This window comes from Muntiacus reevesi, chromosome 1, assembly GCF_963930625.1.
Source record: "Muntiacus reevesi chromosome 1, mMunRee1.1, whole genome shotgun sequence".
Classification (NCBI taxonomy): Eukaryota; Metazoa; Chordata; class Mammalia; order Artiodactyla; family Cervidae; genus Muntiacus; species Muntiacus reevesi.
In genome coordinates, this window is record NC_089249.1 from 159,813,196 (window position 1) to 159,928,092 (window position 114,897).

The 114,897-nt window shown below is 39.8% G+C and overlaps 2 protein-coding genes and 1 pseudogene across 2 annotated transcripts; 2 read left to right on the forward strand and 1 right to left on the reverse strand.

Annotated features, from left to right (window-relative positions):
- The first annotated feature begins 1,418 nt into the window (after nt 1-1,418).
- On the forward strand, nt 1,419-110,333 carry EIF2B3 (eukaryotic translation initiation factor 2B subunit gamma). The gene is made up of 12 exons (XM_065914239.1): nt 1,419-1,482; nt 4,289-4,445; nt 11,935-12,083; nt 38,305-38,464; nt 52,377-52,488; nt 67,102-67,191; nt 85,479-85,606; nt 86,746-86,936; nt 88,734-88,811; nt 89,344-89,492; nt 101,562-101,665; nt 109,150-110,333. Exons 2-12 carry the CDS (start codon nt 4,298-4,300, stop codon nt 109,200-109,202), a joined length of 1,362 nt encoding a protein of 453 aa, XP_065770311.1. The 5' UTR covers nt 1,419-1,482; nt 4,289-4,297; the 3' UTR covers nt 109,203-110,333.
- Nucleotides 46,812-47,490, reverse strand: LOC136164448 (glycine cleavage system H protein, mitochondrial). The gene has a single exon (XM_065929400.1). The coding sequence runs from the start codon at nt 47,365-47,367 to the stop codon at nt 46,846-46,848; it is 522 nt and encodes a 173-aa protein (XP_065785472.1). The 5' UTR covers nt 47,368-47,490; the 3' UTR covers nt 46,812-46,845.
- On the forward strand, nt 67,209-69,454 carry LOC136152813 (large ribosomal subunit protein uL23 pseudogene; annotated as a pseudogene).
- Nucleotides 110,334-114,897: the final 4,564 nt, after the last annotated feature.

The window sequence follows — 114,897 nt, forward strand, 5'->3', positions numbered from 1 at the left end:
CAATGCAGCCAAAAATAAAACAAATACACTTTTTAAAATTAAAGAAATATTAAAAAGAGATGGATAGAAAAAGAGGAAGCTTCCAAAAGAGAGAACGACCATTGTTCTGTTATTCAATGTAGTTTATGGAATCCCCTGGTGGTCCAGTGGTTAGGACTCCATGCTTTCACTGCCAAGGCTTCGGTTCAATTCCTGGTTGAGGAACTAAGATCGCTTGAGCCCTGCAGCGTGGGGCTCAAACCAGAAACCACACAACCCCTGCCCAAAACCAGATAATGCAGCTTAACAATCTGCCTTAAAAATGTACTGCTTAAAACAAACAAAAAAGAATTATTTTACTGTTATCTCGCAATTGTTGGAGTCTAGACTCAGCTGTTTGGGTTCTCTCATCCAGTTGCAGCTTCTTTTTTTTTTTTTTTTTTTTTAATTGCATCTTCTTAACTGGTCTCTGGAAGCAGAGATTCTATTATCAAAACAGCAGCCACAGTGATCCTTTAAAAGTCTGTTATATCGCTTCTCCTCTGCATAAGTCAAGGTCCTCACAATGCCTACAAGACCAACAGGATCTGAATTCTCCACCTTCTCCCCCATTGCCACTCTGGCCTCCTCTGCCGTCATCCACTCTCCCCCAGCTCACTTTTCTTCAGCTCTATTGGCTTTGTTGTTTTTCTCTGAAGTTGCCTTCTCTCTCCAAAGCCTTTGCACATGCTGGCTAGTCTTCTTGGAAGGCTCTTACCCAAAATATTCATTTGACTTACTCTCTCCAAGCCACTGTTCAGTATCACCATCACAGGACGTGCTAAGTCGCTTCAGTCGTGTCTTACTCTGGGCAACCGTATGCACTGTAGACTGCCAGGCTCTTCTGTCCATGGGAATTTCCAGACAAGGATGCTGGAGTGGGTTACTATGCCCTCCTCCAGGGGATTTTCCCCACAATTACAATGAGATCTTCCCGAATCCCACACTCCCGACCAACTTTTGATGGCTAAAGGTGGATGTTTTCCATACCATAATAATCTGGTTCAGAAAGCCAACGTTGAGTGGCCACATTAGACCTCACTGGACACAGAAAACCTTGGCAATCCTTGGTGAAATCACTGGTCAGCCCTCAACCGCAGCTCCCAATGAGCTGTCCTTCCGCAGAGTGGCAGTTGGGACCAGGCCCTAGAGGAGAATTGCCTGAAGGAAGAGACTGTGACTAGTTCCCCTGCAGCGTGAGGGACGCTCAGTGGGCGTTTGTAATTTGTGAATGAATGAAAAGGCTCCGGCGACCCCGCCTCCCCTACTCCTCCCTTCCTCCCCGCCTTGCCCTTCTCCGCCGTCATCTATTATTCGGTGCTCGTTTTCTTCTCTGCGGGCCTGCCAAGCGCGTCCCATCGATCTGCCCGGCCATCGTGCGCCTGCGCCTTTTGGCTGTCAGTCGGCGGCGGCGTGAGGAGCGCGGGGAGCGCTGGGAACCGTGGCGGCGCGCGGGGACTTGAGGTAAAGCTGCGGCTTCTGCGCTGCCAGGCCGCGCACGAGCGGGCTGGCGGGGGGAGCCGCGCGGTGGAGGCCGCCGAGCCTCACTTCACCGGAGGGAGGCGGGCTCCTCAAACCTGGCAGAGGAGGGGCCCGAGGGGGTTGCAGGGGTGCAGAGCCGGAGTCGCCAGCTCGAGTGCCTGCCGGACCTGGCCGCGGAGCCAAGTGGCCCGAGCCAGCCACCTTGTGCAAAAGTTGAGGAAATTGAGTTTCAGGGAGGGGAGGATCTGCTGGAAGTCATAGCGAGTGAGCACCAGACGCCCTGAGCACAGTGCCTGATCCTTTCCATTTAAAAGTCCCTCGTTCTTTTATTCTGTTTTTGGTTGTTTTAGGTGCAAGATACAAATACAAAGAGCAGTACAATCAAGTCTGGCTGAGAGATCAGTTGTGATTCGGGGTTTTTATCGGTTTACAAAGGGAAAAGGCAGGGAGGACTGTATCGGAGGCAGGTTGAAGATGCCATGAACACCCTCTCTAAAGCCTGAGTGGCTAGCGAGTTCTTGCCTTGATTCCCATCACTCAGAGTCGCGGCAGTGACATTGAGACATTTGTCAGGCTGCCTGGTATCAGTTATGTTCATGATTATCACCCAGAGCCTCACTGAGAGCAGGAACGTCAGATCCTAGTGACTTGGGTTCTGAAGTCCCTTCTGCACATGTTTGAGCTTGACGCTTACTCTGGGTTGTGAGGTTCTCAGATACTCATGTCACAACTGCTGACTGAGTGCCTGGCGTCTGACAGGAATTATGTCAGGTACTGGGGATACAACGATGACAGTCAAGGAACTCCCAGGAAACAGGCATTTAAATAAACAGGCAGATGGACTTCTCTGGCAGTACAGTAGTTGAGACTCCACATTTCCAACGCAGGGGCAGCGGGTTCCATCCCGTGGGGGGCGGGGGGTTGGGGAGTAAGAGCCCACATGCCACACTTGCGGCAGCCAAGAAATAATAAAAATTAAAATAAATGGGCAGTGAAGCCTGAAAGGTAGAGATGATCTGTACATAGTAGAATGGAAGCCTTTAAGGAGAAAAGAGTTACTTCTCTGGGAGGGTGGGAAGGGATACGAATGTCTTTATACACAAGGTGATTCTTCAACTGAGTCTTTAATGTTTAATTGGTGATTACATACTGGACACAGGAGAAAGGCAACTAAGGAAGCAAGAATAGAGATACAGGGACTAGAATTATGCAACAGCATGGTTCAGCTGGCACAGAAAGTTTCCATGGCCTATTATCAAAAACTTATATAATACTTTTGTTTTGTGTGTCATTGTTTTGTGTGCTTTACATGGGTTAACTTATTTAGTATTTATAACAACTCTGTGAAGTAGAAACTAATTATCTTCACCTTAGAAAATTAAGAAAATGGAGGCTTGGGAAAGGTATGTAGCTTGCCCTGGATCATACAGCTAATTCATGGTAGAGCTAGAATTAAAATCCAGGCAGTCTGGTTAAAGGGCCTGTGAACTTAACCACCAGGCTCTTTTCTAGAAACTGAGGACTCTGAGTTTTAAATGTCAGGCCCCTGGTTACCTCACCTGTAAGTGACAGAACCAGAACTCAAGCTCAGGTCTTTTAACTCTTAAGGATCCAGTGTTAATACTTTTCATAATAACATTAGATGTTATGAGGTTTATATAATGCCAGATTGAAGTTAAATTCCAATCTGAGGCAGTGCCTGGTGGAATTGAAAGTACCATATCTTTACGTTGTGGCCGTTGTGTAAGAGCCTTTACTTTGTGCTTGGGTGTGTGGGGTGTGTGTGTGTTGCAGTTTAGATACTGATGTGAGGAGCCCAGGACTGATCAAAATTATGATAAAGGAGCAACATGATTTACCCATTTGGTGTTAAATACATTTTTGTTTCCAGAGCATTGAATTTCACTTTATTTTTAAAACGTTATATCATTTGTTGTAAGTAAAAGAGTACTTTTATTTTAAATCAATAAGGATTTGTGAGCTTTTAATGTGCCTGTCTTCTGTGGTAGCAGCTGTAAAGAGATTTTTTTGAATGTCAAACAGTTTCATTTATCACCTTGAATCTGAAAAAAAGAAATTAACTTGGTTTTTTCTGTAATTGGGCTCTGTAAACCTAGGTTAAGATACAAGCCTACATTTGGGTTTATAGTGTTATATTTCAAGTTGGGGGTATTGAAAAAATGGGAGCCCGTGGTTGAATTAATAGAAGCATCTTAAGTCATTTCATACTTTTCAGAGATCTAGTGTGCTTGTATTTGTGCTGTTAATTCTAGTCAGAAGTTTAAATTTTTTTTCAGGGAATACAAACTCATATATCAGAAGCCAACTTGGTAAATTCTTACTCCCTTAAGAGTCAGCTCAAGCATTACTTTCCTATAAAACCTTCCCTGTCTTTTCTAGGAAGACTTAGGTGTTACTGTCACTATATATGCTTACTGCACCTTAGCTATATCCCTGTCATGGCATTAATGATGTTGTATTGTAATTTACTGCATTTGTCTTCACTTAATTGTCAACAACTCAAGAGCAAGAGCCAGATTTTTGTTTTATTCATTTCCCCCCTCTAGACCATAACCCCAGGCTGGAAATGAGAGTATGTATCAGTAAGAGAATAGGATAAATGTGATGTTTATACTGTGGCTAAGGAGTCTTTCTTATTCTGGCTATTGGAGTTGGAAGTGACATGTTTGTCATAAGTGAATATCAATAACCTAAATAAAAATAAGATTAATACTGTGTGTGCAATGATTTTATTACATTTTTCTCTTGGTTTTCTCTGTGATTACAGTTTTTAAAAATGGAATTTCAAGCAGTTGTGATGGCAGTTGGAGGGGGATCGCGAATGACAGACCTGACTTCCAGTATTCCCAAACCTCTGCTTCCAGTGGGCAACAGACCTTTAGTGTGGTACCCACTGAACCTGCTTGAGCGTGTTGGATTTGAAGGTGAGTTATGGCAATGAGATATACTCACAAAACTTTTAGGGTTCTTTATCCCAGTAATTTGTCAGCTTTATGAGGATGAGAGGAGTGAATGAAAGAAGACTAGGACTCAGCGTTGGCTGGAGACTGGCCTCGTTAAATTAGAAACTTTGAAGTGCTCTGTTGCTGTGTGAAAAAGGTTGAGAAGATAGTGCTAAGTGTTTCTGTTTTAGAGCTGGTCTCCACAGTGATCCAAGATAACCCTGGAAGGAAGGATATCAGAACGTAATATGAGAATGACCACATGCCTCATAATATTTCCTGAGAACCTGTATGTGCTAGGTAGTATATTAAACACTGGAGTATGGAATTGAGAAGGTTAACTCAGGCCCTGATTTCTAGAACCTTAAAGTCTAGTGAAGAGACACACATGTAAACAAATTATCATTGTGCAGTGTGATAAATTTTATAACAGAGGCACATTATAAGTGCTTGTTATTAATATAAGGAAGTTACTGTTTGAACCTGAGATATTCAGAGAAGACTTTACAGAGTAGCTGACCCTCGAATTGACTCTTGAAAAATAGAGTGACATTCTGGCCAGTGTGGAGGAAGTATTCCATACAGAAGTAGTAAATTTTGCAGAGATAGAGTCATGATCAGCACATATTCTCGCAACTACTTTTTTTTTTTAATAACTACTTTTCATTTTATGTGGCTGTAATATCAGTGTGTATTCCCTGGTGGCTCAGTGGTAAAGAATCCGCTTGGCAATGCAGGAGATGCAGGTTTGATCCCTTAGTCGGGAAGATCCCTTGGAGAAGGAAATGGCAACCTACTCCAGTATTCTTGCCTGGGAAATCCCATGGACAGAGGAGCCTGGTGGGCTCTAGTCCATGGGGTTGACAAAGAGTCGGACATGACTTAGTGACTAAACAACAACAGCAACATCAAGCGTAAGAGGGAATAAATGTAATGAGAGAAATAACAGGCATTATTCTATGAAGGGCCTTGTATTCCATGTTGAGGAATTTAGATTTTTTTTTTCCTTGAAAGCAGTGGGAAATCAGTGAAGAGCCTATTTTTTTGGCTGTGCCACAAGGCATGTAGGATCCTAGTTCCCTAATCAGGGATCAAACCCATGCCCTCTGCAGTGGAAGCACAAGGAAGTCCTGAAAGGCTTACTAAACTGAAGTTTAAGATGGTTAAATTCATGTTTTCGCTACTGTAAGTCCTTTGTATCTTTATATAAATTTCAGAATCAGCTTATCAATTTCTACAAAAATAGTTGCTAGAATTTTGATTAAGACTGAATTGAATCCGTAGATCAGTAGGAAGAGAATTCACATCTTAACAGTATTGAGTCTTCTGATTGAGGAGCATGGTATATCTCTCCTTTTATTTAAGCCTTTTGTAATTTCTCTCAACTTACACAACTACTTTATAGTTTTCAGTATATAGGACTTACACATATTATATTTATTTGTAGGTAGTTGATATTTTTGTGTTATCATAAATTGTAGCTATTCCAATTTCCAGAAAATTTGTTGCTGGTACATGAAAACATAGCTTTTTTATGCTGCCCTGTATCCTACAACTTTGCTAAATACACTTATTATTAATTCTGGCAGCCTTTTGTGGATTCCTTAGGATTTTTTACAATTTTACCTAATTGACATTTATAGAACATGTCACCTAGTAAAGCAGAATGCACAATTCTTTTCAAATGCTAAGAACTTTTACCAAGATAGACCATATTTTTTTAAATAAAACAGGTCTCAATAAATCTTTGAAGATTAAAATAATACAAAATATATTCTCTAACCACTGTAGAGTTACTTTAGAAGTCAATAACATAGAGGTATCAAGAGAATCCCTAAGTATTTGAAAATCAAGCCACATATTTGTACATAACCCAAAGAAACCACAAAGGAAATTTAAAAAACAATTTTATTAGAGTATAGTTGATTTACAGTATTGTATTAGTTTCAGGTGTACAGGAAAGTGAATCAGTTATACATACACATATATCCACTCTTTCTTTAGACTCTTTTCCCATATAGGCCATTACAGAGTATTGAGTAGAGTTCCCTGTGCTATACAGTAGGTGCTTATTAGTTACCTATTTTATATAGTAGTGTTTCTACGTCAGTCCCAAACTCCCAATTTATCCCTTCTCCCCCTTGTTCCCTGGTAGCCATAAGTTTGTTTTCTACATTTGTGGCTTTGCTTCTATACAAACTTCATTTGGACCCTTTTTTTTTAGATTCCACATATAAGCAATATCATATGATGTTTATCTTTCTGTGTCTGACTTACATGACTCAGTATGACAGTCTCTAGGTCCATCCATGTTGCTACAGATGGCATTATTTTGTTCTTTTTTATGAGTGAGTAATATTCCACCAAGTATGTATACGACCTCTTCTTTATCCATTCTTCTGTTGATGGACATTTAGGTTGCTTCCATGTCCTGGCTATTGTAAATAGTGCTGCAGTGAACATCAGGGTGCGTGTATTTTTTTTTTTTTTTGGTATCTTTTTAAATTATGGTTTTCTCTGGGTATATGCCTAGGAGTGGGATTGCTGGGTCATGTGGTAGTTTCAATTTTGAGTTTTTTAAGGAACCTCCATACTGTTCTCCATGGTGGCTGTACCAGTTTACATTCCCACCAACAGTGTAGGAGGGTTTTCTTTCCTCCACACGCTCTCTAGCATTTATTGTTTTTAGATTTTTTTGGGTGATGACCATTCTGACCAGTGCAAGGTGATAGCTTATTGTAGTTTTCATTTGCATTTCTCTAATAATTAGTGATGTCGAGCATCTTTTCTTGTGCTTTTTGGCCACCTGACCACAAGGGGAATTAGAAAATGTTTTTAACTTACTGAAAATGAAAATTCGATGTTTTCAAATTTGAGGGATGTAGCTAAAATACAATGTTTAGAGAAAATTTTATAACATTAAGTTCTCTATTAGAAAAGAAATGTCTCAAATTATCATTCAAGGTTCTACTTTGACAAACTGGAAAAAGAGAAGCAAATGAAACTCAAATAAGTAGAAAGGAGATAAAAATGATAAGAGTAGAAGTAAGTGAAATAGAACCCAAAAACATTAGAGAAAATTAGTAAAACCAAGAGATGATTCTTTAAAAAAAAAATCAATAAAATTGTTAAATCTTTAGTTAGACTGATCAAAAAAAGGGGAGAAGATACAAATTACTAATAATAGGAATGAAAGAGGGAACATCACCACAAATCCTACAGACATTAAAAGTTAATAAGCAAGAGAGTTCCTTGGTGGCCTAGTGGTTATGATTCTGCGCTTTCACTGCCGTGGCCCAGGTTCAGTCCCTGGTGGGGAATTGAGATCCTGTAGCCATGCACCGCAGCCAAAACAGGCAAACAAACAAAAAAAGATAATAAGCAAATGTGAACAACTTTATGGTAATAAATTTGAAATACAGATTTTTTAAAAAATTGCTTTGAGCGCTGTATGAAGAATTAGTGTGAGAGGGTCAAGACTGTAAGCAAGGAGATGAGTTAAGAGATTGATATAAAAGTTCATGCTAACAACAAAGAGGGCCTGAACTAAGGCATTAGTGCTAAGGATGGAGAAGAAGGATGATTTGGGAAAGTTGTTGATTCATGGGGAGGGATAGTAGAAAGAAAGGGACGAGTTCCCTCTACTTTCTACTTAGGTAAGTAACTAAGTGGATGGTGATGTCAGTGATAGGAGAGGAAATGTAAGACAATAAACAGATTTGAGCGAAGACAGTGAGTTTGGCTTTGGCCACGATGAGTTTGAGGTGTCCTTTAGTTAGATATAGCAGATTAGAATACCAAATGAAGGTGGTGCAGATCCTGGGCCTTAGGCTTATGATCCAGTGTTTATTCCAGTCATACTTTCTTGAGACAGATCCATGAACAGTTCTTTACAGTGGTCTGTATGATACTGACATTGAGATGTGTTTTAGAAAAGATTTTATTTTTAGAACTCAATATCACAGGTGAATGACACATCTTAATACACTTTTAAATATACTACTTTCCTTTAATAAGTTCTTATGGCTTTGTTATCTATCACTTTTTTCCCCCTCTTGCTATGTATCTTTAGTTATATTTGGGGATAGTCTTTTGAGGTATATTAAATGCCTATTATATAGAAAATTCCTTCTGAATGAGGCTAACTCAGAATTTGGAGAATGACTCCTAAACATGATATTCTGGAGTTGATCTATAAACTGTTTGTTCATTCTGTTCACATTGTTCATTATTTTAGGAAGTTCATAGCCCTGCTTAGCATTAGTCTCTCCATAATGAATAGCAAGGAGATAAGAAAGCCTTTCTAAGTGATCAATGCAAATAAATAGAGGAAAGAATAGAATGGGAAAGACTAGAGATCTCTTCAAGAAAATGAAGAGATACCAAGGGAAAATTTTGTGCAAAGATGGGCACAATTAAGGACAGAAATGGTATGGACCTAAAAGAAGCAGAAGATACTAAGGAGAAGTAGCAAAAATACACAGAACTATACAAAAAAAGATCTTAATGACCCAGATAACCATATGATGTAATCAGTCACCTAGAGACAAATATCCTAGAGTGTGAAGTCAAGTGGGCCGTAGGAAACATCACGACAAACAAAGCTAGTGGAGATGATGGAATTCCAGGTGAGCTATTTCAAATCCTAAAAGATGATGCTGTGAAAGTGCTGCACTCAATATGCCAGCAAATTTGAAAAACTCAGCAGTAGCCACAGGACTGGAAAAGGTCAGTTTTCATTCCAATCCCAAAGAAAGGCAATGCCAAAGAATGCTTAAACTACCGCACAGTTGCGCTCATTTCACATGGTAGCAAGGTAATACTCAAAATTCTCCAAGCTAGGCTTCAACAGTACATGAACCATGAACTTCCAGATGTTCAAACTGGATTCAGAAAAGGCAGAAGCACCAGAGATCAAATTGCCGACATCCGCTGGATCATCGAAAAAGCAAGAGAGTTCCAGAAAGACATCTACTTCTGCTTCATTGACTATGCTAAACCCTTTGACAGTATGGATCACAACAAACTGGAAAATTCTTAAAGAGATGGGAATATCAGACCACCTTACCTGCCTCCAAGAAATCTGTATTCAGGTCAAGAAGCAACAGTTAGAACTGGACGTGGAACAATGGACTGGTTCAAAATTGGGGAAGGAGTATGTCAAGGCTGTATATTGTCGTCCTGCTTATTTAACTTCTATACAGAGTACATCATGCGAAATGCAGGGCTGGATGAAGCACAAGCTGGAATCAAGATTGCTGGGAAAAGTAGCAATAACCTCAGATATGCGGGTGACACCACCCTTATGGCAGAAAGTGAAGAGAAACTAAAGAGCCTCTTAATGAAAGTGAAAGAGGAGAGTGAAAAAGCTGGCTTAAAACTCAGCATTCAAAAACGAAGATCTTGGCATCTGGTCACTTCATGGCAAGTAGATGGGGAAACAATGGAAACAGTGACAGACTTTATTTTCTTGGGCTCCAAAACCACTGTAGATAGTGACTGCAGCCATGAAATCCAAAGACTCTTGCTCCTTGGAAGAAAAGCTGTGACAAACCTAGACAGCATATTAAAAAGCAGAGACATTACTTTACTGACAAAGGCTGTCTGGTCAAAGGTATGGTTTTCCCAGTAGTCATGTATGGATGTGAGAGTTGGACTGTAAAGAAGGCTGAGTGCAGAAGAATTGATGCTTTTGAACTGTGGTGTTGGTGAAGACTCTTGAGAGTCCCTTGGACTGCAAAGAGATCAAACCAGTCAATCCTAAAGGAAATCAGTCCTGAATATTCATTGGAAGGACTGATGCTGAAGCTGAAGCTCCAACACTTTGGCCTCCTGATGTGAAGAACTGACTCATTGGAAAAGACCCTGATGCTGGGGAAGATTGACGGCAGGAAGAAAAGGGGACGACAGAGGATGAGATGGCTGAATGGCATCACCGACTCGATGGACATGAGTTTGAGCAAGCTCCATGAGATGGTGATGGACAGGGAAGCCTGGTGTGCTGCAGTCCATGGAGTAAAAAGAGTCAGACATGACTGAGTGCCTGAACTGAACTGACTGGTCCAATTATGAGACTGACTGACCTATGTTTATAGTTCACTCCCTTCACTCGACCTAAAATCTCTCCACCCTATGGAAATGTCACCTTCTTGAAATCCCAAACAGTGTCAGTCACCCTGTCCTCTGTGTTTTTATCAAACTTCGTTTTTCTATCCCAGTACCTTTTAAGGTCTGCTTTATGCTGTAGTTAGTGGCATGTTAGACTAATCCTCCTGAGAGCAGGTACTGTGTCTAATTCACCTCTGTAACATCAGCATTTTATATATGGTATATACCACACTGGACTTGAGTTCATCATGGCCTGCCTCAAAAGCCATCCTTTCCATGAAGCCTTCCTTAACCATTTTCATGTCTAAAAGTTCATGTTATGTTTCTTAAAAATAGGAGCCATGTTTAGTTCATTTCTGAATTCTCAGTGCCTGTTTGGCCTTTAGGTATTAAATACAATTGTATTTGTTGGTTGACTGAGTGAGTTAATGACTAAAAGAAAGCTAAGTGGGAAAAGGAAGAAGGAAGGAGGGAAAGTTAAATGATATGAAAAAGAAAGGAAGAAAGAAAAGAAAGTGAAAAAGAATGATTATAGTGAAAGGGAGAGGTAATTGAGCACTATCAAGAAACACATATAGAAATTGTTACTCTTTAGAGATGCTAAAATCTAATCTTCAGATATCTGCAACACATGTTATATTGCAGTGGATTACATTACCCTGCCAAAGATCCATGACAGAACCCCAAGTTTTTGTTAATTGATGACTGTATGGATAAGGTGAAGGCATCGATTACGTGGAAATTGTCTGTTACTGGATTCATTATGATCATCAGTGAAACACTAATAGCCGTCTGATGGGAAGTGGTGATAGCTCTTTCTTTGTAGTGAATGAAGTTTTAAAATGTGATCCCAGGATTTCCCTGGTGGTCCAGTAGTTAAGACTCCATGCCTCCGATGCAGGGGGCACAGGTTCAATCCCTGGTCAGGGGAACTAAGATCCCACATGCAGCTTGGTGCGACCAAAAGTTAAAACTAGAATAGAATAGAATAGAATCTCATTGGTATATGGTTTAATAAGTGCTCTTTTGCATTCTTTATGTCAGGAAGAAGTGGTGTGTAATATATTAACATGTTTTATCTTAGATCTCTTGCTTACTGGTTTTATGTACCCTGAACAAAGTCACTTCATATCTGTTAGTCCAAGTTTCCTCATTTGTAAAATTGAGGAGTTTTTACAAATTTTTAATAATTTGTTGTAAGAATTAATTGAGAAGATGCATGTAAAGTGTGTTGCAAAATCTCAATAATATTAGCTGTCATTGCTAAATCTAGAAACAAACCAAATCTAACTGAAGTAGTGTAACTATTGTCTAAATGAATGAGAGTTTTTGCACTTTTCCTTCCTTTTTTTTTATGCTATAGAAGTCATTGTAATTACAACCAAGGATGTCCAAAAGGCTTTGTGTGCAGACTTCAACAAGATGAAAATGAAGCTAGATATTGTGTGTATTCCCGATGAAGCTGACATGGGAACTGCAGATTCTCTTCGCCACATATATCAGAAACTTAAGGTGAAAAGCTGTTTATTGATTTTTTTTATTTGTTGAAAATGAATATCATCTTATATTTTCCCAATGCATTGCAGTTTATAATGTGTTTTAAAAAATATATTCTAGTACCCCATACTTTGCTGCCCATGTTTCATCTGCTGCTTAGTTTGGTTACTAGTAAAGATTTAGACACTCAGTTGTCACAGTCACTAATTGCCAGTATTTTTCAGTCATAATACATCTTTATAAAAAAGGTACATTTCTAATGTACTTCAAAAGATTCCATTTATATAAAGTTCATGAATAAACAAAACTTATGTATAGTAGGGGCTTCCCTGGTGTCTCAGCTGGTAAAGAATCCGCCTGCAGTGTGGGAGACCTGGGTTTGATCCTTGGTTTGGGAAGATCCCCTGGAGAAGGGAAAGGCTACCCACTCCAGTATTCTGGTCTGGAAATTTCACGGACTGTATAGTCCATGGGGTGGCAAAGAGCTGGACATGACTGAGCGACTTTCACTTTCATTTTCATGTATAGTAATAGAAGTCAGACCACCAGCTGTCTCTGCAGATGAGAGATTGAGTGGAAAGAAATAAGAAGAAACTTTCAAAAATTTCAGCTCCCTCACGTGATAGTATTTGAAAGTTTAGTCTCCTTTGATTAAGCAACTAACATGAGTGGGCTTCCCTGGTGGCTCAGTGGTAAAGAATCCGCCTTCCAATGCAGGAAACACAGGTTTGATCTCTGATCTGGGAAGATCCCACATGCCTCAGGGTAACTAAGCCCAGGTGCCACACCTGTTGAGCCTGTGCTTTAGAGTCTGGGAACCAGAGCTCCCGAGCCCACATGTCGCAGCTACTGAAGCCCCCACGCACTAGAGCCCGTGCTCCACAGCAAGAGAAGTCACCACAGTGAGAAGCCTGTGTACCTCAACTAGAGAGTAGCCCCAGCTTGCTGCAACTAGAGAAAACACCGTGTAGCAATGAAGACCCAGCACAGCCAAAAATAAATAAGTAATAAAATTATTTTAAAAATTATATAGCAAGTAAATAAAAACTAAAAAAAAAAATTATATAGCAAGCCTATGGATGTGAGGATGCAATCTCCCGCATGGTCTGTGGCACATAAACTGAGAAAGATCCACTGTTGACTATTCTAAAATTGATGTCCTTTGGAAAAAATTCATTCTGATAATGTTGCCATCTTATTTGAGTTGGGGAGCAAAATTTCTACTATTTCTGGTTATTGCAAACAGATATATTAATATTTTCTGCCTATCTATGCACCAAATAGCAAGAAATTAATGCAGATATTTACATGGCCTTTCCCTTCCTTTGCGTGCATGCTCAGTTGAGTCCAACTCTTTGCAACCCTGTGGATTATAGCGTTTTTTATTCTTGTCCAGACAAGAATGCAGGAGAGGGTTGCCATTTCCTACTCCAGGGGATCTTCCCGACCCAGGAATCAAACCCTCATCTCTTGAATCTCCTGCATTGGCAGGCAGATTCTTTTACCACTGAGCCACCAGGATAGCTGTATACACAGTGCCCATTTACTGTGTATAAATGTATTTTACATTTATACACAGTAAAATACACAGATACTAAGTATATGGTTTGATGAGTTTTGACAATTATATACACTCAGATTGTGCTGTGCTCAGTCGCTCAATGTGTACAAATCTTTGTGATCCCGTGGGACTGTAGTCCGCCAGGCTCCTCTGTCCATGGGGATTCGCCAGGCAGGAATACTGGAGTGGGTTGCCATGCCCTCCTCCAGGGGATCTTCCCAACCTAGGGATCAAACCCAGGTCTCCCACATTGCAGGTGGATTCTTTATCATCTGAGCCACTAGGTTATCATTATCCAAATCTAGAACATTTCCATCACCTCTCACAGTTCCTTTGTGCTTCATTTTAGTTAATCCCCCACCTTTAAAGTCAGCTGCTATTCTGATTTCTGTCACCATATGTTAATTTTGCTTGTTCATGAACTACATAGAAATGAAATCATATAATTTTATTTTGGTTTCTTTTGTTCAACATACTATTTTTCAAATTCATATTATTGCTGGTATAACTAGCTTGTTCTTATTTATTGCTGAGTAGTATTCCATTGAATAAGAATACCACTATTTACCCATTTTTCTGTTGATGGTCATTTGCATTGTTTCAAAATTTTAGATATTATGAATGAAGCTGTTATGAACATTGTTCTGCAGATCTTTTTGTAAAAATATTATAGTTTGAAAAAAATACATTATAGTTTGTAGGATTTACTGTATTGAGAAATGCCAGATAGTTATCTAAATGGTTGTACATTTTATACTTCTGTCAGCAATGTATAAGAATTGCATTTGCTTCACATCTTCATCAACACTTGGTACTGTCAATCTTTTTAACTTTAACCATTCTAGTGGGTGTTATGTAACACTATCTCATTGTGGTTTTAATTTGCATGTCCCTGATAATAGTGATGCTGATCACATTTTCATGTGATTATTGACCATTAGTGTATCTTCATGGAATGTCTATTCAAGACATTTGCCTTTTTTTCAGTTGTTTGCCTTTTTATTATAGATTATATAAATTCTTTGTATATTATAGATAGAAGTCTTTTGTCAGATATGTGTTGTGAATATTTTCTGCCAGTCTCTGGCTTGCCTTTTTATATTCTTAATGGTGACTTGGATGGCCAAAAGTCTTAAATGTTGATGAAATCCAAATTACCAATTTTTTCTTTCATGGTTAGTACTTTTTTTTTTTTTTTTTTTTGCCATACCACGAGGCATGCTGGATCTTAGTTCCCCAAACAGGAATTGAATCTGTGCCCCCTGCAGTGGAAGCATGGAGTCTTAGCCACTGAACTGCCAGCCAAGTCCCCTGTGGTTGGTGTTTTTTGTGTCCTAAGAAATCTTAGCTTACCCTAAGCTTAAAAAGATATTCTTTTATGTTTACATCTAAAAATGTTATAGGAATAAAGGTTTACTTTTTTCTGTATGAATATTCAGTTGTTCCTGCATCATTTGTTAAAAAGACTTTCCTTTCCCCATTGAATTGCACTGGTGCCTTATTTGAAAATCAGCTGACTAATTTTCAGCTGTGTGCTATTTCTGTTCTCTCTTCTTTGTTCCATTGGTCTGTTTGTCTTGTGTCTGCTTCTGTACTACATTTAATAAAGTCTTGATTATCTTAACTTTATAAAGTTGGTCTTGAAATCAGATACTATAAATCTGCCTGCTTTGTTCCTTTTCCTTAAGATTGCCTTGATTATTCTAAGTCCTTTGCATTTCCACATAAATTTTAGAAATAGTTTGCCAGTTTTTAGCCAGAAAAATGCTTTCTGGTATTTTGATTGGCATTGCAGTGAATCTTTTGGTCATTTTGGAGAGAATTGACATCTTAATATTTAATCTTCCAATCCTTGGACATCTACTTATTAGATTGCCTATAATTTCTCTCTGTAGTGTTTTTTTAAATAATTTTCAGTATAGAGGTTTTGAGCATCTTTCAGTAATTTTATTCCTGTTTCATCAGTTTGATAATATTGTAACTAGTACTTTTCATTCTGTTTTCTAATTGTTTATTACTTGTATATAGCCATACAGCTGGTTTTTATGTATTAGCTTTGTACCCCATGACTTTCTTAAATTGTAGATTCTTTAGGATTGTCTATATACAGCATGTTGCTTGCAGATAAAAACAGTATTACATCTTCCTTTTTAATCTTAATGCCTTTCATTTCTTTTTATTGTCTTATTTCCCTGGCCAGAGCTTCCAGAAGTTCAATGTATATAGACATTTCTTTTTACTTTTTGGCCTTCCTTTGTCTTTCCGTGCTTTCATACAAGTAGATTTTGGTGCTTCTGATCAGAGAGGAGATCTCTAATACTATTGCGTTGGGTGTGTGGCTTTCTTGAGTACAGTTTCTTATTTAGGGAAGAAATGGAGGATTTCACTAGGGTAATGAGAAGAGAACTGTGTTCTTTCACAGGATTATATGCCAGGTTTACCAAGAAGCTTAGGGTGTTTGGTGGTCTTCCCAGGAGCTCTTTTAGTTACTGTCTATAAGTTTAGTATGGAGGTATAAACTAGACTCTCTACTCCCTAATCTATAAATCTTAGAAATGTTATTTTTGCCCTAGCCTGGAACTGGAGATCCTGGGAGTTCCATGCAAATGAGTTTCTATAACCCTTAGAGGCTTGAGAAATAATAGGGGCAACTATTAATAAATAGGAGAGGGCATGAGGTAAAGAGTAAAGTAACTGCCAAAAGGACATTTTATTCCCAAGCCACTACCTCTTCTTATGGTTTTGAGCACTTCTTATTTTAGGGCTCCTCCTTATCCCTGAGAGCAGAATCCTCTTTAACTCATTCCACACGGTCTCATTTCTTTTCCTTCCTTACTCCTGTTTCCACATCATTTACACAGCTTCCTTTACCTATAATCCTACCTCTGAGCTTTCTTAAGCTGTGACTTTGACTAGCAGGTCTTTGCTCTCTTTGCTGTCTCTGCTTAGTTTCTCTTGTACCAGTGACTCCTGAAATCCTGGCTTCGTCACGTCAGCTTGCATTCTGACCTGGAGTAGAAGGCAACAAAACTGACCTGTGGAGGAACATAAGTAGCCTCCCGAATAACCATTAAGAACAGAGTCAAACCTGAGCCAAAATTCAGAACTGTCTGATTGGGATCAATGTGAACTTGTAGGAAGCGCAATGGAAATACATATAAACAGTTGAAGAGTTGAGACAGCCTGAGGAGGCAGTTGTTTGCTAAGGGAGGACAAGTAACCCCTTAAGGGAGAAAGTAACACCTCCAGCTGTGCTGTGGTTTAAAAACAGTGCTTCTTTGAGCTGATTTATTTCTCTTCCCTTTTGCCCACAAGAAAGAAGTGAGAAAGTGAAGTCGCTCAGTCGTTTCTGACTCTTTGCAAACAACCCCATGGCCTGTAGCCTACCAGGCTCCTACGTCCATGGAGTTTTCCAGGCAAGAGTACTGGAGTTGGTTGTCATTTCCTTCTCCAGGGGATCTTTCTGACCCAGGGATCTAACCTGGGTCTCCCGCATTCCAGGCAGACGCTTTACCATCTGAGCCACCAGGGAAGCCTAAAAGGCGACTTCTTAAACATTGATTCTTTTTCAATAAGATTTTAGGTAAGATAAGAACATTACCTTTGAGTTTTGAGTTTATTAGCTTTTGGTTCTTTTATTTTTACCCACTTCCTACAGATTGAGTTCCTCAAATTTTACTGTGAGGTTATCCCAGTGGTTTCTGCTTTTCTCAAAGAAAGACCACAATAGTATATTAGCTTATTTGGCTTCTTTGGTTAAAATGTATTTTACCATTTTAATTTACCATCTTTTTCATTTGCATTGCATTTGCTAAATGTATATGCTTTGTCTTCCCTGGTGGCTCAGAGGTTAAAGCGTCTGCCTGCAATGCGGGAGACCTGGGTTCGATCCCTGGGTGGGGAAGATCCTCTGGAGGAGGAAATGGCAATCCACTCCAGTATTCTTGCCTGGAGAATCCCATGGATAGAGGAGCTTGGTGGGCTACAGTCCACGGGGTCGCAAAGAGTCAGACACAACTGAGAAACTCCACTTTCACTTTCACTATTGGAGGTGGACATCATATCTGCTCTGTTATATTTTTTGAAGATATTTCATTTGGTTTTATCCTTCTGGCATTCTTTTCTATTTCATTTTGCCTTATTTCATCATACAATTTCACTGATTTATTGGCTTATCACTTTTTATTTCAGCTGCTCAAACCTCTTTCTCTGACTTAGCAAAAGAGATTATTGGCTCATTCATTCTCCCAGGCCCTGGGTGAGTGAGCTCCATTTTTATAACTGGTGCAGATAATATAAAAGTACTTGGATTTTATATTTTCTTCATAGTACTGTTTCATATTTATCAGACTGACGAAGGATTCAGTCTTACCTATGTCTGAACAAACTTTGTCCTACTATTTCTGATGACTGCAAACAGATGTATTAATATTTTCAACCTCCCTATACACTAAAGAAGAAAAAATTCAGATACGTACATGTCCTTTCCCTTCCTTTGTGGGTGTGCTCAGTTGTATCTGACTTTTTGCACTCCTATGGACCATAGCCCTCCAGGCTCCTCTGTCCACGGAATTCTCCAGGCAAGAATACTGGAGTGGGTTGCCATGCCCTCTTCCAAGGGCTCTTCCTGACCCAGGGATTGAAACCGCATCTCTTATGTCTCGTGCTTTGTCAGGCAGGTTCTTTACCACTAGCGCCACCTGGGACAGTACAGTATCATTAATTATAGTCACCAAGTTGTACATTGCATCTCCGTGACTAACTTATTTTATAACTAGAAGTTTGTACCTTTTGGCTCCCTTTGCCTATTTTGCTTACCTCTCACTGCTGACCTCTGGCAACTACTAGTCTCTCATTTGTAACTATGAACTTGGCTTTGTTGTTTATTTGTTTTTAGATTCCATGTATAGGTGAGATTATATGGTGTTTGTCTTTCTCTGTTTGACTTATTTCAGTTAGCATATGCCTTTAAGTTCCATCCATGTTGTTGCAAATGCCAAGATTTCACCATTTTTAATGGCTGAATAATATTCCATTGTATGCATATACCACATTTTCTTTATCCATTCATTTGTCTGTGGACACAGGTTGTTTACATATCTTGGCAGTTGTATATATGCTGCAGTGAACATTGACTAACTTCCTTTTCTTTTTCAGTATTTTCTTGTAAACTGGAGTTTGGGTCTAAATTTTAATTAGATTCAGTGTCAACTTTTTTTGACAATAATACTTCATGTGTTTACTTCATATTGTTTTATATTCAGAAATGAAATCAGATATTTCTTTTAAAACCCTTGATTTTGATTATGATGTCAGTCTTAATAAAGGGGTTAAAAAAACAGCCCAGATGGTTTCTTTTTGTGGAACATGCTACGGACTACAATCTGGGCTCTAGGAGAAATAGAAGCTTTTAAATTTTATTGAAATTGATTTTACAGTTTTACTTTTATGGTTTGTGATTTCTAGTTTTTGCTTTAGAAATTATTCCCTATTTTAACATCTTAAAAGAGATTTTTAAAAATTTTCATATAAAAGTTTAATCTTGCTTCTTACATTTCAGGCTCTAATTCACTTAGAATTTCTCCATTTATTTTAATCTTTTAAAATATATCCCAATATCTTTATTGGGATAATTTTCTTCATAAAAATCTTATTTATCTTTTTTTAGGTTTGTTCCTAGATTGTGTTTTCATGCTCTCTTTTTATTAGTATGTATATTGTATAAGCAAATAATATACATATATATATAATGTAAAGAGTCAGATAGTTACAAGACTTAAGGTAAAGAAGAAGGGTCTCCTGCACTGTCCTTCCTTATTTGTTATTCTTACTCTTCAGAAGCAACTGTTTTCAGCTCTTCTTTTTTTCCTTCTGATAATGCCCTCAATATTTCTAAGTACCATATTTATACTACTGTTTTCTTTAAGTTTTAGATGTTATCTATTGTAATTCCACTATGGAAAGTAAGGATTTGACTCATTTAGTACCTTGTCTGCCCTTCTCCATGTACATAAGCTCCCCCTTTCCTAATCTCCCTCTATAGTAGCATCAAATTTACAGTTGTGGAGAAGAAAGTGGCAACCTGCTCCAGTGTTCTTGCCTGGAGAATCCCAGGGACGGGGGAGCCTGGTGGTCTGCCGTCTATGGGGTCGCACAGGGTCGGACACGACTGAAGCGACTTAGTTATTTACAGCTGAGTCATATAGTGGGCTAGTGTTGCATTTCCCTTTTTTTTTTTTTTTTTTTTTAAATATTTATTTATATGGCTGCTTTGGGTCTTAGTTGCAGCATACAGGACATTTAGTTGTAGCATGTGGGATCTAGTTCCCTGACCAGGGATCAAACTCAGGTCCCCTACACTGGGATCACCAACTCTTAGCCACTAAACCGCCAGGGAAGTCCCTATATTTCCCTTTTTAAAAAATCAACTTTATTGAGTTATAATTTGTATACAATAAAATACACCCATTTTAAAAGTACAGTTTTATTTTTTTTTTTAAATCAGGTTTATGGAAGTATAAATTACATACATAAAATTACCTTTTTTGATATACCAAGTTTTTTTTTTTTAATTTTGTTAGAGTATAGTTGATCCACAATGTTGTGTTAGCTTCAGGCATACAAATAAGTGACCCAATTACACACATACATATATCCATTCCCCTTCAGACTCCCCCCTGCCCCATATAGGTTATCATAGAATATTGAGTAGAGTTCCCCGTGCTACACCATAGGTCCATGTTGGTTATCTATCTTATATATAGTAGTGTGTGTGTTGTATACTGAGATTTGATAAAGATATAGATATGGAAGATATAGATATATATTGAAATATATATCAAGATAAAGAAGAAAAGTTCTATCAACTCTTCCAAAAGTTCTGTCAACTGTTCCAAGTTCCTTTTTTTAATACAATGATTTGTTTTTCTTAGAGTTATTAATTGCCTTCCTTTTAAAAGTTGCTTAGTTTTTTGTTTCTATCACTAATTCCCTCAGATCCTTTAAAAGGAATGAAAAGATGTCAATATGTTTAAACACTTTAGGTATTCTGCCCATCGTTTTCTTTTTTCTTTTGAGACTGTCCTCCTGAAGCCATCTATTCTCTCTTCTCTCTTGAAATTTCTACTCATTGCTCTAGCCCGCTGCAGATCTGTCATCCTGGGACTTCTTTTCACTCTCATTCTGTGAATTCCCTTTTCTCTCCTGTGTTGGATACTCTGGTTCCTAGATCTCACATTTTATTCTTTCTTGGTTTACTCTCCCATTTCAGAGGAACCTAGTCCTTAATTGGCTTTTTATAGAGAGCATGGAAGGTAAATATTTTGAGAAGTGCATGTTTAAAAATGTTTATTCCATCCTTACTCTTGAATGGTAACTTATCTTTACATAGAATTCTAGGTTAGAAATAATATTCTCTCAGAATTTTTGGTCCCAGGACCAAACAGACAAATGTCCTTGATGTCTCCCTGTGCTATAGGTAGATTTTCTCTCTCCCAAATTTACCCTTTCACTGAGGTCCCATTTATGCAGAATCTCAGTTCAGACTTCCAGCTTTCATGCTTTCATACCAACTTCAAGCTACATCTTTTGGCCCAGTATAACTGGTGGCTCAGTGGTAAAGAACCTGCCTGCCATTGCAGGAGACGCGGGTTTGATCCCTGGATCAGGAACATCCCTGGTGAAGGGAATGGCAGCCCACTTCAGTATTCTTGCCTAGGAAATCCCATGGACAGTGGAGCCTGGCAGGCCACAGTCCCTGGGGTCTCAAAAGAGTTGGACACAACTTAGCAACTCGGCAATAGCAGCAGAATTTTCAGCGTAGTTTCATTTCCTTCTTCAGTTGTGGCACTTGGTATTTTCCTATTCTTAAAAGTTTGAATACATTTGGAGCAATTTTTTGTTAGTGCCTTATCCATAATTTTTAGGTATTTGTAACAGTTTTTGGGTTCCTAGTCCATGAGATTTCCAACACCAGAAGCCTCCATGCTATACACTTAATATGCATTATTTAATTTAATCCTCCAGCTGCACTCTGAAGTATATTGTCTTTATCTCCATTTTTTCTTTTGTTATTTTTTTGCAAAGATATCCCATATTTATGAATTAGAAAAATTAATATTGTTAAAGTGTCCACACTAACCAAAGCAGCCTACAGATTCAATGCCATCACTGTCAAAGATCCAGTAACATTGTTTACAGAAATTGAAAAAAAATCCTAAAATTCATATGGAATCACAAAAGACCCCTTATAGCTAAATGTACTTTTCCTGAATCATATTTTTTGTTTTTACATTTTTTTCAAGATCTTGTAATAACCTGTAATGGAAAAGAATCTTAAGAATATGTGTGTGTGTGTGTGTGTGTGTGTGTGTGTATGAACTGAATTTATATATAAATACATCTTAAGAATATCATTTATATATAAATCTTAAGAATATTTTATATATATGTGTGTATATATACATGTATATATAAGCTGAATCTTTGTTCCCATTTTAAAGGTGAGGAAAGTAGGGCTCATAGAGGTTTAATAACTTTCCTCACTTCAGGTGGAAAGAAAGACTGTATATTAGGTGCCAAAGTCTAGGTAAGTAAGTACATTGAGTAATTGAGGGATTAATAGGATCATGTCTGCTGGGTACAGTCAAATGGCACTTATCTCCTTGGACGTTGAATTTTTATTTGAGAGTGCAGTAGTGGAGTGGGTTAGGAACATGGTGGGATTCCCAGGTGGCTCAGTGGTAAAGAATTCTGCCTGCCAGTGCAGGAGATGCAGGAGACAAGTTTGATCCCTTGGCCTGGAAGACCCCCTGGAGGAGGACAGCAACTCAGTCCAGTGTTCCTTCCAAGGAGATCCTGTGGACAGAGAAGCCTGACAGGCTACAGTCCCTGGGTTCCCAAACAATCAGACACAACTGGGCAACTGAGCACAGAGTTAGAGTACTATGCGCCCTCTAGAGGAAACTACTTAGCTCTGCTTATTGACGCTTTCTAATTGATTCTTGTAGGAAGAATAGGAATATGTGATGTTGTGGAGATGAGGAAAGGTAGATGTTACTAGTATGAAGGAGCTAGAATAGCTCCAGAAAAAAACATGAAAATGTTGGTAGATTTTCTTGAAGAATTTCTACAAAGCCGAGATATGAGGGGATATTTTTACCTTCAGGTTGTGTGATCCGAAGGCCTTACCCAGTGTTGAGCATACATACCTTTAAAACTTATACTCAAGTGTATGTTTTTTGGGGATGTACTAAAAAAATAAAATATATCAACTAAATAACTTAATTGATATTCTTTTTTCTTTCTGGGTTGTTGTTCAGTCACTAAGTCATGTCTGATTCTTGTGACCCATCAACTACAGCACCAGACTTCCCTGTCCTTCACTATATCTCAGAGTTTGCTCATACTCATGTCCATTGAGTCAGTCATGCTATACAATCATCTCATCCTCTGTCTCCCCCTTCTCCTCCTGCCTTCAATCTTTCCCAGCATCATGGTCTTTTCCATCTGACGCTCTTTGCATCAGATGGCCAAAGTATTGGAGCTTCAGCTTCAGTATCAGTCTTTACAATGAATATTCAGGGTTGATTTCCTTTGGGATTGACTGGTTTGATCTTGCAGTTCAAGGGACTGCACCACAATTCAGAAGCATCAATTCTTTGGTGTTCTTGTCCCTTGTTGATGGTCCAACTGTCACATCTGTACATGACTACTGGAAAAACCATAGCTTTGACAATACAGACCTTTGTTGACAAGGTGATGTCTCTGCTTTTTAAATATGCTGTCTAGATTTGTCATAGCTTTTCTTCCAAGGATCAAAATTTCATGGCTGCAGTTACTGTCCATATTAATTTTGGAGCCCAAAAAGATAAAATGTCACTGTTTCCAGTTTTCCCCCTTCTGTTTGCCATGAAGTGATGGGATTGAATGTCATGATCTTATTTTTTTGAATGTTGAGTTTTAAGCCAGTTTTTTCACTCTTTCTGTATGGCAGCCTGAATTATATCCATTTAAGGTTAATTTGATCATTTTTTTTAAGTTGAACAATTTGGAAGAGAACAGAAAAGCAGATGAAAGTGAGAAGCAACAGCAACCTGCTTTGTATTAATAGCTGATTATTCATACAAGATCTCTCTGCAGCCAGTTGAGCACTTTTAGGGATAATTAAATTGGCTAAAGCTTTATAAATGAGTACAGTTTGAGAAATTAATTAATTTACTTCTGTTCTTAAAGACTACTCTAAAGTAGGGAGTTACTTTATTGGCTAAATATCAGGCCAATATTTAAGTTTCATTTTCTGTGGAGTTACCTAGAACATTTTCTCTGAAGATTGCAAGGGAAATCTTTCATATTTACTGTGTGTCTCTGGCCTGTGTTTCTGATCCCTACAGCCACCTTGATAGGTAGATGGTATTACTCTGTTCTGCAGTTGAGAAACCTCATACTCAGAGAGCTTAAATAACCTGCTCCAAATCCCATACCTGCTTAGGTGCTGAGCCAGAGCTAGAATCCAGTCCTGGATTTTGAGATGCATTTGTGCATTTCAGATGCCCATGCTTTTTTTACTTTATCATGTAGTCCAAAAGTCTGCTTTAGAACAAGTTCAGTGGTCTGGTATTTTTCAGAATTCTGTTTTCCTCTTCTTTTTGTGTGGTTGGTAGTTATTTTTATATGTAGAACTCTTTTAAAGTATGCAATTTACTGTAGAGCTCTTAAATATTTTTATGTAAAACATTAAAAATTAGCAGATCTCCTACCAGGACTCAAGGAACTATGTTGTCTTCCAAGAGTGCTGCTTTTGCTCCTTGATATCTTTCTAAAGTGGAGGGAGACCCAGTGTTGTAGGGAAGTTTTCTATCCTGTGTAGAGCCATATGAGCAAGAAGCCTGGCTGTTCTTCGCAGGAGGAGCACTGTCTCTTGTGCGGGAAGTCAGGATGCAGTCTCATCAGCACATAAAGCGCAGCTGGCTGAGTCCTTGGACCTGAGCCCAGCTTACATTAGCTGCTCCTCTGACTGTCTGAAGCAGTTAGGCCTTGGTGCCATTTTTGTGCTTTAGATACAGTGCTACCATCCCTTAGGTACGTGTTTTGAGAATAGGTTAGTGAAGTATATTTGAGAGGCCTTAGCAGACTAAATCCACAGTGGAGTTCTGTAACCTGTGGTTAAAGCACTTACACTGCAGGTCTCATGGCTTCCTTTAATTTAGAAATTGTGGAGCTGATAATTTTCTATTTAATCTAGACAGGAATCTTTCTGTGGCCTCAGGCAAGCCTCATTTACCCTCTGCCTCAGTTTCACAACCAAGAAAATAGGGATAATAATACCAACACTCTAGTTAGAGGTTTAGTTATTTAAGTCCTTTGATGTCGAAAAAGAACTATTGTTATATGTCTTATGAAACACCTAGCATGCTACAACAAAGAACAAACTGTGCTGATGAAATCCCCATTGGAGAGACAGCTTATTAGAAAGATTGAGCGTATGTACTATTTTTAGATGTTCAAAAAGCTAAGTGCAAGTTGTTTTCAGTTGAGTGTTTGATGTCTTTATCAAATTATAAATCTCTGTCATTCTTTCCTGGAACCATTCATTTTGCCCAGGGATTTGTTTTTGGCAGATTTTTATCTTCTTGAAAAGAATGAGTACAATTTGGTCAGGGTAACATCTGAGAACTTGGCCCCAACTTGCCTGAAGACTTTTAAGTGGCAACTTGCCTTCTTATGACTGCTTTGGTGGGCTGAGGTTGCCTGGGAGGGCCTCAGTATATTCCCGAATATGCCTTTGCTGAACCTGCTGGTAGCATAGTGAAAAGCCCAGGAGTTATGACAGAAATAAGTTAAAAAGTTAATTGAGAGAATTTTTGAACATTTTTTCCCATTCCCCACCCCTCCTCTGGGAAATCTCAATGGAGTTTTTCTTTTGACTGTAGTGATCTAGTATATGTATTCACAAGCTTGAAATGTTTTCATCTTATCCTTGTTGGAACTCTGGTCTATAAGATAGCATTTTGCAGCTTTGTACCACATTCAGAAGCTAGAAAAAACTTGCAAGTTCTGTGTGAGCTTGATTCCTTTGAGTTGCTTTCCTTCTACTGGAAAACTTTCATGGGATGAGGGCTATAGGGTAGGTGGGAACTGTGATAATTAGGATTATGGTAGAAAGCCCAGGCTGTCATCATAAGCTCTCATTACCTTGGGTGACAAGTAGCCCACATGGCTTAGGTTTTTGGAAACTCTTGGTAGAACCACCTATCCTGCTCTGAATCATAAGGTAACCATAGCCTGACGAGTGAAATGGACCCATGTGTACAATCTGTGGGAAGTCAGTAAGCATTCTGTCATCATGACCAGAGTTCATTTGAAGTAGCCTGTAGCTACCCAACCTTTTTTCATCTCTTACCTTAGGTATCATCCTCTCCAACAAGCTTTCCCTAGCTTTCTGTTTCTAAGACTGGATTAGCTGCCATTTTTCTGTAATCATAGAGAGAATTTAAACTATCTGTTATAGCATCATCTCCCTTCACTAGATTGTGGAATAAGAATGATATCTGGACCTCTCAGAGAGGCCCAGAGAAGATCTTCAATATTTGTTAATGAATAACAGACAAAGGTAAGCTCTTCATAAACATTTGTAACAAGCTTCTTACTCCTTTAATATAGACACACATGTTTATATGAGCCTAGGTGTGAGTGGATGAGATTCAGTGATTGTAGACCAGAGGGATCATAACATTGGCTGCTTGGCGTTCACTTTATTTACATCTGTAAGTTCCCACCAAGCCTTAAGTTTACTGACATTGCTAGGCCTCTATCCCAAGCAAGTTATCCCAGAGGAAGGGTTATTTTATTTTATTGGAGGGTTACGGTGGCATAGTGAAAAGAATACAGACTTTCAAAGGAAATCCAAAAAAGAGGATATATGTATATATATAGCTGATTCACTTTGCTATATAGCAGAAATTATATAACATTGTAAAACTACTGCACTCCAATAAAAATTAATTTGAAAAAAGAATGAGGACTATTAACTTCAAAAGAAATTTTATGAAAACTTTGCTGTAAAAAAAAATACTTAAGAGCATATTAAATTTTCACATTGCATAATACATGTGGGCACCATGTGGAATCCAGAACCTTTGCTACCTCTCATTACCTGACTTTAGTAGTTTTCATGTTTGACTTCTTTCTGTAGTAAAACAAGGTCTAACCCAGAACACTGTAGGTACCCACATTACAGTACTTACCATACAGTACTTCAATTTTGGTTACATGACTCCCTTCCCCACTGGATTGTGAGCTCCTGGTGGGTAGGGTTGGCATCTTGCTCACCTCTCTTCTTTCAGAGAAAGGTATCTAATGAAAGTAGGAAAGCAATACACCTGGTCACATTAGGAATTCAATATGTGTATGTTTTTTGAATTAATAGTATATTTTAAAATGAGACGTTAGAGATAGTGCAATTATTGGTATTGCCAAGGAATAGAGTATGACAAAATGGTTGAGTGAAGTGGAGAAAAAAATAATCAGAACTGAGGTCAAGGAACCCTAACAATGAGGATGTTGACATTTTACTGAGGTGATAAAAGAAGGAATGAAAGGAAGATAGTTTTAAAGTCTTTCAAAAAAATACTTTGTATTTCTAGCTCAGAGTTTGTTCCTAAAAATATTAGTGCCCTGCCCCCCTCTTCTCATGGGCTTTTCCATAAAGGTAATCACATCCTCTTCATTTCGCTACTTATTTTGGTATTCACCCTTGTATCTCTAAATAACATGCTTAAATTGTTGCTTTCGATTATAGACACTACTTATTGATTCCCTATTATGAAACATGAGGATTTTGCTCCTTCTAATATAATTATAGGCTTCCCTAGTGGCTCAGCAATAAAGAAACCGCCTGCCAACACAGGAGGCGTGGGTTCAATCCCTGGGTCAGAAAGATCCTTGCAGAAGGAAATGGCAACCCACTCCAGTATTCTTGCCTGGGAAATCCCATGGACAGAGGAACCCAGCAGGCTACAGTCCATGGGGTCACAAAAGATTCAGACGTGACTTAGAGACTAAACAACAGCAGCAATGTAGTTATATTGTAATTTTAGAAGATAAATATTTAGTGTTTATTTGACTGTGTAGTTTGACCATGTATACTGTTGAGCCTTGTAGTCCTCTACAGTTTTTTCCCTTTACCACACCATTTTTTTTGCCTGCAGGGTAATTATCATAGCTTGTCCTTTGCCAAGCTTCATTTTCTATGACCTTTCTTTTGCCACACCATGGGGCATGCCAGATGTTCCCTGACCAGGGATCAGACTCATTCCCCCTGCTTTGGGAGTGCAGTCTTTAACTGCTGGACCACCAAGGAAGTCCTTCTGTGCACTTACTGATTAACCCCAACTTTTTTACTAATTGTCTAAGCACCTAAGATATTTAGGCTCCTTCGCTCTTCTATCAATTTCATCTTCCTAAAGAAGTCTCTCCCAGAGTAGTAGTGATTGCCTTCCATGCCTGGTGCTCAGCTGTCATTCTGTCATCTCCCTTCATCATCATGTGGATTTACTTTTCCTCTTTTCTTCAGTTTCCTGGAATCCTTATTTTCCTTTTTTTTGGTGTACTCCCCTTGTTTTCTGAAAAACTTACTAGCGCTTCCTGACAAAATTTGTTTTGGAGCTAATTTTTTTGAGACTTTGCCTGCCTGAAAAATCTCTTTTATTCTACCTTCATACTTGATTGATAATTTGACAAGGTATAGAATTCTCAGTTGAAGAGCTGATCCTTAAGAATTTTGAAGACTTTGATCCATTGTCTTTACCTTCCAGTGTTGTTAAGTCCTAAAGTTTTATAATTACTGACCTTTTAAATCTGATCACCTTTTTCTCTGGAAATTTGTATCATCTTCTCTTTATCCTGAATGTTCTGAAATTTCATGATGATATACTTTCATGTGAATCTTTTTTATCCAGGTGAGCCCTCTTCTCAGTGAAACTATTCAACTTGGATTTTCATGTCCTTCAGTTTAGGGGACGTTTAAAAAATCATTTTATTGATGATTCTTATCTGTTTTTTTTTCCTATTCTTTTTTTCTGGAAACCTCCTATTCTGATAATGGATCCCTTATACTGATACTCTAATTTTCTTACCTATTCTCTTATATCTTCCATTTCTTTATCTTTTTGTTCAAGTTTTATGTGTGGATGGGGCATATTGACTGTGAGCTTCATCTTATATTTGTATCTTTAGGTTTTTTCCTCTTAGACTAGTCAAATTTCCCAGAGAGAACTGTTAAATTCTGCTGCCTGAAAGGTGAAGACGTGAGGGTCAGGACTGGGATTGGGGCAGGGAGGGGAGCTGGGTGTCTGAGAATCCTGTATGCATTCTTTTTTAAATCCTTCCTTTTCTCTAAGGTACATCCCCTCTCCCTACTGCCAGTTGTGATTATGCTACCCCAGTCCAGATATCCTCTATTTTATTCTCTCCAGCTATCTGCCACAGTGAGACCCATGCAGTAGTTGGGTTGCAGAACAGAAAAGAGGGATCTTTCAAAGGACCTGTTTAATTTTAACATCTCCCTTCCTAGCTATATGCTCATATCAGTTTCTGAGCCCTTTGGGGAGTCTGATATAAACGGAGTTGCTTCTCAGTTTTCCTACAACTGACTTGAGTCATTTTTTTCAGTGTTGTCTCCTCTCCCATTTTCCTGTTTTTGTGTTTGTGCCCGTTTAAAAAATCTTATTACTACTATTTCACTGATATTTTGAGAAAGGGAGTTATAGTTGTGCCTTTCAATCTATCATCTTTACTTTAAAACTTTCACAATATCTAAAGAAGAAGCGGTGACAGGGGAGTCGCATAGCCGCAGCATGGAGGAACACATGATTCTGTCTGTTGTCGTTTGCTTCATGTCATGACTGGGGTGATGAAGTGAGAGAAACAGCCTGGAAATGGTAATGTGTAAGTTTACCTCCTCCGCTCTGGGCCCTTTGGTTGGAGGACCATATGAAGAACAGAGAAAACATCCTAAAAATTCCTTTGGTGCTTTTATAATTATGAGTGATAGACTCTTAGGACCTTAGAATTAGAAAAGGTTTATAAAGACATCTAATCTAATCTTTCATCCTTCACAAGAATCGTTTCATGACTCTTTCCCATGGAGATTATGCTAGGCTTTGTTTGAAAACCTCCAATGGGTATTTCTCATGAGGTTCTAGATATTAGAACGTTTTTGGTAATGTTGAACTCATCAGTGCTTCTCTTGTTGTGTTTTGTTTTATTTGACCCCAACATGCGGCATGTGGGATCCCTAAGTTCTCTTCTCCTGTTTAAGGATTGCTAAGTCTCATGATTTTCAGACCCATCAGCATCCCTATAACTTCCTTTGGTGCCTCTGATTTATAAGTCTCTTTCAAAATGTTATGTTCAGAAATGTGGCCTGAACAGTGACAGTGGTATTATTTACATCCTATGATTTGGAGGTCATTATTATGAGAAGTTTATTAATTTTTAATTTAAGTATCATTAATTGACTTACAGTATTATATTAGTTTCGTGTTGTATGACATAATGATTTGATATTTTTATACATTACAAAATGATCACAGATTCTTAACTTCAATAAAAGCAAAGTCTTACAATCATACAGTACTTTACAGTTTTCAAGTATCTTGTAATTTAACCTATCTTCTAGTTTTTTTTATAAACTGTGATTTAGTGTTAAGTAGTAAGATGCCTGACCAAATTTAAATGTAACATAGGTATTTATAAAGAAGTAGATTCATTTAGCACCACATCTATTTTTGGTGTGTTTATTTTGGAAGGCAATATGATGGCAAAGGGGCAGATCAATTTTTGGTGTGTTTATTTTGGAAGGCAATATGATGGCAAAGGGGCAGATCACATAGTATTTCTGAGCCTACTTTTTGTCTATAAAATGAATTTAACTATGTTGATATTTTAGAATTATGAATTTATAATTAAATAAAATATATGTAAAAGCTTTGTAAATGGTAAAATGCTGTCCAATTTTAAGTTACTTGTTTTTGCCATCAACTTAGAGATAACATAGCCTTAGAGAACCAACTGAACTGATGATGGTAGCAGGTAGACTGTAATTAGTTTCCAAACTGGAATCTTTATGGATCAGAATTCTATAAGAATGTGATTCATTAGGCTGTTGCTAAAGAGGGAATGACTTATTCAAAGTCACATGTGTAAAAAAAAAAAAGTCACATGTGTAATTAATAGGAAAAGTAAACATGTCTAATCTTAGAAGTTACTTTTGGGGGATGATAAAATTCTGATTTTAGTTTCTTTTTTTTCGTTTGTTTAAACTTGATAGTTGTTTGTTTCTCATATTGTTATAAATGCCCCTCTTTCACAACCTTCTGCAGATCTTCTTCCAAACTTTTAGGTTTCTAAGTAAACTGGACACTGTTTCTATGTCATATACTTCAGGGTAAAATTAATCAAGTTACGAGCAGAAAACATGTAATGTAATTGTAAGAGCATACTCTGTGGTCTTGAAATGGGGCAGTGATACATTTATCCTGTGGCATATGTGTGTCTGACACAAAGAAAAAGAATGAAGTTATTTATTATAAATTAAGAATAATAAATTATTTCAAAGTGAAAGTTTGATTTGAGAGAATAAAAAGCCTTTGTTATTTCTCTATTAATATCAGTACATTTGGAGATTAAAATTAAATTATAGATATCTAAATCCTGGAAGAGAAGTAATCAACATTTTTATGTAGAACTCATTTAACAGAAATTAACACATTCTCAGTTTTTATTTTCACATAGGAAAGATGAGTAGAATTCTTCTATTTGTTCTTAACTTGAAGAGGAAAACTTATTGTAGAAAGGTGAATGAGCTAAAAATATTATAACTGTAAATGTTGAACCTGCATTTTAAAGTTATAAATCTGGCATATCACCCTCTAGCCATGCTGTCCAGGACAACGGCATCTGATTTCTTTCCTTTCAGACATCTCTGCCTTTTCTTTGGAGGCAGCAGATTCGTCCCCTACCTCATTGCTTCAGGAAGCTGCCAAGTTACCTCTGTGATCCCTGCCCTAACTCCAAATAGTCACAAGTTCTACAGAGGACACTCAGCTCTGTCAGAAAGTATGCTGTTTCTAAATATCTAAAATCGGATGTTCTAATCTTTGAGTCAGTTTAAACAAGGAGAAGGAGGTAACAAGAAGATTGCCAGTATTTACTGATGCTTTTGTTTGCTAGTAGCAGGTTGAATTCTGAGGATACAAAGATATAAGAGCTCCTTGTGAAGTTCAAAGTCTAGACGGGAAAAAAACAGCTTAGTGATTTAAGGTCAGTAATGGATCAGAAAAGACTTCATTTCTAGATGAGACAATATATTGACTCTGTTTTCCAGTAGCTATGATAAGACCTGAATCTTGATGGGGTGGAAAGAGAGAACTGGGAATGCATTCTTGGCAGTTTACTCTAGCAAATTTACATTAACTATGTGGGGAGGGGATTGTGGGAGAGAGGCTGGCTAATTACATAGGTGGAGTCACATTTTGAAGACCCTTAATGTCATGCTAAGGAATTTGAACTTAATCCTGTAGAGCGATGATCTCCAAAATGGAGTGTTCTCAGAGCCAGAGGGTGTGCAGGATGGAGTCCCAGAGGAAAATATTAGAATCTCTAATTCTTATTTTCTTGGGCTCTAAAGTCACTGCAGGTGGTGACTGTAGCCATGAAATTAGAAGATGCTTGCTCTTTGGAAGAAAAGCGATAACAAACCTAAACAGCATATTGAAAAGCAGAGACATCACTTTGCTGACAAAGGCCTATATAGTCAAAGCCATGGTTTTTCTAATTAGTCATGTACAGATGTGAGAGTTGCACCATAAAGAGACTGAGTGCCGAAGAATGGATGCTTTTGAACAGTGGTGCTGGAGGAAACTGGAGAGTCCTTTGGACAGCAAGGATATCAAACCAGACAATCCTAAAGGAAATCAACCCTGAATATTCATTAAAGGACTGATGCTGAACTTGAAGCTCTAATACTCTGGCCACCTGATGTGAAGGGCCAGCTCATTGGAAAAGACCCTGATGCTGGGAAAGATTGAAGGCAGGAGGAGAAGGGGACGGTAGAGGATGAGATGGTTGGATGGCATCACTGACACAATGGACATGAGTTTGAGCAAACTCCTGGAGATTGTGAAGAACAAGGAAGACTGGTGTGCTGCAGTCCATAGGGTTGCAAAGAGTTGGACATGACTTAAAGACTGAACAACGACAACTAATTCTTTCAATTTTATTTCTTCTTTTAAAAGTATCTGTATTTTTATATGTTATAGAAAGAGTATATTCTATCATTTGTAGTGATTTGTGTGTTTTAAAATAAATTTAAGTGACAATAAATGGATAAGTATTTATCTTTTTGTTTGGAGAACACTATTGTAGGGCAACAATACAGAGAAGAACTGTACAAAAAAGATCTTCATGACCCAGATAATCACAATGATGTGATCACTCACCTAGAGCCAGACATCCTGGAATGTGAAGTCAAGTGGGCCTTAGGAAGCATCACTACAAACAAAACTCATGGAGGTGGTGGAATTCCAGTTGAGCTATTTCAAATCCTAAAAGATGATGTTGTGAAAGTGCTGCACTCAATATGCCAGCAAATTTGGAAAACTCAGCAGTGGCCACGGGACTGGAAAAGGTCAATTTTCATTCCAATCCCAAAGAAAGGCAATGCCAAAGAATGCTCAAACTACCATACAATTGCACTCATCTCACATGCTAGCAAAGTAACGCTCAAAATTCTCCAAGCCAGGCTTCAACAGTACGTGAACTGTGAACTTCCAGATGTTCCAGCTGGTTTTAGAAAACGCAGAGGAACTAGAGATCAAATTGCCAACATCCGCTGGATCATCAGAAAAGCAAGAGAGTTCCAGAAAAACATCTATTTCTGCTTTATTGACTATGCCAAGGCCTCTGACTGTGTGGATCACAATAAACTGTGGAAAATTGTGAAAGAGATGGGAATGCCAGACCACTTGACCTGCCTCTTGAGAAATCTGTATGCAGGTCAGGAAGCAACAATTAGAACTGTACATGGAATAACAGGCTGGTTCCAAGTAGGGAAAGGAGTACGTCAAGACTGTATATTGTCACCCTGCTTATTTAACTTATATGCAGAGTACATCATGAGAAACGTTGGGCTGGAAGAAGCACAAGCTGGAATCAAGATTGCTGGGAGAAATATTAATAACCTCAGATATGCAGATGACACCACCCTTATGGCAGAAAGTGAAGAAGAACTAAAGAGCCTCTTGATGAAAGTGAAAGAAGAGAGTGAAAAAGTTGACTTAAAGCTCAACATTCAGAAAGCTAAGATCATGACATGCAATCCCATCACTTCATGGGAAATAGATGGAAACACTGGCTGACTTTATTTTTGGGGGTTCCAAAAGCACTGCCGATGGTGACTAGAGCCATTAATTTAAGCCTTACTCTTTGGAAGGAAAGTTGTGACCAACCTAGACAGCATATTAAAAAGCAGAGACATTACTCTGCCAACAAAGGTCTGTCTAGTCAAGGCTATGGTTTTTCCAGTAGTCATGTGTGGATGTGAGAGTTGGACTGTAAAGAAAGCTGAGCACAGAAGAATTGATGCTTTTGAGCTGTGGTGTTGGAGAACACTCTTGAGAGTCCCTTAGACTGCAAGGAGATCCAGCCAGTTCATCCTAAAGGAGATCAGTCCTGGGTGTTCATTGGAAGGACTGATGTAGAAGCTGAAACTCCAATACTTTGGCCACCAGATGCAAAGAGCTGACTCATTTGAAAAGAACCTGATACTGGGAAGGACTAAGGGCATGAGGAGAAGGGGACAACAGAGAATGAGATGGTTACATGGCATCACCAACTCAATGGACACGAGTATGGGTAGACTCCAGGAGTTGGTGATGGACAGGGAGGCCTGGCGTGCTGCAGTCCTTGGGGTCGCAAAGAGTTGGACACGACTGAGCGACTAAACTGAAAACTGAAACTGAAGCAGTGGAAGTTGAAGTATGGATTAGAATATGGGAAAATTGCAGTGAGAGAGACCAATTAAGATACTGGAAAAATATTTTGAGGCCTGAACTAAGACAATGGAAATAAAAGACGAGGACTTGGGACCAGTGAAATATGGGGATGGGGAAGGGGATCTTGGCCAGAGAGAGAGGACTTCAGTCCTAGGCTATGGCCAGCTTTCTGAGTTTAGATCCTGGATGGTGGTGACACTGTGATTAAGTTAAGGAACAGAGGAAGGATATTTAGTTCAAAGCCTAAGGATTGTCACATTTCTTATTTACATACTAACTTGGTCATTCCTTCTTGCACCTGCTCATCCAACCATAGTAAAAAATAAAATGGCAGCTGGCCCTTTGGTGAGCACTTTGGGGACTGAAGATTGTGAATCTTTTCCAGGCATTTTCAACCAAAATTGAGCATAGTGAGGTCTCCATTGCAGTTAGCCATGGGTAATTATTAAAGACTGAAGGCAGGAGGAGAAGGGGACGACAGAAGATGAGATGGTTGGATCGTACCACTGGACTCAATGGACATGAGTTTGAGTAAGCTCCAGAAGTAGGTAATGGACAGGGAAGTCTGGCGTGCTGCAGTCCATGGGGTTGCAAAGAGTCGGACATAACTGAGTGACTGAACTGAACTGAACTGAATTATTAAAGCACCAAACTACTCTTGGAGATTGGATTGAGATTGGACCACATAGAAAAATGTAAATTGTGACAATTCACAGTCTCATTAAATAGCTGAATTTATTAGTTCCTTATTGGCACTGGTGGGTATTGGGTGGTGATTTGGATCATAGCCATTGTTTGTGGAAGTGCTGAGTGGGTAAAAGCATGGTAGTTACCTTACCCTGACAGTTTTTTTCCAGGGGAGTAACTGTGTTTTTCTTTCTCCTTGCTGTAGGAAATTGTTTGCCAGATTATGTTACTTATAACAATCTGTCATGGAACAGCTGCCAGGAAAAGAAAAGAGGCTATTCCCAGTAGCTCTTCCCACCTCCTGCCCTACCATTACCACCACACACGCATACATCCGGTTTTGTTTTTTTCTTCTAGTTTTACTCAGTGGTTTTGGCTTGATTGAAAATGTTCTCATAATGACAGATTTCTGGACTTTGCTTTGGCTTGGTAATTGGGTTTTCTAAGCTCTATTTGTTTGCTTTAGCCAAGACTAATTGGCAGCAGTTCAAGTTTTGAATTCTGGGGTATCTTGAATACTAAAGTGCTATCTTCTAACTTCCCTTGAAGACCTTGTATGTTTCCTCTTGGTCAAAAATGCACGCATTTACTGTCCTTTAGAGCTATGCTTTTCACTCTTGACGTTGCTCTCATTCCTTTACAGGAGCAGCCTTGGGTAAAGTTTACTGAGGACTGTTAAGATAGTGAATAGGGAGGTCTGTGGAGATGCCAGTTGGTCTCTGCAGAAGATGAGGCATAGTCTGATGTTAGAAAAGAACTGGTCAACCAGAACACAAGGCAGCTGAGGGTTGATGTCTCCCAGGAACTTTCAAGTTAATTGCATTTCAGATATACAGTTGCTTCACAGTCCAAACAGTCTATGTTTATTCATGGTTTGTGGTCACACGTGATCAGAAATACTTCTGGCTCTTTTAAGAGTTTTTCCACTTTCTCTCTGTGGGCTCCAGTTAGTAGAAGAACATTTGCATTTCTAGACTGGCCTTTACATTTTTAGGATAAAAATTAAACAAAACAATAGTCATTTATTTTCTTACAATTATAACTTTTATTAAACAAAAATAAATAGTATTAAAAAGATACAAGGATGATTTCATTTTACTTTTAAATTTTAGTTTCTTCTTCCAGGATTTCTAGCATTGGAAACAAAGTACGTTGGTCAGTCAGCAAAGACTTTCTTTGGAAATGCGGTTGCAAAGAGGGCAGGAATGTGTTTGGTCTCAGTGAGAATGGTGCATTCTTTGGGAACAGAGGCAGGAAGAGGGCCTGACGGAATAGCACCTCCATCTGTATCCCAGGCTCTGCCCTTTCAGACTGATTCCTTTCTTTTCACACTGAGAACAGATGGCAACCAGACACTAGGAGGAGGGCTCTGTTTCTTGTGCTCCTTGGGGATTTCGCATTCAGCTCAGCAAAAAGTCATCTAAAACCAGAGAGAAAAACGAGGCTGCAGACTGTTCACAATTATGCAGGACTTGTTTGGCATTCATTATGCTGACAGATTTATTTTCTGCAGATATTGAATGACAACAGCATTTATTTTTCCAAGGCAGCATTGTCACCACTTCAGAAGCATCTGCATTGGGGTCGTTTTCTTCACTTTGGAGTACAGTTAATAATTTATTGTGGAACAGTCAGCTTGCAGAAATCAGTCATCTTATTAGAGAAACTTAGAAAAATAGAAAGGTTTTTTTTCTTCAACAAACTGTCATTTTCATTATAATGAAATGGGGTAACTTCTGTGCGGCTCTAGTGACATGTCTTTAGTAATGGCCCATGCTTCCTGCCTTTCTAAGCACTGTTAACAAGAAGTGGGATTCTGCAGTCTATTTCTTCCTTAGCTTGCATGTATGTGGGCTGATTTGTTAACGTTTCATGATTCCTGGATGGTGAGTTGCAGGCTTAGGAATTTTTTTTCCTAAAAAGAAGATGTTTATAGGAACTTTTTTTTTAAAGCTCAGTTAAGATCCAGAAAGAACTAAGAGAGCCTTAATAAGTAGAAGAGTAGAAAAAAAAAAAATCCAAATTTGAACTTCTTAAACCTGAGACCTTCAAAAGGAATTGTTTAGGTTATAAATAATGAGTTTTATGTAGGAAAAGAAATGATGGTCCTAGTACAGATTCTGTATTTGGAATAAGAAATTTCAGGCAGTAAGATAAGGCATTCTGATGGTTGAGTCTAACTTTCTGAGCAAGTGTGATTCTTTTTCCTAGAATGTAAGTTGAAATTGTCTATTTTCCCCCAAAGCAAGAATCTTGATTTTAAATAAAAATCTTAGAAAAGTTGGAGCCACTTAAAAAATTTCTCTAGATATTCACTTTATTCTTCAACCTAAATAATGTAGTCCAGTGTTTTTCAGACTTTTTAAAATAGCAGAACTTGTATTGTTATGAGGATTAAATGAGTGCTTTTATACATACCCAACGTTGTAGTATAATGGTTTATTAGCTTGACTGTTTTCCCAAAGAGGGGCACATTATAATATATTCATCCTGTTATTTATTTCCTAGTTTTATAGCAAAGTGACTGCTTTAAAATAAAGCATTTCACAACCTTATTGGATCATCAGACTGTGTGAAAGCACCTTTTAAACTGTAAAGAGACATATAAATTTTAAGATCATTAACTCCATAGTCACAGAAATAGACAATGTGATGGTTTTCATACTCTCTTCCTTAGAGCCCAGGATTCCAGAGGTGCCTCAGGGACAGCAGCAGTAAGGCACACACAAAGGGGAGGTAGGATTTCCAGACCCTCCCCCAACACAGTTCAACTAGAACAACCCTATTTATTTTATCTATTCCACCACTGTGAAAAAGTTTTGAGGACAAGTGTCCGGTTTGTGTGTGCTTCTGAGACATTGTGAGTTTATCCTGTGATGATTTGTGTGATCCTTTGTCCCTTGTGATACTGACTTTTCCTCTTCTCCTTTGACAGACAGATGTACTGGTCCTGAGCTGTGATCTGATAACAGATGTTGCCTTACATGAGGTTGTGGACCTGTTCAGAGCTCATGATGCATCGCTTGCCATGTTAATGAGAAAAGGTCAAGAAAGCTTAGAACCAGTTCCAGGTCAAAAGGGGAAAAAAAAAGCAGGTAAGGAGGGTGGAGTTTGATTTATTTGTTTGTCAAATTCTTATAATTATCATTCATGCATTCACTTAAAAAGAAATATTTATTGAGAACTGACTATCCTGCAGGCACTGTCCTAGGGGTGGATGACATAAAGTCAAATAAGACACAGTTCCTGATTTAAAGAAGCTTATAACTATTGATTGGATTCTGTATTATCCAAGAGGCTTTTGTCTACAGAGAGGAGCACTCAGAACTGTTTGCATTGTGTAACTGAATATATATACCTAAGAAACAAAAAAATCTAATTTAAAATCACTTTAAAAAAAATAATTAAAATCTGATGACAAGTTAGATATCTTTAAGCAATTAAGATTACTATTGCAAATTTAGAGTGGTTGATTCTTTTGACTACTTCAATGACCCTGAAAGTTGCTCAGTCATGTCTGACTCGTTGCAACCCCATGGACTATACAGTTCATGGAATTCTCCAGGCCAGAATACTGGAGTGGGTAGCCTTTCCCTTCTCAAGGGGATCTTTCAACTCAGGGATTGAACCATCTCCCACATTGCAGACAGGTTCTTTACCCAGCTGAGCCACCACGAACCCTAAGTAGCCAGTAAACAAAATAGTCATTAACCATGTTTTATCTTTGGATTACAACATATCTTGATATTTCCCCAGATTCCAGTAGTGGGTTATTTTTTTAATTTTCAGAGAGTTATAGTAATCTTACCAGATCCAAAAGAAAAGGGATAATACTCTACTTCTGCCAGGGTTATAGAATTTGGGTTTTTGGCTTATTGTTGATTTTTAGTTAGGCATAGTTCATGACTGCTTTTCCCAGAGTATTTCAGCTGAGTCATTGATTCTATGACTGGGCTACTTTTAATAACTGAACTTATGACCAGAAAACTTTGTTAGATCATACTTTTTATACAGGTTTTAGTTTTTCCTATAATGTGTTTTTTCCCCTGGAATGGTGTGTCCTTTAGATTTTTCTTAGCCAGCATTCCTGTCATTACATATTGACTTGGTCTGTTACAATTATTAGAAGCTATGTATGGTTTATTAGTATCTGATTATTATTGATAGATCCATCTAGAATGTTCATTCCTAGGATTTTAGTAATGTAGTTTATACTTTTAGCTCTATTTTTCAGAACATTTGGTTAATTTATAATTCTGAACTATAGCATTGAAACTTCTTTCTAGGTGCTTTTTGTATTAAAGCAATCACTGATACAGATTAATCATTGAATCCTCTTTCTACCTTGTTATTATGTATACTTCCACATGGATCAGTCCTTTGATTCTTGATATAATTTCTACTTTTGTGAGCTCTGGTTTGCTTACTCACAATTCCTTGTATTCATCCTTTTCTACCTACTAGATAGAAGCAAGTGTATTGTCACTTTATAAACATATGTATATTTTACAAATAGTTTTTTTTATATATATAATCCTCTACTTATAACAATGTAAAAAAATCAAATACCTTCCTATAGTTACTCTTCTTGGTATTATAACTTTTTTGTACATTGTATGTTAGCTTTTATATCTTAATTATCATTATAGATGAGTAGCTTTTCATAATTTTATTTTAAATTAACTGTTATCTGTCCATTTTAAAATTGATGGTTTAAATGGTAACAACATGGTTATTGGAAGTTTCTTTAAGGTGGTTGTTCTGTTTTTGAAAAAGTGTGATGTTCACTGGTAAATTGCTGTATGGTTAGATTCTGAGTATGGAGGGCAGGGAATCTGGAAATGGTACTGGAGAGAATACAGGGATTAGACTAACGAGTTTGAACTTTATCATGGAATCAGTTGGGATATATTTGAGGAATTTTAAATAAGATGATGTCATAATCAGATTTGTATTTTAGATTTTTTCATTCTTTACATAAAATTTTGAACTCCTCAATATCTATATTTTGTTGTATTTGAGGACCAAGTTTTAAATTCTTACCATGGAATGCTATGATTTCAATGATAAGCATTTTTTTTTAAGAATCATAAATTTCTCAGATTATATGTTTGGTCTGTCTCTTGACTGCTCTTATGTGGCAGAACAGCCAGTGGTCCTCTCTTTCTCAGATATTGTTTAATAGTCTGGATCCGTTAGGTCCAAGTGTCCCCAAGAACGTTCTTACTGACTTATTGGAGAATGGCTAATGGCTAGATGTTTCAGGAGCCATCTTTTTTCCTGTTGCCACTTCCTTCTCAGATTTTTAGGAACTAAAGATACTGAGGAGGGCAGGATCAAATTAATTTATGTTTGGATTTTTGGAGCTTTTTTCCCCCCTGCTGCAAGCCTTTACATGTGATGTTCTCTGCCAGAAATGCTCTTCCCTTACTCGAAACACATGCACTCTAAATCCAACGTAACTTTCAAATTATCTGCTGAGAGAGGCCTTCCTTGACCCTCTAATTCAACCCCTATTTGCCTATATGTGGCAGCCCTACTGTTGTACTTACTGTCTCCTCTATTGAACTATACGCTCCATGAGAATAGGAGTCATGTCTGTTTTGTTTAGTTTATCCCCATATCTGGCTCAGTTATGGCCCATGGTGACCAATCAGTAGATATTACTGAATGGTTGAGGGGCCTGCCTATAAAGGTATCTCTTATTGCCCTCAAGGTAAGAGAAAGTATATTCAAGCCCTAGATGTTTAAGTCCTAAAAATTTGAGTCTAAGGTGTAATTGGATTCATGAATAGGTATTATAAGAGTCTGAGTTTCAGCAGTATACAATATTACTGACACTACATTGCCTTTTTCTTTTTTTTTTTTTTTTAAATTTAATCTTAGTTCCCTGACCAGGGATCAAACTTCAGCCCCTGCAGTGAAAGCATATAGTCCTAAATACTTGATCACCAGGGAATTCCCATTGCCTATTAATTTGTGTTTAGAAATGTTTCCAAGATTTTTAAATTAAACAGCTACTGCTATAGCATGGTTGTTAAAGGCACAGATTCTGGAATTCAGACTGAGTGGGCTTCAATGCTCAAAAAATGTGCAGTCTTGGACAAATTATCTAACTAACCTGAACTTCATTTTCTTTAGCTGTAAAATGAGACTGAATCCTTTGAGGATTTTTGTGTGAGAATTAAATGAGATGTCTGTATATCAGGCAGTCTACTTCTTGAAACAGCATAGTTGGCCCTCTATATCCAGGTTTCACAATATGAATTCAACCAACCAGTTGTTAAAGATTTCCACTTACCATCCCTTGCTTGTTAGAAAATCCAAGGTTTCCTTCTCTCTCAGTTTCAGTGAGAACATACTGTATTTATTTTGCTTCATCACAGATAACATGTTTACTAAGAGGCTTTTTTTCCTGGGCATTCCTCTGTACAACTTGGATTGTACAGATGGTTTTATGGTTTTATGATACAAATTATTGACTATTATCTCTACAGTTCCCATGTCTCTTGGAATGTTTGAAATGGAAAATGTTCTAGGAAATTGCTGTTTAACTTACTCAGTTCACTGTAGTATTTCTCAAACTCTTCCCTAGTTCTCAGAGTAATGGATAGCTTTGGTCCAGACTGTTAAGTCGTTTCAGTTGTGTTCAGCTGTTTGCAACCCCATGGACTGTAGCCTGCCAGGATCCTCTGTCCAAGGGATTTTCCAGGCAAAAATACTGGAATGGGTTGCCATGCCTTTCTCCAGGGGATCTTTCTGACCCAGGGATTGAATCCATGTCTCTTATGTCTCCTGCATTGGCAGGCAGGTTCTTTACCTGAGTCCAAACTAGATCAATACATATCAGAGTGCTTCAGAATCTCACAAACAAAAGCTGTCACTTGGTTGTCATCTCTCAGTCAGCATAGCTCCCTCTATATTAACACATGTTGGCAGGCAGTTCTGAGCCTGTATTTCTTTTGCTTCAGCTTCCTTTATTTCTCTCAAAGCTCTTCTTCAACAAGCAAATTTCTGCTCCTGTTTAGGCTTCTGATTTATCTTTTTTTCTCTTCTCAATCTCATTCTTTCTGCCCCAACCCATTTTTCCCCCTAATTATGTCCAATAGAAGTGATTGAAACCCCTTCATACTCAAAACTGAAATTCTTGTGATTGAGGAATCAGTATACAGAAATAGGTTCAAATATAGTAGAAATTGTATGTCATGGTGTGACAGGTACAATAACAGGAACATGTACAAAATACAGGGAGCAATTTAATGTTTCAGTTACAGGGAAATGTGTTTCAAGGCATAATATTTGAAAAGAAGGAGGCAAATGATTTACTTAGGTACAGACAGAGGTAGCTGGTATGAAATCAGATCCCTGACTAACAAACACATTAAATTTTGATGTAGTCATTGAATTTAGGACATGTTGTATATAAAATCTATGCTAAGCCCTGTGTGAGAAACATAAATAATCAAGATTTGCTCACAAGATAAAATTAATGGGGCTAGGTAGTTTTGTTACTTTCCAACTTGTATAATCCATCTATGACCTAGTAACAATTTGGATAGTTGTCCAAAAATCACATCAGTGGTAAGTGACAGAATCAGAACTTGAATTCATGGCTTCTAACTCCACGGCCTGGACTTTCTAGTTCATTTCTTTTTTTTATTCCCCCTTAATTTAATTTTAATTTTTTATCAGTGTTCTATATGCCCATAATTTTAAAAGTACTATAATCATTCATGGTACATTGTAATAAGTAGCAACGCCCATCCTGTCTATCCTCACCCTACTCAGAGGCAGCCACTTAACATTTTTAACCAATTTTTTTTTCACATTTAATCCCACATCTCAAATGACATGCTTTTGTTTGCTGTGTCTTGATATTTTTAGTTTTAGGAATTATCTTCTTACTTTCTACTGTGAAACTTAAAGATTTAATTCTATTTTACCACATCCTCTCCCCCCCCCCCCCCCCGGCACAATGCATGCAAATTTCCAGTCTCCCCAGCTTCCTAACATAGTGACTTATATTGTAGTGTTGATTAACTGAGTATATGTTTACATTATTATGAACTTATAAGTGATATTCACAGCAGAACCTTGTAGTATGTTGTTATTTTTCTCTTTATTTTCCTAGAAATTGTCTTGTTTTTTCACTTGCCTAATTTTCTATGTATTTATTACCAATTCAACCTTAATCCCAGTTGTGTGAATTTCCTCTAATTACTTTCCAAGAGTCTAAGTATTCCCAGAATTTCAAATTCTTGAAGATCTCTCTCCTAGATTCTGGATTAGTTGCTCTGTTATAGAACTATCTTTTTAGGTTCACTCTTCATTCTCATATCTTGAGCCTCATATTTTCCTCTTTCTTAGCTTATGTACCTTTGTGTGTGTGTGTATAAAAATATAACCTCTAGTAGACTCCTAAGATGGGGTTTGTGAAAAATAAATTTTGTGAGCTTTTGCATGTCTTTATTCTGCTCTCATACTTATTGGATATTTTGGCTGGATATAAAATTCTCTTGGAAATCCTGACCCCTCAAAATTTTGAAGGTATTATTTCACTATATTCTAGCTTTTCTGTGAAGTCCAATGGCATAGTGATTCTTGAGTCTTTGTATGAAACTTTTTTTTCCCTTTCTAGAAACTTATAGAATCTTATTATTTCCAAACTTCTAAAATTTCACATTGATATGCCTTAGTGTTTTATTGTCATCTCTTGTGTTGGATGACATTTCTTGTGTTGGATTATCTCTTGGGCCTTTCAATCTGAAAATTCAAGTCCTCAGTTCTGAAATTTTTTTCTCAAATTAATCTCCTTTTTTTTAAAAAAAAATTAAGTGCAGTTTTATTCATACATGTTTAATGTTCTCTTAGACTCCAATTCTCTGTTTTGCTTGCCTGTTTTTTTTTTCATTAAAGTATATTATAGTTGGTTTACAATATTATCTAAGTTTCAGTGATTCAGTTTCTAAAGATTATATTCCATTTATAGTTATTATAAAATACTGACTACATTCCCTGTGCTGTACAATCTATTTTTTTTAGCTTATTTATTTTATACATGGTTGTTTGTACCTGTTAATACCCTACCTCTGTTATGCCTCCATCTTCCTTCTCCCCACTGGTAACCACTAGTGTTGTCTATATCTGTGAGTCTGTTTCTTTTTTTTTTTTTTAATTTCACATATAAGTGATAATAACAGTGTGTGTCTTTCTCATATGACTTATTTCATTACGTAAGTGTAATACCCTCCAAGTCCCTACATATTGTTACAAATGGCAAATTTTCATTCTTTTTTATGTCTTGCTGAAGAACTCCATACTGCAAGTTCTGAACAATGTTAACTTAGATTTTCTATTAAGGATTTCTAAGTTTTATGCTTGACACATAATTCCTTGATCCAGACAGATTTGTCTTTTGTATATGGTGTGAGGTTGGCTTTTTTTTTTCCCATGTAGATGTCCCTTCTTCCTTGCTCCATTTGTTAAATGGACCTTTTCTCCGAGGAGAAAAGGTGAGACTCTTTTAGCAAAGCCTAAGTTATTAATTTATGTAACCTAATCACAAATATAATATCTCATTACTTTTGCACCTTGCTGGATAGAAGCAAGTAGCTAGGCCAGCCCATACTCAATGGGAGAGGATACAGAATGGTGTGAATGCTAGGAACCTGTTATAATTCTTTGAGTCTGCCTACCAAAGCTGAACCCACTAATATGTCTAGGGCTTTAACTGGGACAGCCAAGTTTCTTTCTTTTAAGGAAAAAAAAAAAATTATTTATTTATCTAGTTGTGTCAAGTCTTAGTTGTGGCATGTGAATTCATAGTTGCAGCATATGGGATTTAACTTCCTGACCAGGGATTGAACCCAGGCCCCCTGCATTGGGAGTGTGAAGTCTTAGCCACTGGACCACCAGGGCAGTCCCTTTCTTTTTTCATTTAGTCTCTTACATAGGAGCCTAGCCCAGGCTTGCTCACATGGCAGCAGCAGCAGGTTCTAAGAAAATAACAGAAGCTACACAATCTCTTGAGGCCAAAGATCAGAACTTACATTGTGTCACTTCCTCCAAACTCTTGTTAGTCAAAGTTAGTCACTAGACCAACCTAGATATAAAGGATGGGGAACTAACCTTACTTTTTTTTGTTTTCCTTCTGGTCAGCACTCTTTTTTTCTCACACTTTTTTGTTGTGGTAAAAAACATGTAACATAAAATTTAGTTTAGTGGCATTAAATTTGTTTATAATGTGGAGCACCATCGCCTCTACCCTTCTCCATAATTCTTTTCATCTTATAAAACTGAAACTTCATAGCCATTAAATATGGCTATGAGAGAAGTAGCCCCATTTTCTCCCTCCTCCTAGCCCCTGGCAAATGCCATCTGCTTTCTCTCTGTATGATTTTGGCTACCTTAATTTAAGTACCATATATAAGTAGACTTATATAGTATTTGTCTTTTTGTCACTGTCTTTTTTTCACTTAGTACAATGTCCTTAAAGTGTATTTATGTGGTAGCATATTTTAGGATATCCTTCCTTTTTAAGTTGAATAATATTCTCTTATGTGTATATACCACATTTTGCTTATCTGTTTAGTTCATAGTTGGACATTTGGGTTGCTTCTACAGTTTTACTGTATTTTACTATTTTGAGTAATGCTGCTATGAACATGGGTATACAAATATCTCTTCAAGACCTTGCTTTCCTTCCTTCGGGTATATACCCAGAAGTGGAATTGCTGGATCATTTTGTAATTCTATTTTTAATTTTTTAAGGAGCAACCATGCTGTTTTCCACAGTGGCTACCATTTTACATTCTAGGCTCTATTTCTTGATGGGAAGAGCTACAACAAATCTGTAACCCTTTTAAATCTATAATGTACACTATTAGTTCTTATTTGCTAATATTTTATTCAGGATTCTTTTTTTTTTTTTTTTTTTTTTTTTTAAGAAGTTGAATATTTTATTATTAAATTGTTTATTCTCCTGCAAGGCTGTTGCTTCACTGTATAAAAATAGCACCAGCAAACACAGTATATTGCAAAATTAAGACAGTAATATTCTTCACTGGACATTATACAACTAACAAACTTTTCTCCACTGGGAGTTATTTCTAGTGGGAAGATCATTTTGACCCAAATCCAAGGATAGCTGTAAGCAAGTTACAATGTCATATAAGGTATAAGATAACCATGTTATCCTTGAATTACATAATTTTTATAATTAGTTTTATCAGAGATAATTTCAGGAATTCTGAATATTATAACTGGAGCCTAGCCTAAAAATCACAGGATGCTGTGGAAAAGATACACAGTGTTTATCTGAAGGCATTAGAAAGTTAAGGGGTATTTTCTTCAGGAAACATTGTTACAAGTAGTTTCTTTTGCTAAAAGTTGCTTTTTAAATATCTATCCACCACTAATTTAAGACAACTATGCTAGATTAAGTTGTTTCAAAGTAGTTTATTTAGGGGTTCCATTTTCATTCCTCAATAGATTTTATGTATTTTTCATATGCTTCTTCACTCATTAGTTCATCTAGTTCTGAAGGGTTACTGAATGTCATCTTGATCAGCCAACCATCTTCATAACAAGACTTGTTGACAAGTCCTGGATTTTCTGCTAGAGCTGTATTAATTTCAGTTACTTCTCCTGATAGAGGGGAATAGAGTTCACTAGCAGCTTTCACACTTTCCAAAGCACCAAACTCCTCTTGTTTGTTCAACTTTGTCCCAACTTCAGGCAGACTACAGTAAACAACATCTCCCAAAGCTTCCTGTGCAAAATTGCTGATTCCCACTGTTCCAACACCGTTTTCTGTTGTTACCCATTCGTGTTTTTCTGTGAATTTCCGCACCGACAGCAGAGCAGGGCCGGTGCGCAGTGCCCGGACGGCACCCGCCCGCAGTCCCCATGGCCGCGGCGAGCAGGGCGCGCTGGGTGCCGAGATGGCGCGCAGACTGCCGACCGCGGCCCGCACGCTCCGCACCGCTTGCAGCGCCATGTTCGCACGGGTGCAGAGGGTCTCGGCGCGGCACCTAGAGCACCCCGGCCGGCGGGGGCGGGGTGGGGCGGAGCGGCCCCGGGCCGGAGCGAGCCGGAGCGAGCTGGCTGGACCGGGGGCGCGGGGGCGGGGCCTATTCAGGATTCTTATATAATGAGTGAATTTGCCTGTAATCTTCCTTTCTCATATCTTTGGTTTTGGCATCAGAATCATACTGACATTATAAAATGAGATGAAATTCCCCACGCCAAACATAAGGCCTGTCACAGGGCTGGTACACAAATATATTGCTTAGTTGAATGAATGAATGGATAAGTAAATGACTAAATAGGAAACAGAGAAGAAAAAAACAACTGGAAAAGTATATGGACAGTTGGTTATGACAGAATTTTTTAAGATGGGAATTCATAGTTTTAACTGCCTTTTTAACCGCCTTTTTAACCTTATTTGTGTAAACTTTCTTTTAGGATGGACAATCTAATGTTTTTGCTCTGCTTCCCAAGTGGAATTCACTTTGTTAATGCAGAATAGAAAGAAACCTGTCCAAGTTTCTATAATTTGTATCATATTCTGAGGTCCTAGTTACTATGGTAGCTACAAAGAAGCCAATACAAGGAAGGGGGCTTGAGAGTGAGGGAAATGTGACTGAAGTGCAACATAGCTGAAAAATTGATTTGTTGGAAATTATTGCTCCCAGGACATTGAGTAATTCAAGGTTTCTGTGGGCCAGAGGAGTTGGATAGGATAAGCACTCCAAATATATCCAAAAATAACATCTCTGTGTTATTTCTTTTTAAAATGTTGGCTTGTAATCAGGCCTTTGCAGACTTTGTTATATTCTCAAGTTTCCATGTAATGGATGAATTGATATATGTCACAGTTGCTTTGTGGCATTTGAAATTCTTTGTAAAATATAGCTTCAGTTGAAATTCTGTATATTTTATATTGGCATTCTTTTTTTTTTTTTTTTTAAAGTTTATTTATTTATTTTACTTGGAGGCTAATTACTTTACCCTATTGTGGTGATTTTTGCCATACATTGACATGAATCAGCCACAGGTGTACGTGTCCACCCATCCCCAAGCCCACCCCTCCACCTCCCTCCCCATCCCATCTCTCTGGGCTGTCCCAGTGCACCAGCTTCGAGTATCCTGTTTCATGCATTGAACCTGGACTGGTCATCTATTTCACATATGGTAATATACATGTTTCAATGCTATTCTCTCAAATCATCCCAACCTCGCCTTCTCCCACAGAGTCCAAAAGTCTGTTCTTTATATTTGTGTCTCTTTTGCTGTCTTGCATATAGGGCCATCATTACCATCTTTCTAAATTCCATATATATATGTGTTAATATACTGTATTGGTGTTTTTCTTTCTACTTACTTCACTCTGTATAATAGGCTCCAGTTTCATCTACCTCATTAGAACTGACTCAAATATGTCCTTTTTAATAGCTGAGTAATATTCCATTGTGTATATGTACCACAGCTTTCTTATCCATTCATCTGCCAGTGGACATCTAGGTTGCATGTAGGATGTCCTAGCTATCATAAACAGTGCTGTGATGAATATGGGGTACACATGTCTCTTTCAGCTCTGGTTTTGTCGGTGTGTATTCCCAGCAGTGGGATTGCTGGGTCTTATGGCAGTTCTATTTCCAGTTTTTTAAGGAACCTCCATACTGTTCTCCACAGTGGTTGTACTAGTTTGCTTTCCCACCAACAGTGTAAGAGGGTTTCCTTTTCTCCACACCCTTTCCAGCATTTACTATTTGTAGACTTTTGATAGCAACATACTGGCATTATTTATCCTACCTTCTTTGGAGTTCACTTATCTTGGTAACAAAAAAAAAGTGTAATTTTTTATGACAGTTTCTCCCTGTTCAGATTAAAACACTGCATGTGAGCTAACCAAAAAACATTTGAAAGAATGAATGCTTTCAAGAACCTAAACTGAACACATTATACACTTGAGTGAAATATTTGGTTTTAGGTATAGGCAGCTGCAGCCAACAGGGAAGCATATTAGGTTATATAGTGGCCATTGTCTGTCAATAGGAGGTAGACAAGTTCATCTTTAGAGTTGCCGTTTTTCCTAGAACTCAACTTTTAGTTTTTCTCTTTCAGAGAGGTATTAAATCATTGCTTTATTTGATTGTTGTGCAGATCAAATGAGAGTGTGTCTTTGTTTAATTTCTAAAACTTAAACATTTTATTTGATGCTTTAGTTAAAAGCACTAAATACAGCTCTACAGATATTATTAATTCATTTAGTTCTCCTAACAATCCTGTGAGGTAGGTGTTGGGACTATTATTTCCCTCTTACAGATGAAATTGAGGAATAGAAGTTTGGTATTTTGCTCAAAGATATACAGCTAGTATGTGGAATTCATACCCAAGTAGTCTAACTTCAGAGGCTCTCTTCTTTTTTTTTTTTTTTTAATTTTTAATTTTTAATTTTTTCAGTGGGTTTTGTCATACATTGACATGAATCAGCCATAGAGTTACACGTATTTCCCATCCCGATCCCCCCTCCCACCTCCCTCTCCACCCGATTCCTCTGGTTTTTCCCAGTGCACCAGGCCCGAGCACTTGCCTCATGCATCCCACCTGGGCTGGTGATCTGTTTCACCATAGATAATATACATGCTGTTCTTTCGAAACATCCCACCCTCACCTTCTCCCACAGAGTTCAAAAGTCTGTTCTGTACTTCTGTGTCTCTTTTTCTGTTTTGCATATAGGGTTATTGTTACCATCTTTTTAAATTCCATATATATGTGTTAGTATACTGTAATGTTCTTTATCTTTCTGGCTTACTTCACTCTGTATAATGGGCTCCAGTTTCATCCATCTCATTAGAACTGATTCAAATGAATTCTTTTTAACGGCTGAGTAATATTCCATGGTGTATATGTACCACAGCTTCCTTATTCATTCGTCTGCTGATGGGCATCTAGGTTGCTTCCATGTCCTGGCTATTATAAACAGTGCTGTGATGAACATTGGGGTGCACGTGTCTCTTTCAGATCTGGTTTTCTCGGTGTGTATGCCCAGAAGTGGTATTGCTGGGTCATATGGCAGTTCTATTTCCAGTTTTTTAAGAAATCTCCACACTGTTTTCCATAGTGGCTGTACTAGTTTGCATTCCCACCAACAGTGTAAAAGGGTTCCCTTTTCTCCACACCCTCTCCAGCATTTATTGCTTGTAGACTGTTGGATAGCCGTCATCCTGACTGGCGTGTAATGGTACCTCATTGTGGTTTTGATTTGCATTTCTCTGATAATAAGTGATGTTGAGCATCTTTTCATGTGTTTGTTAGCCATCTGTATGTCTTCTTTGGAGAAATGTCTGTTTAGTTCTTTGGCCCACTTTTTGATTGGGTCATTTATTTTTCTGGAATTGAGCTTCAGAAGTTGCTTGTGTATTTTTGAGATTAATCCTTTGTCTGTTTTCTCATTTGCTATTATTTTCTCCCAATCTGAGGGCTGTCTTTTCACCTTACTTACAGTTTCCTTTGTTGTGCAAAAGCTTTTAAGTTTCATTAGGTCCCATTTGTTTATTTTTGCTCTTATTTCCAATATTCTGGGAGGTAGGTCATAGAAGATCTTGCTGTGATTTATGTCGGAGAGTGTTTTGCCTATGTTCTCCTCTAGGAGTTTTATAGTTTCTGGTCTTACATTTAGATCTCTAATCCATTTTGAGTTTATTTTTGTGTATGGTGTTAGAAAGTGTTCTAGTTTCATTCTTTTACAAGTGGTTGACCAGTTTTCCCAGCACCACTTGTTAAAGAGGTTGTCTTTTTTCCATTGTATATCCTTGAGAGGCTCTCTTCTTAATCATTACACTATGCTGTCTCTATGTGGAAATGCTTTTGTAAGCTATAAACAGATACTGTAGGGATGTTGCTGGCAGATTTTATTAAGTGTTCAACATTGTACTAGATGTTGTGGAAGATCTAAAGGAATCATAAATCTGCCTTTTTAGAATTTGTAATCTTGTTGGGGGAAAGAAATATGACACAGAAGACAGCAATAATATGGCAGCCTATAAGATCACTGTCTGCCAGAGAACTCTTCTCATCTAGTAAATATGTGCCTTATTTTCTTTCATTGCTCCCATCCACAGCATAGAATCTAGTGCGTAATACACATATAGTTACTGTTGGCTAAATGTGGATGTCCTTAAACACTATTCCCATTTACACAGTGAGCAGACCTAGGTTATTATTTGCAGAGAAGCAGTTGTACTTTCCTTCTGTTCCATGCAGTGAACTTGAGATTCATCCACTTAATTTGGCTAAGCAATATCTTGATTGCCCCCTTTTTCTTTAACTTTTCATTTTTGATATTTACTTATTATTTTTAACAAATAAAAATTTATATATAAGATAAGCAGCATAATGTTTTGATATATGTAAACATTATAAAATGATTGCCACAAACTAATTAAAATATCCATCATCTTGTTAACTTTTCATTTTTTTATATAATTTCACATTTACAGGTTATAGGGGTAGTACAGAGATTGCATATATCCTTTACCCAGATTCCCCAAATGTTGCCATTTGCTCTAGTATTCTCCCTCTTTCCCTCTTATGTATTCAATATATTTGATGTATATACAGTATATTATATAATCATTATTTTTCTGAATTATTTATGAGAATAAATTGCAGATATGATTCCCTTTGCCTTTAACACATCAATGTGTGTCTTTCCCCGATACTCCTCACCCAAAAAGGACAAATCTCCTAATATAGGAAATTACATTGGCACAATACTTTAGTCTGCAGACTTTATTCAAGTTCACCAACTAACCTCATTATATCCGTTAAAGCAATACAAAAAAATTCTGACTGCCCGTGTTTTAAACACTGTGATGAGTACGTGTTAAATAATCTGTATTTGGTTCCAAAAGCATTGTGAGCAGGTGCCCTGTCCCCTGACTTAGTCACACAGGCATGGCCAATGGCTTTGTTTGATTTTCCTTTTTGTGTGTGATTCAGTGGAGCAACGTGACTTCGTTGGAGTGGACAGCACAGGCAAGAGGCTACTCTTCATGGCTAATGAAGCAGACTTGGATGAAGAGCTGATCATTAAGGGATCCATCCTGCAGAAGTAAGCCCTGGGGTTTTTCTTTTTGGCAGTTCGCCTTGTCTTAAAACAAAATAAAACCACCCAGTGGATGGGAAAGGCGAAATGAAAACTAGATTAATCTGTGTGAAACTGACAAAAAGTATGTGAATGTTTTCCCATGAGGTAGGATAGAGGCTTTTCTTCACCACACAAGCTTAGCTTTTCCCTATGTCTTTTCTTGCCAAGGTAGAATCAAATCCTGCTTCAGAGCAGGGCAAGTGGCTGTGGAGCGAACAGGAAACAGAACTATCTTTCCAACAGTGTTATAGAACTTCCTGTTTTTTTTTCAACTGTGATAAACACACAGCATAAAATTCATCACTTTAACCATATTTAAGGGTACAGTTTAGTAGCATTAAGTGTATTGACATTGTTGTGAAGCAGATTTCTGAAACTTTTTCATCTTGCAAACCTGAAACTCACAACTCTTCTTTATCTCCTCTCCCCAGCCCCCGGTAACCACCATTTGACTTTCTGTTTTTCTGTATTCGACTACTTTAAGTACCATTTATAAGTGGAATCATATACTATTTGTATTTGTCACTGCTTCTTTCACTTCATTAGTATAATGTCGTCTAGGTTTATTCACATTGTAGCATGTGTCAGAATTTTTTTTCCTTTTCAAGACTTCATAAATTCCATTGTATATATACACCACATTTTCTCTGTCTGTTAATCAGTGGACATTTGGGTTGCTTACACCTCTTGGCTTTTGTGAATAATGCTGCAGTGAACATGGATGTATAAATATCCCTTTGAGATCCTGCTTTGAATTCTTCTGGATATATACCAGAGGTGAGATTGCTGGATTGATAGTTCCTATTTTTTATTTATTGAGGCGTATCCATACTGTTTTCCATTTTACAATCCCACCAGCCATGCACAAGGGTTCTAATTGTTCTCTATTCTCATTAACATGCGTTATTTTCTGTTTTGTTTTGTTTTGTTTTTGATAGTAGTCATCCGGATGGCTCCAAAGAGGGAGCCACGTAGTCCCATTTTCTTTAATCAGCATTTTATTGACTACTTCCTCAGCTTGGACTTCAGAAGTCACTATTCTCAGTGGGTATCACTACCTGAAGCCACTACATAGGAATGCTTAATAAATGTTTGGAGCCTGGATGAAATGAATGTGAGAGGGAAAATTGGGAAAGAAAAATGTCTTACTGGTTGGTATGTTTTTTCCACTGGTTGGTGCTTTTTTTCCTGTTTTGTTTGTTTTGCTCTCCAGCACAGTAGAGGTAGAAGACATATTTTAGAGTATGTATTCTAATGAAAATGAAGTTAAGCTCTTGTTTCAATTGGCCCAGTTACTCCTATGGATAAGAGTTCTATATTGGAGCTTTGGTTGTCTCATCTGTAAAAATGAGTTTAATAATAATAGGGCTGCTATGGGAAATTTGTTGTTGTTCAGTCGTTCAGTCATGTCCAACTCTTTGCGACCCCATGAACTGCAACACACCAGGTTTCCCTGTCCTTCACCATCTCTCGGAGTTTGCTCAAACTCACGTCCATTGAATCAGTGGTGCCATCCAACCATCTCGTCCTCTGTTGTCCCTTTCTCCTGCCTTCAGTCTTTCCCAGCATCAGGGTCTTTTCCAACGAGTCAGCTCTTTGCATTAGATGGCCAAAGTATTGGAGCTTCAGCTTCAGCATCAGTCCTTCCAATAAATGTATGTAAAACAGTTAGCATAATGCCTGTTCCATAGTAGGTGACCAAAACATAGTAGACATCACCTATAAATAAACAGCTCTTGAGAAAAACACTTGTGGATTAAAGTGGCTACTTCAGATTATATTTCAGTGTGAGAAATAATTTAAAAAGTGGCAGAGGGGCTTCCCTGGTGGCTCAGTAGCAAAGAATCTGCCTACCAGTGCAGAGAACATGGGCTCCATCCCCGATCCAGGAAGATCCCACATGCTGCCGAGCAACTAAGTCACGCACCCCACAACTGAGCCTGTGCTCTAGAGCCTGAGAGCTGCAACTGCTGAGCCCACTAGCCACAACTACTGAAGCCTGTGCACTCTGGAGCCCATGCTCTGCAACAAGAGAAGTGACCATAACGAGAAACTCATGCACTGCAACTAGAGAAAAGCCTGTGCAGCAAGGAAGACCCAGCACAGCTAAAAATAAATAAAACTATTTTTAAAGAAAAGCATGAATAAGACCAAGAGAATCAATGTATCCAACTATGCAAAGGTATAGCAAAAATTAAAGCAAGAAGAATATACTGCAAAAACCTGTCCTGAGAAAAACAACTCAGTGAATACAAAGAATTTCCTTACAAATATATAATTCTGCAACTGCAGAACAACTCAATGGACTGTGAATTTAATAAATAAGAGTTCAATGATGAGATGGTATTATGAAAACAAAATGAGATAAAAGAAAATGTTACAGAAACAAGAAAATAAATTGAGGACCAAATAACTACAGAATTAATTAATTTTAAAATTGCAAAGAACAGAACTGACATAACTGAAATCAAATTTTATATATAGAGGAAAAATTTAAGATATCCAGTACTTTAGATGAAAATGAAAATAATTGAAATTAGAATTTAATGGAAATAAGCGAGAAAGATAATTCAATATAATTAATGTCTCATGTGGTCAAAAGATGCATTCAGGGATACAAAGCATTCTTGGTAAAGTAATTTAAGGATTTTGGGAGGGGCACACCATGCAGGATCTTAGTTCCCTGACTGGGAATTGAATCCCTGCCCCCTGCATTGGAAACACAGAGTCTTAACCACTTAGACCAGCAGGGAAATCCAGCACTTGGTTTTAAATCTTCTTTTACTCCCCCACTGAATCATTTAGGATTCTATTATCCAGAATTTTGAAGGATCCCAAAAAGAACATCAGTTCAGTTTAGTTCAGTTGCTCAGTCTTGTCTGACTGTTTGCGACCCCATGGACTACAGCACGCCAGGCCTCCCTGTCCATCACCAGCTCCCAGAGTTTACTCAAGCTCATGTCCATTGAGTCAGCGATGCCATCCGATCATCTCATCCTCTGTTGTCCCCTTCTCCTCCCGCCTTCAAACTTTCCCAGCATCAGGGTCTTTTCAAATGAGTCAGTTCTTCGCATCAGGTGGCCAAAGTATTATTGGAGTTTCAGCTTCAACATCAGTCCTTCCAGTGAATATTCAGGACTGATTTCCTTTAGGATGGACTGGATCAATCTCCTTGCAGTCCAAGGGACTCTCAAGAGTCTTCTCCAACACCACAGTTCAAAAGCATCAATACTTTGGTGCTCAGCTTTCTTATAGTCCAGCTCTCACATCCATACATGACTACTGGAAAAACCATAGCCTTGACTAGATGGACCTTTGTTGGCAAAGTAATGTCTCTGCTTTTTAATATGCTGTCTAGGTTGGTCATAACTTTACTTCCGAGGAGTAAGTGTCTTTTAATTTCATGACTGCAGTCACCATTTGCAGTGATTTTGGAGCCCAAGAAAATAAAGTCTGCCACTGTTTCCCCATCTATTTGCCATGAAATGATGGGACCAGATGCTGTGATCTTAGTTTTCTGAATATTGAGCTTTAAGCCAACTTTTTCACTCTCCTCTTTCACTTTCATCAAGAGGCTCTTTAGTTTTTCACTTTCTGCCGTAAGGGTGGTGTCATCTGCATATCTGAGCATAAAGCATACTTATCTCCTCAGACACCTTCTGTACATGTTAGAGAGCCATGACGAACACTGTAGTAGAGAAAAGTAGACACCCATTTCAATCCAACACTTACTTGTTGGATTGAATTAGAAAAAACTACATACATATATCAGGCTGTTGGGCTTTTAAAAAATCATAGTTCTCACAAAAACTGAGAAAATTTGTTTGTAACCAAATCTGGGTAGATGGTTGATTTGGAAGGTAGTCAGTGGACTCATTTAATCTTTCACATTATGAATCCGTCCATGGGCTCATTTAATGTCACGTTGCCTTTTAATGTTGTTGCTGGAGTTTGGGGCTGCCAGCAATCTCTTAAGTTCTCAAGAGAGGTATTCATAAATTCAAATCATTTTTGTCTTCCTCATTAATTCTGGAAAAGATACTGAGTTTTTGTTATTTCTGGTATCAGAAGTCTAAATGATCAACTGCCATTTCATATCAGAGGAACATTTCTTTTATTCTTGTGGTTGCAGTCTGAGTGCTATCAACATATAGCTCTTTCCTAAGTACCAAGTAAAGCCTCAGAAATGCTAGAGTTCTCTCCTTTCTTAGGAGATCATGGCCATCAGAGAGAGCCTGCTTTTCCTACAACATCAGGAAAGGATAATGGTGGTGGTGGTGGTACTGGTGATGATGACAATGAAGACGATAATGACAGCAGCTCTAGTTTTTCAAATTTTGTGCCTGACATTGAGTTAAAGGCCTTTTTTTTTTTAACAATAGCTCTATGAAGTAGATTCTATTATATGCCATTTTACAAATGAGAAAATGAACAAGGATTAGTTAGAAATAAGAAATCCCAGTAAATATTTGTTGAATGAATAAGTGGGAAATCACTTAGTGACCAGCTATGGTTCAAAGTCTATAATCTAGGGCTTGGCACTCTGTGATGAATGTTGAGGTATAGAACAAGGATTTGCAAACTTTTTCTATAAGAGGCAAATAGTAAATATCTTAGATTTTGCAGACCATCTAGTGTCTGTTGCATTTATTCAGCTCTGCTGTTATAGCATAGAAGCATCCATAGATATGTACCAGATGAGCATGGCTGTGTTCCAGTAAAACTTTATCTACGGAAATAGGAACCAGGGTCTTCCATCTGACAGGCTGTAGTTTACCAGCCCCATTATATTTTTTTTCCTCTCCCTCTCTATAAAGAGTATCTATGATGGGGCCATTTTAACATAGCTTGTTTATGACAGCAGTCAGGATATGTCTGACTGGATGTGGAATTCTTTCTGTTGAAGAAAGAAGTAAGAGGGTTCTTACAGATTATTTTTTCCTAAACAATTTATCAAAGGAAAATTTTAAGAAACAGAGGAGGATTTCTTTATATTTTAGAAGAGCCAAGAACATAAAATGCAATTAAAGGATATCTCTTAATGTATTGAAAATATGATCTTATTTATAGATATTTTAGAATCATGCTATAACAGCTAGAAGGTCATCTGGCCCATTTATTTCAGATAATGATAGTGGAAGCCAAGGGAAGAAGGATTTGTTCCATATCATTTATCTAGTTAGAGACAGAGTTAGAGACAGGCCTTTTCCATTTAGTTCATGCTTTATATTTTTCAGGAATACTATATTCATGTGGCAAATGTTTATTGAGTTTCCTCCTCTTGTTAAACCACTGTTTTGGTATTTAAGGAGGCAGGAGACTATCTCAAAGAGTTCACACTAGCCTTGGTAGAAGAGAAGATTATGCATATAAAAACCTAACAAACAGTAGCAAACAACATCAGATTCTGAACAATTATGGCCAACAGCGTTCTAAGAATTCAAGGGAGGTATCAAACTCTAGGGGCTGAGGTGATCAAGAAAGCATAATAGATTAATTTCAGCTTGAAGAATGGATTTGGGTCTGATACAGAAAAGGGCATGGGAAGCTGAATCCTATGTGGGGAGAATATTCTGAGCAAAGGTGTGGTAAGCAGGGTGGGCAAGACTTGTTTAGAAATGGTTTGGCCCAAATGGAAGCTCTCTGTTGGGGAGCACTAGGAGTTGAGACTGAGAAATTAAGTTGGCACCAAAATAGAGGGCCTTGAATATTGGGGAATTATTAAAAACATTTTGAGCAGAGAGAGAATGCTTTCAGTTCTGGACTCTGGAAAGGTAATCTGACAGCAGTGTGCAGGATAGGTTTAAGGTATAAGACCTGAAAAGAAATCCAGTGTTGCATTCCTAAATTCACAAGACTCCAAAGAGCAAAGGGATTGTGTCCTCTGGAATGCAGAAGGGAATACTTGTGGTCATCTATCATTGTGTGAAACAAGGGACCTGACTCACTTATGCATCCATCAAGCACTGTTGTTTATGCTACATTAGATTGGCAGGTTTATTCATAAAATTCTTAGAAGCCAGAGTCCTATGTTTCTGTAGTCACAGCTAAAAGCTGGAGATTGTCTCCTGCTTTCTCTTTAACCTCCTTGGGAACTAGTTTGTTGTTCTATATGGTGAATTTTTAGTAAGTATCTTAGTCTCAGAGGTCCCTGCCAAAGAGAGCAAGGTTTAAGCATGATAGGAACAAAGAAGAAGGACATAGTCAAGAGGTAAGGTGAAAATGAAGAGCAGATGGAGGTATATTTTTCCTTCATATCTTGATCTCAGGGCCTTGAGTAAATGCTGGGGCAGATTTTCAAGCACTTTTTGAATACCAGAATACAGTATTTCCTATCTTTCTTTTCAAACTGAATTTCTAAAGGTGGGAGTTAGTTCCTATGGGGAAAACACTAAAGTTGTATTGGAAAATTGTTTGTGTATATAGAGAGCCAGAAGCCTCTTGTTTTCAAGTTTTCTTACTTTTATATGTACTGGTTGTAGGAGAAAAGGACAGTGAGGATGGAATATACATTCCATCTGTTTTCTCACTGTCCAGTAGAGGATGAAGTATTTGCTTGACTGCAAATAATGTTCTCTTCTGTTGGGCCTTGGGCATATTTGGTCCTGGAAAATTAGATAGTGTAAGACACTTGAAGTAGGAGTTCTGCTCAGCCTGTGGTCAGGTACAGAGACATTCTCCCTCTGTCATCAAGTAGTACTGATAACTTTATCCCAGTGGGCCCAAATTCTTCCTGCCTCAGTGGATTTGGAGAAGGCACAGCATCCATCAAGCACCTTTCCCATCTATCAAGTTGATGTATTACTGGCTTGGAGAGGCAGTATAGGTAGTGGAAAAGAATGTTGAATGTTACTGATAGAAAGAGCGTGGTACTAGAAATTCAAGTCCAGAGAATCTGGAATTTAACCTTGAGAGAGAAAAGCTGTATGACCTTGCTTCTCTAAGCCTCAGTTTCCCCAACTGAACTTGGCTTAGTTGTGCTTTAATGGCCCGTCCCCAGCTCTTAAATTCCTGTTTTATTTCTGAAAGACATGTGTTTTTAATAATTTGTAAGTAAATGTGTTTGTGCCAAATATTTAACAAGAAAATCATGTGGCTTTTCTCCAATGTTAGTTGTTTTCTTTTGAATACTAGTCGAGGTTTTTTACTGGAAGGGTAATGAAAATATTAAAACAAGCTTCTAGATGATGTCTTTTAAAAATGGAATAGCATATTCACATGTTCATCTTGGAAAAAGACAGGTACTTAAGTCAAAACCTCAAGGATCATGACCATGTCTCTATTTCTGGGACTACAGATGATGAGAAATGGGTTCACATTCTTGATTATTTTGCTGATGGTGTGGAAAGTCTTGAAATGCGTGCTGTTTGTCTACATTAGGATCCCCACTGCTACTAACCAGCTGAAACTGCTAAAGTACTCCTCTAAACTTTCTAGTGGGTAAAAGCTATGCTGCCAATTTCTGATCTTTTCAGGGCTTCTGCAGTACAAATCAGATAGCTACTCAGCTTTCCTTATGGCTGGTTTAGGATTCAGCTTTCTTAGGTATGCTAAGTCTGTTACCACTATTCTTTACAGCTTCCAAAATTTTGTTACTTTCCTCTCCTGGTCTTTGTCCTTGGGGGTGTAGGGAAAGAGCAAATTAGCTAAGATAGCAGTGGTCAGGCGCTCACACCCCACGTTCTCTTGCTCTCACCCCATGTTTTGTAAATAATGACTTCGCATGGTTACTAACATCTGAGATCTTTTATAGCACTGCGTGCACCTATCAAGCCCTTGTGGCTGTGTCTACTGGGTCAGCTACAAGAGAATATAGCATGTCTGCTGCTGCGCCAGCCCGGAGAGAATAAACATGTCTGCTGTTCCTACATCTCCTTGAAGTTTCCTCTAGCTTCCTCGCTGGTGCCTTGCCTACCTTGGGTTCAGTGAACAGTGAGACAATTGGCATAGTTGGCAGGATACCCAGCAGGTAGAGGAGCCTGAGGCTCCAATGGATGGAGGAAGCCAGTGGCCATGGTCCTGTCAGCATGGGCCCTGGTGGAAGATTGGGAGGCAGTGGACAGATCACCGTATAGCATTGAGAAGGTGTTGGCAGGTGATAAGTTCCCCTTTGCTGGACAAGGTGGCACGGACTACCACTGGCACCATGGGGTGGATTTCCTGACTGCCCTGAAGGATGTGCAGAGATGCTTGGAAGAACTAGAGCTATGTATATTGGAATTAGAGCAAGAACTTCGTGGCCTTAAAGAACCCAGTGTCTCTGACAGTGAGACAGAATTGTATCTTTTTCAGACTACAGGTCCAGGTCCCCACTTGTTAGTGAGGCCGGTCGTGCAGCAGAAGGATGGGGCCAAGAAGATGAAGCCCCAGGAGGCCTTGGGCACTAAGGAGGCCAAAGAGAAGAGGAATGGCACCAACTCTGCAGCCAGGGTGAAGCCCAGGAAGGTGAGCAAGGAGCAACCCCATTGGAGAGAAAGAAGAAAGGAAAAAGGGAAAGTGAAACCACAGTGACAAGTTTAGAGCTGGATCAGGTCCTGCTGAACCCACCTCCGTGGAGCCCTGAGGAAACCCCTGAATCTGCAAACAGCTTCACAGGATGGCAAGTGAAGCTCAGAAAATACAGTGAGGACCTGGACTTCAAGGTGGTGGGTGATGATTGGGAAAACATCACCATGCTTGGAATCAGCTGGACATCCACCCTATCAGCCTCTATACTGGTCTGGCAGGCGGAGGAGCCTCCAAAAGTTTACAAGCATTTTATAGGCGGCATGCAAGTTGCCATTTTGAACAATATCCTGTCCACCCTTTTGGTTCCTTAATTGCCACCTCAATGGTGGCAAGCTTGGGAGAAGTAGTGGAATGGTGGCAGGCAAAGGGAATTAGAAGTGTTAACACCCTGAAGTGGGTGGCCAGCTGGTAAAGGCCCCATCTGGGTTATGCAGATGCAAACGTGGGCTGATTTGCTGGCAGAGGGAGTTGACAGAAATAAAATTGATAAACAGCCCAGTGCTTTGCTCCTAGAGCTATGGAGGCAACTGAGACCAGAACAGCAGTTTACCAAGTTTTGGAAACACCGACAGCAAGAGATACAGGTGGTTCAGCTAGAAGATTACATGGCATCCAAGGATGTTCCTTCGGATGCCCTTTTCCACTTTGAAATACTGTAAAGGCTGTGTGATTGCCTTTGGAAATTGGATGACTCCCTGTGTGGAGGTATACTGTAAAGGCTGTGTCCTATGATTGCTGCTAACCTCTGATGCTCTTGGAGATTTAGAACAGTGTGCACCAGAGGTTATAAAGCATACAGAATCATGTGGATGGGCTGTGAACACCGCAAAAATCTGCTCTTTGAAGGGTGGGCCTGGTGCCTGTGTGGTGCTTTGTGGGTCCTTAATAAAAACCCCGCAATTTGAGGACCCTGCAATTTCACAAGGACAGACAGTGGACTAGACTTGGCCATGGAAGATAAAGGCACTCCACACGTGGTGGGTGGCTCTTCTAGCCACATGAGGGCAAGGACTGCAACATGAGTTCCAGGTGATACCTGGGGTTGGATTTTGCTGTGTATTGGGGATGTAACTATTTGCTGTTGTAGCATCTACTGCTATTGCAGAATGTAGGTTCAAGGGTCAATGTTACTAAGCCAAGGGAATATCGCAGGAGATGGACTGCGCCTGGATTGTGAGGTGAGAGACCCTGAGGGGTAGAATATAGAGAAAGAGCAAATTAGTCAATATGGCGGTGGTCAGGCCCTCTTACCCCCATGTCCTCTTGCTCTCACCCCACATTTTGTGAATAATGACTTTGCATGGTTATGCAACAACTGAGATCATTTGTAGCACTGCACATGTGCATCATGACCTATATAAGCACCACCTGCAAAGCCCTTGTGGCTGTGCCTGCTGGGTGCACCATGAGAGAATACAGCATGTCTTGCTACTGTGCCATCCTGGAGAGAATAAACATGTCTGCAGTTCCTATGCCTCCTCGAGTTCTCTTCCAGCTTCCCCACTCATGCTTTGCTTACCCTGAGTTCAGTGAACATCAAGACAGGGTTTATGCCTTCAAAAACAAAAATTACCAAAAAACTGTTTACTGTGACTTCCTCGGCAGTCCAGTGGTTGAGACTTCATGCTTCAGTAGCAGGGGGCACAGGTTTGATTCCAGGTCAGGAACTGAGATCTCGAAAGCCTTAAGACATGACCCCCCCCCCCAAAAAAAAATAGCTTACACAAAGTGATGGCTAATTTAATAGAGAATTGACCATAGGAGAGTCCTGGGATAATCAGTGTGTTATAGTCTGAGCCCCAAGGATCATGTTATACATCTTTTAAAAAAATATATTTATTTGGCTGCTTGAGACTCTCTAGTTAAGATGTGCAGGCTTAGTTTCTCAGTGGCATGTATCAATAAATCTATTTTTTTTTAAAAGATATTTCAAAGCAGTCAGTGTTCTACAAAACAGATGATTCACTCTCTAATCATATGGCTTGTCCGGGAAATCAAAAGGGGGAACGTTTTTTAACTGAAATTGCCAAATGCATTGTGAGGCTCTGATTTAGACAGACTAACTATAAAAAGAGAAATCTGGATTTGGATTGGATATTAGATGTTATGAAGTTGATAATTTTATTATGTGTAGTAATATAGTGATTGTATTTCATAGGCTGTTATCAGTTGGAAATACGTACTACACATACTGGAATATTTACAGTAAGATGATTTTGTGTCTGGAATATGCTTTTAAAAACTATATTAGTTTGCTGTTAACAAATCACTGTAAACTGGGTGGCCTAGAACAACAGAAGTTTATTGTCTTCACAATTCTTGAGGATAGAAATCCAAAATTAGGATATTTTCAGCATTGGTTCCTCCTGAGGTTTATGAAGGAGAATCTGTTCCACCCTTCTATCTTCTGGAAACAGGCATTCTTGGCTTGTAGATGGCATTCTCCTTGTCTCTTCATATTGTCTTCCCTATGCATATCTGTCTCTATGTTCAAGTTTCCCCTTTATTAAGGTACTAGTCCTATTGGATTAGGGCTCCTCTAATGACCTAACCTTAACATGATCATCTACAGACATCATACTTCTAATTAAGATCATATTCACAGGTATTGTGGGTTATCTTTGGGGGGGGACACAATTTAACTCATAGTAAATACTGCAGCAAAAAGTTTTTAAAGATTAGAAAATGTTGATAATTGAAACTCTTTGGGCACATGGGAATTTATTATGCTTTTCTCTTATTTTGTGTGTGTTTGAAAATTTCCATAATTAAAATTTAAGAAATGTGTGTATGAAACAGATTAAATTGATATTTGTACACTCATGTTCATAGCAGCATCATTCACAATAACCAAAAGGTGTAAGCAATTCAAGTATCCATAGACAGGTGAATAGGTAAAGAAAATGTGGTACACACATACAATGAAATATTATTCAGAGTTCAAAAGGAAGGAAATTTTGACACATGCTTCAACATTAACATTATGCTAATGAAATAAACCAGTCACAAGAAGAACAAATGTATGATTCTTCTTATATGAGGTTCCTAGCCAGAATCATAAAGACAAAATAGAATGGTGGTTACAGGGGACTAGGAGGAAGAAGAGAATGGGGAGTTAGTGTTTAATGGATTCAGAGTTTCAGTTGCAGAAGATGTAAAACTATTGGAGATGGATGTTGGTGACAGTTGTACTACAAAGTGAATATAATTAATCCCACAGGACTATATACTTGAAAATGGTTAAAATAGTAAATTGTACAAACCAGCTAAAGACTTTCTTGAAGGTACTTTAAAAGCCATTGATCTTTGCAGTTAAACAGTAAATACTTATCAAAATAGGTCTATAAAAATAATCCTGATGGCTTATATTGTCCTAGGTAAGTTATAACTATTTCTACATGTCTTATCATTTCTATTACTGATTTCTTTATTTTGTACAAATCAAAAACATCCTCCTGGCCCAGAGCAATCAACCAGTTACCCAGATTTACTGGTGCCTCTTTGAGGTTTTTTGGTTTTGTTTATTTGTTTTATTTTAAAGTATCAGTTCTTATTTCTAATGCCATTTAAAAACAATTAAATGGGGAAAAATAAAATAAGAAAACAACCTTTTGGGCAACTTAAATGGCATTAAATCCTGGTCCCAGAATTTGCATTCAATACAAATTTCATGTGAAAGAAAAAAATCTCTGAATTGCCCATCTCTGTTCCTTTATTGTATTTCAAGTTTGTAGCTAAATCTCTCGCATTGAGTGTCCCAACTAAATTTTTGGAAATATTTTTTAATGGAAGAATTTTTTGTTTTACCTACTTTATATACTGAGAGTAAAAAGCTGAAAAAAATTTATAAACTGTAAAATGCTTTATGAATGTTATTGCCATTTGAGCTAGGGATTGGTAACAATTCAGAAGATGATTACTCAAACTTTAAGTTATTCTTTCCCTAGGTGTATGATACAAGTTGACTTCAGCTATAAATATGAGATATATATCTATTTCATAAGGTAGTTGCAAGGAGGGAATAATTTAAGTAGAATATGTTGAATGAGTCAAGGAATTCACAAACCAAGGAACTGAACAAGAGAGTTCAGCTTTCTAAATTGCTTAGATCAAGGGGAGAATTATCATAATGTGAACTTCAGATCAAACCTGGGCACCACAAGGTGAGTAACCGTATTTGCAAAATTCTGTTTCCTGAAGAATTTCTTGGAACTCAAGAATTTCAGGAAGTGAGAATTGGGATGTAACTTTCTTCTTCATCCTCATTGTATACAGTAATTGACTTTTGGGGTGTGTGTGTGTTATAGATGTGAGATCTGAAATCCGACTTTTCTCTTGCTCTTTTGGAAACATTTTTCCCCCCTTCTTCCCAAAAGAGTGGAAGCCCAGGGTGGTGTGTATGTGTTGTTGCTCAGTTGTGTATGACTCTTTGTGACCTCATGGACCCTGTGGACTGTAGCCCACCAGATTCCTGTCCATGGGATTTTCTTGGCCAGAATACTGGAGTGAGTTGCCATGTCCTCTTTCAGGGGATCTTCCCCACCCAGGGATCAAATCTGTGTGCCCTATGTCTCCTGCGTTGCAGGCAGATTCTTTACCACTGTGCCACCTGGGAAATTACTTCTAAGGTATCTGGATCCTATGAGAATAATTTTCACTCAGACTATAAGCAGTCAAAGGAGAGTAACAGAGTAGAAGATAATAACCAGGCAGCTACAATTGGAACTGCCATTCTTCCACCCTACTCTTCCTCTCCTCTCCTTCAGCTATCTTTTATTTTATTAAATAAAATGACTTTGAACCTGAAACATGGCATTTCTTCAGGCTGAAACCAAAGTTAGTAGACTAAGTAGGAACTAGTGCATGTTAAGTCTCTGAATTGTGTCCAACTCTGTGCGACTCCATGGATTCTAGCCTGCCAGTCTCTGTCCATGGGACTTTCCAGGCAAGACTGCTGGAGTGGGTTGCCATTCCTTCTCCAGGGGATCTTCCTGACCCAGGGATCAAACCCACGTCTCTTGCATTGGCAGACAGATTCTTTACCACTGAACCACCAGGGAAGCCAATAAATAGCAACTAGGCAAATGCCTTAATTTGACCTAATTTATTTGTATGTTTGTCTGTTCAGCCACTATGAAACATTCATTCTGTGTGAGATCCAATGCTCAGTACTAAGACTATAAAAATAAATCTTGGAACTTTCCTGGTAGTTCAGTGGTTAAGAATCCACCTTGCAATGCAGGGGACGCAAGTTCAACCCCTAGTCAGAAAACTAAGACCCCACATACCAGGGAGCAGTCAAGCCCGTGCACCACAGCTGCTGAGCCTGCATAGTGCAGCCAGCGTGGACACAATTCAGGAGTTTGTGCGTCACAACAAAAGCTCTGTGTGCTACAGCTAAGACCCAAGGCAGCCAAATAAATATTTAAAAAATAAATAAATCTCTGCCCTCAGATAACTTTTAGTCTAGTGGGAAAGAGCACAAGTAAGTAGGCTGTTACATTGCTCTGTGCTAAGTTATCTGGTAGAAGTGGGCACCAACTGTTATAGGAACACAAACTTGGGTCCTCAGGGAAGATTTCCTGAAGAAAGTCAACCTGAGGAAACTCCTGGTGAATAATTAAGAGTAGGGAGCTAAGGAGTATTCATAAAATTTTACTTCATCTTCTATGAACATGGAGTAATATATGTCAAATACTAAAGGAAAGCATGGCTTAAGTATGGCCTGCAGGAAGTGAGGCAGTTGGAGTAGAAGCAAGAAAATGTTAGTTACAAGAATTGTGGGTAGGAGTTTGTAGTAAAATAGAAGATGACTTGTCAATGACTTGGTGGCTTACCAGTTTTGGATTCATGTCTTTGGAAGCCTAAAGACCTCGTAAAGTGTGAAATAGGGCTTCCATAAGGAGACAGCCTTTTCTGTGGTAGCATCAGAGCCGATAATCACCTTCTTGGTCTCTCCAGAGTGAGGTGTAGGCAGCATGACTCTGACCCTCAGAAACTTCCTAATGCATACTACCTAATAATAGAGTGGAACTCATGTGACCCTCTTCTCTCTCATTCTTTTTGCAGGCACCCAAGAATACGTTTCCACACAGGCCTTGTAGATGCCCACCTCTACTGCTTGAAAAAATACGTTGTGGACTTCCTAATGGAAAATAAGTAAGAAGGAGGGAGAGTGAGTCAAATTTACAGCACTTAAGCTACCCTGTGACTTAGTTAACAGTTTTAAACCTTGATAATAAACCAGTTATATAAATAGTTTGTATAGATAATGTAGTTTATTATAGAAATGAAATTATGTTATCAGCATACTGTTATTTCATCTGTACCAGCTTATATTTAGGGGGCCCGTGCTATGATAACTGGCAAATTACTTTTATAAAACTAATATTCACTTATGAAGCATCTTTCTGCACAGCTTCAGGCTCTTCCTTCTTTCTGCAAGTGTGAGCTCCCCAGCTGTAGTGCTATTTGTCTCCAAGAGGTTGTCCTTTCCCTGGGCAATTGTCCCATAGATGGGCCCTCTTAGCAAAGGGCCAGACACTTACCCAAGAGAAGGAAATAAAGAAGAGCAAGTTTTCCTCCAGTTTTGGAAAAGAAGTTCACCTCACTGAGTGAAGTTTCATGAATTTCATGAATTCATGAAAATCATGAGTTAAGAAATTTGGTACTTTTGTAGTTTTGCTTTGATAATAGAACTGTGGGCCTTAAATACTCACCAGAGCTTTTCATGAAGATGGCGAAGAAGGAAGCCCCTGCCCCTCCTAAAGCTGAAGCCAAAGCAAAGGCTTTGAAGGCCAAGAAAGCAGTGTTGAAAGGTGTCTACAGCCACAAGAAAAAGAAGATCCGGAAGTCACCCACCTTCCAGCGACCCAAAACACTGCGGCTCAGGAGGCAGCCCAAATATCCTCGGAAGAGCGCCCCCAGGAGAAACAAACTTGACCACTATGCCATCATCAAATTCCCCCTCACCACCGAGTCAGCCATGAAGAAAATAGAAGACAACAACACACTGGTATTCATTGTGGATGTCAAGGGCAACAAGCACCAAATTAAACAGGCTGTGAAGAAGCTCTATGACATTGACGTGGCTAGGGTCAACACTCTGATCAGGCCTGATGGAGAGAAGAAGGCATATGTTCGACTGGCTCCTGACTATGATGCTTTGGATGTTGCCAACAAAATTGGGATCATCTAAACTGAGTCCAGCTGGCTAATTCCAAATATAAAAGTTTTCACTATGTGAAAAAAATAAATAAATACTTGCCAGAGACTGTCTGGCAGATCACAGGATGTGGGTGGGTTTCCAGAGAGAAAACTTCCATTTATGGTTGATCTCAAGGATTTTTTTCATACATAATTTAATTAATTAATTAATTTTTTTTTTTTTTTACTGTGATGGATCTTCTTTGCGGCACGGGCTTTCTGCAGTTGCAGAGAGTGGGGTCTACTCTCTAGTTGTGATGTGCAGGCTTCTCATTGCAGTGGCTTCTCTTGTTGTGGAGCACAGGCTCCAGTGTGAACAAGCTTCAGTGGTTGTGGAGTACTGGCTTCTCATTGCAGCGGCTTCTCTTGTTGTGGAGCACAGGCTCCAGCGTGAACAAGCTTCAGTGGTTGCGGGGTACTGGCTTCTCATTGCAGCGGCTTCTCTTGTGGAGCACAGGCTCCAGCGTGAGCAAGCTTCAGTGGCTGTGGGGTACTGGCTGTAGAGCACAGGCTCAGTAGTTGTGGTGCACGGGCTTAGTTGGTCCGCTGCCTGTGGGGTCTTCCCAGATCAGGAATGGAACCCGTTTCTCCTGCATTGACAGGTAGATTTTTTACCCACTGAGCCACCATGGAAGCCAAATCTCAAGGATTTTGATAGGCAGTGCAACTAGAGTCCTCAGAAGAACAGGTAGGAAAAGATTTAATAACTGTCTGGTTAAGAAGAGGAACAGCTAGTCTTCCTTGATGGCTTCTGGATAAGTTTCTACCTTGCATAGTACTGATAACTGGAAAGCAGTCAGGTTGGTATGACAGCAATAAGTTCCCTCAGACGAGCTGGGGAAGGGAGTCTGAGAACCTGAGTTTAAGTGCTAAGCATGCTGTTGACTGGTGGACTTGGATATATACAAGAATATTGAGGGGAACGGAAATTGTCCCTCCATGCCCAATATTTTTTTGCCGCATCCTAACCCTTACCACCTATAACTCCTGCTAACCCACTACAGAAATCCCATGTAGAGCCAATGGTAAAATAAATTATTTGGGCTCCTGGAAAGCTTTCCCAGGTATTGTTGTTTCTCTGTTTTCTCTCATCAGGACAGTATTGCCCTGCTCCCTTTTGACTTATTATTCTGTTTTTTCATTCAATCAGCACATATTTAGTAAGCTCCTGTTACGAGGCAGGCATTGTGCTAAATCAGCTGTGAGATCCATGGTGAATTACCAGATAGAGGCTCTGCCCTCATAGATTAAAGTTATCAGGACCCATTTTCCAATTACCAGTGTCTGGGCTATCCATGTTTTAAAAGTGAAGTTAATTCTTTGCCATGAAAGGGTTTATTTTTTTAATCCCAAGTGAAAACGAATCACTGTCAACTAGGTCCTAGCCTTGACATGCTGAGAGAGGATACAGTAATGGTAGAGACCTTTTTCATTTTTTTTTTTAATTTCCTATGGAAAATTTCACATAGATACAAAAGTAGAGAAAGTGATACAGTTAACTCCCATGTACCCCTCATACAGCTTCAGTTCCGTTCAGTCATTTAGTCATGTCCACTTCTTTGCAACCCCATGGACTGCAGCACTCTAGGCTTTCCTGTCCATCACCAACTCCCGGAGCTTGTTCAAACTCATTGTCCAAAAAAAAAAAAACTCATGTCCATCGAGTCGGTGATGTCATTCAGCCATCTCGACCTCTGTCATCCCCTTCTCCTGCCTTTAATCTTCCCCAGCATCAGGGTCTTTTCTAATGAGTCAGCTCTTTGCATCAGGTCGCCAAAGTATTGGAGCTTCAGCTTCGGCATCAGTCTTTCCAATGAATATTCAGGACTGATTTCCTTTAGGATTGACTGGTTTGATCACCTTGCAATCCAAGGGACTCTCAAGAGTCTTCTCCAAAACCACAGTTCAAAAGCATCAGTTCTTCGCCACTCAGCTTTCTGTACAATCGAGCTCTCACATCCATACATGACTACTGGAAAAAATAGCTTTGACTAGAGAGATCTTTGTCAGCAAAGTAATGTCTCTGCTTTTTAATATGCTATCTAGGTTGGTTACAGCTTTTCTTCCAAGGAGCAAGCATCTTTTAATTTCATGGCTGTAGTCACCATCTGCAGTGATTTTAGAGCCCCCCAGAATAAAGTCTGTTCCATTGTTTCCCCATCTGTTTGCCATGAAGCTGGGTTTTGAAAAGGCATAGGAACCAGCCATCAAATTGCCAACATCCATTGAATTATAGAAAAAGCAAGAGAGTTCCAGAAAAGCATCTACCTCTGCTTTATTGACTACACCAAAGCCTTTGTGTACCATGAAATGATGGGACCAGATGCCATGATCTTAGTTTTTTGAATGTTGGGTTTTGAGACAACTTTTTCACTCTCCTCTTTCACTTTCATCAAGAGGCTCTTTAGTTCTTCTTTGCTTTCTGCCATAAGGGTAGTGTCATCTGTGTATCTGAGGTTACTGATATTTCTCCCGGCAAGCTTGATTCCAGCTTGTGCTTCATCCAACTTGGCATTTTGCATGATGTACTCTGCTCAAATGATGTACTCTGCATATAAGTTAAATAAGCAGGGTGACAATATATAACGTTGACTTACTCCTTTCCCAATTTGAAACCAGTCTGTTGTTCCATGTCTGGTTCTAACTGTTGCTTCTTGATCTGCATACAGATTTCTCAGGAAGCAGGTAAGGTGGTCTGGCATTCCCATCTCTTTAAGAATTTTCCACAATTTGTTGTGATCCACAGAGTCAAAGACTTTGGCGTAGTCAATAAAGCAGAGGTAGATGTTTTTCTGGAACTCTCTTGCTTCTTCTATGATCCAACGGATGTTGGCAATTTGACCTCTGGTTCCTCTGCCTTTTCAAAACCCAACTTGAACATCTGGAAGTTCACAGTTCACATTCTGTTGAAGCCGGGCTTGAAGAATTTTGAGCAAGCCCTCATACAACTTCAATAGTCACCAGTTCATGGCTAATCTTAGTTTATATTTGCTACCACCAATCTTGCCACTGTCACACCAGGTTATTTTAAAGCAAGTCATTATGATATAATTTCATCTGTAATGATTTCAGTTGTAATTATGCATAAGTATTTCAGTATGTATCCCTAAACAATACCTCAATACTACTCTTGCACTTAAAAAAAAAAAAAATCTAACAGCATTACATTAATACTACCAAATGGGATTTTAGCTTTTCGTGTCTGGATATTCAATAATTTTGCAACAAAGCCAGCCTCATCCTGGCTGCTGCAGCTCCTTTGTAGCTCATTTGACCCCCACCAATTAGCAGGTCCCTCACCTGGCAAGTGTAGTGTGGTGGTATGTACCTGGAGGACAAGCCTCAATTTGGTGATTCTATGGCTCCTGGCCAGAAGCTGCACCAAATGGGACTTTCCCAGAGCTTGCTGTAACAGAGGAGGATACAGAGCCTAGCTCAAACCACCTCCCCATCTCAAGGTCTTCAAGACCTTTATATCTTTCTTCTCCCCATCTACCCATTACCTCTCAGACTTGGTGAGATTAAAGGAGACATTTATAGTAATCTGGTTATGAAAATGACTCCTTTAGAGATAGATAGGGAAAAGGAAACCTAGGAGAGAGAGATAGCTTCAAAAAAGGACTGTTTTAGCAATCCTTTCTCTCACCTATGAAAATTAACATTCAGCCCTGTAAATTTTAATTGTCTATTAATACATATTAATGTCTTCCATGCAGATTCCTCGAGATTAGATTCCTACCTGGATTGATAAGGCATTCAGTATATGCTTGATGAATGGAAGGAAAGGAGATGCTGTGACAGTTTGGACAGCAGAAGTAATTAGGTGCATCAGCAGTTCAAGAAGACATGAGTGTCTCTGCAGCTGAGTAGAAAAGCCACAGGGAAGGCTGTGGGGAGAAGAAAACCTGTACAGTCTTTGACAAGAGAAGCTTAAACTGAGCTGTGTGACCCTGGACAGGTGTCTACCTCTCTGTACCTCACTCTCCTCAGCTGGAAATTGGAACAGATGGTACCTGACACATAATGGTGATTGTGAAAAATAGTTGTGAAGGGCTTAGAGTAGTACTTGGTGCATAGTGAAGATTTTTCATTGATCACCTGTGTTGCTGGATGCTAAAGATGAAACAATGTAGTTTCTACCTTCGGGTTGCTCACAGTTTAGAGAGAAGCAGACAGGTTAGATTATTATAGTAAATGTGCTAAGTAGTACGAGAGTATAGTAGAGTAGTATAATAGTGTGCTAGAAGCACAAGGGAATTTGGGAGGGATGATGGAAGTACTTTATATCTTGATTTGGAGTAGTGATTGCAGTAGTATATATTTGACAAAACTTATTGAACTGTGTGTTTTAAATAAAGGTAAAGTCTTAGTTGCTCAGTCATTTCCAACTCTGCAACTTCATGGACTGTAGCCCATCAGGCTTCTCTGTCCTTGGAATTCTCCAGGCAAGAATACTGGAGTGGGTAACCATTCCCTTCTCCAGGGGATCTTCCTGACCCAGGGATTGAACCTGGATCTCCTGCATTGCTGGCAGATTCTTTACCATCTGAGCCACCAGGGAACTCTTAAATAGGTACATTTTATTATATGTATTTAAAAAAAAAAATTTTTTTTTATTTTAAAAGTTTAAAAAATGAATTGGACTTATATATATTTTTTAATTCAAAGCAATAGACATTTAATAAATACCTAAATATATTCCAATTGCTGTGTTGGGGGGTGAGGATACCAAGATGAATACAGTTTTACAGACCATTATCTCTGTAACTTTGAGAAAATTATATTATGAAACAAGAGAGAAAAAATGAGTCAGAGATCCCCAGTCTTAATAAATTCGAAAAGGGCACTTCAGGCAGCAGGAGTGTCATGACAGCTATGCTTTAGAAAGATGCTCCAGCAGCAATGGGAGGGAGAGACTGAACAGTTATTGAACTGAGCTTAATAAGGTAATGTAGTTCAATATTGATTTTTAGCTAACAGTCTATCATTTCTCAGCTGGCTTAATATAACATTCTCCTTGCTAATCTTCTGCCTCCAGGCTATCCTCTTAATTCATCCGTCACAAAACTACCAGGGGACTTTTCTAAATTGCAAATCTGACTGCATCATATCTAGTTGATGAGCATCACCACATCCAACATTTACCAGTTGAAGTAATGCATGGGCCCAAGAAGTAGTGCCTGGGGTAATACAGATGTGGCAGGAGTTGCCTTAGGATGCCACTGTTTTACTTGGATGCCGATGTCATGCTGAATGTCTGCTAGTCTACATGTGCCTTAAGGCACTTAGCTTCATCAATATGTGTTCTTGAGTTATTTCTAACTCAAGCTTTCTAAGTATCAAATAAATCTTAGAAGCCATTAAAAAAAAAAGAGGATTGATAAATTTGACTAATACCAGTTTTTAAAGTTCTGTGTTGTGGGGGGAAAAAATCCAGTAAACATAGTATAAAAATAAACAGAGGCTTCCCAAGGAGCTCAATGGTAAAGAATCTGCCTGCAGTGCAGGTGATGTGAGTTTGATCCCTGGATTGGAAAGATCCCCTGGAGAAGGAAAGGGCAACCCAGTCCAATATTCTTGCCTGGAAAATCCCATGGACAGAGGATCTTGGTGTTCTACAGTCCATGGGGTTGCAAAAGAGTTGGATACACACGACTTAACAACTAAACAACAACAACACAAAAATAAACAACAAAGGTCTTGCAATACCAAGCTACCCCAAACACTAGTTTCCATACATTACAAAGAGCACTTAAAATCTACTGAGTCAAAAAAAAAAAATTAAAAAAATAAATAAATAAAATCTACTGAGTGATTAGTAGATGACTCAGTAGAAAAATGGATAAAAGCTGTAAGTAGTGGGTTCGTAGAAAAAGCTAGTATACATCAAAAGATGCCTACTCTCTTAAATAAAAATACATGTTAAGCAGTTTTAATTATAATATTGTATAATTATATGTATGACAGAGATTTTGTATTCTTATTGTATGACAGAGACTTTTAAATTTTGTGATGAAGCTAGCAAGGTTATGGGGAAAGGGAAATTCTCTTATACTTTTCTACATAAACTTTTTGTAGGGTAGTTGATGATACCTATCTGAACTTACAACTATATACTCCCTGCCTAAGCAGTTCCTCTTCAAAGACTCTATCCCACAGAAATATTTACTTAAAAGTATGGAAATATTCATTGCAAAATGTTCTTTGCAGCATTGTTCATAACAGGGAAAAGTTGTAAAAGTTTAAACAGGGTGATTAATTATATTATTGCACAACTGTTAAAAGAATGAAGTATGATTGTGGTGATGTGGAAAGATTTCCAAGATACGTTTACTTTAAAAAAAAAAAGAAAAAGAAAATTGTAGTATTAGTGTATATTTTCAGTGTAATGTAATTAAATTTTTTTGCTCTAAAGAAATAAAAAGATATACATAAATATATTTTAGAAGGTCTTTTTATCCATTTCTGAATGTATGACAGATGGATATTCCAAAGATTGTCTGAAATTTTTAATTCAAAAATGTGTTGGATTTTATGGCCAGAGCAGAGCTCAGACTGAGTATTATCACTGTGATGTCTCTTTAGGCTGAGTGGTAAGCTAAAAGTTTCTCCTCTTTTACAAAGTTATCTGATCTAAGCTTAAGGAAGCTGGCCATTTTGGAACTTTTTGTGTGGCTTAGCAAGAGTTGCTCCAAAAGGAGACTGGCCCTGTAAAGCACTCAAGCAGTATGTTGGCTATCTGAGCTGAAGCCTTGGAAGACAGGAAATTTATACCAGAATTAGTCCTGGTTTCCTGTAGCACAGAAACCCGGGGAAAGAATTGTCTTTCTTTTCCTTTTCCTGACCTGCTAGACCTGCTAGCCGTTTTAAGAGACGTAGAGGAGATTAATCTTTGAAAAAGGAAGAATTAAAACTGAATACTTCGTTCCTGTTCAGAAGAACCCAAAATTATAATCGCCCTCTTCTAGTGTTAAAACCCAATCTATCGGTGCAGGACATACAACCTTAGGGTTTGGCCTTCAGAGCACCATCCATGTACCAGGCACTGTTTTGGGTACTTTTCACACTTCAGTTCATTCACTCCTTAAAACAGTTCTCTCATTTGTTATTAACTTCATATTATAGAAGAGGAAGAGGAAGCTTCAAGTAATTTGCTCAATGTCATACAGTCAGGGCCCTGATAAAATCAGCCACTGTTGATGAATTGATTGCTAGCAACGTCCACCACATGTCTCAGATGTCTCTCTGTTACAGACACACACACATGTGCATGTATACCTGGGAGGATAAGAGAGCAGTCACAGCTTCCTGGTCTTAGCTAAATAGAGATGCAGGGGAGTAAAGATGGGCTCCACAAACTGAAGTCGGGAATTGGAAATAGGCAACTATACTACATGGTCAGAATCAGGGTGATAGTTAAAGCCACATGGAAGATAATGTGCTAGACTGCCTAGAAAAGCCATGAGTCACAGGAAAGCAGAGAAGAGATAAACAGATGAGGAACCATGCAGTGCCATGGGAGATAGTCAGGAACCTTGATTTCCTACTGTTCAGTTCATGTATCCATATGACTTATCTGTACTTGTTTTCCTGTCCTTAGATGTGCTAGAGATTGTATGAGGTATCTTTTAATTAAACAACCAAATAAAACTAAGGTAAGAATTTATGGTTTACATAATCTTCTAACCAGAGCTGTTATATGGTAGCTGTGTACTGATATCTGAATATGTAGATGCTACCAAAATTAAATTAGGGTAGTCTTCTCTGGACTTCTTAGTTACATTCATCTTGATCTCTGGGACTTCTTTGCTGCTGAGAAAGGGACAAAGTCCTAGCAGCACATTGACTTTTGTTGTTTTGTTTTGTTTTTTCATGGTGATGTTCATTTGTTTATTTATTTAGGCTTCACTGGGTCTTCATTGTGGTGCACGGGCTCTAGAGCCTCTGGGCTTCAGTAGTAATGCTTAACTGATATTCTTGCCATCTTTCTTCCTTCTCTGACATTCTTAAATATCCATTAAAACTCATCTAGATATTACTCCTCTAGGAAGTTTTTTCTCAATTTTTTTTCTCTTCACTTCCACTTAGAATAGGTACCCTTGCTTTGTGCTACCATAGTAGTCTGTGTTTATCTCCATTAGGCATGAAATCATTCTCTCTTCTGACCTTGTATAATCTTCAGTTATCACATGTATCCTATTTAATTGGATTTGCATGTCTTTTTTTTTTCTACTTTTTTTTAACTCCTTGAAGACAGAAACCAACTCTGACTCATCTTGTGACACATAGTAGTTGCTCCATAAATAAAAAGGCAGCCAGATCATCAACTTCATACTGAAACTGCTAGGTGCTGTTTCAGGGGCCTCTGAGGAGCTCCAGTCCTTAATGTCTCAGTGCAGAAAGAATTCAACAAGAGGCAAAGTGATATATAACAAGTGATTTGTTAGAATAGGAGGATGCTTGTGAGGCCTACAGGCTGGTGGGCAAGAGGGCCGAGATCTTAGTGGGCTACAGTTTTATAATCAAAGAAAAATTAGGGAAGGGCAAAACCCACTTTCTTCCTCATTCTTTTTATAATCTCTTTTTTTTTTTTAATTGGAAGATAATCACTTTATAATATTGTATTGGTTTTTGCCATACATCAACCTGAATCAGCCATAGGTATACACACATCCCCTGTCTCTTTATTTTTTAATTTATTTATTTTTACTTAAAGGATAATTGCTTTATAATATTGAGTTGGTTTCTGCCGTACATCAGCATGAATCAGCCATAGATATACACATGTCCCCTCTCTCTTAAACCTCCCTTCCGCCTCCTATCCCATCTCACCCGTCTAGGTTGTCACAGAGCACAAAGTTTGAACTCCCTGTATCATACAACAAATTCCCACTGGCTATCCATTTTACATATGGTAAAGTATGTTTCCACCAGGACTTCCTTGGTGGCTCAGACGGTAAAGCATCTGCCTACAATGCAGGAGACCTGGGTTCAGTCCCTAGGTCGGGAAGATCTCCTGGAGAAGGAAATGGCAGCCCACTGCAGTATTCTTGCATGGAAAATCCCACAGACAGAGGAGCCTGGGGGGCTACAGTCCATGGGGTTGCAAAGAGTTGGACACGATTCAGCAACTTCACTTTCACTTCACTAAAGTATGTTTCAATGCTACTCTCCCAACTCGTCTTATCCTCTCCTTCCCCAACTGTGTCAAGAGAACAAGTTTGTTCTCTGTGTCTGCATCTCCATTGCTGCTCTGCAAATAGGTTTATCAGTACCATCCTTTTAGATTCCATATATATGCATTAATATACAATATTTGTTTTTCTCTTTCTGACTTACTTCACTCTGTTTAATAGTCTCTGGGTTCATCCACCTCATTATTCCTCATTCTTGAGTAGATGTCACACTTCCATCATCAGCTCCTCCTCCAGGTTGGGTAGGGGAGTTTTCTTGTCCCTACTTGGTCAAGCCAGGACTGTTAAGGCACTCTGGAAAAATTATTTCAGGTCTTAGTACAATGAGGATCTTTCACTTTGAAATGTCCCCTTTCTATAAAGTATTGTTCTTTATGTGTGCAGAGAGCATGTCCTAAATTTTACTGAGCTCACTGGGCAGGATGTGGTTCTCAAGCCTTGATTGTTCAGTGGTGTGTCTCATGCTTCTGTTCCATGGTTTTGTTGCAAAGTGGGCTTGCTTGGTTTTATGGTTAGGCAGACCTGCTTTCTTGAGTGATCATTAATTTACAGGGGTCTCCCATACTTTTTTCTTCACTTACACTCCCCTATTGGGATTAACTATTTAATTACCAACTTTGTCCCTTTACTCTGTCCCTGTCAATATGAGGGCATGGATTTACTTGTTTTGTTTGACTGTTATATCCCTACAGTCTAAAATATGCCTGACACGTTTGGGGTACTCAGTGAATAAATTCAAATGAATAAAATATTCGTTGACTTGCCCTAAGCCTAGGCAGTCTTGCAGCCTGTAGGATCTGAATATGTTTGTCTTTCTCAAGACATATGTACCAGCATCAAAAATTTATTCTTATAGAAGCTTTCAATATTTTGTTAAAAAGAGGAAAAGAATATCAGAATATTGTATACCAAATACTTTGTTCTAAAGTCAGTACCTTTTAATCTAAAACAATTTCCTGTTTACTATTCCAGATTATATCTATTTTCTTTGATCAGCAAGAACAAAAAAAAAGCCTGAAAACAAAGCATAGGGTTAACTCAGCAATCATGTTTTCTTTCCAGTTACAGCTCTGCTGAGAGAAGAGGCAAGAAACCCAAATCTTTAGTGTTCTTCTCTGCAGTCTTGAGTTGCAGGCCTTATAAAAGTAGGTTTTCTGTTCTGCCTCTTTGCTAACTACTATTTTTAAGGACTGACTTGAAGTGGAAGACAGAGGATTTTAAGTCTCTTTAATTTTGCTTACAAAAACAGAACAGGCAGAATGTAAAAGTAGTCAATTTTTTCCCTTTGCCATGGACATAATTTTTAGACTTTCCCTAAAAAAAAAATTTATAGCTACAACAAAGACCTGATCACAGATCGAGGCAAAATGCTAAAAATAATAAATTTAAGCAGAACTAGTATCATGTGTTTTTTTCAGATGTTGGATTTTTAATGCTAGTAATATTAATAATACAGAAACATATGTAGAGTTCATTACATTTCCAAATCAGGAAAGTTCTTCTTTCTATCTCCAAAAATCAGAAGAAGAAATTATTGCCAGCTGTCTGGCTTAGAGGCATTACACTCAGTCATTCACATATCCACTCATTCATCTATTCAAATGAATATTTATTTAGCACTGACTATGTGTTTATCGGTATAGAGACAATAAGCAGAAAATTTTCAACCCTGTAGAAAGCACTGTGGTTGCAGAAAACACAGAATACTGATTAGAATGGTGTAGTGGAAAGAGTCCTGGGCTTTGAGGTAGATATAGACTAAGTTTCCACTCTTCCGTTATAAAAGCTGTGTTGACCTAATTAAAATAACTAACCTTTCTAAGCCTTGATTTCCTCACTTATGAAATGAGGATGATAATACCTACCATAAGGATTGCTACAAGAATATGAGATAATATATATTAATTTCCTAGCATGAAACTCACACTTGATATTGATTCAAAAACAATACAAATACCTGTCTTTGCTATGACAATACAGAAACCTACAAGTGTTACAAAAGGCTTCCAAGTAGAGATAATATTTGAGAGCAGTTTTATAGCTCAGTAAATTTTCACAAAATGAACACTCCCTTGTAACTACTATTTAGATCAAAAAGCAGAATATTACCCAATTTCCAGAAGCTACCTTTAAGCAACTATCCCCTGATCACAAAAGTAACTGTTACCTTGAGTGTTAAATAAATTTAAGAAGATCAGATCAGATTTGTACTTCAGAAAAATCACTGTGCCTGCAACACAGAGGGTGGATTGAAGGAAGAAGAGACAGATTGTGCTTTAGAAAGGATATTCTGTCTACAATACAAAGGATATATTTCATGCAGTAAGACTGAAGGAAGAGAAACCAATTAAAAGCAGCTGAAGGAGTCCAGGCAAATAATGATAGTGGCTTAGACTAGACAGTAGCAGTAGAGATGCAGTGAGTTCATAGTTTTGAAAGAGATTTAGGGGATAAAGTCAGCAGTGTTTGGTGACTGGTTGTATGTGAGGAGTGGAGGAAGGAGGAGTCAAGATGATTACCATGTTGTTAGCTTGGGTGACTAAATGAATCTCCATATCACTAAGCAAAGTAATCAGTGTTTGTGGGGGGTAGGAGAAGGGTTGGGAGAAAGATGATGGATTCAGTTTTAGACTTTGTGTTTAAAGTATTGTGGGTCACCTAAATGACAGGGTCCATCAGGCTGTTGAAAATGTGAGACTAAAAAGAAGAGAGGACTTGGCTATGGGTTTACATTTAGGAATGAGTAGCAAAGAAGTCACCAAGTGATCTATCTCAGGGAGATGAATAGCAGGGGAAAAATACAGGCAAAAAGGAAAATCCTGTGAAACACCAAATATTTTAGAGGAAATAAAGAAAGTGGTATCAGAAATAGAAACAGATCAAGAAAGTGATACCACAGGAAGTAAGGAACGAATGGCCTATGACTGTGAAATTTGGAAAATTGAGAAAATATTTTAAAAATTCTGCCTGTAAAGGGACCTGCCAGGCAGTCCAGTGGCTAAGATTCTGTGCTTCCACTACAAGCATCTGGGCTCAACCCTGGTCCAGGAACTGAGATCCTGCCTGCCCTGCAGCAAGGGAAAAAAAAATGCTACCCATAGCTCTACTCATGCTCCCCTGGTGGCTCAGGTGGTAAAGAACCCACCTGGAGTGCAGGAGACCCAGGTTCAATCCCTGGGTTGGGAAGATCCCTTGGAGAAGGGAGTAACTACCCACTCCAGTATTCTTGCCTGGGAAATCCCATGGACAGAGGAGACTGGTGGGCTACAGTTCATGGGGTCACAAAGAGTCGGACACAACTGAGGACTTAACACTTTCATAATTCTACTACTGTGAGATAGTTGCTAACTTTTTTTGGCCAAGTCCTGTGTCATGAGAGATCTTAGTTCCCTGACTAGGGATTGAAGTCCCTTGAACATTTTAATGTATTTCTTTCCATCATTTTATTTATTTTTATATACACACTTGAGATTGTGCTGTATAAATAGCTGCCTTCTGCTTTCTTTGTTCAGTATTTTTTCATGAGCATTTTCCTGTGTCATTAAAAAATTGTTTACTGAGTTTTGCCTATATGCTATTCTATTACATATGTGTTTTATTGCTTTTCCATTGTTGAGTATTTGGTGGTTCTCTATTTTTATTAATAACATTAAGAGTTGTTTTTAATAACTCTTTAATAACTTATTATTTTATACATAACATTAAATAATATCTTTTTGTTCAAAGATCCTGTATTATTATCTGATTATTTTATTTTTTCAGCATATATTTATTGAGCACAGATGTACAGAAATAGAATTATAAAATAAAATAATATGAATATCTTCAAAACCTTTGTTATGTATTGCCAATTTTTAGAAAAGATTTTTACCAGTTTATGAATTTACAAGTATGAGAAGTACCCTTATCACTAATGTATGAGTTATTTTAAATCTACTAATTTGTGAGAGAAATTACATCTTACTTTAATACTTATTTTTTAATATTTTTCTATATTTTGAAACATTTTAATCTACTTATCTGTGAAGAATATTAATCTTTTGTTCTATTTGTAGCAATTATCTTGCCTTATTTTGTGGAGTTGTTTGCAGCTAGTAGTCAAATCTTTTGTTCTCCTTTGTGATTTTTTTATTTCTTAGAAGCTTATGACATGAGGCAGGTGTTTCTGGGAAAACTATCTAAGAGGGAAGGGAGAGGGGATTCCCCTGGTAGTCCAGTGGCTAAAGACTCTGTGCTCTCAATGCAGGGGCCCTGGGTTCGATCCCTGGTCAGGAAACTAGATCCCACATGCCTCAACTAAGGCCCAGCGCAGCCAAATAAATAAATGTGAACTTTTTTTTAAAAAAAAAAGAAGAAGAAAAGGAGAACGTGAGATTGCCAAGGCCCAGGGCAGTGGATCCAGCTGCTGGTCTTCAGCCTCCAGCCCCAAGGGATGTTCACAATGGTTCACAGTGGCATTTCCCACTTCTTGGCATAGCTTTGAGCTACTTTTAGTTTGACTAGGAAGCAAGAAGGATAATTTTGTCCTCCATCCTGATGCTAAGCCAACTGCATTATGAGAATTGACCTGATTGCTGAGCACCTACAGAGGCAGGTGGGACCTGGCAGGAATGCTTCAGGTCCTCTCCTCAAATCCTTGTCTGATCTGCTTAAAGGGTTCTGCCTGAAGAGGCTGTGTGCCAAGGCTTGTTTGCTTGCCTCTTGCAGTGACAGTTCTGTTTGGCCTATAATGTAAACATCATGGCTCTGAAATCCCCCAGCTGTCCAGGCTTTGTCATTTCTTCAAAGGAAACTGACTTGTTTTCCACCAGAGTAGGGCCAAGGAACGTTTGCTACCCACACTGGCTTGGAGTATTAAAAGGGGAGAAAAAAGCAAAGAATAAGTGTTGTTTCATTCTTCGTATTCATATGGAAATTTTTAATCTTCATCAAAGGATCAGAAGAAAAATCACATTGAAATTCAATACAAGAACTTCCAGCTTACACAGAATTTTTCAAAGGTGTTTGACTTGATCCTTTAAAAATGACAAAAACCATGAACTGTTTAGCTTCAGGGTTTGTAATTTTGCTTACCCTCCTCAGCCTCCGCCTCTATCTTGCCTTCCTACCTACGCTCCATCTGTGTGGTCCTCTGTTAGCCTGCAGAACTTCTTTGAGTGGGGCCTGGGAGAGGGGATGGGAAGTATGAAGCAGCAGTCAGATTTACTGGGCTCTCATACGCTAACCCCTCTCTCAGGCCATGTTATCTCATCTTTCAGAGTCTTGAAACTGGTCTCTTTTCATTCTCCTATTCCAAGCCTATTTTCACTGCTACCAGAATCACCTCATTAAGAAATAGAACTCATCATGTCCCTTTCCTGCTTACAAACTCCCTCTGGCTGTCTCAGTCCACAATTCTCCCCTGCACAGAAGGCTCTCATGGTCTGGCTCCATTGCCTCCTTCAGCAGTTTCGTTTCCTTCTACTCTTTTCCCTAAATCCACACTCAGCTTACTGTCCACTTGATTATGAGTTTTTTGAAGTCAGAAACTGTATTTCCAAGATCTAGCAAAGTCACTGGCATATTATTAGTCTTGTTAAATTCTAAGGTAATTAATTAGTGATTTAAAATTCTAAAAGGTCTACAGTGTGAGAGAGAAAATTAAAAATCATATGGTAGTTTTGCAGTTCCTTTGCTAAGTAAATTAGAAGCATACTCACTGTACTAAGGATCAGTTCCTTCTTCTCCATTACAGATTCCTGGTCATTTAAACCAAACATCCTGGTTCAGTACCCATGGGGAAGCACTATGCTTCCTGGGACCCAGAGGGGCCAAATGGAAGAGTTCCAAACCTCTTAGCCAGAGTTGCTTACTGCTTGTATCTGAGTGATACAAAATAGTATAGGAAATTTCTGGCCTTCTGAAAGTTTTTCTACGTATTGATCTTTGATCTGATTTTCTTTCTGTAAGTGCTGTCCTAGACTGATCTGATTTCATGAAAGTAAATTGAAGTTAATTTTGTTGTTGAAATTCTTTGATAGCCTTGGTAAATGAGTACAACTGTTATTAATATGAGGGAGCCCACTCTTCAGTAGAAGGGAGGCTGAAATCTATGTGGGAAATACTGAATGGATTAGGATGGATTAGTCATTAAAATGGAACTTAAATTTGTAGAGTCTGGAATCAAACCAAGAGAGTAGTAGGATCTGTAAGAGTAGAATCTAGGAGAAAATAAAAAACAAGAAGCATAAAGAATGCCTTAAATTATAAAATTTTATAATTTGCATAAAGAATAGAAGAATCACCCATAATTCCACTACTGTAAGAGAGGGTAGAGTAGAAATTGAATAAATGATTTTTTAATAGTGTTATTCAACCTGTTAGTATCAGAAAAAAAATTTAATTTTTATTATTCACTGCACTGGGTCTTTGTTGCTACACACAGGTTTCTCTAGTTGTGGCAAGTAGGGGCTACTGTCTAGTTGCAGTGCATGGGCTTCTCATTGCTGGCTTCTCTTGTTGTGGAGCACAGGCCCTAGAGCATGCGGGCTTCAGCAGTTGTGGCACGTAGTCTCAGTGGTTGCATCATGTGGGCTCAGTAGTTGTGGCACACAGGCTCAGTTGCTCTGTGGCATGTGGAATCCTCCTGGACCAGGGATTGAACTTGTGTCCCTGAATTGGCAGACGGATTCTTAACCACTGGACCACCAGGGAAGTCCTAGTATCAGATAAATTTTTAATCCATTACTATAACAGAGCAAAAGAGGAGAAAATATGATCAACTCCATGGGTGCAAAAAGAGAAAATTCAATATCCATTCATTGATGAAAGCTTTTAGCAAAGTTAGGAATAAGAGAGATCTTCCTTAACTGGATAAAGGGTATCTACAAAACCAATAACATGTGCCAAGTATTAGCTATAAAGTACAAAGCCCAATGTCTACACATAGAGGACAATCAATAAATGGTGGCTTTGGTGATAAAACCTATAACAATCATCGGTCTAAATGATAAAAAAGAAAAATTCCCTTTAAAATCAAGAATAAGTAAGGATGAACTGCTGTTAGTGCTTCTGTTCAGCATTAGTGTATTGAAAGTCTTAGCCAATATGGTAAGATAGTGAAAAATACAAATTAGGAAGAAGGAAAATTATTGTTTACATAGTTGGTATGATTTTCAGAATCTACAGATAAATTATTAATATTAAGATTATTTATCAAGGCAATTGGCCCCAAGATTGAAATATAGTAAAATGAGATTCTGTTAACCAATAAGAAGAAAATAATTGTTGAAAAGACACCATCTATAATACTGCTGCTGCTGCTGCTAAGTCGCTTCAGTCATGTCCGACTCTGTGCGACCCCATAGAAAGCAGCCCACCAGGCTCCCCCGTCCCTGGGATTCTCCAGGCAAGAACACTGGAGTGGGTTGCCATTTCCTTCTTCAGTGCATGAAAGTAAAAAGTGAAAGTGAAGTTGCTCAGTCGTGTCCAACTCTTGGTGACCCCATTGACCACAGCCTACCAAGCTCCTCTGTCCATGGGATTTTCCAGGCAAGAGTACTGGAGTGGGGTGCCATTGCCTTCTCCATCTATAATACTAACCCCCCAAAATTAAGATACTCTGATTAATCTAATGGAAAATACAAGGCCTTTGTAGAAAAAATTTTAATATTTTGAAACAACTTTTTTTTCCAAAAGGCCAGAGCTTTCTGCCTTCTCATGAGTTATTGTCAGTTAATAGTCACGACACCATGTTAAGACATGCACACACATACAAACATTCAGGCACACACTTTGTAAACAGGAATTGTAAGAGACTGTTTTCTTCATAGATCAGGGGAAGGGCATCTCAGATTCAACACACTGCTTGCCCAGCTCCAGCCTGAACTGAGAGAACTTAGATCCTCTGCTTCCCCAAAACTGCCAAGCCCTTGCCATTTCTGATCTCTGTCGGTCCCAAGGTGGCATGACAGGAAGGGATTTGGCTTTTGCTTGGATGCACAGTTTTTTATTCTAATTGAATCCAAACTATCAGATTTCTGATATTTGGCTACTCTTTCTTCCTAGGTCAATCACTTCCATCCGGAGTGAACTGATCCCATACCTAGTAAGAAAACAGTTCTCCTCAGCTTCATCACAACAAGGACAAGAAGAAAAAGAGGAGGATCTAAAGAAAAAGGAGCTGAAATCCTTAGGTCAGTGCTTAAGTTGGTGCAGTAAGGTACGGGTAGTGACACTTGTAGAAGGAGTGGCTGGACAACTTAGCCCAGCCCAAGATGCCTATCTCAAGGCATCAAGTTCTCATCCAGCCAGCAGGCAGGCCAGGTTAGCTTACGCCACTCCCTGAGCTCTGGGCAGGCTTACTCAAGCAGATTCTCATCCCTGTGCTCTTCAGGGACAGGCTAACTATGCCTCTGGTCATGTTCTCTGGTTAACAGGCCTGATTTGGCCATGTTCATCTCTTTTTGACTTTGCACTCTACCCACCATTTCTCAGTTCTTCTGTTCTCTAGGCTCTGGAAAGCCACACACTCCTGACTAAACTCAGCCTCTCCTATGAAGGGAAGAAAGGTGAAGGGCTGTATAATGACAGTCCAACCAGAGCCAACAGACTTTCTCCTTTCAAGGATGTAGGGATGAGGTCAGTCTTTGCTCTCATACCCTTGCCTAGTCCCTGGCCCAGTCCTGGACTCATAGCAGATGTTCCCAAAAATGTATTTATCAAAGGAATAAATCGAGACAGTATAGCATGATGGTTAAGATATCAGGGCTTAGCATCTCAGACCTGGGTTTGAAATCTGACTCTACCTTTTATTAGCTCTGTGACCTAAGGCAGATTTTTCAGTCTTTTGAGCCCCAGTTTTCTTTATCATAAAATAAAAGATTCCAAATGACTGTTGTAGGAGTTGAAAAATTGGGGCCCAGGTCCTGTGCTGTTTCTCTGACAATACAACTACCAGATGTGCTAATAGAGGCTAGCAGCACAAAGCCAGTAGGGCTAAGCGCTAAAGCCTGGACAGTCACTTGTGTTTCTTCATGGTGTACAAGAGTCTATTAATCTTCCCTAATAGTGCTTGATCGTCAGTCAGACTTTCTCATAGGACCTCTTTTTAAAACATTCTTTTATCATAATATTTCAAATATACATGAAAGCACATTGCCTCTTTTAATCTCTGACTTAGTCTTTCAGGTTTTAGTGGGATTTCCCCAGGGTCCATGCTGCATGGTTGAGTTGTAGGGGAAGAGAATTGAGCTGTACCCTCTTTCAAAACTTGACTGAGTCTATATCCTTTCTGTTATCTGTCTCATGTACTTGCTTGTTTTTGATTCCAAAGATATTTACAGTTTTATAAAAGAAGCCAATACATTGACCCTTGCTCCCTATGATGCCTGCTGGAATGCCTGTCAAGGAGACAGCTGGGAGGGTTTGTCCAGATCACAGGTGCGCTGCTATGTCCACATCATGAAAGAGGGGCTCTGCTCTCGAGTGAGCACACTAGGACTCTACATGGAAGCCAACAGACAGGTGAGAGGATGAGTTCAGAAGAGAAATCATGGGGATTCATCTCCCAGAACAGACCGGAGCCTTTTGTCTTATTTCTTCATTAGGTGCACAGTAACTTGTACAGAATCCCTCATTCCTAAGGTTGAGCAAGACCTGGTATGTCAGAAGACACCATAGGGGTACCCAAGTACAGCAAAAGGGGAAGTGAGGGGCATGGTGCAGAGGCAGAGCCTCTGTGGCTCCAAAGAAAGGCCAAGATCTCCAGGAAGGCTTAGCTTCTGGCCTCTAGGTTCAACAGATTTTCTCCTATTCTGCTCAGCATGGGGATATCCACAACACTTCATAAACAAGCAGATGAACACTGTGTAACCGTTACTGTGATGAGGTAAACAGGCACACAGGGGAGGCTTTCCTTAGAAGGTGAAGGAACAGAGTATAGAGTACCCATATGGCAAAGCATCAAGGAATACCTATGTGAGAGAAGTCTGGAGAATAGCATTAGAGCATGCAGAGTCTCACTAACCCATCCTTTTAACCCTGAGGTTTGTGAAGTATGGAGAAAGAGTAGCTTCTACTGAAGGGGAAGCAGTGCTCTTAAGGCCCACCAGGTCTTATTTAAGGCGAGGGTGAAGAGGGGGAACATTGAGGAGGCAGCTTGTTTGGAAGAGCTCTTTATTGTGTAGCAGGGACAGGAGGAGGGGAAAACTGGAATTGGAATTGAATCCTTGAAGGAAACCTGACTCAAGAATCTTTAGGACCCACACCATGTGGTAGTAACAGTCTCAGACTGAGACCTCAAGCTAGCCTCAAACTGTATTGGTTATAGTCAAGGGAATCCAAGCTACAGGGCTTATGAGAAGTCCCAACTAGTCCCATGTTTACCCAGGACAGTCCTGGGTAACGTTGCCCCTATGTAGCATTAGAGGTATATAGAAGGCTTCCTTAATTTGACTTTTAGTTCTCCTTATTCAGTTCTATGACTAGAGTCTATCTGGCTGGTCTGAAAGCAAGATCATGGATAGCCTGAGGCCAGAGAAGTATCCTCTGGCGTGTCAGCAGGGGCTGTGAGTCAGACAGGCATGAATGGCATTGGCTGAAGTATAACAGAGGAGCTCCCAGGGATAGAAACAGAGGGATTAGCCTTCACATCACCTGTATAGCCAGTCTGGCCAGGCCTCCCTCAGTTAGAGTGTCTACCACACAGTGCTCTGACCAGCATTCTGTCCACACTGGAGAATCACAGATATACTAACTCTGTCTTAATGGGTCCAGAGCTAAAACACTCCACACCCATACCGTTTTCAGTTTTCTCATACTGGAAACAGAATAGTGTGAATCTCCCCTTCGACATTTTATTTTGGTTGGTAAAGAACATGGATGCCTCCTTAGGGTGTGTCCTGATTGTGGAGTTGGCTAACATTACTCCATCCTCACCTCCTGCATTGTCACTGTGGTCCAGGAGGTGAACAAGAACCTAGGATGACTGTGGTCAGGCCTCAGGGTTCCCCTTGCTCTCCTTAGACGTCCTCTCCCAAATGCTGCCTGGTTATCTCAAAGGCTTGTCTCACAGCCTCCCGGTTGAGGGACATAGCAGTACTTCAGGGAGGAGACTCTCAGCTAGGGAACTGAGGATGAGACTGTATAGAAAGTGTTGCATAAATGATCCTTGTCTTAGCGGAAATACATCAGCCTGCCTTATCCAGACAGGAGGCAGTGGCTAAAAATTCCCCACATCTCTTAACTGAACACGGGGTTCTACTTAACATGCTTTCAGGTGTTTTCCGGCCTTACGTTAGTGACCAAACCTCTTTCTTCAAGGTGTCCAAATTGCTACCTGTTATCTGTCCAGAAGAATCACTGGTTCACTCATCAGCCCAGATTGTCAGCAAACACATGGTAAGTGCTGGCTTGGGCAAGGCAGGTATGGGACATTGTCTGGGTACACTGAGGCTTGTCCTTGAAAAGCTTGTTTGGGGGTGTCAAGCCCTGGACATCATTGGCCTCAGGGAAGTCCCAAACTGGGTTCTGGTTATAAAATCTTACCTTCCAGTCCAGGTTCTCAAGCAGACTGCCTGGACAGGTGCTGAGCCCAGCCACACAAACCCTATAAGGAAGGTTCGTTATAGCCTTTGGACTCAGACACGGGATCTTTCCATCTGTGTCCCTCTTCCTACCCTGACTTGAGCACTGCTTTCAGGAGAGCACCTCGGTATACACAAGTGCATCAGTGTGTAAGTCTGAGTTGGTCTCAGAGATATTATGGAACCTTGTGGCCCTGAGAAATACTGGTGATGATCCCTCTTGCTGAAGTGTTTCTAGGAAAAGATCTCACTAGACCCCAGCTCAAGGAATCTGGAGGGTTGGTTTGCAGTTGGTTGAGATGAGGGGAAAAGGTATTATATTTTATATTTTTATTTGCCTTTTATAGGTTGGAGCTGACAGCCTCATTGGGCCAGATACACAGGTTGGAGAGAAGTCATCCATTAAGCACTCGGTCATTGGTTCATCCTGTGTCATAAGAGATAGAGTGACTGTCACCAATTGCCTTCTCATGAACTCAGTTACCGTGGAGGAAGGGTATGTCTCCCCTTGTACCCACTTGAGACAAGGCCCCTGGTATCTCTGGGAGGCTTTGGAGGCCACCCTAGCCTAGGAAGGTGATCAGCTTTGGGAGAGGAAGAAAGGGGAAAGGAAGAAATAGTTCCTAGGCCTTGGTTTCAATGCCATAATAACATAGTCTCAGAAAGAATTTCTAGCAGTCTTCTCATGACAACTGGAGTCCTGAGATAAGCTGCCTTCTCTTGTTTTGATATCCTGCTTGATGGGATGACCACAGTAGTGAGCCCGTGGCAGGGCTGGAATGACACTGCACCAATGTCTAAGAGTCACCTGGCCCCATCTCAGTGTCCCACAGAAAGCGGAGGCCTACAAGGAGTGGACATATAAGACACGTTCCATTTTCAAAGGAAAGCTCTGTTACTAGCTATAGAGAATCTTTTCCCATTTTAAGATGCTTTGGAATGCCCTAAAATCTTGGTTTATGAACAACCTGAACTTGGAGTAAGACTTAAATGATGCTTAATAAAATTCTTCCTCTGTATGGACCTCAGGTTTTTCCTTGTATAAAATGCAAAGTGGTGGAAGAGAGGAAGGGTATTACCAATGGTTTCCAGACTTTTAAGGAAACGTTTTCTTAAGATAAATCTTAAGCCTAAATTCATTTAAAGCTGGTAAAGGCACTGTTGTTTGGAATACATTGGGGAAGGGGCACTTATCCTTCCTATGGAATGTGAAAACTGATCTATAAAACAAATTTTAAAAACTACTCTTTGCAACCCCATGAGTTGTAGCCTGCTAGGCTTCTTGTCTGTGGGATTTTCCAGGCAAGAATACTGGAGTGGGTTGCCATTTCCTTCTCCAGGGGATCTTCCCGATTGAGGGATCGAACTCTGGTCTCCTGCATTGCAGGCAGATTCTTTACCATCTGAGCTACCAGGGAAACCCCAAATCTTGACCACGCCTCCATGACATGTGGGATCTTAGTTTCCCGACCAGGGATCAAACCCGCACTCCCTGCATTGGAAGGCAGAATCTTAACCACTGGACTGCTGCAGAGTTGCAACTAAAAACACTAGGTGAGAGAATTCCCTGGCAGTCCAGTGGTTAGGACTCTGCATTTTCACTGCCAGGGCCAGGGTTCAGTCTCTGGTCAGGGAACTAAGATCCTGCAAGCCACTCAGCTCGACCAAAAAAAAGCCAGTAGGCTAGGTCAGCCTGAGATTGATTCTAGCTCTGACATCTGTTGATTTCTATGTCCAGGAACTGATATGAGGGAAGGATAGGGGAAGACTGTGTGCGTGTGCTAAGTCGCTTCAGTCATGTCCCAACTCTGGCTCCTCTGTCCATGAGATTCTCCAGGCAGGAATACTTGAATGGGTTGCCATGCCATTCTCCAACAGAAAGATTATAAAGGCCAGTAAAAGCTGAACTACCTCTCACAATTGTCTTTGGGATTAAACGAAACATTTTGGGGAGAGGTACCATATAGAGATATAGCTAAAGGTTAAGCCTTTGCTCTTTAGAAAGAGTGGCTGATGACAATTTTGTAAAGTAATTAGCCTCCAATTAAAATTAATTTAATTAATTAAGAAAAAAAAAGAGTGGCTGATGGAAGACAATAGAGACAAGGTGGAAAGGGAAAGTACTATAATATGTCCTCCCCCAAGCCTACATCCTGCCGATTCCCAGAACTCTGGTGAAGAGGCCTAAGTCTTCTGTTGGGAGTTTGGAAGAATCTTTTCTGGAGAATCTGACCAGCCCAAGAAGAACCTGAATTTATTTACATAAGAGATTTCTAACCGCCCAGTCAAATCACCCTATAGTTAAAATTATGGATGACAAATTCCATTCATGTGCTGTTTTAAAATCGTTTCCTAAATATGAACAGATAATCAAAGATTACCAGAGATCTAAAGAAAGCCTCTATCATGAAAGATAGAGACCAAATCAGAGAGAAAAAGCAAGTTAAAAAGAGACAGAGACTCCTCAGAGAGAGAAAGATGCTTTCAGACAACCTATCATTTCAAAGAACAAAAAAGAAACTCTTAAGAAATTTAAAATATGGCAACAAAGAGGGAAGACCTCAGTAAAAAAATTGGAAGATAAATTTGAAATTTCCCAAAGAGTAGAAGAAAAAGATTAAAAGATGGAGCATATAAAAGAAATGATAGAAAGTAAGAGAGAAAGTCCAGGAGGTCTAATATCTGAATAGGAGTTCCATAAAAAGAGAGTTGATAAATCAGAGGAGGAAATTATTTAAGAAACAATATAAGAAAATGTCCTAAAACTGATAAATATGAATCTACAGAATGAAAGAGCCTACTAAGGGGCCAGCCCAATGGTAAAAATAAGCCCACATCATTGTAAAACTTCAGAACATCGGATACAAAGCATGCTACCAACTTACAAAGAGAAATAATAGGTCATAAACTACTAATCAGCAACCAGAATGATTTTAGACTTATTACTAGTAGCAACAATGAAAACTCGAAGATAATAGACCAGTGCCTTAAAAAATCTGAAGGAAAATTAATTTCAACCTAGAATTCTGTACTCAAGCTGAGTGTTAGTCAAGTGTGACAGTAGAATAGAGAAATTTTCAGACATAAAAAGGTATGACCCACTAAAATGAAAAGTAAACCGAAAGGAGACTGATGAGAAACAAGAGAATCCCACTTAGAAAAAGGCAAAAAGAACTGTGGGATATGGGGACTTCCCTTGTGGTTCAGTGGTTAAGAATCCACCTTCCAATGCAGGGGACACGGATTCCGTCCCTGGTTGGGAAACTGAGATCCCAATATGCCTCGGGGCAACTAAGACCCAGCACAGCCAAAAATAAATAAATATTGAAAAGAATCCATGGGAAGATAGTGAAGGCACATCCAAGGATGACTGCTATGCATGAAACATAAAGGGAACAATCAGTCCAGAGTGGAATCCAGGAAACACTTATTCAGGAAGATGAAACTGATAAATACATATAAACATCTTGAAAAATTTAGACAATTGGCTAAAAGTTAGGTTTGAATTAAAACAAAACAGATATTAACTCTGTTTTTTAAAAAAGTTGTACAAGAAAGGAAAAAGCATCAAAGTTTGCTATGATGGCTCAGTTTGCCCTGAGTGGCTCAGTGGTAAAGAAATCTGACTACCAACGCAGGAGACACAGGTTTGATCCCTGATCCAGGAAGATACCACATGCCACAAAACAACTAATCCCATGGGCCACAACTATTGAGTCTATGCTCTAGAGCCTGGGAGCCACAACTACTGAAGCCTGCATGCCTAGAGCCTGTGCTCTGCGACAAGAGAAGCCACCACAATGAGAAGCCTGTGCACTGCAACTAGAGAAAAGCCCAAGCAACAATGAAGACCCAGCACAGCCAAAAATAAATAAAATTGTTAAAATAATTTTTAAAAGATAAATAATTTTTTAAAAATAAATAAATAAACACTGATCATTAACCAAAATTATGCTATAACTACACTGAAAGGATGAAAGGTATGAAGGGAGAAAGGAAGCAGTGGCAGGGAGAAAGGAAGCAGTGGCAGGAAGAAAAGAGAGCTAAATCTTCATCTTCCATTATGCAAAGTCTATTGACAATGCTTAAAACTGAAAAATTAAGTAGTGATTGTTGTTGTTAGGTCCCTAAGTTGTGTATGACTCTTTTGCGATCCCACGGGCTATATAGACCACCAGACTCCTCTGTCCATGGAATTCTCCAGGCAAGAATACTGGAGTGGGTTGCCATTTCCTTCTCCAAGGGATTTTCCCAACCCAAGTACCAAACCCGCATCTCATGTAATATCAGGCAGGTTCTTTACCACTGAGCTACTAGGGAAGCTCCCAGTCTGTGAGTAGAGGTTAGGAAAAGAGGTCAGACCCAGAGACCTCTTCCTGAATCATGTGTCCTCTGACTGACTTTCCTGTCTCCATTTTTCTTTTTCTACCAAATCCACCCTTCCAGCATTGTTTTTATGGATTAGAGCATGATCTTTGGGGTCAGACTGCCAGATTGAATACTGGGTCTATCACTTATTAGTCACTTAGGGGATTGGTTTTACCTCTTTGAGCCAAATTTTCTCACAATAAAATAGGATAAAAACCCAGTTGCCCCAGAGGTTTATTAGGAATACTAAATGAGTTAGTAGACATAAAGCAGTGAAAACAGCGCTTGTCACAAAGAATGTTAGCTGCTATCACTATCATCTTCTTCATCATTACTTTATCTCACTTCACAGAGGTAGCATGTTCCCTGTGTTGTCTGAAAGAATATCTGATCATATCCCTGTTTTATTCAAAAACTTTTAAAGAATTCATTCCATTATCTTTAGAATAAAGTTTCAATCCTTTGGAAGAATTTGAGAAAGATCAGTATAAGTACCTCTTTGTACATTTGGTAAAATTCTGCAGTGAAACCATCTGGTCCTGGACTTTTGTCTGTTGGGAGTTTTTTTTTATTACAAGTTCTATTTCATTTCTAGTGATTGGTCTGTTCAAGTTATCTATTGCTTCTTGATTCAGTTTTAGAATAAAGTTTCAACTTCAAGGTTTCTCATGTTTTTCATGATCTAGCTCCAACACTGGGTCCTGGAATGTTAGAATGAAATGGGGTCTTAGAAATCATCCAGCTCAACTTCTGCATTTTTACAAGGAATAAATGGTGATGGCAATCCAGATTTTTTTTGTATTGTACCTGTGCTACTCCATGTCCTATTCCAGATTCTTGCATAAGACTGAAGATGTCACCATTCTCTTGAAAACCAGAACTACACTTGTATTTGTTCATTTGATCACTTAATTTTAGAGTAGCTCATGAGACTTTATCGCTTCTACTCTCTGTCTCATCTTACCTAGACTTTCCAAGGAAGAGAGTGGTATAACTTGCTTGTTTGCTTTAATTGGTAACCTCTCCCTCTTTCCCTGTGGATGGGCAGACAAAGGAGCAGCTGTTTAAAGCCCACTGTTAGTGTCCTGAATTGATGTAAATAAACTTGGTAAGGAAATTAAGGCTTCCAAGGAACTCCAGTTTATTTGTATGAGAGAAATTCATAGAAAGACCTAGCATAATATCCCAGAGTCATATTGGGCAGAGGTATAATCTCGGATAGCCTCATAAGGCATCTAGCTGGGGAAACGGTAAAGGTGTCGATGGTGGCTGCTGCTGTTTTTCCAGCTATTTATTGTAAAAAAAAAAAAAAAAAGTTTAAGTGAAGCTCTAGGTAGCCCACCTGGGGCTAATGACTTGGAAGGCCATTAGAGACTATCCAGCCCTACAGATTAGCTCTTGGTGATAAGATCAGACATCTTGCATCCCATATGATCTTTTTTCCCATTATTTGCAGGTCATTTAGTTTTAATTACTTACAGTAAATTTAGGGAAGGTGATTAAATTGTATTCATGTGAGACTTGATTACCCTGATGCTATTACTTCTGGACTAAATGGCAGAGTAGGAGCATGAATTTGTCTAGAAGGGAGTTTCTCATATTCTTGGTCTGCTTGTCTCTGCCAGCAGTGGTTTGGACAGTGGCTTGAACACCTGCCCGAGGTCCTCAGGGCTTGAAGGATGCTAATAGGACCACCTTGGGAAAGGTGTAGGCAAGATTATACAGAGAAGGCTTCTGCCTGTCTTTCTCATTTTCTGCCACTTCCAATTTATATGACAACTGATGCTCAGCAATCCAAAGTATAGTGAAAACTTAATTGTCAGTCCTATGCTCTGTGTCTTTGATCTTCTGGTCTTGATTAACACCTGCATTTCCTCATAGTCCAAGGTGAATGACCCAAACAGCAGTCTAGGGAAACACCTTCACATGCAATCAGGCTGGGGAACCAGGATTTTACCTGGATTTTCCATGCTTTCTATAGGCAGCAAGTGCAGCCCGCTAAACCACACAAGATATTACTGTTTCTCATTGTTACCCTGAGTGTCCTTGTACTGACATTTAATCCACTTTCCTGCCCACTGAGCTCCTTACCTTTCCACTCTCCTTAGTCCTGGCATTGACTTTGCCTGAATTGCCTCTTTCTAGAGATCTTTACCTGTAGAAATCCTAGCCATATTTCAAGGTCCAATATGTATTCCAACTGCTTTGTGCAGTTTTCTTGAATTTTCCTAGCCAGAAATTATCTCCCCCACCTCTATGTTCCTGGTGTAACCATCACTTATGCTTGTTTGATAGTTAATGCATCTTTCTTTTTTCCTCAACTAGACTATAATTTCTACAGAAATACTTCTCATATGTCTTTGTATCCCTTAATCCACAGTACTGTACTTTTCATGTACTAGATACCTTGTAAGTATTTACTAAATGAAAAATAGAGATCCCTGATTTAAGCCCTCCCACTGTAATTGACTGATTTCTGTCAAGAGAGCCCTGTTTACTTCTAGAAAAGTCTTGGAGTAAGTACTTTACTCCTTGAAACTCACCAAGATGAAAACAAAACCAGAGAAGGAAGCGTCATCTGTAATAAAACTAGATAACTGCCATGTACCTATACACAGTCTAGAGAATATCTGCCAGACACAATGAAATTTAGGTCAAATCCAAAAAGAACACCAAGATTGGACCAGCATAAGGAACAATGACATGGGCAGTCCAAAGGAGAAACGGTGAACACCACTGTTACAAAATCTCAGGGCACAGAGAAAGGAGAAAACCAGGCTGGCCTCATAGTTTTCTGACATTTAAGGCCTGCAGACAGTAAAACAACATTTATAAAATTTGAAAGGAAAACAGTCAGTTGTGATTTAAGAATCCTATAGATAGTGAAGTTAGGATTAAAGTATAAAATCATCAAAAATACTCCAAGGCTTAGGAGATGTGGTGCCTGTGAACCCTCTAGAAAACTCTGCTTAAAGACATAATAGAGCCAAGTAGGTAATGAAACAAAATAATGATAAATGGATAGGTTGAGTGTAAGTTTGTGGCAGTGAGAGTTGCAGAAAGATCATAATCATTAAAAGAATTCTGTCCACGTTTCGTCAGTAACACTTTTATTAAAAAAAAAAAAAAAGCAAATTACAAAACTTTGACAAGATCCCCTGGACTTAAGGGGCTCCTTAGGACTTTTGATTCATTCTCTATTTGAACCATTTGCACTAAACCCATCTTCTGAGAATACTCCAGCTTATTTCTTTTAAGATTGTTACATCTTGGGAACTCCTTGGCAGTCCAATGGTTAAGACTCCATGCTTTCACTGTTGCGGGCCCAGATTCAATCCCTGGTTGGGGAACAAAGATCCTGCAAGTCATGTGGTGTGGCCAAAAAGATAATAATAGTTTTATTTAATAATATTGTTTTTTAATTGTTACCTCTTTACTTTGATTCCCTCCCAAACCCTTCTTTTTCTTTTTCTTTGCCTCTGCTTAGGGAATATAATTCAATTTCTTAGAAGGGAAACATTTTTACTGCTAAACCTTTGTGTAATGAAGGGAGACATAGAACTAAAAGGAAGAAATGTTCAGCCTACTCACTGGAGACAGTACATTTTACTTATTTATTTTTTGGCTGCACTCGGTCTTCAACGCTGGGCATGGACTTTCTCTAGTAGTAGAGAGTGGGGACTGCTCTTCATTGCAATGTGTGGGCTTCTCACTGTGTTGAATTCTCTTGTTGTGGAGCACAGGATCTGGGTGCACAGGCTCAGTAGTTGTGGCACACAGGCTTAGTTGCCTCTCAGCATGTGGGATCTTCCTGGACCAGGAATCAAACCCATGTCCCCTGCATTGGCAGGCAGATTCTTAACCACTGGACCACCAGGGAAGTCCCCAAGACAGTACATATTAATCTACAGGACCCAAGAGCAAGAGTGACTAGAGACAGGAAGAAAGTGAGATATTTCTACAAGTATTATATCTCATTACATGAATTAAAATGTCACAGATATGATGTAGAAGGGGCAATAAGGAAGTTGCACTAGGATACACAGACATAGAGAATGATAGCATTTATATAAAATTTTTAAAATTTGCAAAAGAATACAATATATCATTTACTATTATATGAAGTAAAAATGCTTAAGAACAATAAATACCAGAGTCAAACAGTAGTTAACTCTGGGAGGAGAAGGGGGGGAATGTGAGCAAAGAAAATTGCTGTATTTTTGTATTTTTTTTTGGTGGGTTCTTTATATTCTCTATTTTTCTTTGCTGTGCTGAGTGCTAAGTTGCTTCAGTCGTGTCCGACTCTTTGTGACTCTCTGGACTGTAACCTGCCAGGCTCCTCTGTCCATGGGATTCCCCAGGCAAGAACAGTGGAGTGGGTTGCCATGCCCTCCTCCAGGGGATCTTCCTGACCCAGGGATCGAACCTGCATCTCTTACATCTCCTGTGTTGGCAGGCAGGTTCTTTACCACTAGCACCACCTGGGACTTATCTATGCCTGAAATATTTCATGAAAAATAATACATGATTCTTCTTCTAAAAGAAGACACCTGGACCAGAGCCCCTTGGGCCAAGGCAAGGAACCTCTGGCATCTGGAGAGATATGGGCAACTCAACCATAATCTTTGGACTGAAGCAGTGGATGGGCCTAAAATGGACCTTTAGCCATATGCCTAAAAAGATACGTGTATTTCCAGTTCCACACTCTTTTCTTCCCCAAGGTTATGAATAAATTTAGCAAGCCTGCCAGCTAATCCCCAGAGAAGAACCTGCCTGTCCTCAGAGTTACTGAAAAGTTTCATGGCTCTTTGCCAAACACTGCCAGTCAGCAGCTGAGGCAAAAGCCCGTGGCACAGTGGAGGGTCACTTCCCACTGTGTAGGCTTGGGCACATGGCTTAATCTCTGTGAGCCCCAGTTTTTTGTGTAAAAATTAGAATAAATACCACCATTCCTGCAGGTTTGCTAAAAGGATTAAGTTATATAATAAATATAAAGTGCTTTGTGTAGTGACTGAGCTGTATTAGACATTACATCTATGTAAGTTCCCTTCTTTCCTGAAATAAACTGAAAAAAGTCCTAACTAAAACCAGAAGAGGAATGAGAATTTGGAGGCATCCCTGATTCCCAGGTGAGGGCTTCTTCCTCATGTCATGTGCCATGGTATGACATGGTGTGCCTGGCTAAGCAGTGATCTTATTATAGGCCTCTGTGCTTTCCTCATGGCCTTCTGTCCACTGGAGCTTTAGGGTTTTCAGGGTAATTTCCCAAGGCTTGCAGCTTTGCTTAAAATTTGACAGCATCAAGAAGTGAGGGCTTCCCAGCTGGCACCAGTGGTAAAGAATCCACCTGCCAATGCAGGAGATGCAAGAAATGCAGGTTTAATCCCTGGTTTGGGAAGATCCCCTGGAATAGGAAATGGCAATCCACTCCAGTGTTCTTGCCTGGAAAATTACATGGACAGAGGAGTCTGGAGGGCTACAGTCCATGGGGTCACAAGAGTCAGACATGACTTAGAAACTGTGCACACACACAAGGAGAAGTGGAGATCAAAAGTCCATTAATCTTAGCCATCTCCAAGCAGATTCCTAGAGAACACAGCCAGACATCAGCACAGCAGAGTCCTTAGTACCCAGCTGAGAGCTTAAAGAAGGATGTAAAAGCTGTAGTTCTGGTACTGGAGCCAGGTCTTTTCACGAGCTGTATAGGAAGTCATCTCCCCTCCTACTTTTTAAGCACAAAGCAGTCTTTACTGTGGACTGACAACGTGGAGGGGGCTTGTTAGACATGGTAGTGTCTGTCCTTCCCCTCCAGCCTGAGCAAACACACATACTTCCAGTAAAATCCTTAACCTTGGAGTTCTTTCTCAACAGGGGGAAAGCTAAATTGGCTTAAAATATTTCCAGAGTACCTCAGCCTTACTAATGAAGGTGACTTGTGACTGCAACAGTGATCATGGGAAACAACTGAAGAAACAAGTGGTAGAAAATAGTTTCACACTCACTAAAGCCTTTTTGCAGGTGTTCATCTCAAAGCCTTCCACAGATCCACTGACCAAGAGCTTCCACTTTTTCCCGATCACATCTGCAGACTCACTAGTGGTGGTTTATTTGTCTCAGAAGGAGTTACACAAAAACTAGATGAAACGAGCAACAAAGCAATATGGGCGGTTCCTGAAGATCTCAGTCAGACTTGTAAAACATAAGAACCCACGCTCTGCATTGCTGTAGAAATCTGACCTCAGTCATTCCAGACTCTTCCTTCCAGAGATGGTTCCCACTTGTGTTCCAGATTCCAAAATAGTCATTTAGTACTCGCTGATTATGGCTGCTTGAGTTCCTGTTGGCTCTTTCTCGTTCACTATGTTTACCTCTTGCCTAATTCCAGAACATACTATATACTCTTAAGCTACTGAACAAGAAGCATCTCCTTACTCCCATTTTGAAAAAAGAAGTGAGACTTTTCAGTGACAAACTAGCAGCCAGTTGTAAACCTACTACTATATCTCAGAAGCCTCTGTGTCTGAAGCTTTCTGTATACTTCCTTACTACTCTTTTAGGGTGAATTTTCACCCAGGATCAGGAATTACCCTAACTGCTGATTGGACTGCTTTCTCTCAGGGAGGGCAAATTGAAAAGTTTTGGAAGGTCCCTTAATGCCCACCCACTGAGTATATCCTGAGTTTGAGCCAAAAAAAACTAGTACTGGGACTTCCCTGGTGGACCAGTGGTTGAGACTCCATGCTTCTGTTGCAGGGGGCATGGGTTTGATCCCTGGTTGAGAACTAAGATCCCACATGCCTCACCATGCAGCCAAAAAAAAAACCACTAATATTTTCTCTACCCATCTCTAGCCCACACCAGAGTGCTATGACTTTGACCTTTGCCGCTTTCTGACAAACTTTAACCTTCTAGAAGAATAAAGAAGGCTCTGAAATGCCATAAAATGCTGGAATTCCTTTTTTGCATCTTACTAAAATTTTGGCACTTGGCAAGAATCTTTTTTATGGCTTGTGGATGATAGTTTCAGTCCTTGGAATGGCCTCTTTTCCATCCCACATGCCTCTTGGATTGCTTAAGGATTTTTCCTTAGTTGATGTTTTATTTTGTTTAAATGGACACCCAGACCCTTCCTACTTACCTCCTTCTCCCCTCCAGCTGCCTACTTCTGACTCTTTAGGAACTGAATATTCCCTTATTAGGATAGATCTCATTCCACAGAGCCATCTTGGCTCAGAAAAACAACTCGGCAGTCCCAGGCTTCCTCTAGTCTTCTGCCCTTAATTTCTTTGTTTGGTCATGCATGTATGGATTCTGGAGTCAGGCAGACTTAGTTTTGAAATTGCTACTTGGCAGTTATGTGGTTTTAGGTAAATGGTTTAACTTCTCTTAATCTGTCATCTCATCTGCAAAATTGGTTATTTTATCAGAGGTAAAAATGATGCTCCTAGAATCATCTAGGTAAGTCACTTCTGTAATGTATGTAGACTGCTTAGCACAGTGCCTGGCCTGAAGTAGGTATGTAATAAATGCTAGTGAAGATTTTCAAAAGGACTTTTCCTCCACCCACCCATCCTCAGAAGCCAAGAGGATGCCTTTTAAACACATTCAAATGCTAAGAGCCAGTGGTGCTACTCTTGAGAGTGTGGCTTTAGGGTCTAGAGTAGTCTCTTACATAGCATGGAGTTGGCTTTAAAAATATCCTATTTTTCTAAATAATTATGGTTTTGATTAACCAGGGTCTGTGGTAAGAGCTGTGGGGCACCCATTATTTCTATAGCTTATCTCCTAGGAAGATTCATTGGATCTGAGCCTCCACTGAAATTTTTTTATATTCCCAGATGAGAGGCAGAAGCAATGGATCAGCCCAGGGGTCAGGGCCAGCTTCCACCCCCAGACCAAAGGAAGACCAATTGGGTGGAATTTAGACCTCCAGGTCTTAGGTGCCTAAAGAACTGAAGTCATACTGTTTGCTGTTTTCAGGCTTTGGGTGAATATCATTATGAGCACATACAGACTCTGGACTTCTCTAAAGCCCAATCCTCTCTTGAGGCATTCTGTCTTCTAGCATAAGCATGTAACCATGAACTAGACTGGCCAGCTATTCCTAGCATATGGAGGAGCCAGAACCTCCAACCCATAAGGATGAGGATGGTGATGAGAGACATGGACACTCCCTAATTTGGCTACTGTGTTACAGAAGCAACATTCAGAACAGCGTCATCTGCAACAACGCTGTAATCGAGAAGGGAGCAGACATCAAGAACTGCCTAATTGGAAGTGGCCAGAGGATTGAAGCCAAAGGTAAACCAGAACCCAAATTACAATCACAGATGCCATTGTTTTCATATCACACTAACACAGATAATGCTCTGTGCTGATGAGAACTGGGGAACAAGTATATGCATACCCCACAGGTGAGAACATAAATTGATAAAAGCCCTCTTAGGAGGGCGATTGACATCACTGTCAAATTTTTAAATTCTGACCTCACAGTTCCATCTTTGGAAATTTATCTTGTTAGATAAGTCTTCGTATATATTTATGCAGCCTTACTACCAAAAAATTTAAAACATATCAGAAATATCTAATAACCCAGATAGGCCCCAATACTTTACAGTGGCTGTCAGGCATAAGAGAACAGGGCCAATGATCAACAGAGGCTCTGGAACTATCTCTGGCAGCCTCCTGCAGTCCTTCATCTGACCTGGTAGTTAAGGGAGAGGAGTCCCATGGGTTCTTGGCCTGGAAGAAGGTTAGTAGCTTCTTGAAAGCCATTCTCTCAGTGCCATCCTCAATTGCCTAGAGATGCTTTAGTGTTAGCTCGCTCTGCTCAGTAGCTGTAGAAAGTCTGTGTAATGCTTAAAAGACATACAGACATCAGGGTTTTCCTGCTGGGCTGGGCAAATTGGAATGGTCCATAATTTGGCTGAGGATTTTTAACCAAAAAGTAGCCAAAGCTCAAGATCAATAAAGATGGCACATTCCTTTTCAGATTATTCCTTAAACCTAAACTAGGGTGGGGTAGGAGAGTTGCTGAAAGAACTAAATCCACCAGTTCTGAGTTGGTGGAAGCCACTTTTTCCTTCTCCCAGTAAGTAAAGGCCTTCTTCGATTTTTTCTCCTTCCCTTTTTTTTTTTAAGTCATATACCTCTCCTGTGAGCTTTAGACTCAAAACAGACCTGGGTTCGGATCTCAGCTGTGCAAATCACTGGATGGGCACCAGGTTACGTTTTTAATTTCTAGGCCTCAAATGTTTGAAACTAGAAAAACTGAGACAATAAAAAGTTATTTTGGAGGATCGTCGTGAGAACTAAGTACAGTTAAACGTTGTGAGGCTTACACGCGGCTTGCGGAGCACACCATGGGGCTCAGAGCCCCACATGTGCACCATGCTCTTGTGCCCCTCCATGCTTTCATGCATGCCCTCTCTCTGTCTGAAATTCTTAATGGTTCTGCCCAAGTGTTTTCTCTATAGAACCTTCCTGGCTCTTTCCATGACTCCTCACAGTCAAACTGAGCATTCCTTCCTTCTCCACACCTTTGTCAATACCTTAATTAAAGTACATACACAAATGGCAATTAGCTATGAATCTATCTTCCCTACTAGACTAAGAACCTCAGACCAAGAACTGACTTATTTCAATATGTGTCCCTAGCTCTCAAAACAGGTCCTAGTTTATAGTAGATGTGGGAAGTGTAGAGATAAGCAAATGAATTTGGATCCTTTGGTAAAGGGAATTTGGGGGCATTTCAGGGTAGAGAGTTAGGGTTCCAAAAAAGACCTTTGTGAGACAGTTGCAATTATCATGAGATCTCTTCTGACTTTTTTCCTAAACTTATGCTGATGAAAGAACCAAATGCAACACTGATAAATGAACTGAGGAGATGCTGCCTTGGCCTGAAACCACCCTTCAGCCTTATTTCTTCACTTGAGACTAGACATAACTCTTCTTCTCACTACCTTTCTTCTCACATTTCAAATATTTTCTTCCTCTAGATGTGAGAATTGTCATTTCTAAAAGGCCTTTTCTGGGTGATACTAGTTTACCAATAAAGTTCTTTGTTGTAAGCAATATAAACTAACTCTGGATGATTTAAACTGATAAAGAATTCATTGAAAAGATATTAGGTAGCTCACAGCTCCATGATAGCTGCAGAATCAAGCTTAGAAAATGGGTCACAGCCAAGATTTACCCTCCAGACCATCCTGGTGAGGACACTGCTGCCATCCTCACTGAACGCTGGATATTACATGCTTGCTCTGCTGCTCCAGCCGCCCCGCAGCCCCAAAGTGGAATCTCTCTGGTTCCTACATTTTTGTGTCACTAGTTCCCAGCTCATGGTTTCTGGTGGCTGCCCTAACAGGTCAAACCTAGGTTATCTATCTATGCCCTTGCTGCAGGGAAGGCTGGCAGTTTGGTTCAGTCTGTGGGAGACAAACTCCACCTGGTGTCTCACCAGAGAGCCTTTGACCTGGGGTGTTGGTCAGCAGTGGCTCCCCAACTGTTAGTACCTTCTGCCATGATCCCGTGCAAATTGAAGGTGTGAGCCTAGGTGAGAGGGCTGGGACACCAGCTTGAACCCCAGGGGGGAAGGACGGCACTGCCTTCCTAGGGGTGGCCACTGGCTTATGGCTATTGTGTACAGCTTTGAAGTGTTCTCTCGTGCACTGTCTTATTGGGTTCTCATGAAAGCCCTCTGAGGTAGGGAGGGATTCTTTATTGACCCATTTGGTAAAATGGAAACTGAGATTTTGAAAGTTGAAATTTACCAAAAGTACACAGCTAGTACATGACACAACTGGGTCTTCAGCCTGAACTATTGACAGCCTCCAAAAAGACCAGAGGAAGAAGCCACTCCTGGCTTGCCTAGCAAAATTTAACCAGTGATACTCTTTTTCTCCCTTTAGTCCATCTTTCTCCACCGGGTAGGAAAAATATATTTGGACTCCATATCCTGGCTCTTTCTCTCCTCAGGAACCTCAGGTCTTAGCTCTTTCTCCTGCTCAGCGTACCAGTTCACCCATACCTACCCTTGGCTTGAAGAGAAATTTGGTTTTTTATTATCTAGGGCCTATTCGTTGTTTCTTTAAAATAGAATTCAGAACCTCAGCCTATTCTCTGACTTTGTGGAAGACCTTGGAAGGGATCCTTCAAAAGCAGGACAGGATAATCCCATCCGCTCCCTGACTCCTCATTACATCTCTCTGTCCTTTTTGTTCTCTTCTTTTTGGGTTTCTTCTACCTTCTTCTTGCCTCTTTGCTTTGTAAATTAGCTCCTGCTCAGCAAAAAAGTAGAAATACCCCAGTGTTTTCTTGTTTTAGTCCCTCCTAGAGCCAGGAGACGCTTCCTTTTGTTGTTTTTACAGGCATATTTGAATATGTGAACTCCATTTGCCACTGCCCTTACAGGGTCATGATGCCCCCCACCCCCCACCCCTGCCTGCTTTCTTACATGCTGGAACCTGGAACCTCAGTTTCTCCTCTTTCCTCTTCCCACTTCCATCAAAGTCATAGTGCTCCTTTCTTTTCCTTTGCAAGAACCCCTCTTAGTTTTGTGTGCAGAATGCATGAATGAATAATGAATGCCAGACAGTGAGGGTTTGAGGCACGTCATCTCCCATCAAGGAGCATAGGACTGGGCTTCCCACACCCCTAAGATGTCACAGGCTGCAGTGTCTCCTGGGCTTTCTGGTTCTAACTAACACTATGTACCCTCTCGTTAAGGGTCCTGAAGGAGAGGGGGCCAGGGAAGTCTTTAAACTGGAGATCCCCAACATTTCTTGCTCTGTCCTCTATGCTAGAGGCATCACTGCATCCAGCACAGTAGTCAGTGCCCTCCTGTCACAGGTATTCCTGACCAGTCAGCCTGTTCCCACTATCACTTTTCTTTGAGGCTGAGCTATATTAAGAAAGCAAATTCCCAGCCATCAGTGTAGCAATCTAGACCTGTTACTATGGATGACCTAGACAAACATCAACTTAGGTCCTCACTAGCAAAGAGGTAACGAGATAACAAGGTCCCCAGTCAGTCTTTCTCCCATGGAAGGATTTCAGGAAAAAACGTTCATCCTCAGAGGTAATACTGTCCCCTCTCCAAATCCCAGTCATTTGCATGCCATAGAGTCACCACATCCATAGCAAAAATGGGACTCTACACCAAAAACAGGACTCTCATAACCAAGTGTAGGCCCCACTGCCCTTTTCTAGCATTACTGGGAGAACAAGGCATTTTCTAGCAATTCCGGCCTTTCTCACCCCACCCAGCATGCTCAGTTAATGAGATTATATCTGGCAAAAATCCTGGCAGCCAAGTTTGACCTCCTATTCAAGCCAACTGAAAAGCTACAGCCAACAAAGTCAAAACCTGGGAGACTAATTGGACATTTCATCTGAGTCTCTTATTACTGTCAGAGAGAGAACTTGGATCTCTTCCCTGGGACCACAGTGATCAGTCCTTTGGCCATGAAAGTAGACCTGATGGGTACATAGGTCAAGTCCTGGCTAGCAGGAATCCTCCCCAGCCTCCCAACAGTGCAGCTTCTCGTATGTGACTTGTCATTCCCCTCTGTCTCATTGGTGTTTCCCCAGCTTACTTTCCTCCCTTTTGCTCTTCTCTTTAGGATCTTTGCTGACCTGATTCCAGCCCAGAACTTTTCCAATATATTTATGGGAGCCTGCTTCCCAAGCAGATCTAGCACTGCTTGTTTTTCCCCTTCAGGTTTCCTCCACCTTACTGAAAGTCTCCATAAAAATACACCTTCCCCCAAAATGCCAGATACGATATTTCTCCCCTGAATCCCAGTGAGCAAGCCAGAGAAGGTGCAGGTATTTATTTGGAACCTAGCAGAGCAGAATAAGAAGTTGTTTGCCTCAGCCTGACACCTCATTCACCCTTCTGGTCTGGAGCACTAAGGACCAAGAAGAGTGTTAATAAAACTGGGATTGTCTTCAGAACATTCCAGTGGCCTGGAAACTAGGAGGAGACTGGGTGAAGGGAAAGCAGATGTCAGAATCTAGATATGAGATGATATGGCTAACTCATGCCACAGAGGGGTTAAGGGCCAAGAGGAACTTTTGGAGGTTCCTGGGAAGCTAGCCCAAGATGCATTTCCTTTATTCTTTTCTGATCAGTCTTACCTCAAGGTCTAGCCTGACTGACAGTCACACTCCAAGACCAGCCCCAGCCCTTGGGAATGTAGAAGCCTGAGTACTGTCTGGGCCTCCCACCCATTCTTCTTACTGAAGGAAGCAGATGGCTTTCTAGGGCAGGACCACACAAGCCAAACCCAGGTGCATTCTGTAACTTTGGTTTAATTCTTACCAAGGCTCTTTACATCAGTTATCTTACTGAATCCCCACAACTTTGTGAGGAAACCAAAGTCCAAAGACATGGAATAATGTGATCAAAGTCCAGTTAGAATTCAAAGCTCTGTGGCTCAGAGCTCTCCTATTCTGCATTGACACCTTTTCTTCTCACAGGAGATTGCCTCTGCCAAATACAATGCTATAACAGAAACCTTGTGAAGGCCTAGACCTAGGTTTCTCTTCCTGCTGGGGAACATTAGAGAGATGGGCCCAAAGATGCTCTTGAGCCCCAGCACCTTTGCTGTGACACATCAGTGTGTCAGTTGTGTTCTCTTTGACAAGGGGATTGGAGGTCTTCTCCTCTATACATGCTCCTTTTCCTTCTTCTGTACCCTTCCATAAACACCGAGAACACTCGTACTTTCTTCAGCAATTACCACTGCCTATATTCTAAGCTTTGGGAGACGAGGGGTATAAAGATGAGTAAGACTTGCCTTGTACTGTCCAGCTGCTCAGTCTATTATAGAGACACAGGTAAGTAAAGAACTAAGTACAGTAAAGTTTCACGGGTATCATGTCAGGGTTCATTAAGGACAGAAAAGAGAAATCATTCAGTTTTTGGCACAAGGATCAGGCATACCATCTCAAAGGAAGGAATTTAGGCTAAATTTTAAAATTGCTGGCTATATACCAAATATACAAAAGGGAAGAACCTCTCAAACTAAGGGGAACCAGGCAAGCAAAAAACAGTCTCTTGTGTTGGGAACTGCAAATCATTTGGAAAATCTAGAATACAGTATGTAAAGGAGATGTAGCAGGAAGCAAAGCTAGAAAGGTGGGTAGAACAGAAGACATGTCTGAAATCTCAAAGGCTCCAGAGCTTCAGTCAGAAACCCCCTTTCTACTGGCAGAGCAGAAGTAGGCTCCAGGCTATGGGCAGTATGAACAGACTAAAACATCTCATATTATCAAACTTGGTCCCATTATCAACAATTTTCATTTTGCTTCACCAAACCCTTCTGAGGCTGAAGTAGAGCTGCAGGAAAGCTAAGAGTTTCTGCCTTACCTATCAGGGTCACACTTCAAGTCCCAAGTATGGCAATAAAGATGTTGGACCTTTAGAGGTCAAGCTCACCCAGAAAGAATTCATTGTCAGCCAGGTGGTCAGCCTTTTCTGTCTGAGTCAGTAGAAGGCTGAACACTCCCCTCTCTCCTACATCTGCCCCATGCCTCCAGGGTAGAAGGCATGCCGCTGGTTTCCCCTGCCCCTTCCAGACCATTGGTTCACTGCCTCCTTTCTATAGCTCCTACTCCTTAAAGTTAACCCTCTTCTTATCTCTTACCGCATAATTGGTCAGCTCCCAGAGAAGTCTCACAGTCTTCCCCCTTCCTCCCTCTCTTTTTCCAAACATCTTGGACGACTTCAACATATTCATCAGTGAACCATCCAGCCCCTCAGCTTCACCATTCCCTGACCTTCTCTACTTTACCAACCTTCACTTCCTTGCAACTTTAGCTCTCCACTTACATAGTCACACCCTATCCTTGTCATTTAACTACAAACCTCTGAAATCTTTCATGTGCCAGCAGCTGTGCTAGATATGATCATAAATCCACTGCCCCTGCACTCAAGATCCTCACAGAGAAATAGAGATACATCCAAGGTAGAGTGTTTTCACAGACCAGGAAATGAACGGTTCAGAAGGGAATGCACTACATAGTGGAGGTGCTTGATTAGGGTATTTAGGGTGAGTAGGGAGGAGAGGAAAAGCATTTGAGACAGAGGAAATAGCATATACTAAGGTGTACAGCTACAAAACAATATGGCTTCCAAGTACAAATGGAGAAAGATGGAAGATAAACCTGGAGAGGTAGACAAGGGTCAGGTCATAGAGGGCCTTATGGGTTTGAACTCTACAAAAATAATAACCACTGTTTATCAAACACTCGGTATGCTTTAACTCATTGAATTCTCACAATAACCCTATCGAGTGTGGATATTATTTACGTATGACATGGGAGACATCTCTCTTTCTACTTTGAGTATCTCTATTTAACTATTTAGTCTCTTTTCCTCTCACTCTTTTCCCCCGTGCCCTATCCTACACCAGTTTTTCACATTCCTCTTTCTTATATCTTTATGTCTTTGCTCATGCTGTTTTAACAGCCTGGAATGCCTTCCCCTTGATACACTGCCTGAAAAAACTCTATTCATCCTTTAAGACTCAGTTCCAGTTCCCCTCTGATGGGAAGTCTCCTGAAAGCCAGGTGTATAGAGTCAGTCCCCACCTCCTGGGTGGGAAGATGCTATCTCTCCCAAAGTCCTTTTGGCAAGTTGTTACTCCCAAGAGCTTCTAAAGAGCAGAGCCACATCGGAGAGGAATAAATGTTTATGAACACAGAATTAGAAGTAATTGGATTTGAAATGAAATCATTTGCTTCTAGTTCTCAAACAACCTTTTCTTTTTCTTTTATAGCCAAACGAGTGAACGAGGTGATCGTGGGGAATGACCAGCTCATGGAGATCTGAGTTCTGAGCAAGTCAGACTCCTTCCTTTTGGCCCCCAGAACTACAGATGTTGGCTGGCCCACCTGTTTGACTCTGTATTTATTTCCCAATAAAAGAAGGGCTCCCAAAGGCATTGTAGAGAATTATGGAGTAGTCAGGCTCCAAGCATGCAGTGTATGTGCCTGTTGGAAAAACTGTCAAGAGCCAGCGTGTGGGACAAGATAGGACACGTGGCCTGGCTCTTGTCCACCAAGATTACCAGGCAGGGGCAGCAGCTGTCCAGTGGTGAAGCTCCCAGGAGGGCTACTTTCCAACTGGCTGGCCCAGCCTATTCCTTAAAACATCTCCCACCTGAAAGGACTTGAGGGCACATCAGTCCCCAACCCTAATCAGGCTTTCTAGGTCTGTAGGCCTAGTTGCTGCCACTGCCACCTCTGCATGTGATGCACCTCCTGCAGCTGCCAGTGTGGGCAACCTTGGCCCTGAATCTCAGCCCAAGACTTAACTACTCTGCTCCCATACCTACCCACACAGGTTCCTGGCCCCTGCCACCATGCCACCCAGCCTCACCCTCCCACCCCTGCCATTTACTTCCTATCCTCCCAGTGTCTGGTCAGTTTCTCCAGCCCAACTATTTTACCCTGGAGCCCCTTAAAGCAAGCAGGAGGCAGCCCCTACCTAGCCAACAATGCTATCCCCACAGGTTTTAGTGGAGGCAAGAACAATAAAAGAAAGCTGTGGTCTGAGAGAAGCCAGACCCCTTCTCACCTCTTCTTAGTGAGGTCTGCCCAACTGAGAAAGGAAGAGCCAGGAACCCAGATCATCATTTGAAATTCTTACTTATTCTTCTCCAGCTGCACTCCTTTATATCCTAATTATATAGACTCTGCTGCTTCAGGTAATTGAGAAATGAGACTTTGATTCCCACAGCTCTTCTGGAACCCCATCCACCTTGTCTTCACCACCCCCACTCCCAGATACTCATACTCCGCTCCTGCCTCTCCCTACACCGCTTTTACCACCTGCAGGTGTTTGGTGGAAGATGAAAGTGGTTCCTGGGGTGAGATTTCACCTCCTAGATTTATCAAAGTAAAGGTTTCTCTTGATGTGTTCGCTGTGGGTGGCAGTAATTATAAAGAAAGATTTGAAATACTGGTTTCTACATTGTTTCAAAAATCTGAAGTCTCTCAAGTTCTTTTGAGTGATCCTGCCTGAATCTTAGTTGCTGTCATTGGACTTGTGAGAGACTAACTGAGCATTCCTCCCCTGGGGGAGCTCCACCTCCATCAGCCTTCTGGGTTGCTCTAGAGCTCCACATTCTCCCCACCGGTCAGGACAAGGTTCCTGAAAGTCTGCCTTCATCAGAGAGAAGCTGAAATGGCCCAGCAGAGTGGTTGAAACCTAGAGGACTGTGGAGAGGTAGAAATAAAGAGCTGTGGTGGTGCCCAAGATTATTCCATTTAGAGCTGAAATTAAATGTGTGGGGCAGCGATGGTGCTAGAGACAGTCCTGGCCTGGATAGAAGATCTGCGCTCTGGAATGTAGTCTGGCTTTGGACAAGTCACTGTCTGCCCTTAAGTTTACACATCTGCAAAATGGAAAAGTTGAACTGGGTGACTTTTAAGGGCCCTTTTAATTTCAGGTTTTATCCCCTCTCAGAGCTTTCTGATGCCTGGGGTCCAGGTACAGAAGATGGCTCCTTGACCGCAGAAAGGGGCTAGAAGTGGGTGGGTTTGGAGGGAGGATAGGGTCGGGGAAGGAAAGGGATTGGTTATACTGTCCCAGAACCTTCCCACTCTCCTTTCTGATCTTCCCCATTGAGCCCTTGGGTAGAGGAAAAGCCTGTCTTCTGCCTTCCCTTGTTCCTGCTCCAAGGAAAGAAGGGAGCTGAAAGAAACAGACAAGGTAAGGGTTCCCCGGGGGAAGGTCTTACTGAGTTTGAGTCCCAGCTGGGAGCAGCCCCCAGCTTGGGACACTGCTGCTATTGTTTCCATCAACTCCAAAACTGGCTGGGTGCCCAAGATGCTTTGATTTCTCTTCTGTTCATTCTGTCTGCCAGAAGGCAGGACAGTTTTTGTTTTCTTTTGGCAACATCTCCAGAGGTTTGAAATAGAATGAGCAACTGAATGTCCACTGGCCAGCTACCTCTTCATGGGATAGAAGCCAGAAGGCTAGGCAGGCAAAAGAATTGACAGGCTCTGCCCTGCCTCTCCGAGTGGTGCTACACGAGGGGAGTGAAGGAGAGGGGCAGGGAGCCTTTAATGACAAATCAAGGAAGTCTCTGAGGAGGTGTTGAGAAATGGGGTTCTGGGAGCTTACCAGATCAGACACAATTTGATGGCTACTACTCCAAGAACCCCCACCCCCACCCCCGGTAACACCTCTCCCCTACTTGCTAGCAAGAGCTCCCTGAGCCTATAAAGGGACTGACTGCCAAGGTCAGAAGCTGAACTTCTTCCCGGTTCTTCACCACATTACTCTTGCTAGCCCACTCCCGTCTGCATGGGAGAGTGTGGGGAAAACTCTCTTTAGCTGGACCCCCAAGAGTGATCTAGGGGTCTGCACAGCCTAGTTTAGAAGCTGTTTCTGTTTCCAGAGAATTGCAATGAGTATACTTTTCTTTAAAATCCACAAGCATCCCTCCCCCTAAGGAAGTATTAATACATAAGCCAGGTTTTTGTATACTGCCTTCTAAATAGTTAAATGTGTCTGAGGAAAGGGGAGATGGGTGTGGGAAGGACCACCCAGACAGAAGGTCTAGAAAGCTCAGCTCTGATGGAGCTGACAGGGAGGGAAAGAGGCTAAGCAGGAGAACACATTCTACTAGAGGTCAGGATGCCCCGTCCTCAACCTGAGCCATCTGCCACCACCCAGAAGGCTTCCATCAGGGGCTTTTCTGCCATGGATAAACAGGGAAATTCTACTCTGATTGTTTTTTAGGCTGCACTGGGTCTTAGTTATGGCATATGGGATCTAGTTCCCCAACCAAGGATCGAACCCAGGCTCCCTGCACTGGGGACACCAAGTCTTAGCCACTGAACCACCAGGAAAGTACCTCTACTTTGATTCTTAATCCTCTCTCCTTACCTCACCATCGAGGTAAAAGGTCATTTTCTGATCTTTGGTTGCATCCTCTAGCACTAGAGACTTGGCAGGTCTTATTGGCATAAATCTGCGTAGAGGGAAGGGGCATACAGTCCTAGACGTGGTCCCTAAACATAGTGGGTGGCAGTGTAGGGCTGCTCGGGCCTCTGCTTCTCTCCTCCACATCTCAGGGTTATTGACTTTGGCCCAGATAACAGAAGCCAGCCCAAAGCCAAAGCGTGGCAAGTGAATAGCTTAGGGAATGGCAGGGAAAGAAAGCCTGACCTAGTACACCCTTATGGACCCTACGCTGATGCCAGGTGACCACTTTCCCCAAAAGTATGACTGTGTGTGTTTCACCTCAGCTTACCTGGCACTGCTCCTAGCCCATATATATTATCTCCTTTAAACTTTAGGGCAATGTCACGCTATATAATCTGCCCAAGATCTCATAACCAGTAAATGAAAGATCCAGACCTTAAACCATGTCCTCTCCTTTTAGATTCTGTCACCCTCCCACTTTTCCCATCCAGTTCCTCTCTCTTCTGGAAATTTCCCTGAGTATTCTAGCTCACAGTGGTTTCCCCTGTGGCCTGTGTGCTCCCTCTTAAACTATGAACTTTTAAAAAGCAGGTACCCTACAACCCAGAGCTTAGAAAAGGATGGATCCATAGGAGACCTTAAGGAATGTTTGTCCCATAAATCAGTGGTTATATTTACTCCTTGGTGGTGATGAAGGATTGGTTTTCACTTTTGTTTGTCTTTGGAGAATTTCTCTGGTTTGGGCCAAAGACACATACCCAGATCCAGTGGAAGTGACTGTGAACCAGGCTATTCCATAGTTGAAGCAAGCTGCTTATAGACAGAAAAGAGGAGCTTCTTCCCTCCCGGTCCCTGGGATCTGTGACTTTAGATCACCACTGGTTGAGCTCAGCTATACTTAGGAACTCACTTTGTTGGGGAGAAGAAAGGTCACTTTGGAGCTCAAAGCAGCCAGAGGACACCAGGCCCTGGTTGGAACTGTTGGAACTGCAGACCAATTCCTCCACCCTAGTCTTTGGACCTTACAAAGCAAGAAATTTGCTCAGGAGGCAGGCCCTGCCATTAAAGCATCCATGGATGTGCTGTTAGCAGTGGTAGGCCTGGTGTGGAAACAGAGTCCCAAGGCCCAGATGACTATAAATCTATTTCTCCATGGACTTTATATCTGCAAATCTAGCAAGAAGGAAGTCTCAAGAACTACTTACATCAAATCCTCTCTGTTTCTAGTCCTGATGACACCCAGCCATACCCATCTTTTGCTGGAACTGCAAAAGCAATCTAAGGGCCCATACAACCTAATTTAGAGGCTCTTTCTCTTTCCAGAGAATTGCTGAGGGTATGCGTAAAAAAAAAAAATGTTTGTTGATTTTGGGGGGGGGGGTGCATTTTTTTTTGGCTGCACTGGTATTTAGTTGCAGTATGTGGAATCTAGTTCCCTGACCAGAGATGGAACCTGGACCCCCTGCCTTGGGAGCACTGAGCCACTGGACCACCAGGGAAGTTCCCTAGGGTACACTTTCTTTATCTATAACAGGACCCTCTTCTCTGTGACAGGGAGGAACAAAGTGCTATGCACATATGCTGTTTTTACCATGTAGTCACTACCTGGTCAACGGCATCGCACATGTATTAGTTCCTCCAAGGCATTTTGCTGGATGAACACCCACTAGGTGTTCACCCCCTCGGCATAAAATTCCCCTTTCCCCAGAACTGAGGAGAGATCTCCAGGGAGATTATGTTAGTTGACACAAGTTTTCAAGAAGCAGTTTGGCAATATGTAGCAAGAGCCATAAAAATGTTCATACTTTTTGACCCAATACACTTCTGGGAATCTGTCCTAAGGACATTCTCCAGATGATTGATACAGAGACTATGCAATAATATGAAATGTTTATGATGTAATCATAAACAAATCTGGAAGAATTGACCAAGATATTGGCCAGAGATAATAGTAGTTGTGTTACAGTAATGTGTTTATTGGAGATTCTTTTTTACCTTTCTCAAACTTTACATGCTGGTATATTGATTTTACCCTCCTGTGCCATTCAGGGTTAATCAGTCAGGAACCTGCAGAAACAGCATGCTCAGAGGCCAGATAGTTGATGAAAGTTTAATAAAGGGACTCTTTTCTGTTTCCAAGTCATTTCCAAGACTAGTTTCTGCAACTCTCAAATGATTCATTCAACAATCATTGAACACCTACTTATTATCTAGTGAGGCAGGCAGACTTTCAAGTACATAAATTGTATCAAATGCAATAATATATAAATTAAGTGTTATAAGGAGCACAAAGAAAGATGCAACTATCTGTTAGGAGGGTGGTGTGAATCAAGAAAGGCTGCAAAGGGACATGGTTAACTCATCTCAGTTTCAGGGGGTTTTTGTTTTGGTTTGGGGAGGTTGGCCACACCACTCGGGCCTGTTCTCCCACTAGGGACTGAACCCCCTTACTTTGGCAGTGAAAACGCAAAGGCCTAATTACCTGACTGCCACAGAGTTCCCTCAAATTCAGTTTTGAAGATGGTCTGCCAAAACAAAAGGGCCCCAATATGTACAAAGGCAGAAATACATGGCTTAACATGGTGGGTGT

Coding starts and splice junctions, on each gene's coding strand:
- EIF2B3 (XM_065914239.1), top strand. CDS start 4,298: ATGGAATTTCAAGCAGTTGTGATGGCAGTTGGAGGGGGATCGCGAATG. Junction 38,465..52,376: donor AAAGGGGAAAAAAAAAGCAG/GTAAGGAGGGTG, acceptor TGTGTGATTCAG/TGGAGCAACGTGACTTCGTT. Junction 85,607..86,745: donor AAAGGAGCTGAAATCCTTAG/GTCAGTGCTTAA, acceptor TTGATTCCAAAG/ATATTTACAGTTTTATAAAA.
- LOC136164448 (XM_065929400.1), bottom strand. CDS start 47,367: ATGGCGCTGCAAGCGGTGCGGAGCGTGCGGGCCGCGGTCGGCAGTCTG.